This window comes from Solenopsis invicta, chromosome 6 (assembly GCF_016802725.1).
Source record: "Solenopsis invicta isolate M01_SB chromosome 6, UNIL_Sinv_3.0, whole genome shotgun sequence".
In the NCBI taxonomy this organism is placed as follows: domain Eukaryota; kingdom Metazoa; phylum Arthropoda; class Insecta; order Hymenoptera; family Formicidae; genus Solenopsis; species Solenopsis invicta.
Genome location: NC_052669.1, coordinates 21,133,856 through 21,278,034, shown reverse-complemented (window position 1 = coordinate 21,278,034; position 144,179 = coordinate 21,133,856). Strand labels below are relative to the sequence as shown.

Here is a 144,179-nt window from a genome sequence, read left to right as displayed (position 1 = left end):
TTTTATCAACTTTAGATTAATTTTGCTATTTCAGTCGTACTTTAACGTATCACCATTATATCTCATAAGTCCGCTTACAAAATCCGGTACAAATAATAAAAATTGTTTATTCTAATTTTAAAAGATTAAAATAAAAATATTTTTTAATAGAAAAGATTTATATTAAAATTGAATTACAACAACAATTAATGGTGAATCGAGCAATAACGTTGAAAATCGTTCACATTTTCAGATAAACATTATATCGTTTGATTACGATACGGTTAAAACCGAAAGAGATACACTTCCCACAGCAGTAAAAATATCTGATTGCACAATGACACCGCTATAAAGTTATAAACAAGTAAACAGCGAATCTGTCTTTATAAACTCTTATCAGCTACGCTAAGCAGAAAGAGCAAAACAATTAATCTTTCTAATTTTATGATTACAAATTGTATAAATAATATGCGTCTCAACACGTCTTAGAATAGCGCAAGATAATATACTCTACTTAAAAAAATTTATCACCTCTTATCGTGGGAATTTTATTGGAACATTGAAATCTTCGTAGATCTGATGTCGCACCGCGATGCGTTTTTCTAAGACAGTATTGCTGCAATAATAACACTAACGATGTAAGATCACCGCAAAAGATATACCGGCGTAATCGCGAAATTATTTAATTGGCGAACATCGTGTATCGCGCGCACGCGTACGAGATCGGCTTCACAAGGAGAATGCAGGAAGAACGGGAGACCGAGAAGCCCCAAGGCGGGAGGATTTAATCTTCAATTCCGAAAATCAACGTAATGTATTCCACCCCAAAGGAGGTGGTCCCTCTTGTCCGGCTTAGGAGTGGAGTAGGCAAGAGAATGAGGGGGTCAAGAGAAGGGAGGAGGTAGGGAGTCCGCAACCTGTAATTTCAACGCGAACGGACTAAGTCGTCGGTAATATGGGAGCCCGAAGCTGGAATAACGGCTCATTTCCATAATTCGTTCTTTAAGCATCATTTTTAATAGGCCCCTGGCGCCGAACGAGCGGGGCCTGCGCGGCGCGGGCGCTCCGCCGCCGCCGCCGCCGCCGACGCCGCCGACGGGCCCAGGGGGCTCCGTCAGACCCCCACAGTGTTTACACGACATCGGTCAGACTTCTGTTGTCCTTCGCCCCCTTCGTTTGTATCGCCATAATGTCTTCATATTCTCACATGAATATGAATCGCAATCTTTGAGAGATAAGCGAGATAATTGGAAATCTTATCGTTCTTTTTCCGTTCGATACGGCTGAAATGAATTACAGAGTTATGCTGAAAGAGAACGAGCGCGATTACACAATCGAGCAATTTTTTTTTACGAGACGAACCGATTGATGGCACGATTATAGCTCTCGAACAGACAAGTGCACTGAAAAAAAATTTGTCGGAAAACTAAAATGTTTTGTCCAATACGGTTAACAAAATATTGAGCTGGTTTGATTCCCTAACAGCACAAAATATCGTATGACTATACTATTAAAATATTCTAAATATTATACGAATATCTGTATAATATCATGATATCATACGAATATTCGTATAATATCATGATATCATACACATATTTGTACGATGTCACAATATTCGTTCAAGATCATGTGTAAGGATTAATTCTTGATTTAAAAATTTTAATACTTGTCACAAATAATCTTTTTTGTGCAACTAAATTGTTGACTCAACCTAATATTTAATTGAACGTATCGGATTAAATATTTTAGTTTTTCAAAACATTTTTTTCTGATTGTGAGTGTAATTTCTTTAAATCTCTCTCGCATAATTGCGTCCTTGTTTCGCTTTTTTTTATAATTTAAAATTACATTGACGAACATATAATGCCCCTTTGTCTCCATTTTTGTGGTCGCGTGACGAATACCGGTCGACATAATTATTACATCCTACAGCGGAGCGACCGTGTTACGCCCGCGTTGCACCAGTACCCCGAATTTCGGTTGGTTTGGGACCCGGCAAAAAAAGAAACGGAAGTACGGTGCAGCTCGCGAGCTGAGACGCGGCAAACAAGTGGCGCACCGTCTGCTGCTGCTGGCCTTATAAACCGGTCACGTGACTGAGCAGGATCGACGAATCAACGCGTGGTAGCGCCACGAAGATCGTCGGAAGGTTGCCGCCAGCGCGAAGGGGCAACCTCGCCGAGGAGGGAAGAAGAGGCCGCGCGATGAATGTATACTTATACGGAAAGAAAGAGAGAAAAACAAAGAGGGGCACATGAGACGGAGGAGGAGGAGGAGGAGGAGGTGGTGGAAGATGGTGCCGGAGCGAGATGAAAGTTCACTTCTTCCTCGGTAGCAAGGTTTCGAGTCGGCGCGGAGGTAGAGGACCCCCGCCGTGCTCTCCCGCTGCGACCGGTAGCCATCCTCCTGTCCCGTACGTAATACGCGTTACGTACGCGCGTGTGTGAGTACGTGCGCGACTCACGTCCGTGGGGTGCACACGCCGGAAGATCCCGGGTCCGGCGCACGCCATTGCGATATTAATATTCCGTCTTTAAGCGCGGTAAATCAACGGGGAATGCGTCGTTCATCCCCAACTACGCTCGCTGACCTCCGTCCGTGGTTTCGGGTTACTCCGTTCCGACGGGGATCGCCCGGAAGGAAACTCCCCGGAGGCCTTGCAGCTTCGTTTGCTCGTACACATCCCACGCCTTTTGCTTTCACACGTATCGAAGGACTCGAGCCGCGCAAAGATGACGGATGAAACCGTGCATTTTCGCACGGTGAAGAAATACGCGCAACGTGACGTAAAGCGAATAATACGCGCCCTATCATATCGCTCATTCTACGTAACCGGCAGGAAATCGCTTCGGAATTTTGAAGGAGTCTCCACAAAGGAAAACCCGAGGCTCTTACTCTCTTCCATATGCTTCTCCCACGGCACTCGAGAGAACCCGCGCGACTATCAGCCGCCGTTGGCTCCGCGCCGCCAGCGGGATTTCGAAAGAGTGGAAGATAAAAAAAGGCAAAGTCTAAAAGAGAAAGAGAGAGAGAGAGAGAGAGTGACCCCCTTTCCCTCCCCGACAGCGCGACTAAATAAAAAGTACGGCGAGAAGCACCGAGCTCGGCGGCCGGCGGCTGCTTCATATGGACCGCGGGAATTTCAGCCCCCGCTGCGCGGAGCCACGGGTAGTGCCGGCGGCTGTGTCACGGGGAGAGATCGCGCACCCCCTTCCTTCCTTGTCCCTTCGACGTATTTTTGTGACGCGAACCACACGCAAAGCGCCACGCGATCTATATACGCGAGCCCCTCGGTTTCCCACCTCGGCGCTCGGCTGAAAGTGGTCTCTCGTCGAGCATGGGGCGATCCAATTTTCTCCTCAAGGTTTCTCCCTCGACACGGGCTTCCCGTAGGGCTTTCTTCCCATCGAGATGGGAAGCTCTAAGGTTAATGAATGTGAATTCAACGGAAGGCTACACACTAGCTGGTGAGGTCGGTGGGCCGTCTCATCAATATTCGAAGTCAATAGAGAGAGAAAGAGAGAGAAACCCCGTTATAATTTTTACTGATAATATTAAACTGAAACGCGCCCGATAGCTTTTTGTGAGAAAAATAAATAATTAATTAATTAGTTGAGAAAATTCGACGCTAAATAACGATGCGCTTGTAGCTGCCAAATTTTACTACCGCGCGCCTGCGACGTAACTTTAATTAAGGAGGCATTCGGAATGTCGAAAACAAATTATTAGCTGCGGCGGCATTGAGGACGGAATCGCCGCCGCCGAGCGGAGGTCTGTATACTCACAGAGAGGCGGTTCAATTTTTCACAATCGTCGTAAACAGGCTCCAAAGGACGTAACAGCTACCGAAATGGTCGCCTCGCTGGTGAGCCGGGGGTCTCCGAGAGGAGATCTCGGGGCCCGATGGTATCCCCCGAGGGAAAGCACGAGAATTAAATCTAAATAAAAGATCTGCGGGGGAGGGGTGAGGAGAAATAAAATCTCTTTCGGCGTTCCCCGGGCGCATCATAAGTAGTGGAGGCGAAGATAGTGGGAGGCGGCGGAAGGGGAGCGGGGCGGGAGGAGTCAGGTTGTAGGGCTATCTCTCCCGGATCTCAATCTAAAGACTCCGAACATATTTTCTCGAGTTTAGAGTAAGGCCCGGCTTCTCCATTGGCCGCGTCGTGGAATCTACGTCCGTCGGCCGGCCCGGGATCCTTCCTTCTTTTCCCTTCCCTCTTCCGCCTCTCTTTCTCTCACTCCGTCGCTTCTACGCTCTCGCCATCCTCCTCTCGATTTCTTCTACCTGTTCGCCGCGTTCTCCCGGAGATCAAAGCACGCCGACGCCAGCAGCCCGATCCGTGGGGTGTCATCCGAGATGAAGGGTGGGAACCAGCGGTTGCTGGAAGGGTCAGAGGGGGAGAAGGGCCGGATAGGGCACGCAGGAAAAAGGTGGCCATACAATATTCATTAATGCGCCGAGGTAAGATCGCTGGGGGTATTTCTCGGAGGATGAATCGAGAATTGAGTGTATCGCCGGCGTGCCGGTATAAATCATAGCGCGCCTGTGAAATCGATCGGGAGGGCAGAGGGGAGGAGGAGAATCTCCGTTGCCTGACCCCATAACACGACATCACGTAAAAGAGCTAAAAGTCCCTCGGGAAACGAGGTCGATTCTCGAACGATGACTTATGCGCGAGAAAGCACAAGCGACGTATTATAAATGACTTGGCATAAAAAAATTATCTCCCGCGATACCATATTGTTCAAACGGATGTTTTCTCCGTAGCGTATGTATAACAACGGTCCTTGTCCGTCAACTCTCTTCGCTATCCCCGTGGCCCGGCCGAGAGATGACTAAGATTGTAAGCGACACGCCATAAAATTTATAAAACGCATCCGAGATGAATGATACGATACGATCGTTTAGGAACGAACACAAACCTCGCTCCGGCAAGAATCATTTTCGAAGTTAAGATCGCGGGACAATAGCGTTCGTGTTCCACGGTCAATCCCACATTTTTTTTCAACGGCTATCGACCGTCTGGCATCTGGCTTGTCGTCGAGAAAGATTATATGACTCCATCCTCATCTTTCGCCTTGTCAAACGGATCCAATTATTTCAATCGATTCAACGATTATTTCTTTCGAAAGTATAGTGCACGTCTTGTTAGACAATCTAATTAACTTGTAATTAATTATAATTGCTTTTTCATTTTTTTTTACATTATTCCTGAGCATCATCCATCTTTTAAGAGATATTAAGCTTCGATGAAAAATATTTCTGCAAGATACGACGAGACAGCGGTAACAAATAACGGTAAATACGCGATATTAAACCGTGATACCAAAGTAATGGATGGATGCCATTAATTTTGTGTTTATTCGGTTATCAGGAGCAGTTAATGCAAGAAGACCCCCTCAGTGGTGTTATCAGTCGAGTCAGCGCAGATAATGCGAGTGAGTGCGCGCTCTCACGTATCCTCGCGCCTTTGCGAACCCACACGTCTCTTCGTATTTCTTGGAAAAAGAAAATTACAGCGCGGGCACTGTAAAAGATTGCTCGCGTTACGGATAAATTTATAACGCGCAAGTTTGACGAAGAACGCGAGCGATCGAACGCCCATCGCATCTCTTTCTCAATACGCGTAACGCGATACGGTAAGACGCGGGCTGCTTTTCCGCGAAATTGAGAACCGCTCGCGCCGCGATAGCAACAGGTGGATTTTGATCCCGATAAGCCTGAACTTGTTTACTTCGAATTGCCAGACGCGCAAGTCGCGACGAGATTAGATTGCCGTACAATTAGCACCCCGGCGAAGAATAAGCGCCGCCAGACGGCATTTCGCTCTCGTAATGTCTAGACGGAACGCGAGAGAAAGAGGAAAAGCCGCCCTTTGTGAAAAAACTCTAAATATTACCAATTAAATGAAATGAAAGGGATAGATGGTAATGGAGAGAAAAAACACGATCGTTAATGACACCTCGTCGCGCAATGCGATCGCGCTATAAATCGGATGTTCGACGGCCGAACAAAGCCATGCTTGCGCAGCGCGATAAAAGGAGATTTCTCACGGATCATCGGGTCCATCTTCCCTTTGTGATCGAAGAAAGTCGACGGGTTTCCCGGGGTTTTGTTCGCGAAGCATCAGCCGGTCGTTGCGACGCGCCGCGCCGCGCCGCGCCGCGCCGATCGAACCACCGATCATCCTCCACGACGGGATGGAAAACGGAACGAGGCTTGTCTGACTTTTCATCCGTGGAGAATGGACCCATTATCTCACGCGCGCGTGGTGCCCGTTTACGACATCTGTTGTGTCTACGAGAAGCGTATTTTCCACTCTCGGGAACGAAGTGGCCTTTATAAATCGCTTTTGGCGTTACGATTTACAACCGGTGAGTTAAGCATCTCGATTAATGGCGCCGTTAATTATTTACAGCCCCCGCTGCGATACAGCGCGACAAATAGACGAAATGAAGTCAAAATTAAGCGTTCTTTATCTTCTAAGTATAGTAGAATGACATTGAACTTCATATCGCGCAAATATCCATTTCAAAATGTCTCCGAGAAGAGACGCGACACGTTTGAGAATACACGAGGAAAATTTTCTCTTAAAAATTATTCTTAAAATCTTGGTAGTCATGGGAGAATATGGACTTTGAAAAATTTTACTACAATTTTAATAAAATTTAGCATAATTAATAAAATTTATTATGTAGTGATTATCATTAGAATCAAAACTGTGATTTGCATGTAATACAATTAAAATCGGGAAAAACTATTACGGTCTTTTTATGGTGGTTATAGCAACATCTTAAATAATGATTCTTGTGTGATTTTATATGAAATTTTTAATTCTTTTCGAACTATGCGTCGTTACTTTCGGTTTCAAGCGCAGCTCTTAAGTTGAATTAGAAAAGCCCAGAATTAAATTGACAATCATTATAATATTACTGATGCTAACTAGCATCTCTAACAATGAGATTCCCTGGAAAAGGTAAAAAAATCTTTTGCGAAAAATATTAGCTCGGCCAAAGTTCATGTGATAATACTCTCAAGTTTAAACACCATAAAAATGTGTAATTAAAAGTTTCGAAATGTTGAAAAATAAAAATGCCTTATAATAATTGTCACCTATTGATATGTTAGTACCACTGTATAACGACGGACTACTAAACAAATGATTTTAAGTAATTACTAGTAATTCGTCATCTGACAATAGAGATGATTCAGATACTTATAATATTTATATGGCCCGTAATTCCACCTTTTCCTCTACAATTTTAATAAATTTTAACAAAATTATAATAAAATTCTTCAAAATCTATGTTCCATGATCAGTGATTCTAGGAGTAAATTCTAAGAAAAAATTCTCATTGAGTAAAGCAGAACATTTGAAAATAACGAATAACCTAGACTCGAGATCCAACTGTGAACTAGATAATGATTCTAACATTGTCACGGAGCATAAAAATAATATCACCTTGACCAGCTGTCCCCATGATTAATAGCGTTGCGAGAGATTATTTCGATCCCCCTTAATTAGCATGTTAATTCTGAGTATTTAGATAAGACCTGAAGTTGGACGATGTTTATACGAAAGTTTACCAAGAGCCACCAATCGCGTTGATTGTTCGGTGCAAATGTTGGCGCGACAAATGATTCGTGGCAAATCGCATTATGTAACGCGGAATTTTTCCTCTACTGTATAGATACTCTACGCCGTAGAACGGTAATAGCGGATGCGTCAATCCCCCTTTTTTTTCACATCACGAATTTACGTTGGACTCCGTTCCGTTGCGTCAAGAGTCCTGCATATAGACGTCGTAATTGAGGGTACCACGCGGACTGTGAGTCTAACTACTGAGCGTTAACGCGCGCGTTCGCCTAACGATCCTGCTGATTTCTCCGAGGTCACATTGCACTCGGACGAAGATCATCGCGATCATCATCGGCACGTGCTCGTCCAATTATGAAGGCTTACGCCTACGGTCAGATGTCGTTCAATTCTTTATCCACTTCAATATCTTTACCGATCGTCTCGCCGACACTTTAATCGTTTCTTTCCTTTTAAGTGCCGCGCGAAGACGCAAATCTCCTTTCCTGCCCGTTATCAATTGCGTCATCGAGCCAGAAACGTGTTTTGCGGCAAGTCCGCGGCGACCTTCACCGTCTTTCGAAACGACGACGACGATGAGTGGCCACTTCCTGATGACGAAGGCCCCCCCGGATCGAAGGTGCCCCCAGCGCGGTGGCCGTTGTCCAGGGTCGCTGTCGTCATTTTCGCGAAGCGCATGATTTCTCGCCGCCAAGCGGAGAAATTACCGGCGCGGCGCGGCGCGGCGGCGGCGACGACGACGACGACGACGACGACGACGACGACGACGACGACGACGACGACGACGACGACGACGACGACGACGACGTCGTGTTGACTCAGCTTGCGGCTCGCCCATTCACACGGACGCGTTAATACGGCAGATAATACATCGCCGCGCGCGTTGTGAAAGATTATACACGCGGACTTTGTTCCCACCCGCGACGGTAATCAGCAGCGAGTCGCATGAGGCGCGCAATCAACGATAGGGGGCCACACGTCAATTTTAGCGTGTCGTAGTCGCGACGCGGGGGGTAACCGGGAGCGGCCTTATCTCATTGTTCACGAGATAAATCCATCTATCCTTTTTTTTCGCGAGCCGATTTTCGTTTTATCAAACGAGATTTCTACAGGAGTTATCAACCGAATGTCTGCGAGGAATTTATGATTTTTACTCAAAATATTGATTTCATTTCAAAACAACTAATAACACAATTCGCTTGTTTGCGTTTCTTTCATTCTGACCTCATTTTTCTGGAATATTTGAAATATTTTCAACTACTAGACTGTGAGAGAGAATGACTATTAGATTTTATATTTTTGAGATAATTCTTAACATATGAATTCTCCGTAGCAGTGTAATATCTGCACTCTCGCGGCTCCACAATATATTTCATAACGAATCGCTGTTCAATTAATTCCATGTCGATTCGACTTGATACTGACGCGTCTGCTAAGACGACTGTTACGAAGCTGGGGAGTACGCGACAAACTGTTATCAGTCTTCTTCTCTGTGCTGGTGATACTCCGGGAGGGGCAGTGGAAGCGATAGCGCGACCATATATAAGCCTGTACGTTCGTCTCTGCCAGTTCAGTTTAATATTCCCTCACGTTTCGTTTTGCTGGAGTAGAGTTTGCACGACATTCTGGTCACGTCGCGCTCTGATCTCGAGCACTCGAGCAAAGATAATTCGATAAAGAAAAGAAGTACAGTAAATAAATAGCTATAGATCTTGCGGAGCGCAATAAAGGGGCCAACCAAGAAGACGCGCAACTAGCGCAACAGCTCAATCGGCGAAGATTCATCGCGCTTCTTCTTACGTCTTCTTCCTCTTCGACGCATCGTCGTTCTCAGTAAGCGCGGCAAGCAATACTCAACCTGGAAAGATGGGATTCTCTTAGCATCGACTAAACCGTTCTCCCGTTTGCTATCGATATTCAGTTGTTCGTTGATTCTCTGACTAGATCAAACTCATCGGACTTAATCTTCACTTTCAACCGCGTTGTTAAATAACCGGTGAAAATAACACGCTTGAAAATTGTTTCCAGTGCGACGGCAGTGTCTTACGATTCGTTCGCCGCGATTGTCCAGCCCAGTTATGTTCTCAATCAAGTACAGCAAGCAATTCCTGAGCTACCGTATACTCAAGTCCAACCGGTTCAAATATATCTGACGATACGGACTCGGACTACGTAGTAAAGTGTGTGCGCAAGGTGGTGTGTGTGTATTGTACTGCGGGCGACTTGTCGTACCTACGGTGCTCAGGAAGGCAGAGACGCGGGTGCCCCCGGCAAGACCTGGAAAGTCTTGTATCAGAATCCAATGGCTGAATCGATTTGCACGGCGACGCGAGCTTGAGAAAGTACGTTGACGGCGACGACGGGACGGAAGACCGGCGGCGTCATCGAAAGTCGCTAGTGAGGCGAATCTTTCGAGGGCAAGGGGCAGAGAGCTTGGGAGAAAAAAAGAAAGAGAGAAATCGTTGCAAAACAAACAGAGAATTGGTAATGAGGATTTAATGATTCCATCTTTGATGAGGTTTTTAACCGGAAGTAAAGTATTGAGCTTGTAAAGAAAGCGATATAGCGGCGAAAATTGACAACGACGAATTGTTTTATCGACAAAAAAAGATCTTGAGCAAGAAAATTCAGAGTGACAATCAAAACTAAAATTTTGTCAAGCTGTGAGAATTTTGTGGCAGTTAATGATTTTATTATTAGGAGGATTTTCAAGTAGGAAATTGAATATTAGTCATTAGACGGACGAAAAAGTTCTGAGGAGTAGATTTTCTTTGAGAGACAGATTTATCTAAAATAACGACATCGCTCGAAGATAATGCGCTTGTATGCCAGCTCGTGAGAGATCATAAGAGCGAAGATCGAGCGGCAGGATCCGAGTCGAGTGAGCGGAAAGCGAAATCACTCGGAAATTCCTTCGAGATCGACTTTTCACGGCAATCATACGTGTACATTTACGTATACATTTGTGCGTACGCACGTATGTGGTGCGCCCATAATCAGGCCTGCATAAAACGCGAATTAAACGGAGACACTAATTAAAGAAACGATCGAGTGGGATCTGCACGTCTTTGGCGAATCGGCGGAATCGGTTTGAAGTCGCGGAGGCAAAATTAATAAATAATAAAAAAAAAACAAAAATGATCGTTTATGTTCCGGGCAGAATGCCAACTCACGTTGGTCCTTACGGCGCCGCTCGTTACCCGGGCACCCTGCTAGGAGCCGTCCCGGGTTTTTACAGCCCGGTTTCCGGCTACTCCACCAGCCCGATCTCGAGCTACTACGGGAGCCTCCAGCAACCACCGCTGGACCTTCCGGTTTGGCCGCGGAGGATGCCGGCCGAGGAGGAACTAGGGGCCTCGCCGGCCGCCGGCCCCAGGCTGGGGATGTCTCCGGGCACCCTGGGCAATCCCCCGAGTCCGGCGCACAGCGACTCGGATGCGTCCAGCTCGAGCTTGGAACTAGGTACCATCAGAACCGGTGAAAACGCCCAATTAAAATGCAGGTAAGAAAAAAGGAAAATATTAAAATACTATTTTATGTTATTCGTACAGTACTTGCGCAATAAAACGTAATATAAAAATTACAATGTATAAATATTGAAGTATTATTTTTAAAAATAATACATAAATGAAAATTATAAATTATAATAATACAGAAATTAAAATTCAATAAAAATAAAAATTCATATAAAAAATATAATTAATATAATAATGATTATATTATTTTTTATTGTGTATATATATATATATAATTTTTTAAATTTAGTTATTAAAAAATTATTTATGTAATTAAACATTATATAGATTATATGTTCTTAAATATCTCTAAGAAGTCACAGATCGTTGAATTGACCGATTGACTCCGGGCATCGTTTCTCGACGAGTGCACTGCGCTCGTATTATTGTTATTAAAATACCAATTAAGATAGGAAATGAGAAAGATAAGGTCGTGGCATCGCGTCGCTTTAAAGAAATGCAGTATCTCCCTTATATCACCGGGAAAAGTCGATACTTCGGCTTTCGATCGAATTATTCAAATCGCAAATGAAACTTAGCGTTCAACACTTGTTTACGGCTTAGAACGTATGGTACAGATAGCTTTCCACTCCGGTTTCGCGAGATATACAAAATCGCGTTATCTAAAATGCAACACAGATTTCTTGTGTCGGTCGGTATACTTGAATTGACGTCGTCGTCTTGCCTTATCGCAAGGCAAGCAGTGTGTAATCCTACCGAGCTTTTCTATTTATCTCACTCCTTCTTTTCTTTCCGCTCGAATTTATCCGAATCAATTATTTTATCTTAATCCACATCATCCGTTCATACATTTTTTCCTCGCTTATTATCTTATCTTCTTCCCACCTCTATACCTTGACACTTTTCAGCGTAAACTTTTCCATTGATGCGTACAACTTTATCTGATAAATCTATTATAAAGTGGAAACGGCGAAGCAATGAGCTTTATGCATCTTGTCTCACGCGTCTCTATTTATCAAGGAATTGCCACGAATCATGCGATCAAACGTCGTCACTCGCGCTTCACTTTGCACTTTGTCGTAGACATTGTATTCATCTTAAATGGCGCTAATCTATCTCCCTCGATATAGATGTGCACATGTGTCTATTCGCGCTTACACGTGTCGGCTACATACCAGTTACAACCAGTTTATCGTATCTCAGCTGATATCGCGGAGGTCTTTACTGCTTCTCGGATATATTCTCGGAGGAAATTCTGTAATTCATCTCGACAAGTGTATCTCCACCGTTTCTCGGAGCGTTCGAGATTAAGAGCTCGACTCGCGGACTCGTTTTCTTCCTCGCGCGTTTTCGCGGAATTCAGATCTATCCGGTGCGCTCTCTCCGCGTGGACGGCTCACCCTCGCGAGAAGAGGATCGGTATCTCTAATGGTAAACAGGTTTGCGACCGGCTCGTGGTTTATATTCAAAGTCTACGCGCTCCCGATAAAATTTAGACTCAACACAGGTCATAACGATAGCGATTGCATTCGGATAACGAGCAAAAGAAAATCATTAATTTTGTAAATCGATGAATCATTGACTACTGTACGCTGCGTACTTAAAAAGATTCCATTGCGATTTATTTACGTGATATATTTTGAATTCTAGCATTATTGCTTCTATGATGTTACGATGCAAATAAAAAATAGTGAAGAGGACCTTTCTACTAGTGTGGTATTTCGAAGAACGCGAGATTATCACAAAGACATTTCTTTCACGCGACGAACACGTGAAAGCCATAGCCCTCGCTGTGATCACAGAGAACATCATTCTTTCCTATCAAATCGTTTGCTTATTGCAGCAATCATACATTTCTAAATATAACTTCTTTTACTAATGTACACTGTCTATTTTAACAAAAAATACCGTTGATCAGAGGCATCTGATATTCATAACATAACACAGTACTTTGAGGTCACGTTAGGTAACACGCGATTAATTTATAACATTACACAACCGCTCAAAGGTATTTCCTCGATCTTTGTATGTATCTGTTTTATATAAATTTTATTCTAATTCTACTGTTTTCCGTATATACGTATATAATGCAAAATTTTGAGTCATCAAGATTATTATTAAGCTCAACATTTAGAAAATCAACAACAAAGATTGAAATTCAATCTTCTTTAAAATTCTTTAAATTCTTCATTTGATTAAGAAAGACAAAATGGGCAAATGCCTTTAAGTAATGATATGTATATACATTGAGAGAAAAAATTAATAAATTTTAATAAATATTTGTTTAAATACTTACAATGGAATAATTTATTAAATATAAATAAATATTTGTTTAGTACAAAAATCACTAATGTAATGCAACTATCTTTTTTTTATTGAATAAATGTTTATGTACCGTAAGAAAATATTTTATTACAAGTATACAAATAAATTATTTTCTCAGTGTATCCTCTCAAAAAGGATTTCCAATAACAAGATTAAAAATATTTAATCTTATACAGTATAAAAATAAAGCAATAATAATTTTTATTCTCCTTCATCGTTAAATAAGATTGAGACAAGAGAGTAATACATATAAATTTATATATTCTCACATTTAAAATAAAAATTTACTCGATGTTATTGAATTGGGGTAAAAGTTAGTAGTATTTTTTCATTAGTTTCAACAAGTTCTGGCGGAATAAAATTATGAGGTTACTATAAAGAAAAATATTGTGAAAGATATTGAAATAAAGTGGCATATGTAATTGAACAAATCTATGTACAGATATTTAAACATTATCTTTGAATTTTATTTAAAAAACTCTACAAACTTTTGTTCCAACTATAATGTATGATGATTAACCGCCGCTGTGCACTTCAAGATACCATCAACATATTACAATTAATGCATCCACGGAAAACCCAGTAACCCACGAGTAAAACAAGTCTCACTGAGTCCTTACTCTACAGGACGAAGTATTTTTGATATCCATAAAACAAGCTCCCTTGTAAACCTTCGTGATATTTTATCAGAGTAAAAAAATGTCTCCAAATTTTTTTTCAGATCAATCCATTCTTAAATCAAGAATATTATGAGATTGACAATTTTCCATTATATGTAATCTAAAAATGTTTAAAAAAAAAATAATAGTACTAAGATTATTTTATTTTGAATTGAAGATTTTTTATATTAAAAAAGAATTTTATCTCTCTCAATAATTATGATCCATGTATCAATCCTATTTTATAATGCATAGAAGAATAAGAGCATTCGATTCAGAAACCTTTCTGTGGATGTACATTCCAAAGATACAATATAGCTTATATAATTCCCGCTATTTGTGAGTCAAATAATTGAAAGCAAAAGCCGTGCTGAGTGTTTGGCCAATCAAATCATTTAGGATTACCTTGATCCACGACCTCCCGTGGACATATCCGTGCCTCTTAATTGGAAGAATTCGTTGATTGGAAAAATAATACCCGCTCCCTCCCTTCCCCGAATTCCAGTTCTGTCTTGCAATAAACTGGTGTCAAATGACGACAATTGCAAAATGGACGCAATTGGTATCAATTGAACAAACCAGCAAATGCTCATGTGACGCAAATTATATTTCGATACTTCGAACAGCATCAGGCGGATATACATACCATTCTCAATTCGAGTCTCAATCCCAATTCACGATTTCGCAAAATAGTAGTTAATTAAAACAAATAGGACAAGTTTGTTACGTTTTTCTTCAAAATTATATAAAGAGAATAAATTGATTGATACAGCAAAACTATAGCTCGCTATGCAAGCTTAATATTTACAATTAAGCAGATTTGATAACAAAGAAATTATGTCTAAAAACAATTATTTAATTAATTAAATCTATATTATAAATATTATAAATGTTAAGCTTATATAGCAAATTATAGTTTCGTCGTTTTTTCTTCGTGATAACATTTTTTCTGCATTAAAAGAATTAAATTGCAATGTTTTTTTTTACAGATGGCAAGACTGTGGACGATGGTTCACGTCCCTGGAGCAACTAGCAGGACACGTTGGGAGATTGCACGCGGCACCTGGCCCGAGGGGTCTGTTTTACTGCGGATGGGAGGGATGTGCAAGAGGCGAGCGTGGGTTTAACGCGAGGTAAAATTCCTCTGGATGTAATATTATGCGCGCGTAACACAGAAATCGCCTTTGAATTCTTGACAAACACTCGTGTCTCTTTCGTGCAGGTACAAGATGCTGGTCCACGTACGGACACACACGAACGAGAAGCCGCACCATTGCTTCCAATGCGACAAGAGCTTCAGCAGAGCGGAGAACTTGAAGATCCACGCGCGTTCCCACACCGGCGAACGTCCTTACGTCTGTCCCGTCGAGGGCTGCAATAAGGCTTACTCGAACTCCTCGGACAGATTCAAGCATACCAGAACTCATGCCGTGGATAAGCCATATTACTGCAAAGTGCCCGGTTGTCCGAAGAGGTATACCGATCCATCATCCTTGAGAAAGCATGTCAAGACCTACCGCCACTACGTGAACAACAACGACAAAGTCCAAGAGAAGAGCTTCGACGATAACAACGTCCAGGAAAAAACGAGGTTCGATGCCAATTCGCCCGACAAACAGAGCAGCAGCGCGCACTCCGAGTCGGACAAGAAGGATTCGAGTATCGAGAGCAGCGTGTCGGGTTGCAGTCCAAAGGCCAGCAACAGCTTCGAGGAGCAGAGGAACTTCGTCGAGTGGAACAATATGTACAATCTCCAGGAACAGCGAAAAGAGCAAGAACAAGTCACACCGCCGAAGCCATACGAACAGGATGTAAAGATCTATCCGAGGATGTACGATGACAATTACATCATACCGGACAGGATTCAAATGAATCCCATGTACGCTTCCGGCAGCACCATCATTAAAGACTGCTCTGTCGCGTCGTCGCCTCATACGAGTCCGGGTCGAGTGTCCGATTCGATGCCGCGTATTGGGATGCAGTCGACGCCCATTAAGACAGAGGAGACCATGGAGTACAACGTTACCAAGACCGCCACGGTGGATTACAGGAACATCGAATCGATTGTCAACAGTACGCCTTGCAAGAAGGAGAACACGGTCAGTTGCGATCCAGTGAGGCATTCGGTGATCAAACGAGCAGAAGATCTGAAGATGGAGGTAGAGCAAACGCCGCTCAAGGAGGAATTGAAGGACACCAGCGGCGACTGCTGCTGCCGGCACAAGTGTTGCGTGCACAGCAATGACAGCATCCTGCAGAAGACGAAGATCCTCTCAGACCTCCTTCTTAAAACACAAAATCCGCTCTTCCGGCATCTATTGGGTTCGGTGGACTTACAATACGGATTAGAGAACATGTGGAGCAACATCGTGGATACTAATAACACATGCGGCCAAGACCTCAGAGTAAAGAACGAAAACGTCACCGAAATGGAGCAAGACCTGCCATTGGACTTGACGATCAACAAGTAACAAGCAATTGGCTGTCAACGTAAACCAAAAAACTCGTAGTCGTCAATACAAATTTTATTTTCATCACTTGCCAAAATACGAATTAAACGAAATGCCATAAATTTTAGACGCAGTCAATTAATGATAATTAACTGACCAACAAAGAATATTAATTTATCAATGAAATGAAAAGTTTTGATGACATTGAAAACCAAATATATTTTAATAAATTATAATATGAAAAAAAGTAATGAGATGAAAGCAATCCAAGATTAGACAAAAATTTGCTCAATCCATAACTAAAAATAGTTGCACTAATCGAATCGTTCAGGGATAATCAAATTCTAGCTTGCAAGTGCAACTCTACAACTTTAATCAATTACTTGGAGACGACGTTCCCGCTTTCGAATTGGCTACTAAAATTGGATAAGTGGCTAGATACAGTAATGAAAGTTAAACTGGGAACTTGTTATAAAGTTGTAAATATATCTGAAAAATATACACAAAGATGCAAAATATTTGACTCTTGACCAGTAATTTATCTATTAGAATTGAAATTTAAGAGTTGTAGGCTTTTTTTTAAATATAAGATGCTTAACAATTCAGTACTCTATGTAAACAAAACATATGTATCATATGTATATAGAAATTTATATGTATGTATATGTATGTGTGGCGAGTCAATAAATGAAGTAATATGGAGTAAAGTGCCCAGAGAACAATAAAAGACGTCTTACAAGCATCTAAAAGACATCTTAAAATTCTTGAAACATAAAATTGTCAAGAATATAACTTTATAACATCTTTAAAACATTTTATATCTCCGTGACAGTTTTCGGAATATTAGTTTAAGATGTCTTATTTTCACTTTTAGATATATCACGAAGTAAATATTACAGCAATGCGGAAATGCGTTAACAAAAAAATATGAAAGAAAAGTTAATATTACTTTATATGTATAATACAAATAATTTAATAGTTACATAATTTTGTTAACAATCTATCTTTTATTTTACATATGTATGTACATATCTCGATAGGTACATTGTGCGAATATTGTATAATAATAACATCACAAATTGACGAAAATTTTGAGTAATTGCACTAAGATGATACGTTATAACGCAGCAGTTTTGTTAAAATAAAGTCTCTAAATAATATTCGTTAAAAATCAGACAAATCTAAATTTGAGAAATAAATACTTTCCAATTATTTCAAAAACCGTTTGGTTCTTTATTTAAAATGTTACCATGCTGAAGGTGTAATATTTCGTACTGGCAATATTTCGACATTATAATTTAGTAATAATTGTTTATTTTTATAAGTATGTATTTGGATTAATTATGTTTCCAAATGTTTTACACATAACATAGCTACAAATGTTTTTCTTAATAAATTAAACAATTTTTTTCCAAATTTAATTTTGTAAATATATCACTAAAATGATTCACCACATTATCGTAGTTTTGCCGAAATATTATTTCAAAGTTAATTGAGCAAACGATTATCATTATTTTATAAAAAGTCAATATTTCTACATCTATTTTTGTAAATGTATTTACATAATTACTGATTATAATTTTTATGTCAGATTTCGTTATATAATTTAATAAATGTTCTATCGGGGTATGTATGTATATAATGTATGCATACATATATGTAATATATAAATTATAACTTTTGTATTTAGTATAATATACATGTCTAAAAATATATGTATATTATAATAACTACGACTATAATAGATATAATAGATACAGGCTAGTTTTTGTCGTTAGCAAAATTATGTAAATATTAAATCATTGATATGTTAATTTATCAATTATTTCAATTTTTTTATGTTTTTATAATACATTTCCAAACTTCGTTCTAATTGTATCGTTATAACCCCAAGTAATTCAAAATATTAAAATGCCAAATTTTAATTGAAAGTTAACATTTTTATAAGCTATATTATATTATTATATTCAGATTGGCCATGTCATAATTTTAATTAATAAACTTTACAATTGATAATGTAAATAGTTGTAAATGCTCCAAAAAGGTTCGTATAAAAAACATAATATTCAGACGTCTTCTCAGAAAGTCGTAAAGACATCTTTGAAACGTCTTTTAAACACATGTGTTGTCTGAGGTGCCTTTCTCTACTAGCATGTTTAAGAATGTGAATTAAATAAAAAGACATTATTTATGTGTTATTTATTTCTTTCCCTTCGCACTATATTGTGTATGTAATGGCAGATAATTGTAGCGTAATTATACAATGTATACGATATCATAAAAATATTTTATAAAGTTAAAAAATTCATATATTTAGAACGCATTTATAAAGATGTTAGAATGTTTGTTCGTCAGTCTATCTTTATCATTCATTAAACATAAAATAAACAGAATAATAATATAGAATGACAAAAGAGCACGCTACCGTTCAAAGCGCATTCGAAATACGAGCCAATAATTTCGTAATAATAAATGCTATCGCTAATATACCATATAATAAGTAACTACTACATTTTAATAACTAATAATTTGAGCTTTAACCGCAAGCAAATATTAGCCTTAATTATTTAAAAAAAATGCTAAACTAAAGCCGAACTTTCTCCGCGTTAATATTACAGACTGTATTATAAAAATCGCAAATATTTGAAATTGCGGAATGCGCAATTAGCTGATCAATCGCAAGAGCCCGTAGATCACTCATATGAGATCTGCCGGAATAGTGTTTGTCATTGGCTTGCATTGATTGCGCATTTACAAGTTTTGCTCCATGGGACATAGGAAACAAACTGATGATCGGAAATCAAACACATACCTTATAACACGATATTATTTAATATTAAATAATATTTCTGAAATATTAGATTTAATATTAAAAAATATATTCTCAGAATATTATTTTAATATTATTTTAATTTTTAATAATATTCGTATAATATTCTAAGGATATTGTAGCTCTTAGAGGGTACAGGGACGCCTGCATCCCGACTGTGTATGTGTACCAACTTTGATTTACATTTTCAGCTCTTGCTTCAAAAAGACAAACAGATACATATACAACATAACAACACGGTTATTTATCTGCCGTTGCAGCAATAAAATCTGATAAATTATTTATTGTTATTTGCGGGCTTTTAAAAAAATTAAAACAAAATCATAGTGCATTTGATCAACGAAGACTGCGTCGGAAGATTGCAAAATTGTATATTCTGTATACAATTACATAAACTGTATACAATTGCAACAAAAAAAAGAAAAAATCACAATTCTTCTGTAGAATAAAAGTACGCATAAAAAAAACTTGGATAGGATAAATTTTACGAGAAAATCGAAAGGAAGAAGAGAAGAAAAAGCCTGAGAATGACTATGTCCACGATTTAGATATGATTTTTCGAGACGCCATACGCCATCTCTACAACGTGACATACATTACGATGCCAATGTATATACATACAGTCGGTCAATATCTCGGAAAGCACATCAATCGCGTCTGTTGGCACACCTGGCGAAAGGATGAGTGCCGAGCGCGCGTACCCAAACTTAAAATTTTTTTCTAACCTGACGGCTTATGCGCGATTTATTGAGTCGCAATTTATGCGAGCGCAATCAGGACGAGACACAAATACTGAAATATGAGGGCGAATAAACAGTAGATACTCGTACAAATAAATTCACTCACCGTTCGCTGATCGCTCCGTCCAGCTCCGTCTCGTAGTCTCAGCCGCCGTTTTCCACTGAAGATCCAAGATCCTCCTCCTCTCGATTCATACTTGGCACAAACGCGCGACACTTGGTTCGTTTTCGGCATCCCCGGTACTCACGCCCGTCGAAAACTCATACGGGATATACGAGGCAACGGAGAAGACGCGATTGAACGAGCGACGCGACTTCGTGCCATCTCGACCGATCATTGTCGTCTGAGCGACACGCAGGATCCAAAATTCTTCTCACGACGATTTGTCTTAATTCATACTTGGCCACGAACGCGCGAGCGAAACTCGTTTTCGGAACTCTCGAAACCCTCCTGGTGCTCACGCGTGTCGGAAACTCGAAATAAGAGGCAACGGAGAAGCTGCGAAACACGACTGAACGCGACACGACTTCGCACGATGCACTCGACACGACGGATGTCGGCACGAAGGCCGACACTTCACTTTCGGCAGTCCGCGACACTCCGGAACACTCGCTCGCGTCAAACACTCGTACGGGATGACGAGGATACGAGTTGAAATGCGCTGCGACGCACCGCGACCTTCCGCCGTGCTCCCTAATCAACCGACTGCTGGCGTACTGCGTAGCGGCGTCACTGGCGCGCCGCTGCTACTACGCAATGCGAGCAGTCGGTCGGTTAGGAAACACGCTGAAAATCGCGGCGCGTCGTTCAATTCGCATCCACGTTCCGTACAAGTTTTTGACATGAGCGAGCGTTTCGAGAGTTTCGTGGAGTGTCGAAAGTAAATTGTCGGGCGTTCGTGCCAACATTCGTCGTCAGTCGGATGCGATGTATTGTGCGAAGTTGTGTCGCGTTTTGCTCAAGTTGGATGTTTATTTGAGTGTCATTTCGAACACTAGGGTGTATTTTTCATGAGGGCTGTATTATTCTTTCATCGAATTTACTTGTTTCATACGTATACAGTCTAAAATTTTATGTGCAGCACATCTTACGAGTCAACTGCAAAAGCAAATAATTAAACTATTATATAATTTTCCCAACTACTTTTGTTTTTTGTATTAAATTGTTAAGCTTCTGGGATATGTTTTTGTCACTTTAATTATGAAAAAGGATTTTAAAATCTATAAAGCCAATTAAAAAGATTAGTGTGTTCAAAAATAATTAACGTGTAGAGACCGGTCCAGCATCGCCTTAAAATAACTTTCTGTATTTAAAATAAAGAAAAGCAGAAATGTAGAAAATGAGATAACTACATAGCCGAGTATTGTTGAAGAAGAAAGTAATATCCCGCGTATGGAAAGCGCAGTGACGACTTGCCATATTCGTCACCAGATGGCAATTTATCTCAGAATCAAATAGTCTTTTCGTCTGCCAGTTTACGTGTCTTACGACGAAAATATAACCTAATAGTGATTCTCAGACTAGTTTATCATTAAGCTGTATATTAATCAACAGATATATTAAAGTGAGCATAATAGTTTTAATGCAATGGCAAACGACAGGGAGGTACTTCGGGAAATCTGGGATGGCAAGATCCCAGTCTGTTTTACTTTAAATTCTGAGGAAATTTGCGATTTGCAAGGACCAGATCCATTTTATCTGATGGTACCTAGATTAAGTTATTTTCCACTATGTACAGAAAAGGTAAGATCTTTCTTGCAACATGTTTTATTGTTCATATATATGAATAGCTCTACATGTACAAATGATTGACAAGTGTTCATATCTATCAACAGATTTTTTCTTTTTAGCTGGTCTTCTTGCATTATTCATCTTGTCTCTCTTTTTCTCTACCGAGAAAAGCAGAGGAGGAAAAATACAAAAAGTTCAGCTAAAAAGATACAACCAGAAAGAACAAGCCATATAATGAAAGTTTCTTAACTCATCAATTGATCATTTGCATCATGTACAAGTGTAACTCTGTAAAAGCTGCATTTACAGTTGAATAATGCAATTGATTAATCGATAAATTAAAAACTTGCTTGTAGATAAACTTCCATCTCAATTTAACTTATTTTCTATCTTTTTCTAGTTGTAACAATTAGAAAAAGACAGAAAGTAAATTTAACCAAGATTAAACATAAAAATTGACAAATAATTTTAACTATAATATTGTTTGAATATTATTCTAGGTCAGAAAACATTTTATACGGCATATACAAAGTGACAGTAAACAAGACCATGAGATGTGGCTGGAATTCAATGGAATGCCATTAAAGTGGCATTATCCAATTGGTGTTTTACTAGATATTTATTTTAATGACATTCAATTACCTTGGAATATTGTCGTCCACTTTGATAAGTTTCCAGAAAATGTTCTAATGCACTGTCAAAACAAGTATGTAACAAGTTTTGTACAATGTTAGTTTGATAGACACTACAAATTCAACTTTGTATAATTTTAGGGAAGTTGTAGAGGCACATTTTCTCTCCTGTATAAAAGAAGCTGATGTTTTGAAGCATAGAGGTCAAATTGTCTCCAGTATGCAGAAAAAAGACCACACCCAGCTATGGAATGGCATTATGAATGACAAATTTGATCAATTCTGGTCGGTGAACGGTAGGCTTATGGAAACCAGTACTGAAGAGGGATTTAAATATATACCTTTCCGTTGTTATACAAGTGAAGATAAATACGTACAACGACTCGTAAAACCAATGAATGAAGAGGGCCAAAGAAAGACTTTGAAGACTTTATTAAATGAAGTATTCCCAGATCAAGAAAATGGTAAATTATTACAAGTTTTTTTAATCACAGGCGTTACTATCCAAAAAACTGATTTGATTCTCTTAAAAGTTTATTATTAAATATAAAATTTCTAAGGACACTGAATTCATAGTCAATTCTTATTTCAAGATTATTTTAAGTATGTTAAGATGTTGATACAGATTTATAATTGGTTGATAACATCTTAAAACTACTTAAGACTGTCTTAAATATAAGAATTCACTATGAATATTGACCTAACTCGAAAGACCTCTCAAATGCTAATTGCTGATCCCGACAATTAATGTATCATTGGAAAGCACACACCGAGATGATTGCAGATATATAAGTCGTTGCCTCCAGAATGAACTTCGATACTAATATTTAGAGAGCAAAATTTAATTTGTTCATTTATACTTTGTTTTATATTTTGGAAAAAAACTAATGTCGTATTCTGTCAATACATGGCGTTACTGTGTTTTGTTAGAAAGAAACGTCAATTTAAATGGCTTAAATACATGTTAATATAATGAAACCTTTAAAGATTGTTTAATGTACAGAAATTGAAGAATTTGTGTTCACTTGAAATTGAGAAATGAAGCAAAACAAACTGTATTTTTGCTGTTTATGTTGGTTTACTTCCAAAAAGGAAAAAAAACGCAATACAAACGGAAAAAAATGTATGGAAACAATGTGATAACTGAACATATGTACCAGAGATGATTTGCGAATTTCGTGCTAATAATACGGCACTCGAAGATGAGAAGTTCACTGGTCGATCGATTACTGAATGAAATCAAAACTTTAATCGCAAATGATCCATGGTCCACGACGTGAGAGATTACAGAAATACTCCATTTATCACCGTCATCAAGTATTTGCATAAGCTGGAATACACGAATCGTCTTGATATCTGAGTGCCACATGATTTGTTTGATACAAATTTAATTAACCGCATTTCCATCGAATATGATTACTTAAACTCAACGAAGAATATTTTTTAAAAGAGTCGTGATGAGTGATGAAAAATGTGTGAGAACGTTGAGAAAATGATTCTGGGAACACCATTCAGAAATTGACCACCACAAAGCCTGGGCTTCAGCCGGAGGTCATGCTGTGTAGTTATGGAAAGATGCCGTATATTATAAGACCCTTCCTTTCCTTCATTAAGGAATGTACTTAAAAGTGCTGTGACCAATTGAACAAACAAGGAAGCTATTGCAAAAAAAAAACACCTAGAATTGATGAACAAAAAGAGTGTATTATTTCATCAATGCCTTCATATTTCTTTAATCAGTCCGGAAAAAAATATTTCAATTCAGCTCGAATATTTTATCACACCCAATATATTCACTAGATATTATTCTTTCGGATTATTACTTCCTTACAAAACTTCTTTAATAATAAGGCGTTTCCTTTTTCAGAAAACTGTAAAAATCATTAATTTTTTGCTGAGAAAATTAGTTCTACATGCGACGAATTATACAGCTGCCTAGAAGATAGCAAAAAATCATAAGAAACACCACTACATTAAAGTTTTTTAAATATGAAAAATTGCTCCGATTTTGATCTAGAAATACGACATTACTTTCCTTCCAACCCAGTATTGTGATGATAATTGCTTAGAATCAAATATAAGCTTTAATTTTGAGGGATTATTTCATCTCTTAAATATCAACATAAACATATATATGAAAAATACATGTCTATTGAACAATACTAATATTATAACAAATACTATAAGATTCATATTAAAACAAAAACAAATAATGTAAAGAGAATCAAATTGATTTATACAATTGTAACATGCCTCTTTTAATATTATAATATATATAGGCTTTTTTCATTTATTTAACAAAATTGATTAAGCGATTACTGATTGAACGATTTTACAGTTACAGTGCGCACTCATGGCATTATTCCACCATTAGAGACGCCGCTTCAATGGATGTCGGAACATTTAAGTTACCCAGATAACTTCCTACATTTAATTGTAGTCACATCGTAATATCTATTGAGGAACAGAAAATTCATTATAAGTGATAAAATAATTTTTCTGTGATTATTATGTACATTGTTTATGTTGTTTTATGGTGTATTTATTTTATAAAAATCTTCCCATGAAAATTGATAATTATAAAATCAATTGGCCTACCAAAAACTATGATGCAAAGAAAAAGAAAATATATTTACTCGTAATATTAATAGGAATAACTAAATTTATTTAATAAATAATTATAATATTTTTTTTAGTTATTAAGTTATCGCACATCTGTCATTTGGTTTGCGATATTCTAATGACATCTGTGAGGATAAATGAGCATTCCGTGTAATTACAGGATCTGTAGGTTTGCGTACGATAACGGGGTAATTTCCGTTGTTACTATATTCCATTGTCCTGCGACTGTTTCCAAAACTAAGGTAGCTGACGCTTTCCTTCTTTCTGTCTTGTTCCTCCTGCAATTAAAAAATTTCTTTACAATTAAAAATTGATTTATATTAAAAGTTTATTTTTTCTTGCCTTGAATATAATCATCGCGGAATCTTGGTATCTCTTACGAATCTCTTCCTTGCTTAAAACAATGGTCACCTCTGGAGATTTATAACATGCAGTCATTTATATATCTCGTATAATTTTGCTCGCACATTTAACTTGTACTTTCTCCACGATGTTTATATCACCTCCTTCATGTCTGTAATTATAAATCCGGTTAGCAACAGTTCTTCGAATCCGACATTTATTTACTAAGATATTTCTATATAAATACGGATAGTTTTATAATAAAAAAAAAAAATTATATATATATATAAAAGTCGGCAGAGATAAATTCAATGTTTAATATCATGGTACTATAAGAACGATAGAACAATGAAGACAAAACACGAGAAAGGAACTGAAGAGAAAAAGAAGATGAAGAGCTCTCGCCGAGATAAAAATATGCACGGGTTAGCCTTTCGCAAACAGTGATTTTCACATTATTGCGGGAATTGCGGGAGCGCAACAAACGACGCCACGAGACTTTCTTTCCTTTTTCTTCCGTGCCGCGCGACATCAAAAATACGTGTTCCATGGAGACGGGCTTTGAGAGTGCGAGTACAAGTGCGCTTTATAATTAGCCCTCATCGCGAAAATGAGCATCTCTCCCGCTCGAGCGTCTCATGCGCCTGAAGGTCTCTCAGACCGAATTAATACTATTCGGACGTGACACTCATTTTGATGTCACGTTGAAGATTATTCTTGTCTCTTCAGTACTCGATCTCGATTTGTATATCATCCATCTCTGCGTATCAACTTGCGATTACGCTATATACTTAACGTTTAAGCATCATAGTACAATCTGTCGTAATCGCAATGACGTCAATGTCGAGGTAAAAAATCGATCTATATCAGCATTGCAATGCAGTTGTCAGTTACTTTGATATACTTAATTTACTTTAATGAAAAATATCTCATCGTACAATGATGAATAATAATAGCACGCAAATCCAAAAATGTTGAAAATCTCTAATTTGCTAAAAATTTTAAAATTCATGTAATGTTTTAGGATTTCTATATAAAAAGTTTCAAAATTTTTTTAAATTTCTATATAATTTTACAACTTTTTAGAAAGTTTCTCAGACTTTTTTATACAAATTGGAACATTTTTCAGAAGTATTAAGAAAGTCTGTACATATATTTTTTAGAATTCTTTATATAACGTATCTGGAATGAATGAAGTCCACTTGATTTATTTCATTTTTTAAGATTTTTATTTAAAAGTTTTCAAAAACCTATTAAACAGAATTTTTGCTAAAAACTATTAAATTTTAAAAAAGTGAAAACTAAATTAAATGCACCTTATTCAATCCTGATATCTTATGTCACACTTGAAATATTTCAAAATTTTTAATACTGTATAAACGATTTAACAATTTTCTTCTGCGAATTTCTTTCCTTTAAAAAACTAAAAACATTGTAATTTACATATGTTGTAACATTTATATACATTTTTTTCAGTAAACCGTACAAATATTCTCTGAAGATATTAAAGTATACGTAAGATTTATTAAAGATTTTTTTCGTTACTTTTCTGTTTGTAAAAGTAATTTTCATTATTTACTTTTAGAAATGAAAATTCAAAAATGTTTCAACGTGTGTATTAGACTTCTTTTCACCAGACCTAGTTATGAATAAAATCAAGAATATATAATCGGTCCCACAAGAGCGTATACATCACACCCGCAAAAAAATTCATGAGAAATTTAAAAAGAGAATATAGATACCATTTTGAAGTACAATAGCCTACATTCAATTTCGTCATTGCTTATAATGCCATTCAAACCTCCATCGTTGTTCATTATATCCTAATAATCATTATAACTTGAATACACTTTTTTAGCTTTCGAACTTATCTGAAAAAAGCGATTTCCATATTTGTCGAATTTGAGCAGCGTAACCGTTTACAAAATTTTCATATCAAGGAACTGCCAGCCAGTTTTTGAAATTCCAGATCAAAAATTCAAACAATGTCAGGCTATAATAAGCAACAATGGAAACTAGGGATATATTAGCTAACGAAATAGGCCGTTGAATATACTTTAAAATAATATAGCCTCTGTACCTCAAAAAGTACCCAGAATTGGCTAAACGAAGCGGATGAACCGAAACCAAAATTTCTTTTCGCCGTTAAGTAAACAGTTATTAAGGAATACTACTTAAGCGTTATGAGGCATATGCGTGAGGCGATTCGCAAAAAACCGGACTTATAGAAAGACAATTCATGGATATTGCATGATAATGTATCATCGATATTGGTATGCAACTTTTTGGCCAAAAGCTCAACAAATATCATTCCTTAAGAATATTCGTAAGTTTTAGCTTTCTATGACTTGTATTTTATTCTCAAAACTCAAATTACCACTTCATGGAAAACATTTTCACTCGGAAAATGTAAAAGAAAATTCGCTGAAGGGCCTGAAGGCCATATTCTCATTGGCTTACGAAAAGTGTTTCGAAGAATGGATAAAACGTTAGCACATATGTTGCAAAAAATAAGAACAAAGTAAATTTATTCGATTAAATATTAATTTATGTCTTATTTAACAATTCTGACTACTCTTTGAGTAAATGATATATACTTCTTTACTTCACATAAAACTTGTAGATATGGTACGTTCTTGTAAGGCAAACTGTATCTATCGGAGCTAAAAAAAGCTCTAATACATCATTTAAATTATATGTTTAAAAGTGGGACATAGAAATTGTGACCGTATCACCGTGACAGATATCACGATTGCTAAAAGATTCACGAGTAATAATAGTATTTGACAAATCTTAGTACGTTGTTTTAGGGTCGCTGCACTAACTCAGCACTGCCGATTTCTCATTTTGTGACACTTATTGTGTTTCCTATTTCGGCGTCACAGCATGACGCCCAAAATCAAGGGCCTGTACGGAAGGTCTGGTGAAAGAATTACTAAAACTTTTGTCTGCCTACTTCACAAACAGAATTGAAGAGTCACGTGAGCAACGGACGACGTTGGGAATAACGCCAGAGTCTTTTCAGGGTGCTTTTGGGTATTTCCGGTTTTCGGAAAATGGAAAGGTATTCCGACTATATCTGCGCCGCACAACTCATTATTATATTCTTAACGCTTTTCAAAACAGGTATATAAACGGACCATCGAAAAAGGGAGTTGGACTTTAAACCGTTTAGATGTTGAGCAGCTTATAGATACGAAGGAACCGTTAAGTCGCGAGGGAAAGCCGGAGATCGGTATACTCGTCGCGATTTGATCTTCATAATATTACATGTTCGGAATGTTACATTCCAACGAAGTCTTTTTTATCGTGCCACTGCACCCTTCCTAATTGCGTTGCACCAACCGGTGACATTTATTGGCGTTGATTGGCACGTTGCAACAGTCATGCTACGATTCAAGGTCCGCTTGGCGCACACGCGGTGGCCGTAATAAAAACGGATAATGTCGTTATTACATATCGCGATTTAACCACGAGACTTTAGTCAGCAGATTCTTTCAAAAAAGTGTAACTGTTAATTATTTTTTTAATAGAATTTTATATCGCTAATTGATATACCTATATAACAATAATTCACATTTCTTCATATACAGAAAAAAAGAACATTCTAATTTTAAGAATATCTTTATTTGTGATATGTAAGTATTAAAATAAAATTATATAACGTTAAACAGACATAATTTTCTTATATAAAAGATTTGATATACTTTCAACAAAGAAAAATATATTATCATCATTCAATAATAATTTTCATGAATTGAGAGGAAAAAAGTACAGGAAACAATATCTTCAAACCAAGAATTTAAATTTCTTAGTATTATTATAATTATTATCATAACAATTATATTGTACTCTTTATACGACTATTATTATAATGAAATAAAAATATTAGGAAAAAGAATGCATGCTGTTGTCTCTTAAAACGTATCTATTTTATATTTCATTTTATATAAGCAACATTTAGTAACAAAAATAAAAAGTAAATGAGAAATAAGCAACATAGACAAAAGTTTAACAAGTTTTATTTTGTTTTGTGCATGCTAGCAGCATTTCAGAAAATTAGTACTTCTTATGTTAATTTTTCATTAACTTATATGGCTGATAATAACGTAATTATATAATTTTGAATTATTATATTTTCATTTTTTCAACAAATTAATTGTTGTTACTAAAAGGTTTAACATGTAACAAATAAATAACAAACATTAAGCTACAATTTCGGACTTTGATTTGCAAAAACAGCATCAAATGTGAAATATAATAAAAAATAGCTTAAGTGATACACATTTTGTACCCTTCCTCCCCCCATTATATTTTGCTTAAATTAATTTAAAATCATTAAATTCTTTAAGAACAGCGTATTTGATGTGTTAACTCGACTCGACTCCGAGTCTCGATGGTCTGTCCTTTTTAACAACAAGACACTTCTTTTACAAAAGAGGAAATAAATTGTGCAAAAGATGCAGCTAAAAAGAACAGACCATTAACTCGGAGTCGGAGTGGAGTCAGCAAATCGAACACGCTATAAATTATATATAAACAAGATTATCATTGTTTCATGATTGTCGCTTCTATATAAAAAAATTATTGTTAAACAGATTATACTAAATTTAACTTGATATTAATGTTTTTTTCGGTGTAGATTTAAATCGAAGAAAATGACTTAATTCTAGAATGACGATGATCTGAAAAATTTAATAAAAGATTGCGAGCTTTCCACTTTATTACATGATGAAAACTTCGAGATATAAGTAACTAAAAATTAATTATCCTACTGACGTTAAAGTAGCGATCTGTGAAATTGAATTCTAGCTCCCATTCTTTTCGTTACTGCATGCAGTAACGATTGCTCAACCCGCTCAGGTGCATTGGCACTAAGTCACTTACATTGCAACACAAAGCGCGCGGGAAATTGTTTATTATTATGTTTGCTAGCTCGTATAATATGTACATGTATATATTACTAATTATATTGTACGAAATATTGAGATATTTTTCATTAAATCAGTCATTAATTAATGCGCTTAAATTATCACATCTTTGTATAATAAACGATAAAAATTCCTTCAAATGCTATAGTAATTAGAAAACACATTCGTTAATGTTCTTCATTTACGTTCTTATATAATACATAATTAAGAAATAAATTCATTAACGTTTTATTACTTTTTTACTGGATAAATGACATTTGGTTAATCATCATTACCATTAGCTGCAGATAGTCGACGTGCGAGTATGGAAATGTGTGTGTCATTCAGTCTATATTTTCCTTTCCTTTTAATAGCGAACGTTTTATTCCCTGTTACCGGACTCGCAACGATAAACATCAATAATAAATCATGCATTTGCATAGCAGGAATTCACGGTGCGGTATGCATTCTACATACGTTGCCTACGAGAGATTTGAACTCCTGCGTGCGAGACAGCTGTAATACAAACTACATTACGCATATCATAAATTTCTAAAAAAAAAAAAAAAAACCAAGATTGAGATTGTGTTCGCGAGATCAAAAATCGCAGAAATCTACAGGCGGATCTGTACAATATGGCGTGAAGATCGAAAACTGCAAGAAACAAAGCAAACGTAAGCGTTCTCCGCAAAGGCTTCTTATATGCATGTGCGCGCGTGTGTCGCTGCATTGCGCGAATTCATGCGCGCCCGATGCGTGCCGGGAGAGGTTGACGCATCGTGAAGCCCGCGCTCGCAGTTGCGCGAGCTGCCAATCCAATCGGGCGCGATAACGGAAACAATGCAATCGGTGCATCGACGCGCGGGTATCGGTGCACGCGGACCAAAGTCGATGTGCGTGAGCCTCCATGACTTGGCTCACGCTTATCTCCATCGTGCCTCTAATCCGCGCGGCGGAACGAGAGCCGGGGCGAGATATCGAGGCAAACGAGCGCGTTCCTCCCCGGGAACCTCGTACAGCCTGCAGCTCGCAAGTGTTTGCTTCGCGCAGGTCGTGCGCGAAATTACGTAAATCGCTAATTGCGAGATGAGTGCGGCTCCAACTCGATGTCTCGTCTTACTTAAGAACTGATTTCCTCTTTATTGCGCATTCCTCCGCTGCAAAAAATAACTTTGAGCAGTCGTCGAAAACGCGGAATTCTCTGAAATGCACGATGCCGTTTTGTATTTAAAGAAAAAAGTAAAAATATAAAAATTATAAATTTTTCTTTATCGTACAATTAATCGCTCTTGAGCAGAAAGACATTTATATTATTTATGTGGAAACGCTTGTAAGAACAAACGTAATTTAAACATCAAATCAATTAATAATTAATAGCTCCAAGAATAAATCAATATTATTAATCGAACTGCCATTACAAGCTTAAAATCAATTCAAGTAAATAGATTCACAGATGACCTTGTGATAGAATGCAATAGAAATTGACCAAGTGTTTATCAATATTAAAATAAAAAAATAATTTCGAATGTGAAAGGTTAAAGATAATAGATAAAATTTAATTAACAATAATAAGTTGAATCCGGACTGACGAAAATGTCAAACATAAGATTAGCAGGCCTAAATGCCAGTCACAGCGATTCTTAAGCGCTAAGTAACAATTTTTAATTTTTACAGTCTCCAGCTTATTCAAATTGCGCGCTGCACATTCAGACTTGAGACACAGGATCATAAAATCGGAATACGTAATATCAATGCTTCAAAAGCAAGATCCCCTTCCCCCGGAAAAACTGTAGAGAATTGTAAAATCTAATTCGTAATATTACGAAATCTTTCGATTCGTCATTGCCCGTCATTGTTTCGCGATCCAAGCGGAAATACGGAATTGTGAATCGATGTAACGAGGGAATGGAACTTTTCTCTCCCACATGGTGTGTGCGTCACGCGTAACTACTACTGAAATGCTCGCGGTAGGAAAATAAATGCTTGTAAGGTTTGTAAAATCGCGTGAGAGAGAGACCTCGTGAATCATATCAATGGAAGAAAGAGCTATTGCGTCAAATGTGCTAATGCAATACGCTTTCTTTGAGCCGATCGATAAAATCACATCTTTCTAGATAAAAAAAAATACACACGGCTTCCCCGAGTCTTAGGAAAGATTGATAAACGTCGCATCAATAGATATGGTGATAATGTGCATTGCTGATAGCGTTCAACAATTTTGTACAAACTTGTACAATTTTTTCTATTGAAAACTTTTCAGAAGATTTAAAACTGACAACTTTCCACGAAATAATTGATCTTATATTACTCTGCTAATTAATATATCTACAAAATAATATATCAAAACAATCGATTTATTTCTTCAAGGAAAGTTTCAGAGGGTCAACAAGCAATATCTCTCTTATATTTTGATTATTTCAAATTAATGGCCGTATCGTTTAGATAAGAGTATTGCTTCAGTTCACATTTCTCTGCGATGGACAATATCCGGTAATAGCTTCGTCGAATACAAGACTGTGTGTGAGCGACCTTAAAAAATAAATTTGATGAGTAAAGCTAATAATAACAAGGCGAATTTTTTTTTAAAATAATCTCTTATATTTTCTCTCAAATTCGATAGATTCTATACCATATAAAGCGTGTCAAAACGTTCTGAGTGCCAAAACGGGCACTTTCGTGTTATTTGGCCCGCTTCATACGCATCAATCTATATAGGCATTGTGTGTATATGATACAATATTTAATACAATAATTTTTACGTTTCTCATCGTACAAAAAAGGATTCGTATCTCGACGCCTTTCTCTTGCACTCCTTGGACACTAAGATCATACATTTTCACTCTCGTTCTCGATACTTTACTGTAGATATTCACATACACACATGCGCGCTCTCTCTCTCTCTCTTTCTTCCATTTGTTTCCTCTCGATAAATCACAATGACGGAGATGTGGTCGTTTCAGACAAAACTCGATAATGATGATAATAATAATCATAATGATGAGAAAAAAAGGCATGTAATAAAATAGTTAATAACGCTATCGTAATCGTTTGCAACATGAAAATAAACCGATAAACTGTTCGATTCAACGACTGTCGCATTTTTGAGCTGCCACACGTCGAAGGAACCGCGCTTGTTTTCTGTGTTATCCTTTCTTTCTCAACGTTGACCACGTACGTGCCAAATATACGTAAGATAATACGTCGATAAGCAACGCAGCGCCGTATAATCGTGGAGTCTTCGGCCGTGCGAATTACATCGATTGCACGCAAGAGTGTGACAAGAGAAACTCGACATTTCTGCGAAGTAATGTGATCGGGAAGGCATAGAGATGACGGCGCACACAAAGTTACACCGAGGTCCACCGAAGTCCCGTTGCGGGATCGGTGAATCTTCATGTCATCGCGACACAATAGAACAATAAATAAGGAATAGTTGAAATACTGATATTGCGCGCGAGGAGGGCACTGGTACATAACTTACGCACAATTTCGTACAAATACAATACAATAAATATATATGTACGCTTATCGGCAAAGGATACTTGGCGGCGCTTTTGGTTCTTGCTTCCCCCTCGCGCGAGAAACCGTAAGGCACGAGCAATTCGAAGGCACCTGACGAATTTAGAGGCGCGTTTGTCGTTGTAAGTTGATCGTATCAAAATATAAATTTTCGATATGCATATGTATATATAAGTAGATAAATTTATCTTTTCTCTATCTGTATATATATGTATATATACGTGTATATGCCTCACTCTAAATTTATATATATACATATACATAAATATATAAACTTTCTTTGTACACGTACAATACGACCATTATGCATACAACATATTTACTTGTGTGTTGTACGGACTATAAAACGCGGGGGCTCGCCCACGAGACTCCCCCTTCTATGCACTTAAAAAATATTGCTTGTATACGCTTTATGCCTCTCGTTAACAGACTCTTGTGGGCTGCGTAACATACGTACTACAACACACAAATATAGACGTATACTCGAATGCACTCCGATGTACACATGCACACAAGAAGACACTCTTTGACGACTTATTTTTTCGCACGATCAAAAATCTTTTTTTCGTCATGCGGTCCCTTATTATGTAAAATGTATTATGGCATTATGTAATTTATTATGGCTTACGATTACGCTAAACTTTTTTATTGTACACTGCCTCCTTGACCACTATTAGCGATCGCGGGCAAGGCACGGAACCTATTTATTTTGTTCTAGCTTTCGATCCTCGGACTTGGCTGGCGAATTGTTCTATGAAATAGATTTGTTCCTTTAGGCATAATAATAATAATAATAAAGTAACAAGTTGAAAATTCTGTATTTTTTAAAGTACTTAAAAAAATAGCATTAAGTAAAATTTATATTTCTTCCTATCCAAAAAGAAATGTAAAAGAGAGAAATATTTTTGATCATATGTTAGGATATGTAACCCCAAGAGAGTAATTATTATAATTACGTCATAAATTTATTATTCGTGAGACAATAAATTAGAGCTCGGTACGAAGCGATCGCGCAGGCAATCGCGTTGGATAATGCCGTGCCATGAATGAGCTCGATTAAGCGTGAATATTGAAACATTAACGTAACTGCCCTGTCTGCAGCAGTGATTTACAAAATTGCCCTTCTTGCCTGTCGCCTGGCAACCGTTTGATTGTTTAGAAATTCGCTCAGTATCAATTTCCTCGAATCGATTATTAAAATATTAACAATCTCTATAAAGTCACACTCGTAACCACACAATTTCTTCTTTTGCTTTTAACATTTATTTTAAGTGCGATGTAATCGTTTCAGAATTTGATCGACTGATATAAGAAAATTGAGGAAAACCTACGTTATGAACTATGATCGATATCGCCATACTTCTTTCCGGTCTAAGGAAGATATCTCTTATAATCTAATACGGGTTTCTTTACGATCAACTAACGATGATTCACAAAAGTTTCCCCTCTGATAATTCGCCAGCAAAGTCAGACATAAAGAAATTACTTATCTATTCGAGGATCGTAATGCATCTCGATCTCAGTGCATTAGGAACGAGAGTTCATTCATACTAAGGCCCGATTTCACAAACGTTAGTATGGCTTTAAGCGGGATTTAAATGTGTCTGTTTTTATTTCTTTTTAAATAAATAAAGACAGACACATGTTTAAGTATTGCTTGAGGCCAAAATAACGCTGGAACTAATAAAGCCTGAAACATTTACCTAAAATTGTTACACCTGTCCTCCACGATGCAAGAATAAAAAAAATAATCAGTTTAAAATTATAAATCTTTCTAACTTTATGAACAAAAAATCTTGTGATAACCAGAGATAATTATACAAAGAATACAAATATTTTAAAAATTCGTTAGTAGAAATTTTGCAACGTACAAAAGAATAAAGAAAATCTGTTTTTAAATACGTTTTTTTCTCAAACAAAGAGTTTAGCGTTTAGAATAAAGAATTTAAAGTTTTTTAAAGAATTTTAATAAAGAAGTTCAAGAATTAAATAACATTAATAAAATTTAAAAGCTCGTAAACAGTTTCTCTGTCTCTGTGGAGAAATAATTGAATATTGATTGTCAAAATGTAAGCACTTAGATATTTTAAATGACTTGCTCGTTATTTATTGCTCATATGATATTTAGTGACAGAATTGACTCGATACCAAAATACACAGCTTTCTTTTCGTCTGAATTACTTGACGTCGATTAACGGCGTCGAATTCAAAGGAAACTTTTATAATTTAAATGATATAAGTAATATGACTAATCATCGTTAGAACAATCACCTTTCTAAGTTGTCTATTCTAGATACTAATTCTATTTCACATAATATTATTCTATATTTTTCAACATTATACAATTGATGTATATAACATTGTACAACTGATACGTGATTTGTCTTATTGCGCACACACACACACACACACACACACACACACACACACACACACACACACATATTCCTACGATGCCTCGCATGCGCAATTATACAATTAAAATATAAATATATTACATAAGGCACGTAATATTCTTTCAGAGCCGTTCTCGTGTATCTTTTTAATTCCCTTTGCTCACCTCGTCCGATTTTACCGTCAACTTAACAAATTAATCATCATCGTTTTACGTTCGGCAAATATGCAATGACTTCCCGTCGTTAATAACGTTTAATCACATAATATCTTCGTCATTATCCGGCAAATTAATTCACAGAGAACGAGATGCACAACGAGCGAATCTGTTCGCGCTTTCTAACGTGTCTATTATATTCTAAAAAATATTAATATATGCGTGACTACAAGCGCATAAATATGCGTCTTTATCAAGCATAAAAAATTATTCACATCTTGTCTCACATCTTGAGAAAAAGAAGGCACGAGAAATGGTCTCTGCGGAAGTGGTTCATTTTGTTTCGAATTCCCATCTTCTCTCATAGTCTTTTTTAACTTTTTTTTTCATTTTTTTAGATTCGGATTCATACAAAAATAGAATATTTTTCCCAAATGGAAAAATCGATTAAACTCTAAACTTTAAAATAACACTGTACATATAGCCACTGAATACATAGGAGTATACAGTGGAAATTTAATAATGTTTTTATTCCTTTCGATATTTACATATTTACATTTTTACATATTTACAGGCCATTTAAGAGACGGGCCACTTAAGAGAGAACAATGAAAACACGAAAGCAAGAAAGACTCAACAAGTTTCAAACACTGAGAAGGGAGATGACAAAGTTTTTTTTTTATAATACGATACGCGTGATATATGTGCGCATGGAAGAAATTGTTTGAGCAATTAAATGATTTTTGCAGATCGAATATTCACGACTGAGTAATGAATGCGATCGCGCGACCAGTTCGCGGAAAGCTATGGGTGGCGTGCTACTAAGAAATCATGCGATCAACGCCCGTGGATAGCTTTACGTAGAAAATAGACAAAATGGAAGGAACATGACCTGAAAATGTTGTTTTTGTCTGATGCAATGGCTCAGTACGAAACAATATGTAATATTGATATAAGATCAAACTGAAAATTTAGACAAGCACTAAGCTAAAAATATTCTTTGCATATAAGACTGTCTTTTTATACTTGTTACATAATGCTACAAGAACAGATTCATTGTATTTCATGATACTTCGGCTCAAACATTTCTTTCCGCGAACTTTCTTTTGATGCGACGCAATGGCTGCGCTCTCTGATATAATCTTATAATTATAGCAAACGAATTCGACCTCTAAACGGCCTAGCTGATAACCACCGGTCTCTAATCTCAACGATAAAGCGGTGAAAAAAAATCTGCTAGGATATCTACACAATTTTTTCAAGAGGAGCGAGCAGATGATGGAGGGGTAAAGAGTCGAGCAGGTCTGGTAAAGTTAGAAGACGCCAGTCGAGGACGCGACCATGTATAATCTCCTTCCACGCCTCGAGTCGTCCAATGGCCGATTAAGACTTTATCGCGATGTATACCACGGTACTGACGATCCGTGGAAACGATAAGTGCTTACGTGGTCTGCTACGTGTAGTAGATCACGCACCAATCGATCTTTCACTGGCACATTCTCACCCGAGAAACCTGCAAGTCTGACTTTACACCTCCAAGCTAATTGAATGTAATGCAATACGATCGTATAATGGTTTTTTTGTCTAAGTTTAAAGAAATGTGTCTATATAGAATGAAACAAAAGAAATGGACACAATGGTTATTCCATGAGTCTGCATTGTTTGCAGAGGGGGTTCAAAAAAGAAAGTTACATGTAGAGTGAGGCGCTAACAACAGGCGGAAATCCTGTATACAGATCAGGTCTCCAAGGCACTCGCAGATTAAGCTCAAAATCATAATTGTGATTTTGACTCTCGTTGAAATTACAAATTATCTGACAATTACTATTATTATTGTAATTGATATTATGACTGTTGATAGATAAATCGTGTTGAACGACACATTTCTTTATAGGTTTACTCACGGGATTATCTAGATAAGGCTTGAAAGTGATGGCATCATGATTAGTCGAAGTCAATTTCGGTTTTACAAGACAAAGAGGCTCATCTTGAGAAGGTACATCGCAAAAGTCGTCCATATCTGAAGATTTTTCGCAGAATCTTTTCGGCGACGGCATCGTATCGTAGCAGCAAGAAAGCATACAATGCTGTCTCTTCAGAGGTGAAAATCTTTGCTCGCATCCTTCAGAAAAGTTAGAAACCACGGAATTTGCTCTGGACGAATAAGAATATGTTTTAATCGAAGGCTCTGTGTAACAGGATTCTCTTAAGGACAGTTCTTGATAAGAAGACGTCGTCGACATTGTAGTATGACTGTCTGCAGAGCAAGATAGACTGCAAGGTGCAACGGATTCTATCTCAGAGGATGGTTCTATTACAATGCAGTGTTGAAAATTTGGGGGATGTTGAGAAGAGATGATACCAACATCGCAGCCAAAATGCGTTGACAATTGTTCATGTTCCGTCTCAAGTCGGTCACGCAACAATGAACTACAATTCGAAACTTGTCGTAACGAAGCGTAACTTGTCGTCAAATCCAACGGTGAGTCACCGGAAGCAACTTCCTGGACAGGGCTCAACTGCGAATTTTCTCGAAGGGCGATTTCTTTTCTAATCTCCGGCTCTTGTTCCAACCATTTCTGTACTTGACGACGATTTATGTTAAATTTTCTCGCGGTAGCTCGTTGATTTTCCTTTACGTCCTTGTCACAATAGAAAGCATTGATAACATTGAATTTAAAACGCAAGGGAAAAGATCGTCTGCGAGTGAAATTGCCTGCATTTGAATTGTTGGGAAGAAGGAGAGGATCCACCTCACTATCCGACCAGTTGTTTCTAGATCTTCCAGCAGAATCAGGAGGGCTTGAAGGTAAAGAGTAACCATTGCAGTCATACGGAGGGCTTACCGATCCTGAACTGGTCCTGAATTGATCTGGTGGCGACCCATCAACAGGTGGTCGTTGATAATCAATGCATGAAGATGCAATTGCTTCTTCCCTCTCGTCATACACTTCGTCATCTTCCAAATCCACTTCTTCTTTGATTATTGTCCTGCAGCATTCTATCTTCTCCTGTATTTCTTTCTCGCTCTTCTCTTCGGTATGCTGCGTTGTCTCTTCCGATTCTTTCTCCTGCTTGTGCAGAAGCGATGGGATCGACTTCTTGGAATCCAGCGGTGGGCACGTGTGTGCGTGCTCATGAGCGTGCACGTGCAAGTACGAGCTCGCAGGAGCTCGTGAAGAATCAACAAAGTGAACGGATGACGAGGAGCCACCGCTATCGGCACTTCGATGCGATACCGGCGAGAGTGGGGCTCGTGGGCCATCGGAAGAGCCCGTCGATTCGTACGCCCCTGACGTCGCCGCTGTGTCTGGACTCGCTGGCTCTGTCTTTATCATCGACGGCGCTAGCAGCAGGCAGTACGATCTCCCGTCGAATGAATCGACGTTCCCATAACTTTGTTCTCGTTGCTGTGAATGATGATTCGGTGAATGATTATGAGCGCTATTATTAATATCGTTCACGTTGTACCGATGCTCCTGATGTGGTAAATGGTAGTTCGTCAAAGTTTGATATACCTTTACCTCGTTCCTGGCACTGGACGTTGAATCTGCTTCTGCATCTCGCTGCCCATCTTTGTTCCATACGTAGTAATTACAGTCTTGATCCACTTGCGTATCCGAATATCCATGAACCTTTGGTATACGAGATCTGTCAAATTCTTCAACCAAACGAACTTGTTTGTTGAAACGTCGTTCTGATGAATATTCTTGATTCTGATGAATATAGCTCACAGATGTTAGGCATAGGGGCAAAACCGTTTCGGTGGTAGTAGTCTGAACGCTATATTGGGGCGAGGAGGGTGCACTGCCATGCGGAGGATGAGAAGGTGGGGGCCCTTGCTGTGTAGTCAGCTCGTCGCCGTGCTGTCTGGCGAGGTTGAGGTTCAAGGCCGGCGTTGCTGGAGTCACGGTAATCCCTGTGGCTTCCGTCACAGTACTATCCGATTTAGAAACACTCGCAGCGGAAATAGTTTCCGATGAGACGGTCCCAGTATTTCCATTTTCAACGCTGCTTCTGAGCTGCTCCTCACATTGCAACCATTTTTGTATTTGACGACGGTGAATACCGTATTTCCTTGCAGTGGCACGCTGATTCTGCCGACAATCCTTGTCGTGTCTGTAGGAATCTAAAACTTTGATTTTAAAAACCGTTGGAAAAATACGTCTAGTACCCATAACGCCCACAGATTTTCGCATATTCTGCTGCTGGTGTTGTTGTTGATGCACTGATTGTTGGTGCTTTGAATGAATCATTTTCACTGAGTTATCCTCACTGAGCATTTCACTCACGTTATAAAGTTTTCGTTTAAAATATTACACATGACTTTTTCACACCTGTGCAATGGCCGTCACGTTAATCACGAGTCCGGGTATAACGGCGATGCAGGTAACAGCTACTACGAATTTCGAAACCGGCACTGTCAACGACGCACGAGACTACCTTAACGCTTAACATTGCACGATGCGATCTGACCGTGCGGCGCTAGAGTTCCTTTTAGGTCTTGGATGCCGTAACTAATTTTCCCCACCGGCGAGTCTGCCGCTGCTTCTCACTGGTCTTTCCCCTCCGCTCTATCGCCATCTCTTACTCTCTCGTTCCCTCGAGCCTCTCTTCTCACATTCCCGGCCTCTCCTCTATATACCCCCACTCGCTCGTCAGTTCGTTTAGCGCTATCTTCGTTCAACGTATCACTTTCGTCGTTTTCCCTCTTTCTATCTAATGGTCGCCCCCTCGACCATCATTGCCCCATTCGTACAGCACGGCCAGCACGCTAGTCTACCGCCGAAGGCAGCTACCAGTCATTCTTCTTTCTCTATGCCACCGACCTAACCTTCTCTCTTTCTACGGAGCAGGATCTCTCGTCATTCTGCCTCGATCGCCTACCTAACTGCCCGCAGGCATAGACATCTTCCCCGTCCTCTCCTTTCTCTCTTCCCTTTCACACCTCAACGCCATAAACTCCGCCATTTTGGGCTCACTTCCGTTAATGACGCGCGGGAAACGTCACGCCGGCGTGACGACGACGCTCTCGGCGCCATGTTGTCTGCCTGAACGTCTGACTGCCTGCTTGCGTGCCGCTTAGCAGTTCGCCGTGGCAGCCAGCATGGAGCCCCGATTTTTGCTCGCCTTTCTCTTTAAGCTGATCCTGTCTCCGTTCGACTTCTCAAAGCACGAGGTCGAACACGCACGGAATGTAACATTCCGGATGTTTTTATAATTCATTACATGGCGTACATTTAAAAAACGGAAACAGTATCACCGTGTAAAATTTAAATGGATTGTAATAAATTTCAAAATCTATTCCTCGAAGAACTAGATATGTAATTTAGATTAGGTCACTAACGTATGTCGAGGTATGAACATTATGATGTATATATCGTATACGCATGTCCGAGTCGGCAGTAGTACAGGAACTTTTAGTCAGGTAAAGCGGCTAGTGGGTGAGGGAATTTTGCCTTCCAGGAAAAGCGCTTATGGCTTACAGCTAATGTTAGGCTTATTGAATTAGAAATCGCCAGTCTTACAACTCAACGATAAAGTTATAATTATTTTTTCTAGTTGAAACTATAGTGATCTTTTAGCTTACTATTAGATACCATTTATTATTAATATAATGTTCTTATTTATACGATTTTTTATGAAAGAAATTTCACTTTTATTTTTTTTCTTTTACTTTCTTTTTTTTATGTTATTAAAGTTGCTTTTGAATGAAATTTTGAGGTATACGATAGCCTCTTACATATGCGCCGTGGAATGAGATCATGTTGTTTTTGTGGCGTGAGCCGACAGTTAATATGTTTAGCTTCACGCGCCGTTGCCATGTCTCTTCTTAGCCACACGTAGGCCGCAACGCATACGAACGCGCAGAGACCCGCGAGGCAATGACGCAAGCCGTACGCTCGCATATACTTCGATGAACGAGCACGTGAGCAAGATAGACCGATAAAAAGAAGCGGACGAGAGGCCTCGTAAATTTCCACGATTCGCGCCACCGGCAGAAACCAAGGATGCCGACGAATCCTCTCGCAGTTCTCTGAAGAAGCACCCTACTCTATTTCCAAGAATCACGGCGGCTATTCTTGTGCCCGCATCACGATGAAGCCTGCTTTTGAACACGTCCGCCGTGCAGCAAGAAGGCACCTGCCTTCTCGCGCAGATCGGCCTTCGTATAGTTATATAGGCACAACTCATCGCTCAAGTATTTCACTACCTGCGTCCGTGAAACAGAGATCTTCCTGTTGATTTGCTACATGAGCAATTGATAATATTAATTGCATGTCGCAATAATATTAAGCATTCTATCGAACGATTTATAAAACTTTATTTAGTTTACTCTATGGTTAGTTTAGGCGATCATATGTCGCTTTCTTAGATATTTTTTTTACGTTTTTTTTATTCATCTGTTCCACAAATTCTATCTTTCGCCTTCTAACAAGCAAATGAAAGTATTTGGTGATAATAATATCGGCGACAAATATCATAAGGAAAACATCGAGGCAGCAGCAGACCAGCAGTCGCCTAGTGCGGCACGACGGCTGGCACGACTCGTCGGATTTGTCCTTGGGGCCGAAGGTAGGCGCAGCTCGAAGACAGAAATGTGGCAACATAGCAGGCGCCCCCTCTTTTGTCCGCCGGCCGGTCTTGCCAGACAGGGTGTCGCCAGCTCGGTCGGCCTGGTCGTCCGGGTTAGCACGAGGGACGAGGAAAGGGAGAGCATGACGGAGAAGGAAGAAGGGAGAGTTTACGTACATGTATATGCGTCTGTGTGCGATAGAGCAGCACTAAGAGGGAAGAGACGCGCCATGGGGGGAATCGTTCGAGCGGTGGACGTAGGAAAGATGAGAGGCGCGGGACGAATGTAACTCGCAGCTCGCAGCCCATATGAGATCGTTGTGTGTGCGTATTATAGGATCGGTCATGGACCTACATTCACGCAGGCCAGGCATGTTTGAAAACTCGCGTTCTTCTGGAATGTGGCCTGCGGAGCCCCCTTCGGCAACCTCCCTCTTTCCTCCTCATTCGCCGGCCCTGCAAGTCTCCTCAACGCAGTGGACGTTGCTCGGACGCCTACCTACGCCCTCTCCTCGCCCCACTGTTCTCCCATGATCCCCGCTTACCCGTCACATTGCCGCGACCACCAGCTTGGCGCCCCAAATAGTCGCGTAACCAAAGACGCGCCTCTGGCCTGGCTTGGTCGCGCCAGACTTCTCGGCGCCCAAATGATGTACGTCGACCATTTCTGTCTTTCTTCTTCCCTCGCACTTGCTCATACAGCTGTTATAGCCTTCGCTTTCCGCGCTCTCCCCCCCCCCTCTCTCTCTTTTCACGTACTTATGCACGAGCACGACGGGAAGGAGGTTTTATAGAAATGATAAAGAAGAACGAGAAGAAAAAGATAGATGGGCCAAGTTTCTATTTACCAGTATCTCGTACTATGCCTTCAATTCATTACTCGTGTGACCATTACTACACCAACAACGAGAATTGGTTGTATAATACAAAAATGGGCAAAAGAAAGAGTACAGATTTGTGATTCGCAGTGAAAATCGCATTAGAGATTGCTTTTCAACTTTCTCGTTTATCACATAGATAAAGGGATCAAGCTTGTGTTAGCAGAAACGAGACAGGCGGTCGCCTACAAATGCTCAACTTCGTGTGGGCGAATTAGATTAAATCTAATCTCGGAATCGTGTTAAGTTTTGGTGAAGTTGGCTATCGTTCAAAAATTTGCGTTATTCTACCCTGTATGTTTCGTGTTAGCAGCTCTTGCCAGAACTTGTTTCGCACATTTAGACTTTCATTATTTCCCACGTCAAATTTTACTTGTAATATATGTTGCTAATTCCTCTTAAATTTCATAATCTCAGCTATTATTTGTCGAAGTTATGTATAGCATAGGTCGCAAAAGTCTGCGTCTCTCTAATTTAATGATTGATATCTGGCACTTTGTCATGTGTTTTCGTCATACGCAAAGTTTCCGCATATTGCGCTTTGTATTTATAGTTTTGCGAATATTTGCATTTTGAATTGGCATCGTAATTCCAGAAGTAAAGTCGCTCGATAACAGCGGATTGGACGTGGAAAGAATTCGTGAACTATGACATGTTACGAATCCAAGTGCGATAAGCGATCATGGCCATTGGGGAACAACTGTATATGCGCACACTCATCTTTTATCCAGAATAAAGAGCGGCACTCGTTGAAATCGTACTCGTGCAGTTTATAACAGCTAAACTTATTTATGTGCATACTAACTGGGAGAGCGATACACATACGTCGTAACACACAGTTGCGTTAATGCATGCGTGCATACATGCAGCGTATATTACGTGTTGTGTATGCGTGCATAGCGTCGAATCTAATCATATAACAGGGACGGATCGACTCTAAATGTTTCTACATTTTTTAAGATTTTCCAACTTAAAAAAGTAGAGAAAAATCATGTGATTTTTCAGGCATACATATCTTTTAGCAAAAAACTTTTTAGCATTGTCACCTGTTAAATAATAAACAATAAACAAAATTAAAGTAAAAATGATAAACTTGTTATTTAAAAATACCTGCTTTATAATCTTAAATATTAATGCAAAAAAGTTAAAAAAAGTTCGCACTCGTAATCTTGTTAGATTCTAATAAATTAATTAAATTAATAACCGTCTTACTCGTTTATGGTCTTTAATTATTCTGATTTATAACACGAGCGCAAAACCATTGGTTAAAAAAAGTTATTCATAATTATTTAAACGTAATAATAAACGACACTGCCACATTTTCATTAGTATGACGTTGTATTTAAAGAAAATTATATAATTTATTTTACATTCTTACACAATAATGATATATTAATTTTTTTTTTAATTCTGAAATGTTTTCTTTAAACTCTATTCTTTCTTATAAATGTAATTGTTCAAAATGTTTATACTTTGTTTGCGATTAAATTACTTAAAATTCCTTTTCATAAGACTCAATGCTATTTTAATCAGTTGTTTAACGAAAACTATACAGCCAAAAATTTTGAAAAAATTTGAGAATATCTATGTATCAATCATAAACTTTTGAAAACTTCATCAAGTTCTTATATTAAGTAAAAAGACCCACAGAACCTATTAAAACTAAAGTAGATAATTAAATTTAAATCCTGATCTGAATAAAGAGTATTTTTTAGGATGTAAATGTTCTTAAAGTAGCAGGATGGTAATAATGATTACTTGCTTCTTTTGTTGTATTTGATCAATAAATAATGTCCATTTGCACCAAGATAAGTTAATAAACTTTTTAAATTAAAATTGAAGTTAATAACTTATAAAAATAATTTAATTGCATTATAAGCAAAAAACTAATTAGTTAAATTACATTAAAATGAAATTAATTAAAGTTAAACGTCATTTTTGAAAAGCATATTAAAATAGAAATTAATAAATTTTTAAGATTAAATTACTTAAAACAATTATAATATGAATCATAAAATAAATTTAATGTTTTATTTGTAAATTAAGTTTATAACGGAGAAATGTTTTTTATGTAGAGTATTTCTAATTTTTTTCTTTTACATAAAGTTTTACTTAGAAAAATAGTTAATAAATTAAAAATTATGTATTTCAAAAATAGCTAGTTAAAGTTAAAAATAAATATAAATCATTTAAAATTAGGTTAAATTAAAAGTTACTAACTTTTTAATTTTGTTATTTAACTTTTAATTGTTTAAGTAGTTACTATCCAACCTTGATTTTCACCAATGTAAATTAACTTTAATCTCGGTTTAATTTATCTTATTTTTTTCTTCAAGTTCTAAGAATTAGAAAAAGATAAAAAATAAATTAAAACTAAGATTAAAGTTAATTTACAATGATAAAAGTAGTAGGAATAAATATAAAACAATTAAAAATTCGCAAATTTTTTTATGATTTACACTTTTTTAATAATGTGCTCTGTAATCGAAAATAATCGTTTTTCGAGCTAAGAAACATGAATGTGTATCTACAATCAATAATAATAAATACAAAGTAAATTGATCTAATTTATAAAACTGTTGAACAAACGTCCCTGATTATGCAACGCGTATCGACTAAATGCTGCGCGTTCGTTCGGTCGGATTCGAGTCAGCCCGCGTTGTTGAATGTGCCAGCGTGTAGAAATACATCTCCTCCGTAGGCGGTCGTGCGATGGCGCCTACTCGCGCGCATACCTACCTACCTGTAGCCCCCGAATGGCTAACCTCACAACAGGCGGAGGCCGTTCTCCGTAACGGCTCACGAAACTCTCGTTTCACCGAGATTCCTCCGTCCGTGCGTCACGAGAGAGAAAGAGACGGAGATAGAGATATGCCCGCCCGTCTCTCTACGCGTACCCGTTCGTCGCGCGCGCAGCCGGTAGCCGTTGCCACCGCGAAAGCGGACATTCGAGAAGCGAACGAGCGAAACCAGCGAAAAAAACCCGTCGAGCGAACTGACGGACGCACGGACGGAAGGACGATCGGTCGATGCGACCGCGGAAGAAATTCTGCAAACGATGATAGGAAACGAACGTTATCACGCGAGTGTGGACACCGACGTGATACACAAACGCATTACATACGTGCATATGTGGGAGAGTCGTCGGTCGTCGCGATGCAACGTCGATGATCGGTTTTTAGCGACGAGCCTGACGCACACATGCAGTACGCACACGCACTAACCTTTATCTTATCATTGTCGAAGGCGGATCGAGGTTGACTGGTTGTTTGCTATAGTATCAAGACTCGACGTTTCAATGCGCATTGACCAACGCTCTCGCTCTCTCTCTCTCTCTCTCTTTTCTTATCCTTCTATTGAAAGAGAGAGAATTCCACGAGGGTAAAATATATCACCCTGCAATTTCGATCGCATACGATTCACGACGGCACGGCGCGAAGAGCGCCGCAAATCTCTCCGGACGGTGGCGATTCGCTTTATCGGCCGAGCAATAAAACAAAAAATTATACGCGCGGTAAAAAGATGCTGTTTTATCTGCGGAACTTATTATCGATATATCTTCGATGAATCGATCGACTGACACACTCTCGCACAAAGATAACTCAGCAAACGAATATAAATTGAAATGGATAGAAATGAATTCATTTCGGCATTTTTGAATTCACGCTTCAGAGTTTTCGAATTTATTTGAATCCAAAAATAATACGGATATGAATACATCTAAAATTAAAATAAACACATTTCATATTTCAATCCATTTGAGTCTATTTGGATTTAAAAATATTCCGGGACTCTAAAGCGCTTGTTCATTATGCGAAGCTTATGCAATAATATAGCTACATATATAATAATAGCTATATATATATATATATATATATTTTTTTTTTATATATTTAGATATATATGTATCTATGTATACAACTGTATAATAGATACAAATCCCTGTTTTTTAAATTTAAATGTAATAAATTTAACAATGAATACATATTAGATATACGTATATGTATGTATTCAGTCGACACAAAACATTATTATATTATATCTATATCATATCTATGTTAAAATTTTGCAGTCAACAACATAATATTATTATAGTACAAATTATATTTATATGTTGACATATAAATGTAATATAACTTATGTGTTACAGCACATTATATTGTTAACATAGATATATAATATAAATATAAAAAAATAAGAATATAAGATAAAGGGTTACTAGATATTTGGGAAAAGAAAATACAAGGATATTGAGGATATAAATAAATAAGGAAAATGAAGTAAGACATTGATTAATGTACAGAAATTTGGAGCAGGTTAAAACCTTGTGTACACGATACTAAAAATCGGTCCGAAAAAGGGAACTGATCAATCGTATTAATCAGTTAGCTGAATTGTTCAAATTGATCGATTCTCTCTGTCAGAGATCTCTAGCATCGTGGGCACAAGGCTTAATAATATTGGTTAGAGGACACTTAAAACTATTTTGTATAAAAATTTAATATTTTAAAAATATTCCTATGTCCGCTAAATCCCGTAAAAAAATATTTTCAAAAACATTTTGGATATCATTGACAGAAACCTTTACAAATTATTGTTAAAATCTTTTTAAAATGTTTCTCGTACCATTTTTTGGAATAATTAAAAAACATTTTTTGGAAATATGATTAACTATACTTCAATTGTGGAAAATAATTTATAATTCTGTGTAATCAATGAAAAGATTTTCTTATATAAAAATAATAGCGCTTAATCGGTAAAACAGATCATTGCTAACATTTCTTTAAATTAAAGAACATGAATATCCGTGCATATCCGTGTACTGTCCGTGTAAAAGGTAAAATTGTATCACTTTTTTTGCGTTTATATGTAAAATCTGTAATTATATTAAAAAATCCAGGGGGAGAACTAACAAATCGAGAAACAGACACGATGTTGATTCAATTTGATTGGAGACAAGCGTCATCGAGTTTTGAAAATGATTTATAGAGACTCGTGTTTATCGAAGCATCATTTAAACATGGTTGCTCTATCTTTAAATATGTTAAACGATATCAGTCTATTATTACTCATCACAATAATAAACTTATACACGTGCACCATCAATACATGTTTCTATATTCAGATCGATTAGTCACTAGTTTGACGTGATGGGTTGGCGTTCGGCCAAGTTGATGATTTATTTACATGGGGGAAGTCGTAAAATCAGTTACTTGATCGACTATTAGATTCACTTTTAACGCGTTACTTTCTGAAGCGATTTGAGCGATGTGTTTTTTGTAACTTCAAAGTTTTCGCAAATAAAATTTTACTTGCAAAAGACAATCCAATAAACACGTCTTATATTCTTAATTAATTTTATTTTTTACCCGTCATATAAGCTGGAAGTCGATTTTGATGATCTTACAGGCACCATTTCCTGCAAATAGCTGCAAATAAATGATGGCTAGAAAAGAAGAAAGAAAAATTCTGTCAAAACTGATTTGAGTTTAATTACTGAAACATTCGCGTATATAAATAGGGTACAAATATATGTGATTGATGCGTATTGATGCATATGTGTTCATTTCTGAATGTCTACTGCACAGTCCGACTTAATAATATATATATATAAATATATACATTTTATAAATTGTTTTGTATACCACAAGGAGTCACACTCATGAGCGTTTCTAAATAAATTTTATTGTTTTAATTCCACCAAGAATTTACTACAATTCTTTCTTTTGTCAACTCATTAAAATGTATTTTGTAAATTTAAGAAAGTTTTCATGAAATGTAATTATTAATCTTTTCCCGTCGTTTTGACTTAAAAATATTCAATTCTATTTGTGACCCCTTTAGAGCAAGCACCTCAACCGGAAGTTTTAATTTACTCCACCCAATTCGTGCTGTATATGATTTACGTTTCTAAGGTAGGAAAAATCCGCCCAGTAATACCAAATTGATATTGTTGCCACAAATCAAACAAATAGATATATATTTAACGTTTATAAATTACTTAATAATTAACTGTAAAGAAATAATTTGTAAAATTTACTCTTGTAAAAGAAGTGAACATTTACGAATTGAATTCTTTTACTCATGCTCGCACGTTAACTTTTCTCATCTCAACATTTATGCCATATATTAACAAAATACGATATATTGAAATATTTATTTACATATTTATTTTTTTAAACGGGAATAAAGATTTCTTTTCAAAATGAATACTTGCTCATTCATTATGGTAGTATTTGAAGAAAAAGAGTATTTAACAAGATATTTTGTACCGAGTTTACTAATTGAGTGGAGTTGATAAACTGGGAGAAAATATCATTGTCCTTATAGAATTATTCGGCTACTTATTCCGCCGACAGTACATTGTACCTCGAGTCTTGTTTTAACTCTGAACGCGCACGGCTAAAATTTTCAAAAGCCATCGGAGCTTCGGAAACACGCAGAAGACTATCTACACCTCAGTAACCGAATGCCCGAGTGCTTCTCTTGTCTCTCATCAGTTCCAGTACCGGTACGAGTTTCACGAGTAGAGGTACTCTTCCTTGTAAGTTTCAAGAGAGTTTTAGCGACTTCTAAGCAAAAAGTTCGTACCTGGAATTTTCCTTCAATTCGTCTATTAATATCGCCGTTATTCAGTTAGTTACATCAATTAATTGCTATAACATCAATAGTCTTCGTGCTCTTCTTGGAATGCGTTGGCGATTTTTTTCTTCATTCAATTTTTTCTTTCTTTCTTCATCTTTAAACAGTATGAACCATTCGAGAAGCCGCTAAATCCGAGAAAATTTCTCGATCATTCTCTTTTTTCCTTTCTTTCGTCTATGCTTACATGCTTAATCGCTATCTTAACGCTACTTGTATCATTAAAGACGTTAGTGAAGCGTGAACCTTTAAATACCGCTAGTCTTGATGCGGGTTACAAATCGATCTCCATTAACTAAAAACCAGGGCCATATCGATCGTCCAGACAGTATCGAAAAATTTCACTGCCGAGCGAGACGAAAAATAAATTCGCCGCTCGCTCCTGTTCTCTTTGCAACCCGATCAGAAGTAGCCACTAGAGGACACAGTTAGCTGTTTCTAAGAATATTCTTAAATAAAATCTACTCATTGCATTTTCAAGGTGGTCCTTAGTCGCGAGTGAGCTCCGCGAAATATGTCGTATGTGTACGTAATGCGTGTGTCTGTATGTATGTGTGCGGAAGAATCGGTCGCCAACTTTTCAACAAACACCTCCAGAGTCCGACATGCGCAAACCATCATTCAAATTTCAATCACAGTCGCTGATGTAGCATTGTATAGCTTCCTTCATACGTAAAGACAAATCGCGTCAGCAAAATTCAGTCGCGATTGTTATTTCAGTAGTATTTCGGCACATTTTCGTGGCCAGAGACAAATGGCTCACGTTAAGTACACGCGTCCACACACACGAAGTGACCGTGTATGTTTAAGCCTGACGGCCATCTAATATATTTAACGAAAATGTAATATTGCACTCTTACAATTTTTACGCGTTATATAATCTGTGACTGTCCTAAAATACGTCACCTTCATAAAAGTTACGATATTCATGAGTTGCTCGTTGCTAAATATTACCTCAGCCGAGAGAAGCCGAGTCATCCTCTCCGTTCCTCAAGTTCGTGTAGGTGTTTGCATTTCAATATATATTATAGTACAAGAGATCCGTGTGATCTTCATCATCGCGTCAGTCAAAGCAACTTTTAATGTTTGTGTAAGCTTATTTTCGCGCATTTCATTATTGACATCTTTTAAATAATCCCTTTGAAAATGTCGGTCTATACTAATGAGCATCAGTGCGTTACCGATAATATTATTCGCTCGGACATTATATAATCGGTTCTTACAATCGTCATCAATGATATGTTACGGAGAATACTAAATGCATTAAGGGCAGTCCAGATACGCGTTACGATAGTATGATTGCCTCTTTTGGATAACGATCTTTTATCTTCTATCTTCTTTCGCGTGAGCTTTATCCGTTGCAGATATAATGAAAATGAACGTACAATAGGAATGAGAGAGCGAAGTATGAATCTTTTGATAACTTACGACATGAGTATGCGTGTGTGTGCGTGTGAATGTATGTGTGAACCTCTCGCACTTCTCGTTATCGTTTCTCCTATTTACTTTTGCAAATGCGCGAACGATAATCCTTCTTGTTCTTTAAGGCATCATTTTGCGAGGTGTCAGCCATTTCTTCATGTAATAACAGAAGATCGTGGAGATATAGATGAGTACCAGAAGAGCGCACGTCACCCCAAGCGCCAGCACCGAGGTTTTCGTTGGACACGGCTCCACGATGGTCACTGTTTTATCTGGAAATAAAATATCACGTTTGATTAGACTAATTATACTAATATCAAACAAAAACTATCAATGTCAAATTATATATATTTTATTTAACAATCAACATGTTTTTCATACCTATGCAAAAAATTATATTCTTGTTTATGTATAAAACAACAATAATTTTGCTTGAGATATAATTTAATCTTCTTAAAAGAATTTGATGGCTTTAAATTTCAGCAAAATATTTTTAATTCAATATTATCATCGTCATTTGAAAAGCATAATGTTATTTTCTACCCAATATTTTTGTCTCTCAAGTTATGAAAATTATTATAAAATAATGAGAATATATTTTTCTTGATGAAACAAAATTTCTTCAAGTACGGAAGTTGTAAGTATATCTGTGTAATCTCATTTCAATATGTAACATTTTGAAAATAAAGATATTCTCCAAATAAGAATCTATTTAGAGGGCTTAAAGACGTTTCTCCATGATCTTACCTGCTTCGTTGAAGTCTATGCTGGCATCGTTCTTCAGGAATTCGGACTGCTTCTCATCACCAAAGTCGAGCACCAGGATCTCTTGAGATAGAGTCATATCTTCGCCTTTCTCCTCCGTCGAATTTGCGATACTTCTTCTGCGTCTCTTACCCCACGACTCCACGGATTCACGTCCCCATTCGCAAACGGCCTGAAATGAAAGAAATTGTTGGAGGCTTTCTTCTTCTACAATGAGAGAAATGAGAAAACTAATTAATTACCGCTTCGCAAGGTCCCAAACAGTACTTCACGTTACATTGGAAGATTACGCCGTAAGATTCGGTAAACCTAAAGGCCTCATATATAGATTGCAGAGCGTTACCGTCAGGGGTGAAGCTGGGGAAGATGGAAGGATCGACGGGACATCTGAAAATTTATATATTAAAAATTTAGTAAACTTTTTATCACTCATCGAACTAAACATTAAAGACGGTCAAAAACATCAGAAAACATTAAAAACGGAATAAATCTACCTACCCTTCGTCATCGATAATTTGAAACGTGCTTTTCGAGTCCTTTGCCATAGCTACGCAACTGCGAGCGAAAATGCCGTAAGGAGCTGCATATAAAATATTAATTATGAATCATTGTCTCAAATTAATCGTAATTAATGTTTTTTTTTCTTAAGAAATATAAATTTGCTGAAGGTAAACTTACTGTCTTCCGGGATTTCAATTCTAAATGTCAATTTGTCACCAATGCGTACAGTTTCAACCTCTCGCGATCGGCTGTCAAGGATGCGAATCCTGGGTGGAGGCGCTTCCGGTGCGCTAGTAATACTGATCATTTCCGGATCTCTGATTGGCATCATGCCGAATGTAATATTTTTCGAGGACATATCGTATGTACATTTAACTTTGTAGATTTTGTCGGCCTTCGTCATTACCACGGAATGATGTTGCAATACAACCGTGTTCGAATATATTCCAGTCTGAAAACCGTCACGCTGCCATGGTGAAAAGAAAGTACAAACAGAGATTATGTTCTCAAGGACAGAGGGATGTGCTGTTAATGTAAATTCTTTATCGACTTTATAGAAAATATGAGAAAAAAAATTTTTTTTAATTGCATATTACATAATACATGACTGTGCAATGTTAGTTAATGATGAAATAAATGTGACAGGTCAAGGTGTAAGAATATTGGACATGTGATAATGTGTATGTATAACTCAGTAGTGCAAAATACTTGATTCAATTATTTCTAAGCATGCACATTTCTTTAAGAAGTTAATAAAAAAATATAACTGCAAAGTTATTTTTGTCAAGTAGAAAAATATATAATAAAATACCGAGAAACAATTGTAATTGGAAAAAAACTCAAAAATGCAATTACGATATTTTTAAATATTATCGTCATGTTATATATCACTTACCACGCTTTGAGTATTGCAATCTTGTCCACTCATCGTGAGATCGAGCCTGAAGAGATCGCTATTAATAACATCAATATTGCATGTCTCAGATCGTCCGAGAGCGTAAATGCGCCCATTGAAAGGCTTATTTGTACGAACTTGAACGGCAATACGAGTGTCTTTGCAGTCAACCGATACTGTAATATTAATCATTAGCAATAAGATAATTTATACTTTCATATAATGAATTACGTTATTAGGATATTAATTCCATCGTACCATCGTAACAAGTTCCCGTCTTGTCGCAATTAATGTCGTTTCGAGTGAGATTATTTATCGAAGAATCTTCTGTGGTTTCAAACACGACCGGTAACGGATCCGATATTGGCCCGCTGCCTTCTAAAATAACAACGGATGATTAATATACCATACATATATATACCTTTGAACTCTTTTAACCGATATTCCTTACTTTCGCAGAAATTCTCGAAATAGGTGCCAACTCGTTCTCCGTTGTCGATCAAAGGCCTCTCCGCGTTTAGATACGTTGAAGGTCCATCCGGGAGAGTCCAGTGGTCCAAATGGAAGAGCTGACAGTTGTAAGCCGACCCTTGTGGCGCGCCTCGATAAAGGAAGGATCTACAAAGAAACTCGTTCTCGATTTCACAGGCTAATCTGCAGGCGGATTCGCTTTGGACCTGCAGCTCCTTATCGGTGTAATAGTGCAGACCCGCGTACTGTGCGACCTTATCGTCCGCCACGCCGATTCTGGGCATTTGGAAGATCCTTTGAGCCTTGCAGGCCTCTTTTCCTGTCAGTGCCCGATTAAACGCATAGTTTTTATTTTGTTTTCTTCGAGAATATTTAGAATAATTTTCCACGCATTCGTTTCAACACTATTTACCTTTCAAACATAAATTTTCGAAGTAATCCACTCCCTGCGCATCCACGAATTGAACGTACTGACCCGTCGTACGACGATCCGAATCGCTCAGATGACACTGGAGCGTCACGTAATTATACTCCACGGAACGACAGGTGAAACGATGCTCGTTTAAGCAGGCCGCGAGACAAGCTTCTTTCGTGGACGTGTAAATTAACGCGTTGTCCAAGCCGCGTATCATCTTGTTCGGGATGCGTTCGAAGGCCCACGGTCGCAAACAAACGTTCTCTAAATTCATATACAGAAATGATTTCACTTTTCTTTTGCATTATGTAAACATTTTCGTGACATTCTTACAATACGATTTGCGTTCTCTTCGATCGCAGATTTTACGAACGCCTGCACAGATTCGTAATTATATCAACATTCTAACTGGCACATTTTATTTTTTAAAAACTTCATTGTATAACAGAAATTTTAAAAAATAAAATAAACTCAGCTTTATTCAGCGCAGGTAGACCTTATATATTTTAATGATAGATAACGTTCAAGTTAGAGCCGCTTTTCTTCAATTTTCTTCACGAAACACGAAAACTGAAGAAAAAATTAAATCCGAAGTCTATAAAGGCTAGAAAAATCACGATCCTAATGTAAATAAAATACTTCATATTCGGAATTAATACTACATAAAAGCATCGGTTAAAAGATTAAACCATTAACTAACGTTGCTAACAATTTAGTCTTCAATCTATTGCTTTTTCTTTTGAAGCTATAAAACGCTTTATCAAGACTCGCAGAGTATGTCGTAATGAGAGATGAAAACTGTCAAGCCTACTGCTATAGATTCTACGCTGAAAAATCATAAGACACTGACATGTGACTTGGCATCGCCATATAATGTCGACGCGATCCGGTGACGCACGTAGCTATGCTTTTTGGCACACGAGACCTGGAATGTATTTCAGCCGAGCTCCGTTCGGCGTTCCAATTTCTTTTGTTCCGCCCGTAAACCGGCGCTAGAGTTGCTGCCGATGGCGGAAGCGGTGCCAACGACACACTCTGCGACTCTACGCGTGATTACTTCACAGATGAATCATCGCCGGCTATGCAAATTCCTGGCTACAGCTGCTGACAAATCGCTTGTACTAAACGGAGCTTCATCAGATTAATAGGACGATAACTGTTTTATTAATTAATCAAGTGAAATATTTATTGACGTTCTACATTTAATTTTAAAGAACACAGCACAATTCTTATGAAAAATGGCTTTTGGCGAAATTGATTATAACTTCGCTTTACAGCTTATATGATGCTGATCAAAAGTTTCAATATTGTCATAATCTATGCAAATAAGCCACTTGATTTGTACAAACAGTCAAAATTCACAAATCGTACGTGTTATTATTTCTTACGGGAAACGTCCCAGAAATGTGAATATGGAAAAAATAGTTGAATATGAGGTTAGAAGGCCTATATCAGTCACAGCGATTCTTAGTACTGAATAATAATTTTTACTCACACGTTCTGTTCAAAGAACATCCCAAGAACGTCCTTTGAACGTCCCATAAACATTCCTAGGTCTATGCCCTATGGCTAATTTTTTACAATCTCCAGCTTATTCAAACTGAGAGCCGTATATCTAGAGACTCGGTAGCGCCAAGTTTTTTTTTACCTTTTCTTGAAAAGATAATTTTGTTTCATCGGACTTGAAACACAGTCATGAAATCAGAATAACAATATTATTTATAAAATTTCTCCCTCCCCGGAAAAACTGTAAATAATTTGATTGCGAAAAATAACACCAAAGTCAGGATTCGGAACCGCCTACATCCTGTGCGGGCAAAATGCCTATCCATTCTACTATCGAGGCAAAAATAATGGTATTTCTTTTCAATAAAAGCACATTTTAAATTATTCAACAGTTCGATCCCATTCTTTCTTTTCACAAGAATTGAGCGAGATCCTTTGTCAATGTATTTTACGAACAAAGGACGAAGTTCAAAGAATAACTCACGCACGGAGCGGAGTAAAACTTTTTCTTTCTGCAGAGAAAACTGCGAAGAAAAGCAGCCTTGAAGATGAAAATAAAGATGCCTAATATGAGGCAGTCTCCTAATATGAGATAGTTATCCTGTTTAGCGAGAGAAAATTATCAGTCGTCCAACATATGGACTAGCAATGGGAAATCAAGTTTTATATAAAGAGAGAAACGACATTGAATTCTTACTATCATATCCAGCAGAGCCCCATAAAGACTTTGGATCCCCCATCACCTCCAGCATCGTCAAATTGTGATGATGGTGTAAGAAAGAAAATAGATTATGCCATCGGATGCGCAATGGATTAAAGGTAGTGAAAATCTTGTTAGTCAATCAAATTTTCAGCTTTTTTCCAAAAATTCAAAATTAGCTCAATTTCTGATTGATCTAGATTCACGGACCTCCACCATTATGCGCAATGGTTCACCTTTCTTCTTACACGATGAATATGACCGTTCTAATACCATCAAATTCAATTTAACATAAACATATTCAATCAGCGTAAAGGTTAAGATTTATACGGTTTAAAACACATTTTCATTTTCTTACATGTCAATTACACACACAAACATCAACGTAGTGGTTATAAATTTCTAGTCGTGTAGATAAAGTACCTAGCTATCTTGTATTAGGAGATCATCCAATATTAGGTACCTTTACCCTATTACAACTACTGATGATATATTATCTTAAAAAATTATTTTAAATTAAAACTTTGAGATTTACCTGGATTAGTAAAATTATGGATTTATGTTGTATATACTAAAAAATATTCAACGTTATAATTACTTTTCAACGTTTATAATTAATTTATGAAACTCACTATTGCGCTCAATTAGCTTATACAGCTGCTTATGCAAAATTCTGCACAGTTTGTAACAAGCTGATTTGTAACGATCAGTGAAACAAAGCCCATTCTTTCTCGAAATTTTCATTCGCTCTTTTCACGCAGATTGTAGCAGGTAGCAAGTGGTTTTATGACGAACAACTAAGTGCCTCACGATGCGGAACAACTCACCAAGAAAATCGCTCTACTCGTTAAATACACAACACGCAGTTTCTTGAAGAGCAAAAAATTTTCTTCCGGAAATTCCGGCTTCGGCTATACGGGGTGTTTCAAAATTCGCGAATTAATAAAATACTATAGCAAGGAAGTTCTTGAAAAATAAAGTAAAAAAAATAGTTTTTTTTGTATAATATGAAAAATTCTATTAAAGGCATAAGAGGTATTGTGGGACAATAGCGAATTGATTAAAAAAAAATCTTCTCATAATTTGAATAAATAAAAATACTAATAATGATCCATAATTTTCATGTCAAGAAGTAATTTTTTAAATATAAAGGTTTAAAGCTGGCCAATCGCAAACTACAGTTAGACAGTCACATAGTTATGAATCACTCATAGTACCGCACGAATGGTAGTTAGTGAACCATATGATAGGTAACCATCCAAATCTAATTGATCATTTTAAACCCTTATACCTCAAAAACTATTTTTTATAATAAAAATCTATAAATAATTATTTTACTTAACTTTTCGAGAATCTTCTTGCTATAGTATTTTGATTCGCGAATTTTAGAACGCCTTGTATATGTATACATATGCAAAAAATCTCCGTGTGTTATACATTAAAAAACTGAATTTACTGAATAAAATCTAATTGTTAAAATGTGAAACATGAAAAAATTTGATTTATGTTATTACATACATATATATAAGGTAAGTTTTAATTCCTGTGTTAACGTTTTAAACAAATAATTTACCGATTCTGCAATTCTAAGATTCACCCTGCATGTATGTATGTATGCATGTATGTATGTATGTATGTATGTATGTATGTATGTATGTATGTATGTATGTATGTATGTATGTATGTATGTATGTATGTATGTATGAATACATCTGCACATATACAAGGTGAATCTTGCAGTTGCAGTTGGGAAGTTATCTCTCATGATAAATCGTTAAGACAAGAACTAAAATTCTCCTTGTGTATGTACATATATACATGCAATTAGAAAAATTTATAAAAAATATTATAAAGAAATATAGATGGATAGATTAATTGAAAGAAATTAACTATTTTTCTACAAAAACATAAAAAATATTTATGTACGCACAATAAGACAGCTTATTTCAAAAGAAATGACTGAAAATCTATTACTTTTGGATGTATCATTAAATATTTAATGCGATTAAATTTTATAAAAATAACAAATTTCTTTAAAATCTTTTTGATAATCGCCCAGATAAAACGTTTCCGTAAATAACAAACTATCCATCTAAAATCAAAGTATACTTTAATGGCTTTAAAAAATCGATTTTTTAATGATTTTTTATATTTTCAATATTATGCAATATTAATCGAGATAAGAGTTCAAATATGAAACTTTTGTTATATGATAAAGTAAAGTTAAAATGCGTTTTCTTCGAAACCATGTTTTCCGACCATGCGGAAGTGATAACTGAAATACTAATTAAGATAACTTTTTTTCTCTTGATTCTGAGACTTTTGTGCATGACATAAGCTACCTTTCGTTTATAATAAAATTAAACTTTCTTTTAAAATACCGCCACTTTTATAAATTCCATGCATTTAACTTTGTTTTAGTTTCTGTCATAAATCTTCATATAATTAATAAAAATTAAAGAAATTTTGCTTTCAAATAATTTGCAGAAATTGAATCACTTCATTGGAGATGTTTTTCCAGTGATTCCTAATTCGATCGCCATTTTAAAGAATTATAATGCATCTTTTTATAAATAAAAAATAATTTTTGTTATTGTTTAAATGATAGATAATCTCATGTAAAAACTCGCATTTTTTTGTACATACTAGTTTTTCTATAAAAAAATTCATGAAAATAGGTTAATTTTACGGTCGGCAAAAGTCTCCATAAAGAGACTTAGCCTATTAGAATCTTTTCTTTGAAACTCAAAGAATGTTCAATAGTCCTGCAGAGAGGTGCCAAGTTAGGTTTATGACAGCCTTCCTGTTTAAATACGTTCGGCATAGTTCCAACGCATTACTTGTACAAGCGGTCGAGTTCAATGACCACATTTTCTCAGGAGATTTCTACTGAAACGTAAAATCTATTTTGCGAGAAACGGATTACAAGGGTCGAAAAATCCTCTACCTGATTCCTCATGTGAGACTGTCTTGTAGATTTTTCCTTGGAGAAAAAGTTCAAGGCCAACAATTTCAATTTAACCTAGTATTATGTTGCTACCATATATTATACTTATGTTTTAAAGTAAATTTAATTTTAAAATAAAATATTTTCCACAAAAGATATTCCTTGACTTGATTATACTTAAAAGTATATACTGACGACATATTATATTATTAATAATAAGATTAAGACCGATGAAACTAGCAAACACAAAATATCAAAGATGTTAACAAAAAGAGAGAGCTTATATTGGTCTATTGAGCACTAAAAATTGTTTTAACATTTTGTTGATCACTTCTTGATTTATATGTATTATATACTTCATGATTTTATAAGTATATTAAGAGATATTTTAAAATAATTGTTAATTATCGTAAGTAATAAGAATTTTTACAATTTAATTAATTCTTATTGTTTTAGGAATATGTGAATAATATAATAGTATTGTTTTCATTATAAGCGTCCGACTTAAAAATATTTTTATTTGTAAAGAAACTCATTGTACTTTCAAGAGCAAATCGAATCGTTTTTAAACGAATTCTTAAACCTCGCCACTAGCCGCACTTAACAGTTTGCATTGTTTGTCTGGACGATCCTCTTTTTTTCCTTTCAACGAAATCCCGCTAGTTAACGTTCCCCTTGTGAAAGCAGCTACGACCAACTTCGGTGAGCCCGCCCGTTTCGAGAGTTTAAAACTTGGATTATCGTATTACACGGTTCAGTCTAGGTACTATTTTGTCGCGCACATAAATAACGAAACAATCTATCCCATCATAAAAATTTTAGTCTTGCGTAAATTATTTTTTGCACATTTTGTCATTTTTCTTTCTCCGTTTACTACGCTTTCAACTGCCGCTTCCTAGGTAGTGGAGCACGTTAATGAAAGCATTAACAAAAGCTGAACGTTTCATACTCTAAAGGAACATTCAGCTGTTCGCGGACGCGAACATAGATGTCAAGTGTTTTTAGGTATGTGCCAGCTCCTCACCGGATCTTATCTGCAGCTTCGTCATGTAATACATATTGGCGGCTCTCTGGGGCTGCGCGGCCGGATTCGTGGCGGCCGTTTCGTTCTGCAGCTGGCAGAGGGTGTCCTGCATCGGCGCCAAGGGATTCACGACGAACGAGAACGCGGCGGCCTGACATTCCGCCTCCTCTCTGCACCATCCTTGGCACTCGTACAACGACAGATTCCTCACGCTGTAATAGGTAGTGCCGCGGTAATCGTAGTCGGTGAGCTTCTCGAACGCCGTCCTGGCTGAAACGTGAAGGCAATTTTATACTCTACCGACTGCATCGGTGGTACTCCCATTACAGGAGCAATTGGAAGGCTCTTATAGAAGTCTATTCAATGCGAATTCACTGTCTGAGCGTAATGACGAAAGTCTCTCGACTCTAATTTTAGAAAAAAACTTACCCAACGCAGCGTCGCCGCTCGCCAACAGCGCCGTGAATATCAGGCTCGCGGCCGTGGCTGCCACCGTTCCGATCGCAAACGAGCCCATCTACAATGAGAATGAGGAAACCTGGGTTACAGAAGCCGTAATTAGAACCAGCCTGGCCGGAGTCGTATTGTTCCTCGAGTCGGCGGGCGCGGGACTAACTCCTATGGCGTCGTTCCGCGAGGAATAATTATTGCGCTGCGCGTGTACAGCAAATAACAACTTAAACGATACGCACGAATGTATATGGGAATGAAGCGTATCGCGAAGGATACGCGTTAGCAATTGCTTCGCCAGTCAAGCAAATCGCGATATTCGAGTACTAATGCAAACGGTGTTGCGCGCACGGAAATTCCGCTTCCGAGCGATCGAAAATACACGCTAATCCGGCATAATTCTCAGAGATTCCCCGTGATAGAAGGGTAGAGTTAATAACTCTAGTTACACGCCTCATCAGCGCCAGGGGAGTCCGCCGAGCGACGTGATCGCCGCTCGCTGAACGAGAGTTTAGCATTCGTGAGAGGTTCGAGAAGACGATCGCGCCGAGGAAAACCGGGTATGCCATTCCCCGGAGTGTATTCTCGTAATCTGCTCGCGCTTCCCGCTTCCTAGCTTCCTCTCTGTCGCCGACGTGTTTTTCTTTTGCTCGGTCGTTCCTGTTCTGGTGGCATGTTTTACGCGGGAGACGCCCTCCTCATCATTCACGTCAATGTCGCGCATCTCGATCCTCGACGGGACAGGTTCCACCAACCACCCTCCCCCCCTCTGGCTCTCTCGCGAGATCGGCTTTTCACGCTCTCTCTGTAATATCTCGAATAATTTATCTCGCGGTAATGACAGCGCAGCGCAAGAAATAAATTCGAGCGTCATGCGTGAGCGTCGAAAATAGAACGCGCGCGCGTCTTTCCGTTATTTCACAATCAATCTTTCCTTCGCCCGTGGCGAGACGCGTCACGCTAATGCAGGTAATTTCTGAAACCCGGCCGTTTTCGTTATCGCCCTTAATTTCTTCGCGCGAGGAATGCGCGAAGATTAGTTCCGTCGGAGAAACGAGAGAGTCTAATGTCCGCAAAACTAAGCCGTGCTCTACATATCTTTATCTTACAACTACGTCTACTCGTCCAACATGCTTTTGCAGGTGACAGTCCAATGGATCTCTCTTCTTCTCCTCGATGCCCTCGATGTACACGTTCGCGGATTCTCCAAGAATTCGATCAATGCCATTATTACGTAAATCTATGCGCGCTTCAACTGCTTTTCAATTCACCCGATTTCACGACGAGCCAGCTTCGCTGACCAACTTTCTTCCCGCTCGGGCACGCCGGAGTTGCCAGCCTACATCACGGTAATGCGATAACAGGGATGCAGATATGATCATCGTACCCGAACAGCTCGAGATCAGCCACGTAGTTTCGTGGAGTTCGAGGTCACCGAGTATAATAGAGCTCCATTGGGAGATCGCCAGGGGGAAGGAGAGCTACGTCGTGGCCTGCACCGAGGCCAAAGGTTCATCCTCCCCTCTCCGTCCGCGGCCCCGTGGCCTCTCCTCGCGATCTCGCACCCACGAGATGCACGTCGTGGCAAAGTCGCGCGCGCGCTAACAATGAGGAATGCGCTTAGGCGCGCTCGGTAGGCAGGTTGATGCACTGTTACGAAGATTAATGCGACTACCAAGGTGAAAGAAATGCGTTCGCGCGCACGCGTGCGCGGAAGGAGCGCGGATTTCTTCTTCGCCTTGCGCGAGGTCACGAGCTACCTGGGAAACTCGGATTTCCGGGATTTGCGTCGGTGTCTTTATATCCGCGAATAAAACAAAGGGCGCGAAGCGGGCATTCCCAAACTTATGCAAACCGCGACGCATCTTTTCAAACGGTAAACTTCTGCGACCTATCTGGCTTTAATAAAATAGCACGAGATGGGGTGTTAAATTGATTATTTATATCTACTTTATACTACTTATTACTTACCACTCCTTCTTAATTTTTTAGTGAATATAATTTTCTAAATCTATTTCTCTGAGGTATAAAAGTGTGAAGAATGAGCTTATTTGCTATTTCTGTTGATGACAGCTTTAACATCGACATCGGTGCGAATTATTTTCATGCGCAAAGAAGTTTGGTATAATTGTAATTTATTTCAAAATTTATATTTTGTCTCTGAAAATTTTTCGCGCCACAATGGATCATTAACGATTAACATTTTGAGAAACCCTGGCGTGAAGATTTATTGAAATTATAACACTGATTTAGTTGCATATCTTATTAGATGGACTGTTTGGATGACGCAATGAAAGTTGAGAGTACGTAAATTTATTTTATAAAAAAACAGGTATAAATTTATGTGACACTAAACATGCGCGAAGACAGCGCTAGTCAAACCGAACGTTAGACGACTACATTTTATGAAATTATAAAGAAAGAAAAAAAACCATAATCATGACATTAAATAAGAAAATAATCTTTCAACATATCTCGTTGATACTCGCAAACTCCAAAACGAAACTCACGCTACGAAATCGAATAGCTTAGGCTAAAGGATAAACTGCCCGTTATCTCTATCTACGGCCGCGGCATATATTCTCGTGTTCCAATTCGCGTCGATTTATATCGAGCGGCGATCAAGATATGCAATATGGTAGCACGAACGACCTTAACGATCTCACGGTGTGCACGTCGTGTCTCCGGCCGTCTCGTGGGCGCGGGAAAAAATTTATTCCGCGTACGCCCGATGCCCCTGACCTTTACGTCACAACCGGTCCCGTCTCTCGCGCGAGACCTGGCCGACGGGTTCGCAGGCCGATGATGTTCCGCAGGCGCCCAAGGCAAGTTCGCCACGCGAGATCGACACTTCCGGTAATCGTCGATGCGCCCGTGCGAACCGCGCGCCTACCGCACTTGACGAGTCGTTTATTTTTTTTCCCCCCCTCTTCGAAAACGCATTCCCCCGATAGCCAGGGATTTGATTACTTCCCATTACTCGCGCCGCGCAGTACCACCGATGAAAGTCATATTATGACATGTGGATACATGATTAAGTACCAATTATAGGAGATTGTTAAGAGAGTTCAGCGATTAGCAGGAAGGGAAAATGGGGACTTTTATAGGCTTGACGATCGTGTATTGCAGTTACGCTCGCCTCCGATGTAAAACGGCACGCTTATAACGATTAAACGAGAGAGATCGAACGGAAGAAAAATATCATTGAAAATTTTTCAGCGTACATCATGTCCGAACGCTTGACAAAACAATTAAGTAATTTTATACTAACGATTATTATGGTTAAATGCACGTTCGCAGCGTTTATCAGAATTCAGAAATCCTCGTGGACGGTTAATTACCGAGTCACGATCACCGTCTTTGGATAATGCAGCGCCGTGGAGGTCTCGTACTACATAATTATGACAGGCTCTCGAGGAGACTCCATGAAGATTCAATTACGGCGTCACGAGTTAAGCTATCTTTTCGAGAACGAATCGGGCGTTTATGGGGTCGTTTATGATTCCTGCAAATTCGTGCCGTGTACATTAAAGAGATGCATTACCATGACGAATTGCAGGAAAATGCGCTAAACTACCTCACTATTTTATTTACTGCTTCTTTCAGAGGGATAATAAAATAATTTACGTTGTATATAGATCCGTTTTCTCACGAACGGGTCTTCTTGTGGGGAAACGTCGCGGTGGATTCGCAACGTAAGATAAATTGCCTAGGAATACGATCGTAATCGTTGCGTTATGCACCAGGAAGATGCGTCTCAACGCACCCTTCGGCTACTGAAGCATGCGGATTTATACCTCTCGCAACGTCAATGCCGTTCGAATTAATAGCTTCACCGGAAAATCTCCACGGAATACCAGAGACGCGGCGCGGCGGCTCGCGCTCTTCCTATTATTTCCTACATTTGTAGAGGATCGCAACGAAGGGGAAACTCGTCGGCCGGCAAATGTCCATGTTCCACTATTTCGCGGAATAGCTTCTCATACGTGCGTGTGTATTACGAAGCCTGGATAATAATTCCCGGTAGAAACATTGTGAATGGAGCAAACAATTATCTCGATTAAGGCATCAACCGAATGTTGAATCGACGTTCCGTCGACATTCGCCGGCTCCGACCTACGTGGTTACCTAGGTGGAACTGATTAGACGGTGGAGAAAATTGTTTACTCGCTGCCGCATCCCCGGCGCCGCCGCCGCGCTGCCACGGCGAAAGGGAAAGGGGAAAAGTTTTACAACGTGAAAAGGTAGGATTGTTATTTCTGCTAAGAGCACACGTACATCGCGCGCGATGCGCTCGCGTACACCGTACGTATACGATCGCGTCTTATACCTCGCTCTATCTCTCCTCGAATGATGCTGCGATAGGGCGAGAGCCAACGACGACGTTCCGAGGAGAGAAATCGCGGACCCTTCTTCGTCTAGGATCGCTTCACACCCTCTCTCGGCGCGCGCGAAGCGCTTCCCGTCACGATACTACATCCGCTTTCGTGATGAATCGGACTGGCTCACGACTGGAATTTACATGAAAGCGAAAAGCAGTGTGCGAGGAGCGCGTGATGTGGTACACGAGAAATGTGAAGCTCGCCTCAGTGAACAGCGATACAGCGAAGGCAACGAGGCAATATACGCCGTCTGTGGATAATTAGATGGCTCGTACGCAGGTACATAAATGTGTAAATATTATATATAAATAATATATATCTTGAAATTATCTCGCGCGAAGCATGCTATTCCATTTAAAAGTCGAGAAACACGGAAGAATTAGAATTGAAAATAAATCGACTAAAAGCTCGCTTGTTCTCTGGGAATTGCTATTCTGCCTTCGTCACATATGTATCCTCGCGACTCCCCGAGTCGTTGAATATTTTTGTGCAACACACACCGGGATACACCGCGATGAACTCGATGAACTACGTACTATCCCCACGGCGTAGCCACCAGTAGTAGCATCGGTGTGGATTCATAAATAATGAGTTCGCAGGAACGCGAGAATAGGAGGAAGGAAGCGAAAGAATGATAGAAAAGAAGAAGCGGGACGAAAACCGGCGTGGAAAGACGGATTCATAAACAATGAAGGTGCACGTAAATCGCGCTCAAGTTTCTCACTGGGAGCACCTGGGATCTCTACAGAAGGATTTTCGCGGAGCTGGCGCGAATGCCCGGTTTCTTTTTCGACGTTTCATCCGCTGTATGGACCGTGAAATTGACGTGGAATTCGCCTCCTTCTTCCGTGAGAAAGAGCCGGTGAATTCACACCTCGACATAATGGCGCGAGAAATTTCTCAAATTTTTTTATAATCAATCAACAATTACGTTGATTTTAGATATTATAAAAAAGTATGTCGTTATTACGTGTTGCTACGATTCCAGATAGCGTGGGACTGACTAGCCACGACGTTCCGTGAGAAGCGTGATGGGCGTAGAAATCCGAAGGATCCATTGCCTTTCAGCGATCAAGGCGAATGATAACTTGGGATCGGTCGATCGATCGATCGATCGATCTGACGGACCGTACATTGGAACGCACACCGAGCGATCTCGATAAATCCTCCAAGTAATTAGCAGCTAGATCGTCGTTGGTGTACCATGCAGAAGACGGGCGAAGACAGGCGAACCGAAGACGGAACGAGCGTAGTAAAAAAAAGTATGATTACGCTGCTACGCTCCCCCGTGGCGGAAGGCTTCGTCCTAGTGCAACGACCTGCGCGGCGTAGGAGCCCTTTCCCTCTTCGCGCTATCACAGCGCGGGAATAATAATCAAGCAGGCGAGGGAGAGAAAGAGAGAGAGAGAGAAGGCCAACCTTTCGCGTTCTCATCTCCATCCATCCGGGATTATTATCCAAGGTAGATGCCATAAATGTAGTATTCCGGCGCCGCGAGACTTGTCCCACAACGGCGAATATTAAAATGATGTATCGTCGTTGTAACGAGGTCTATAAATCAGTGGTCTGAAATAGTGCTTGCCGCGAGCACGTTTCTTCTTGTTCTTTAGCGAGTCGAGCGCGAAAAATTAAGAGACACGGCCGTGTCTCGCGTCAAGTTCACGCGCGGCAAGGCGCGCTAAGTAAGAGAAGTGAGAAATGTTATCTTGCGAAGGCGGTTGGCTCTCCGAGGTATGAAGAGATCACTCTGCTGATACTTAAGAAGATAGAGGCGAATTTTTATATAGGCGTGTATTCCGCTAGAAGTCACGTTATCATGGAAAACTCTGACATTTAACGATGGGAAGAAACGTTCGAGTGAAGACCGAAGATAGACGCGTACACAGAACTCTACGGCCGTGCTTTAAGGTTTCATATCAGGGAAGCGGTAATCATACGAAGCTCATAAACGGCCTTTCAACTTGCATCTTCATCTTCGTCTTCATTTTCCGCGGAGATTATTCGAGGTTTTATCGCGTATAAAGCGGACGATTGGCGAAGCTCGCAGGCATTGAAGAAACGTTAACGAGATAAATTGCCGTTTCAAAGAATCTCGTATATTCTTGTGCGCTAACAAGCGCGGTCCATCTCCGGGACAAGAGTTTTCGGGTTTCCTCCGCAACTAGTGTCCCGATGCAGACGCGATCGCGAAGCAATCGTGGCAGAAAACGAAGACTCGAACGTCGACTCCGCTTCAACACTTCCCATCGTTGACTTGAATGTTCTTCTCCATAGAGTGAGAAGGGGGGAAAGGCAATACGATGACCTTCGAGTCGCGCCACCCGTAGCCTTCGAATCGACACTTCTTGCTTCTCCACCGACATTTCACATTAGAGGGAATTCATGATTGACGATCTTGCACATTATTCAAACGAGATTGCTCCCTTCGTCCTTCGTGGCGGACAGACCGACGGCGGTGTCGTGACGCATCGACAATGGTAATGCCGCGTTTAAGCGGAAGACGAATTAATTATTGCAGAAGGCGCGGGAAAAGCGATGGTCAGAAAGGATGTCCACGTTTATCTCAAATTGAGGGTTTTGCGTAGCTGAAGAAGTTACCGAGCCGACAACTTCATCATCTTGCATCAGACACGGTTCTGGATTTCTTCGTCCTCGACGAAATTAACCTCATGGCGAATTACAGTCGAATGAAGAGAGAAAGAGAGAGAAAACATGGATATGTCCCGTGCGTTTCAAAGTGACGGTTTGCACGTAAACCGGAATAAGTAAACGTCGACTCGCGTGAGATAGCGATACGGGGATAACATCTGCGGCGAGGTAATATAGAGACACGAAAGAGAGGGATTACTTTTCTGCGGTCACACAAATCGGATCGCGCGTGTAAATCACTCCTGTCTCCAGAGTGGACAACGACTGCTAAGCGCACGCGAACTACCGAGGAAATGCCACGGTGCGCTTTACAAGGAAAAATTACGCAGACTCGTATCACGACTGCGAACATGTTGAACCACCAGCGACGAGATAAACTTAAGGACTTAAAAAGTAGAAATTGCAGATTAAGGAATAATTACACCTGGTATAATCAAGGTATAATATATTTTAAAGGCGATCAGAAATAAAGGTAATGCAAGATTATGAAACGCGATAACTGTAAATTAATAATAAAGTTATCTCTCTCTCATGATCGCCTAGGGTAGCAAAGGGAACATTCTGCACGAAGAATCGATAAACGCCCGACCCATTAGACATCTTGTCAAGAACATCGGGTCGGGATGAAATATTAAATCCACGGTGAGCTCCTCCGACTTTACTTGGAAATAAAATGCGGACGAATGGATTTCAGGAAGTACCTATCAATTTCATCAGTTTGATATTAGCTTGGCGGATATGCATGAATTATCGTGCGCTCGATAACAGTGTTTAGCTCGCGGAAAGAGGAAAACAAGGTAGAAAGGAGGAGAAGAGGCAGAAGAAAACTAGCGGGGATAGGAAAAAAGAGAACAAGGAATCCTTCCGCAATGAGGCCGTTCTTATCTTCCCCGTAAAACAAAGTGGCCCGCGGCTACTCCTCGCTCCATTTGCACGAGATAATCTTAATATCCGCAGAGCAAGGGAAGGAAGCAGATGCGCCACGATGATGGAACGATAACGCAGCCTGAATCCTTCAAAAACTAGATCTCGTGAAAAAAATTTTGTTCTCGCGAGCGTTTTTCGTGAGGGTCTTCGTCGTCAGTGCCTCCGCCGCCGAGACGCAAGGGAGCGGAGAAACGCCGAACGTTGTTAGAAAAACCTGTAACCACGTCGGACGAACATAATGAATCGTTCGGTTAATTAACCAGTCGCATTGCACGGAGGGAATGTTCCGTTACGTCGTTTCCCGGTTTACGAGGAAAGAATTTGTCAGGAACTTGTCTTACAAGCTACACGGAAGCGGCGACCTTGAAGATATCACCATGCTCTGACGAGAAAAGTAGAAGCCGATGAGGAAATTCTCACATCTGGGGACCGGACTGATAATTAAGCGGCGACCGTTACCTCTATCTCAATCCTACGAAGGATCGTGTAATAAGCTACTTTACAGGAGTTTCCAAGAAAAACGGCCTTGGGGCAACAAGCTTCCTGGGTGGAAAAGTCGACAGACTTTGCATCGACAACTTAACGATTCAGTTAATCTTAAGAGTTTAAGTGATAACGAACTGCACGGAGAGAAATTTCTCATGAAATTTACTCTAAAAATATATATCGTAATAGTGGTAGGACAACATTGTATTTCGAAGAAATCTTATGTAACTTTCTTTGATTTATCAATATCTATTACACATTTTATATTTTAACGCAGTAAAACATGTTTGATTTTTACTAAATTATATAATAAAATTTCAATAATGTTACAATCTATTTTAATATATTTTATTGCTCATAATTGCTTCAATTGCGCACAATTTTAAATATACATAAGAGAAAATACTATAACAGAATGTTGCATACTGAGAGAGTAATCCGATAACCAACCAGCTGCACCAGTTTTTTTTTTCACTCTGCACTTACATAAGACGCCGCCGACTCAATTGCCCAAGTCTGGATACGGAGAGAGCAGTGAATGTTTAAAGCAGGCGAACAAGTTTACACTTCTCGAAAACAGGACTGATAATTAACCGAGATGACGGTCACTGTGTGTGCCGTTACTCCGTATTATAATAAGGCAAAGTGCGAAACTTGAGAATGGCGCGGCGCTGAAGGATGCCAGGAACGGTGTGCGTCCTCGCGTTTACAGTTAAGTCGCTGTCGTAGCGGATCGTTTAATCCTATCACAGCGTTTCCCTGCGAATGTGCCTCGCCACGAAGAGTCGCAAGAAATTTATCCCGAAGAAGAAGGGACGGGAATAATGCGGAGATACAGAGTCCGAGGTGGCACAGCGCGCAGACCGTTACCGTTGTCGACGTACGCCAGCGATCTAACGTAACTTACGGACGTGAGTCGCATCTTAAAACCGTCACGCCGGATCACATTCGCTGATGAACGAGAGTGGATACAGTATCATGTGATACACAGCTTTCGAGAAAAGAATCTCGAAGAATACGATCGAGTGCAATATTTAAAAATAAATGTGTGCGGAAAGAGCAATTTATAAAAAGCAATATTTAAAAAATTAGCTAAATACAGACTAAAAAACAATGTTACGGTGAACCATTAAAATAATTATGTAAGTTCAAAGGGATAGGACAATATGATGCTGCAAAAAGTTTTGATATTTTAGCAATAACATTTTTTTCTAATCATTCAATATAATTGTTTTCAAATTTTGTGCTTCAACAAAATTGTTTTTTCTGTAGATAGAAAAAAAATTAGTATCAAATCAACAACTCAATGAGCAAGAATATAAAATCTGGAAAAAGTTTGATAACCTTAAACAGACATAAGTTGTTTACATAAAGAAACAAAGTTTCTTTGTGTTAGCAAATTATGTAGGTTTAAGATTATAAATTTTCTCAACAAAATTTGATATTCTTGTTTATATATAAAACAATGAATTGTTGATTCGATACTAATTTTTTTTTCATTTACTGTTATTAAATCTAAATTTTTTAAACAAAATACACGATTATTATTTCAGTTTACGAGAGCAAAATTGTCGTCCAAAAATTCAATTTTCGACAAAAAAAGAAAAGAAAGAGAATAAAGAGATCATTCAGCGATTTTAAATTCAATGAACTTCTAACCCACTTAGCGGATGACGACTCGGTACCGCGGTCTCGTGTCCCGGTGTCATATAAATTTAATTATGCTGGAAACACCGGTTTGCAAACTACCGACACGACGACAACTGCCGGCAAACGATACACGCTATCGAGAGAGCGCCGGTAGCCGATCCTGCCCATCGCCGAGGACATTACGTGGTCGTGCTCATGCAAAGTCTCGAGCGGCTGCTGCGGGGACATTTTGTCCCCTCGACGGGCGCCGTTGCAGCCGCGGCGTGTTCCGCGATTTTTGCGTCCAGCATCCTAAGCTAATCTCCCTCGCTCCATACTGTCTTGTCTCTCTCTTTCTCTCTCTATCTCCTCATCACGCTCATCCGGCTCCTCCGGTTGGCCGATGCAAATGGAATGACCGGGAATAGGAGCTCGGAGCAAAACCAGCGAGGCAAGACGGCGAGACAAAACGATCTCCAGGAGGGACCCGCTGTACCGCTCAAGGACACGATCCACCTCGAAAGCAGGCTCCGTGACAAGCGATAGAAGAAGCGATGGTAGGAAGAGGAGGAGGAAAAGAAGAAGAAAAAAAAAGTCTATGACTAGAAGAGGCCGAGAGAAGAAGAATATTCGCAGATCCTGGTGCGCGCGTGTCCACGGTTACACGAAACCGCTTGTTCGTACAATTTTTCTCGATTTAACTGCGGCGGTTGCTGCCACCGGAGAAGCTTCAGAGGTCTAACGATCCTAGAACAAAATGCGGCCCGGCGACGGCCGCGAACAAGCGACGGGAAGAGAACGAGGGAGAAGGCAGTTCTTCGTTTCTTTATCGTCTCTCGGGATCGCGGTGTAGATGCGATAAATTAATGCTCTCGGGGGCGGTTTCCGCCGACGGCAACACTTAGGATAATTTCCATCCCGTGTCCCTCTAGTCGAGCATCGGGCGGTCGGCTCGGAGTGCGCTCCCGGTGAAACGCGGTTTCGCGATTTCAAAACGCTCTTACGCTCGCGCGCTGCAGAAGGCTAAGCATAATGAAGGCTCTGCGCGAGCAGAGCCTTCTTCATACCGGAGAATCGGTAGTTCCACTTAATTCGCGTTAATCGTCTCGCAAAGAGACGACCCTTCTGGCCGCAGTTACTAATCTACGTTCCTACCCGCCGAGGTACTCTGTACCTTCCCTTTTTCGAAATTAATGCTCAACCGGACCTTTTTTTCTTCTTGTTCAACCAACGGCACGCTGGACCGCGGTAACGTCAGCCGGCAGCTCGTATCGAGCGCGACGGATGGAGAGCCCTGCTACTTCTGGACGCATCGCTTTCCTTGACAGCAAACGACCGGCGCTCTCGGCCCGGGGTTCAACGAACCGGTCGATAAATTGCGCGTCCACGATTCTCCGCACACTTGGCCAGGCGCTAGTCTCTCATACACGGTAATTACGGATTCGCCGGGCGACTAATGGCTATTTAGAACGGATCAGGCGTGATTTAGCGTCCCGCTCGAGTTCCTACCTTGCCCTACCTGCGGCGCACTTTTCGTGGCTCGCGTGGTATCGCGACTTGCATCGCGGGAAAAGGCGTAACAGGCTCTCTTCGAGCTAATAGACTCGTGCCTAGAGAGGGGAAAAACCCGATCGGGTTCAATCCGGTGCGATCCCCGTCTGGTTAGACACTTTTCTATCGCGTCGCGCGCCCGCTGGCGACCGCGCGCGCTAAGCAATAAATTATCCGAGGATTACGCGATGAATCTAATTATGAATGGTGCAATTGCGATTGCGATTTACGCTGGACGCTCAGGCCGGACGTTCGATCCGCGCGTACGTAATTTGCATGTTAATGGAACGAATAATAATCACGTGTGCTCTAGAAGCGAGCGCACCGATGCCGCGGTGTTTTGCTCGCGCACGAGAAACGCCTATGTAGCTCGTAATCACGGGCTTGATCCGAAAAAGCGACGACATAAAATCCATCGAATCGCGCATATTACTTTGTTTAATTTTCAACATGGAATATCCATGTAACAAAGCGTTTCGTGGTTCACGGTCATTTAAAATGCGGGTCAGTGTCACGGAGGAACTTTCACCATGCTTACTTAAGTTCGAGGTGATCTTGATTATCTCGCTTACGTAATGCAATAGACGCGGGAACAATGGCGCTCGTGTCTCGTGTCAGTATGCGAATCATCCGTCAGAGTTGCCACGTAAGAGCTCGGGGCGTTCCAAGTCCGGTGCGCACAGACGAGACCTCACGGACGAGACCTCGACCTTCGACGCCCGAGCATCGACGAGCAGGCTCGTCCCCGAGGAGGGAAACGACCCTAACAGCATACATCGTACCAATATACGCACGCTATCATGTTGTATGAATATTCGTATGATATCACGACTATATGTACGATATTACGATATTGTACGAATATTCGTATAACATTCTAAAATATTCGTAGAATATCTTGTGCTATTAGGAGAACTAGAAGAAATAGCGCGGCGGGTGTAATCGGGACGTGCGATTATGCGAGAGCCGCCCGCGGTGAGCGAAACGAACCGTCGGTCGTACGCCGCCGCTCGGCCGCGGCGCGTAATGAGAAATGATCCCGAGTTAATGAGTTACTCTCGGTTGACGAACGCGAGCGCGCGCGAGGCCAATTACCAGGTCGACGGCGTGACGCGCTGCACGTAACGAAATCAAGTGTTTGCCAGCCGTCGAGGCGCGAATGCAGATGCGACCGACGGCGAGTGTCGTTCCGGGGAGATGCGTAGCGTCTTCGTGCGGCACGAAGGATCTGCCGCGGTGGCACGCGTGTACGTACGCGCTCGAGACGAGCGATCGCGAACGACCTTGGCTGCTCACTCCGAGCTGCTGCTCACCTGTGACCGGTTTTGGCTGATTCGCCGCTACCGGTAGCGGCGAAAGTGACGGCCGCCGTTTTTACGGGCGTCCCCGTCCCCACGAAGTCGGGGGTCCCCGCGATTACTCGCGAGGATAATTGGACGTGCGATCCCCCTTTGCATGTCTACCCTACTTTAATCGCGAACGAGTTCGCGCGAGATAGTCAAGGATGAAGGCAGCATCGTGAAACGACCGTGTACACGTTCGCTTCGCACCGAACAGAAACGCGCAATAAAGCATACACAATGCGTGAGACGTGATGCGTTTTCTGAATAACATTCGGTTAAAACAAGATAAGTGCTTTTTTTTTACTTTTTCAACGGGACGATACGCGTTCTTTTGGCTTTAGAAAAAGAAATTGTCGTAATCGCGTGCCGCGTTTTCCTTCGCATTCTTCCGTCTATCGCTGATGTATCAAAACAACCGTGATATACAATCAGCAGACCCGTAATCAACGCAATTCAATTCGCGGTAAAAACGCACGGCGGGCGTCTTATACGGATGTAACGTAAAGATAATGATGTAAAATGAACCCAGGAGGGGTGTTGAGGATTACACGGTCGATCAACACATCGAGGAAACTCCGCGCGCGCGGAGTCAGTTATATCATTCAGCCAGAGGCGCTGAATAATGTATTGTAGCTTCGAATCAATTTGCCAACCTATGGGGGCCAGCGTTCATTTCTTATTTGATTGATTTCGATCTTGAGTTTTACGGCGTTACCATCTCACGAACGGAATTGAATTGAATCTAAGCGGGTATCCGCAATACCCAGTATCAGCGGCGGAATTACGGACGAGCCGCGCGAGAAATCGGCGTGGGCAGGGACGGAAAGTCCTTTTTTTAATAAGTTTTCCCGCTTAGACGCGGAAGAGAGAGAAAGAGAGAGGATATTGTGCCTTCCTGTGCGATTCGCCACCGCCGCCGCCGCCGCTGCCGCCGGCGGCACGACTGCTATTCTCCGGAATTGCATTCATTGCACCCGCCACGTCGTCATTGCGCCGGATGCACCGGCTTGCATCAACAAGAGCTGTACGCTGTGTAATCAGTCCGTAGGCGCGCTTCCCGATTCGCTGCAACTAATAGCCTCCGGCGCGACCGAAGTCAGAAGATAGAAATAGAGATAGATATAGAGAAATAGAAAGATGAAGAAAGAGAATAGTAAATTAATATTTAATTATATAAATAATCTTAAGATTAAATTTTGACTTGAATTAAATTTTCAAACTATGACGGAATTCTTATGTCTCAAAATAGTTTTAAGAATTTATCAATTTTATAAATTTTCTTTAAAAATTACGAAATGAGAAATCTTATTTTAAATCTTAAAAATTTTAGAATAATTCAGAATTCATATATCGTCATATATCAATTTGTCATATATTTATAAAAGAAGATTTTCTGAAGAAATATCTTAAATTTCTTCAGATTTTATAAATTCTCATTAAAAATTATAGAGTGAGAAATTTTATTTTAAATCTTAGAAGTCTTAGAATATAAATTCATATATTTCAGGTTTCAAAAAAGATGTAGATATTCTCAATATTTGTGAAAAGTGTTCAAATTCATAAATTTGAGAAATTTTCAAAAAATGCATTTCAAAAAATTTATAAAAAATTCTACGAAAAACTTTTACCAGAGAAAGCTTAATAAAATTTCTTCTTAAAACTTGTGTTCTCTCTTTTCTCCTTTTTTTTTTATTTTTATAGGTACAAATAAAAGTAAATCAGAAAAAAAAGAATAGAATATTTCGACTATAGCAAAAAAACTGTTAAGATCCGCAACTACAAATGAATTATTTCACCGCCAGTCTCGAGGCAGAAGGCTTATAGCTTTAGTTAATAAATGAAGAAGATAGTATATAGACGCAGATGTTCACTCTCGGTGTTCGTAACGATTACCTCAATGAATTCTTCATATCGTCTTCCTTTTCCTTCCACTAGTGATATATTAAAGTTTTTCGATTTCGAATTATATCATATTATTCCAATTATCTAATTACGTAATTATTGGAATGCTATTCTAATTATCTTAATAGGCAATTCCCTTGTCAGAGCTAATAACCGCCCGCGGTAGATTAAAGTAGGCGAGATCCCTGTACTTTCGTGAGAACGGCGCCTGCTACGTACGTACCTACCTCCTCTTGCCCATAGCAACCTATGCCGGATGCTCTTACGGTATGTATATCTCACACGCGGTGTATAAACGTTGCACACCGTCGGCAGGCAACGTATACCGCGAAAAAAGGCGGATTAAAAGCAATCTAGGGCCATATATTTCTCAAGACGGATGCGGCAGTGCGGTGTATGTACGCGCGGTGCAATAGCATGCAATCAATCCGCGGGATGACTGCGTGCTTCTTCTTGCCAGCCTCTCGCCGCGACTAACGACATACCTAAGTAGCGCTTTCTTAGGTAGCGGTTCACGGGCGTGAACCGCATTTCATCGAGAGCGATGCTCCGATTTTTCCGCCGTATCGCAACGCTCGATAATTGGCTTAACGCCACTTGCGTTCTCTATGAATAATTACTTATGAATAATCGCAAGTCATCGCGAATTGCCGTCGGACACATCTCGCGCGGAAGTGATCCGCCAACTGCCCTTTCTCAAGGGACTGAATAAAGACCGTACGGGTGATATAAATTACCGAGGCCCTTATTTACCGGGCCTCGAAACAAGAAGATCACGAGGGTCGTCCCATTGCGAGATATCGCAACGATGCGCGAAAAGGATACAGAAACGTTGTCGGCCGGCTTAAACGCTTCCTCCGTCTATGACCCCGGGGCTCTGGGTGTTTTAACAAACAATTAATCAACAACCTCCAAGTACGGCGGTGCGCGACTGTGCCATGTCGAGTTTTCGAACGTCAAGATTTCGCCTCGACTCACGAAGCGGAGGTACCGTTACGCAAGAGACGACCGCGAAAGGAGGAGGAAAAACGGTAGACCTGCGCGCGAGCACGCCTCTTTCTCCTTCGGATCGTTTTTTTCTTTATTTCACTCTTCTCCTTCTCTTCCTCCTTCTTCATCTTCTTCTTCTTCTTCTTTTCCCCTCCCATTTTCTTCCTCCTACGCTTTGTCCGCCCACTCGATGGTTACGGAGAGAACGGTTCATCGCAACGAGACTTCTCGCAGTCGCAACTTTCTGCGGCTTTTGACGTCGAAAAAATTCCGATTCCGGATACCGTCGCCCAGATACAGGTCTCGTGGCTGCGGCTCGCGGCGCGAAATGCTCTTTTTTTCATCCCGTGGCGAATCGTCAGATTATGGTGAATCGCATTCCGAGGCGGAACAACGCGTTGCGCCTGTCGCTAAATCAACTCGAGACGCTTGTTTTTTTTTTATGAGAATTAGCAATGACGTATGACGTGTCGACGGAGTATTTTCATCATGTAAAACACATAGCAGGTTGACCCAGAAAATGGCACTTACGTAGATGAAAAATCGTTTTCTCCGAAGTATTAACCTATTCCTTTATAGAACAGAATCTTTCTAATTTTTTTCTTTAATTTTTTTTTCTCTGTAAAGGAAAAACGACGGTCAGGGAATATATCTGATAGAATATCATAACATCTTGTATAATTTGCGTTGAATTCTAAAAGCAAGCGTTAAAATTACTTCGTTACAGTCTATTTAGACATTGTATGATAGTTACTGGCTATTGATGTTCGCTGTGTCTTTATAAAAGTTGAATTTCAGTTTTGCAGGTAACACAAATTTTTACAGGTGATATATTCTCCACGCAACTTTGAGAGGCATGTTACATATTAATTTTTTCACTTTAGTCTAGCTTGAATGTGAATTTCAAATAATATTATTTAATGTGTGTCGTAATGTGTCTATGAATTCTGCAAATAAAGTTACGTTATACGTGAGCTGTGATTGTAAGATATGATCACTCGCTGTATCTCTTTTGTTTAGAATTTCATTGCAGACGATGTATAATGTTTAGCAGAAGCAAAAAATTATTTTAAAGTTGTAAGTTTTGTTCAAAAAATTTAAGTTAAAAAAATTAAAAACAATTTATTCTAAAAAAATATATACTTTATGAAATATTCGTAAAACCTTGTTTTGTGATACTCACTTGTGTGTAAAATGTACGAAATATCCTTGATTTATTTCTTTTTTATGAATAAAAATGCCTTTCATGACATTAGTTGTTAGTATTCCATGACCCCCCTACAATTCCATAAACGCATCTTTTTTTTCCCCTCTTCAGCAAATTATAAATTACGTTCGTTCTATGTATCCGATGAACTTCTATCCATAGAACAATTGGTAGAATTCTATGACTAATAAACGCATTAATTAGAATTGTGTCGCGTTAATATTTACCAATTTAGTGTCAAAAAAAAGAAAAAAAATGATATTCCACAACCGACTCCTTTCCTCTTTCCATATTACATTCATATATTCATAATATCAACTACATTTAAAAGTATCCCCAAAAAGTCGGAAACTGATAAATTAATATTTATTACATCATTAATATTGATATTAAATTGAAATGCTTTGATTGAATAGCTCTTAAGAGGAATAAATAATCACTCCGTTTTCTCATCGGCAAACACCGTGAAATGTGTTGAACGGCTGAAAAAAGAAGTAGTCTCCACTCGTGCGTGTGCCAATCCGGGAAGCAATACGATGAAACCTGTCAAAAGCGTCGACGATCTCACGTCGATCCCGATGCATATCACCTGGATGCAAAATAACCCGGCAATTAATGAATCGTTCTGCGATGAGAATTCCGGTGCGAACTGACGTGCCGTCACGCGCAAGTATATCGTGACTCGCGAAGGTAGCTATTACGTCGCTATGCTTATTTAATCGCAGACGTGCTTGGTGGCTGGGAGCAGACGTTGATACGGGACGATCGGCTAGGTTCAGTCTGCTATTCCTCTCGATCAATTCTTGCCGAGAGAGGCTCGCGTGTACGTATGAGCCAATTGGATATTTTCTTTTTTTTTTACGGTATTTCAAATTGTTGACAGAAAAGGTACAATAACAAAAGCTGAATAGCAAAAAATAAAATGCAAAAGTAAACCCTTTGGTTTTCATACAAAAATGATTTCCGTGCACAATTTATGCTCACTTTATTAATAGAAAAAAAAATGAGAACGCGGAATCGAGAGTACATGCTCGGATTTAACGGGATTAGATAATTCTTTTTGTAGAACTGCCACACATGCGTACAGCATTTACGGTCGCTTCGTGCACCGCGCTATCGGCGCTTTTATGGTCAACGCTTGTTATGGAATTCATGCGTGAACTCGATAACATGCGATGGTAGAATGCAACGAATGTAACTATCGAGGAAATCCTCGTCGGTTTGAAATTATCATTATCTCGAGTGCAATTGAAGGGTCGAGCGTAACAGTCGAGACAACTTCGAGAAATTCAAGAGCTCTGTATTGAAGAAGTTGGAACATTTTATGCTTCCTATATTATTTCTGTACAGATCCTTGTAATTTTTATCTCTTTCGTGGAAAATATGAAACATTTTTTCTATTATTTTTCACTATTTCTAATTTTGTTAAACCTTCTCGATTAAAGTTTCCCTTGCACTGAAAAAATAAAGCTGTTAACTTAACTAAAATTTTCAACGTAATTTAATTTTTTTAAATACATTTATTTAATTCAAATACGTAAAATACTTGAACTTTAATTTAAGCATTCACATACTTAAATACATAAATACTTGAAAAAAAAATTTAATCAAGTTAACAACTTTTTTCTGAATGTAGAATTTTTTAAATCATAATCAACAACATAGATTTATAGGACAATACAAATTTCGAAAAATTTCATTAAAATTTGGTCACAAATTATAATTTCATCAAACTATTTTATAATTTTAAAATGTTTTCTTAGAATTTATCCTCCAAATCGTAGTAGTCGTAAGATAATTTAGTAAAATTTAATATAATTACAGTAAAATGTCAATCAAAACTAAAATTAAATTAAATTTTACTAAAATTATAGTAAAATACAAAGTCCCTACGTGTTATCTAACAATTACATGATGAGAAGATAAAGTCTAAAATAAGATTCTTACCATGTGTGTATTCATATTTAATTAAAAAAATTTGTAGACAATACTCAAATAAATAATTGTACGCTGCAATAAGTAGTTGTCGTGCATTTATAATTCGCAAGTTTTAATTGTGCAAAATTTGATAAAAAAAATTCGCACCATTAAAACACGTGTCTACAGGCGACAGGTAGAGATATAATTTACCGACAAAACGTACGAGAAAAATATTTTTGAAGCGCGCGGCACGCAACGGCCTATGTTCTACAAATTCAATCGTCCTTAAATTATACCCTTCGATGTCGGGGGTCCATCGTTCCTCGTAGCTAATGAAAATAAGAATTATAAGTAATAAGGGAGAGAGAAGATAAAGAGGCTGAAGCCGACGGACGGATGGACGGTACGAGCGTAGAGGCGAAGAAAAAGAAATTGAAAAATGCCTAAACCTTCGGGAGGCCCGCGGCGAAGAAGGAAGGGTTCTGAATGTACCTATAAGACAATAAATCACAGAAGAGAATCTTGCAAATTTTTTAAGATAAATTTTATAATGACCCACGTACGCGAGTGTAATCACGCGAAGGATTTTTGAGAGACTCGCGGACGAACAATTGAAAAATACGTGCTCATTGAATTCATTAAAGTGCCGATACGAAGTTACCAGAGAAAGAGCGAGAGAGAGAGAGAGAGAGACAATGGATCCTGGAGAACGCGGATTCTCAGGAAACCTCAACCGCCGGTTATTAACGCTGTCGGGGCGTCGACATCGTCGTTAAAGTCGCGTTAAACTTAGCACCGATTGTTCGCTTTCCGCAGTTACGACTTACAGTTACCTACATATATACATTGTGCGGAATCCAGATCGCCGATTCTCACCTGGCCCGCCTGCTGCGTTAAATCGCCGATCTCGGTGTAAAATTCATCGCGGAAATGACGGTAACGGTCTCGCACGTAAACGTAAATTGCGAACTGCTCTCAGCATTGACCGCTATATCAGCACTGAGCGATCTGCCCTATCTACATTGACAACGCGCTCATTAATGTTTATTTATGTAAACATCATTACAGGATACTTGAGCTAAATAAAACTCTATCAAATAAAGTTTCTAAAACTTGATTAAATAGATTTTTTATTTCTCAATCAAATTTTTTTTAAAATTCTATTCGAGTTTTTAAAAAATAAAATAAACTAACTAATAATTTAATTCAAGCTTCTTTGAAATATATTTCAAAATTAAAATATGATAAAATAACAATTTTTTCATCACATTTTAATTATGGGAAATAAATTAAGTACTCGAGTATCTTATTTTATACTTAAAAGGGTTACTTTTTAAGCGAATAATCGGTTCAATGAACTTTGAGAGAGTCTCGAGGAATTTCTTTTTCTCTAAACCAACGCGTAAAAACCAACGCGTTAAAACCAACGCGTTAATTTTCATGGAGAAGAAGGACTATTTTTCTTGCAAAGTAGAACGTAACGTAATTTGCAATTTGACATCTGTCAAATAAAACCAGAACCGTGCGCGCGCTTAAATCACAAACAAGCGATATACCGCGAATCAGTGCCGGTTAATTAATTTAATAGGAATAGGAATAGTTTGAACGTGGTTACTCAGCGCGCGCTCTCACTCGAGTGTGCTGCGATCTCGGTCGGCGCTCACGCGTAACGCAAGATCACGCATGTTTAGCTCTCGCATCCACCTCTCTCGCCGGCAATTTCGCGTTGGATTATCATGTATCAGCGAGGAAAAACTTAGAAGATGCCGCGCCCATATTATTTATATTTCCACGTTCCACCGCCCTGGAATCCAGACCAGGAAGCTTTCGCGAAACGTCCAGGAAGTCGAGGCAAACGCCTCGAGTGGATCGCCGTTAAAGCGGACTTGGCTAAACCCAGCCGTCCACTCGACGCCGCAAAACGACAGAGTGTTTTCCAACATCGTGATCGGCGAACGTCATCGACCGGTCGTCGTATCAGTAAATTCGAGCGTCACCGTTCGGCCGCCGATATCCCTTAATTTTCCCGTTCGCCGTTTGAATTAATTGCTTAACGATGCCGTTCGTGCACTATGTAAATAACTCTGATCTAGCTCGATCGCGTATACATGAATAAGTAGATTGACTCGCGTGTGTCGCAGACATCGTGCTTTTCAATCGTAAATCCTTCGTTATCGTAACTGGTCGCGATGATTGCGGGATTAGGAATGATCAGTCGAACCAGATTCCGCACTATCGACGAGAACGAGCTGCACAGTTTAGTTATTACTGATAACTGTTACGCTAACTATATATCGCGTGTCTCGGTTCGCTCATCAATACTAAATCAAGCGGTAATAATGTATTTCTTCGATTAAGAGCATTCTTTTGCATTCTCTCGTAGAGTTCCGTTTCACCGGGAAGTCTAATGCGATATGTAGCGGCGCATAACGATCCTTCTAAAGGGGCACGAAGAACAAGGTCGTTCGGATACCGAAGGCGGCCGCCATGTGAAGCAGGAAGCGCCAGTGGTCGTACAAAACGTATCCCACGAACGATAATCGCGAACGGCCGCCGAAACCGCGCGTTTCGAGGATTCACGATGGATCGCGGAAGCGATAAAAGCCCCATCGAATCATTCTCGTGCTCGTTACGATTCGTCATTAACCGGAAACCCTCGCTCGATTTAGAAGCGATAAAATCCATATGCGAATATCGCCAATTACGCAAATTATCCTACATCCTATTTGATTCGCAGATTATCTAGGTTTCCGAATCGTGAAGATTGCGTGCCATCTGGTTGTAGCGTCCCTCCTCTTCCCCCTTTCCTCTCCCTTTTTGTAATTTTATTTTCATTCTTATAAATCTACTTACTTTATATTTCTTTTATATTACTAATCTTATACGTCATATAATATCTTGTATCATATTTCATTTTTCTTTATCTTCCTTGTATTCTCTGTCATTTATTCCTTTTTCGTTGCTATTTCTTTTCATTTTGTATGAATGTTCTCAGGTTTGCTCTCTCTAAAATGGTAAAAAAAAAACATTCTATCTATATCAATATCTAAGTTTTCGAATCGCAAAGATTGCATATCATCCGGTTCTAGCGTCTCTCTTTCCCCCCGTTTCCTCTTCCTTTTTATAATTTTATTTATGTTTTTGTATTTCTACTTACTTTTTTTTATTTTTCGTTATATTTCTAATCTTACATCATATAATCTTGTATCACGTTTCATGTTTCTTTATATTTATCTTTCTTATATTTTCTGTCAATTATTTTCTTTTCATTACTATTTCTTTTCATTTTGTATGAATGTTCTTAGATGATTTGCTCTAGAACGGTAACATTTATATCTATCCCTCTATTTAAAGTTTCCGAATCGCAAAGATTAGGTGTCATCCAATTATAGCGTTCTTCTCTCCTTCCCTTTTCATTTTATCCTTTACCCTTTTTATTTTTCTGTTTATATTTCTACTTATTATTTATTTTTTCTTTATATCACTAATCTTACACGTCACATAATTATGTATCATTTTTCTTTATATCTTTCTTATATTCTCCATGTCATTTACTTGTTTCTTTTCATTTTGTATATTCTTAGAGGATTTGCTCTAGAATGATAACAAACGCTCTATATCTATTCGCTCTCCCCCACCTTCCTTCCTCTCTTTCTTTCTTTCTCTTGTTCGTCAGGGTTTCGACGTCTCGCAATCTCGCGCGTCGCGCTAAATTGGCGTCCAGCTGTGATGATATCATTCGGAATAAGGACTACCGACTCGCGTGCGCGGCACTAGGAGAGATGGCCCCTCGTCCTGTCCCTCCGACAGCTGGAATAACGAGACTCTCTCGCGGACGTTACCATTAAAATCGTGACTAGCGGTTTCTGCCTCCTCGACGAGAGACTAAAATGGGTGCCCGCTCGTCGTATCGATGATGATGCTAATTGGAGTGGATTGAAACGAGCGGTTTTTATCCTCCGGGCGATCCCCAGTCCAGGAAGCACTGTCCGCGCACATAAACGGACCGGCTTGAGGACAAAAAAAACCGTGTCAATTCGATTGAATTACTCGCGAGATGCTTTTTGCGCACCAACGCTCTCGATGTGTTCGCGCGCTCAGTCCCTGGGATTTTTCGCCGGCCATGAGACGAGCAATTTAACTGAGCATGATGGCTGTATAAAGCAAATGCTTTACCGTCGTAAAAAGCACGAATCTGCGGAAACTCATTCGTCCAGCTGTTCATTATTATAACGCGCCCGAACGGCGCGGAATTACAGTGACTCCCCAGTGGAAATGAGCCGGGGAGAGACTGTAACGGTGTACGCGTGAAGGCTCGATATCGCGGACTTTTAATTCGACTGATACGCATTAAGAGCGAACAGTTATCGTTTCGTAATGGACGTGTGTTTTAATCGGGGCTGAAACCTGTCCGGACGCTCATTAGACAAGCAAACGTCCCGTTAAGCACGGCGGTAATTGCTATTTGCAATATACTCATTATGCTGCTGCCTACATTTGACATCCATCTTAATCCGAGTAAAGCACAGTTTCCGGAGAGTGAGAGAGACCGAACGGAACGGAGTGTAGCGCCTCCGCGATTCGTCCGGAAAGTAAAGCACGGATCGACGAGCCACCGCCGCCGCCGCCACCGCCGCCGTGCCGTGGACCTCCAACGGTGACGACTGACTGGAGGAGTGTAACGGTCTTCGAATGCAACAGCGAGAATCGAAGACGAGCGGTTACCGTTGCGCGATCCACAAACTCGGGGGGCCCCGGTGCAGATATCTCCATGCACCACCGTCTCTCTCGCGCGGCAGAGTCGTGTGCCGCTGTGTTTGCTTTCCATCGCCCGTTCTCGTTCCTTTGTCTGTCCGCCTTCGTTACGCGCCGTCGTGACCGCACACGAATGCGCGCGGACTGATGATCTGAATACAGCTCGTACGACTGCTCATCACGAGAAGTACAGTAAAGCTCCATTCGTCGGGATAATAGAAGCACGCCGGGTCAAATAACAGAATTCCTATTATAAGAGACCGTGCGCGCAATTTGAGATGAATGCGCGTTATTAATTGGGTTAAATGCTTGCGCGACTACACGGTGGAAATAAGAACGTATTTTTCAACGGAAAGTTATAACACGTAATAAAAAGAATGCCTCGATAATCCATACGTATCGCCATATGGTTCGGTGTACCAAGATGCAGCGCGACCGGTCTCGCAAGCTACAATCTGCGAGATATTGCACATAAAACACACAACGTGACACGTTTGCATACGCTTGTGCTACTCGGCATTCTTCCTCATTTTCTTCTTCGAACATAGCTCTTTGATTATCCTAAACCGCGCGATGTCTGAATTCACCAGCACGAGCGGATACGTACGCGTACATGGCTCGCGAGAGAGTTACGAGATAGGAGCGTAAGAGTCATCGCCGCCCGCCCCCGAGTGGATTCGGGGATATTCTCTCGGTTCGTCGGCGGATACCGTTGGCCGTGCCACAAATTCCGGGAATGGGATATTTCTCACTCGGCGCCTCCGCGATGCGCAACGTGTTATCTCGCGTGGCATCTGTACGCGATAACGCCACTTAAAGCGAATCCTAAAGCCGTTAACTCGCACGACGCGTCGAAAATGAACGGTGGGAGGACGCGTCTCTTGACATTCCCCTTGGTTGCGCAAGCTCTCGGTCTCGAAACTCTCAGAGAGAAAGTCCGAATTACCGTTTGGTACGACTCGCGCCGCAATTTGACCGCGGATCAGCGTGAATCAAGCTGTTATCTAAGATCATTTCTCCCGTTATTCCGGGCTCTGTTATCTGGCTAAATGATCGTACGAATATCGAATTAACACCGCGTGCCGCGTCGCGATTATCAGCACGAATATCAAGTAGCGCGAGGCACTCATCCCGCGGCAAAGGTGCCTGACGCAAATCAACGATGTTTCAAATTAAACTACTCTTGCTGCGGTCGGATTTAGAAAATGAAACGACGATGAGTCATCGTTTTAATAAAATCATAGGTGCAAATGCTCGATGAATTTTTTTGGAATTCGCGAATACGTTAAGGGACTCATTATTCGTGCAGATATGTACATAAGAGATAGCAGATGCAAGGAATTTTCGTGTAAATTTTTACATAACGGTATCAAATTTCAAAAACGTAGACAGAAAGAATGATTTGGTTAAGTGTCTAAACATTTAGTTGGATACAGATCTAAAATTTTAATGCACTATTAAAATAATGACGACAGATGATTAAAGCATGATGAGCAATGCTGCAAAAAATTTTGACATTCTAGCAATCAGCCTGACAGTCCAACATAATCATTTTGATGACCTAACAAAATTATTTTCACATCTGTATTCTGCTAAATTTTTAGATACTTTAGCAAAACTATTCTTTCCGTGTAAAGTTTCATACAGCTGTTGAATCATAATTTACTATATTTGCAATGTCGATGTGTTTGCCGATGCTTCGTCGGGAATATCGTTGGTCTCATTTACATCTAACAATAAGCCAGGAAAATGGTAATAAAAGAAATAAATAGGAAATATGAATCAGAGATTCAGCTAGAAAAATGTAAATAAAATACTTATTAAATGTATCTCAAATATTCTAGCTATAAATTCAAGATAATTAAAATTTTTAATTAGCATAATCAGAATGTATTTTGTACAATAAGTATTTCTCGTTGGTATAACCCAAACATTTTTCTCAGTGAAGATACATTTTTTTCTTTCCAATTAAGGTTTATAAATAAAAAATGAGCTTCAACTTTCGCTATCTTACTGTATATTAAATATAAATGGATTTAATTATTATTCCTGATTCTTGTTTTTACTATCTTTAAAGTAAGTTGTATTCTCATTCAAAAACAAATCTGATTGCATAAATTGAAAGTCTCTGATAGTCTAGATTCTATCAGTATACCTGTTGAAAAATAAACACAAATCAAAATTCTCCTAAAAATTACCAGATGATTAATTCTTTTCTCTTAAATATATATAACAAAATTTTTGATAATAATAAATTTAATTAGATCAACATAAAAGAGAGCTCACTGACACAGTTTCCACAATTTTGGTATTTGCAATTTTAAATAATTAATTTTATTTTATTATAATTAATTTATACTAACGTGTACTTCAACACTTATTTTAAATTATGTTATTACAAATTGCTTATTATTGTTAAACAAAATAATACGTCGTATAGCAACAGAAATTTTTCTTTTAGTTAATATGTGATTTAGATTTATTCTCTCAAGCTAAAGAACATTAATACAAAAGTTTGAAACGTTCAGAAATTTACTTATCTCCTCTTAAATAAAATTTTTCTTTTCCTTTATTATGATAAAAGAAAAAAAATTATATTAATTAATTTTATGAAACATTTTATTTACACGTTCTTATGAAACATTCTATAAAATATCAAGTCCAATTACTCGTATGTTAATCAGAAATTTCATTGAATATCACTAAAATTGTAACGTATGTACGTTTTATTAGTATAATTAAAATATCTTTTTCAGTGCTACTTTCACTCTATCTTAAACATCTATTACAACATTATTCACAAAAATATAGATGTATATAAATATAGATGAATGAATATAGATGTATATGACATGTAAATGTGTCAACAAAGTTAGAGTCCATACACTGACCAAAATATTTCGATTATATCAGCGAAAACTACATGCAAAATGTATTCTGTATCCATAATCGGAATTTCTGGTTATCGCGAGAATTTGATTATCTCGATATTTTATAGTTAAAATGTTTTTTTATAGACTTAACTGTAAGACTACATCTGATTTTGTATCTGGTTGAATCTATCAGATTTCCAATTCACGCAACCAGATTTTTTCCCACGTAGGTTTGTTGAACTCAAATGACTACGGTCCCAATCATTCTTGCGGAAACATTTAAGATATGCGTATGCAAAATAAGCACTGCAGGCCCCTTGCAAATTCTTTTGAAACACCGGTTGCCTCGGGCAACCGCGCTTCCGCAAAGTTGCTCGAATATCGGCAATCGAGGTGGTAATCAAGAGGCCGGACCGATATTTGCGGTTGATCCGCGATTATCATTTCAACGTTGGAGCACGCACCGGTCTTTGTCACCGATCGTGTCCCGGCCATAATCTATTCACAACGCCCAGCTGTTCCCCATCTTCCGCGTTCATTATTCTCGCCAGAGGAAGAATGCCGCGCGCTCGGCATCTCTCGAGATATAATAATCAATAAGACGCAAAACGCAGCAGAATGCCTCTACCTGAGTCGCGGCGGATAAGCTGAAATCGTGACGACGGTGACGAGGGACGGCCAGTTCCGCTGAGAGAACGACTCGCGTGATTCGAGGTGGAAAAAAGATTCTGTGGTCTCGAGGACCGCTAAGCACAAGGCGGACGAGCGTGTGGGTAGTCATTCGGTTGAAACTTGACGAGAGATTGCCGTCTAACCAGGTCAAAGGCATGCAACATATATATATATATATATATATATATATATATATATATATATATAAAACACCGATCCTCGCACGGTGTGTAATATCACCAGCGAACAGATCATTCCATGCTTTTCCGGTGCCATCTAACCGATCTTGTATCGCGTTTCTTCAACGCACACCTCGGCCGCCGTAGGCAAGCTCACATAACGTGATTCGCGCCATGTCCACAGTTGCCGGAATCGATTATCCTCAACGAGTCGTAAATGCAGACTTATCGCAAATCATTTTAGATATCAGAATTCGCAACGAGCGAGACTCGCCGATAATTTATAGGCCCCTCTGTCGCGGCTGTCAGTGCGGATTAGTTTAACAACGTTCCCGGATATGCGTTATATGTCCCCCAGATGTTCACCGAGTAACATCTCTGTATAGTCTCAAGGAAACGCGAGTGTTGGAAAGACGAGCGTTAGGAGACATCCTTTTATTTGCAGCCCTGAAAAATCAGTCGACCCGAACAAACTATTTGGAACGAGAAAATACCTTTCGCGCTGTCGCACGGCCGTCCCCACGTTTCACGCGCATCCCGATAATGTATCTCTCCACCGCGGCGTCGATGACCCCCTTTCCCCCGTACCGTTAATCGATCAATTTGCAAAGCGCACGTTTCGATCGGCGCTTCTCTTTGCCTTGCGCCGTGTAGCCAGGCACGTTGCCTGGCTTTCCAGATTGCACGACCCGATCCGGCGCGCGCGAGCGCGCGGCGTACAGGGCCCGCTGATTATTACGTGTCCGCCTAATAGCCCCGAGCGAGCGAGGGTTCGATATTGATGACCCACTAGCACGGTTTATTATCCGCTACGAAGCACAGCGGCGATTAGTTCCTTTAGCGAGTCGACCAAATGACGTTTCCACCGGCTGCGCGGTGTGCCATATGCATCTTCGCGCGCGCACACGCATTGTATGTGTGATTTACGTTTACTTGTGTGTGGCAGGCATTTTACAGACTGGTGGAGCGATAGAGCACCGTAACACCGGAGATATGGACAATGGACACGGAGGAGTTTTAAGAGTTACGCGTAAAGTAATTCGTTTCAGGAATAATATGAATAGCGAAGAAATAGCCGGATGAATTAACCAGATATAAATTAGCATTCGCGTTCGGTTGGCAAGTTAGATTCTATAACGAATGGCCTGACGAGAGGACTCGCGCAAGAAGTCGACATCGGCCCGGGGTTCTCCGTGCGTATCCGTTTCCGTTTTCCAGTGCCAACGTCGAATCGCACTTTGCACGTGCTACGTGCGCGGAACAGTCGCGTGTGTTATTTTCAAACGTGCAAGAGCAATTAGTATTTAAGCGAAATGTGCATCGGCCAGAGAAAAAAAAACGCCAGAGATAAGACGAAATTATTACGGTCCGAGTTAATTCTAGGGGATGCACACACGTAAGCGTTGCATTGAGTTGCGTTGCGTTGCGTTGCGTTGCGTCGAGTATCTCGCCAGGAAGGAACTCTGAAACGTGCTAAGCGCTTTAATAACGAGCATCCAACTGTCGCCGTTCGTTCGCCCTTTACGCACCGTCTTACGCGGGAGCCTTGACCCGACGCCACCGACCGCTCGAATGGAGACGCTCACGATGTCGGTTCACGATCCGGGATTAAGTCGCGCGCCACCGCGTTTATTGTCAGCGAATGGGAATTCACTCGCAAATTCATTTGCAAACGCGCGCCGACCGTTATGCGTTATGCCATTCTTTAGAAAAAGCCTAGCGCGCTGGACCTCGCGCGATGCATCATCGCGGACAGGTGACACATTCGTCTCCGACGTCGACGGACGCGAACGACGTTTAAGCCGATTAAGATTAACGGTGTATAATAAGAGACCAGCGATTGTCTCGAATGTCAACGATTGTCTCCCGGGAGATTGGATTTTTACGTAAGTTAAAAGGGGGCGAAACAATTTACGGGATTACACAGTTACGTCCATTTTCAATATGTAGATCGCGGCGGAATTATAATCTGTGGAACTCCGACGATGATTGCTCTAGCGTCGCGCGGAAAATCGAGGCTTCCTGTACGTGTCGGTAAAAGTAACACATACACACGCCAAGATTATCGCAGCGAATTCAGTTATCGGTCTATATACTTTTGTAGGAATTACTCGTCCGAAACGTAATATGGCGATCATTCGCGATACTTTATTATTGCCAATACGTTTCGCGTGCCACTGCGGGGAGTTAATTTCAAGCTACGTTCGGTCTATGCGATACTTCCTGCAGAGCCAGATGGACGAGCACCTGCATAGAGACGGGTAGTCAACCGAGATACAACCTGTTCGAACACCCCGTGGTATGTTCTGGGCGCTTCTTTTTACGGTTATTGGTCCCATTCCTCTACTTGCTCGCAAGCAGGTAAGAGAGCGGCCGGCGTGAGGGCCGTGGAGAGAGCACGTGTGAAAAAAGCGATAATACCCTCGTCTTTGTCGAGCGAATCAAAAATACGAAACACGCCGCGGCGCCGCGCGCCTAAGAATCTCAAAATCCCTCGCCGCGAATAAAGAGGCACGGCGTACCTGTAATTTGCTTAATAAGGCAGGATATCTCTTCTTCGAGGTATAACAAGATGTAACAAGAAGTAAACGGCGTTTTCCTTCCGCCGATAACGCAAAGTCGTCTTTTTGAGCGAGAGAGTTTGGAATCGACGCGATCACGCTAACAGGTGGAGCACAGCCGGCTTTGACTCGTTTCCAGCTCGAAGGGGGAAGAAGATCATGCGAATTCACACACGGCGTACACTCCCAACATGTATCGGTCTGTTTGCACGAGAGTGGTGGATGGAGATGGGGAAGGAGCGTGTGCGAGAGCTAAACGGAGTCTTGGTCAGGGCCGTTGGCAGCTCGGGGTCAACGGCCAGGCGGCGCCTGCGAGATCCTCCGTCGAGCTCGAGCGCGAGAGATAGTGGGGCAGGTCGCGCTTGCAACGACGTCAGGGGAAAAAGGAAAACGAAGGTAGAGGAGAACGAAAAACACACTCGGATGCGCGCCGCGCGAGAAACCGTTCTTACGCGAACCTTGGATACCGCGACACGGACGTTTTCAGCAAAATCCTTCTTGACGAGGTAAACGATTTGCGAATAGACTTTAAACACGGCCGAGCAGAGCCTTCGAAATTAATCTTGCGCGACGCAGCTGCGAATGCCGTCCGTAATGACGTCCGAGTATTTGCATCCCGACGCACGAGATTATTATTGTCGCATTTGCGTACACAGTTCCGCGTACTTCATTTGCGAACGTTACGCCTGTTCTTTTCAGCTAAACTTTTTCACACCGAAGCGAAAAAGAGAAAATGATGAACTATGCGCGTAGTTCAGCTAAGTTGAACAAACCTACAATTTTTTCCCTACACGGAGAGAATCTTCACTTGGAATTTAAATCTCTCGTGATAGTCGTGGGGCAACGTAATGATTTTCGTTTTACACGATTCTCTGATTTATTATCTATTAGAGTAAAATGTAAAATACGTTTGGCTAAATTTTATCAAAATTATAATAAAATTTTTCGATCACACCACGTGATCCCACGATTACCATAATTTTGAGGCTAAATTCTAAGAAAAAATTCTCTGTGTATTATTATTTTATACTTGAAATAATAATTTGCAAATGAAATAGTAACGGATGTCTCGAAAAATTTACGACATCGCGCGTAACCCATTCCCTTTCATTTAATCCGTTTCATTGCCGGTAATTAATGACATCTTGCAGAACCTAATCGCAAGAATAATGTTTCCTCTTCCACGGTCAATACCACGCTATAAAGACGCGAGTTTGTTAGACGAACGATACGTCGACTCGTCATAAAATAAAAAAAAATAAAAATCTCTTTCGCAAACGTCATCAAAGAGAGCAGAAAAATGTTACGCTCACAGGGACTAAAGGTATCTCGTCTGTCTTACTTAGGTCGAACGTCATGAATCTCCGCGATAGGGCAAAAACCGATCGTGGTTGGCGCTCTGATCGGAGCGACGTCGAGCGACGACGACGATGATGATGACGAAGAGAAGCGAGCCGGTCACGCAGCGGTGATTTTGCACCTGGGGACGAGGTAGTTTGTTTGTCCGGATCCTCCCTTTCCTCGTTTAAATTGTCTATTGTCGCGATCTCGTATACGCTAATGGGATTTTGATATTGGGTGCCCCCATGTGGTAGGTAGAGCGATTCCGAGAAACCAAGACACCGTGCCAATGCATCGAGCAGCGCGCGCATCGCTCGAGCACACATTACGCGAAGGTCGCTCGGTGCAACATGACGGAATTGCAGGGAATTATTCGGGGCAGTCGGCCAATAAAACCGAGCGCTATACGGCAATCGCGCAAGTGGAGTTTTCTAAAGATGTTATACGACCGCGGAGCAAACGTAATAACCGGAGTAAATTGAGGTGTACTAATAAGCGTACAGTAGCGAAAAAAACACAGAGAAGAATGCAAAAGATAGGCGAGATGTAAGTATCAATAAGATGGCTGCGGAATAAGAGAGGGAGCAGTTATAGAGCACGAATTAGGATGCGCTAATAATTAAAGAGAACGAATTGAATCAGCTTATATAATATACAATAATAAAAGTATCGTTACACCTCGGAAGAGCCTGTAATGACAAAAATCTGGACACTGACGGGACATTGATACATGTATATTATAGACATTACTAAATTAGCGAAAACAATTTTAGATTTATCTTTTATCGTCGCCCATTTCTAATTTCGAGTGCTATTACGCGCTGAGTAGTTAAGCACCGCTGAATTTTATGGTTGAAATCACTAGAATCTAAATGATATAAGGAAAAATACTGCGTTGTAAGAAGATACTAATTAGTGGACCTAGTAATTATATGTAGCAGCTTAATAACAGTTTTTTAAATCAGTAACTTGCAAAGTATTTGACGATAACCCGGTAGCAAAATGTGAGAAGCGAATGTGGTACGAGATCAAACTTGCTACGCGTAACGAGACTCGTTGGAAAATGTGTCTAGCAATTTTCATCTTCCTCGAGAGATTTAATCAAGACCGTGTAAAGCAGCGATATACTACGCGTGGATAATTAAAACGCATCTCGTAAGTAATTAAAGCACATTTCATAAGTAGTTGCAGCTACATAAAACTATATAATGAGAGTAAATTTATAATTATATGTGGTCTAAGTTCACACGTGGTTCTATTGTACATATCTTTAATTTCAGATTGTTCTAATAAAAATGTTTCCTTTGATGAATACATCAGTCATTATATAAACTTATTGCTATATTACAAAGAAATAAAAATGTAGATAAAAATCTTATTAATTTTGCTACGTATACTTATGAGTTTCTATTATTAACTAAAACTTGCACAGAAAAAGAGAACATTCATGTTTTAAGAAGATCTTTATTTAAAAAATGTTAAATATCGAAATAAGATTTTACATAACGTTAAAAAGACATACTTGCTTACATGAAGAAATTTTGTTTTATCAAGAAAAGTGTATTATTTAATGCAATAATTTTCACGAATTGAGAGAAGGAAATATCAGATAAGAAATAACAATATCTTCAAAACAAGTATTAGAATTTTTTAATATCTATTAATGTCAAGTCAGTCATATTGTCATATTGTTCTTTCGATTATCATAATATTGATATAAATTTGCTGAAATTTAAAGATTATCACAAATTTTGCGAAGATTTAAATTGTTGCTTATATATTGTTACAAATGAGTGAAACAATATAATAATTGTTAAATAAAATATCTTAGTTTTAATTTGATACTATCTTTTTTCGCGATGCAAGCGACAGGAAGCCTCATAATTTCTTTCTTTGCATGGAACGCCTGAGTAGTGCAAAGCAGCAAAATTTCGACACTCTCGTCACGTCGCTCGCACACATGTAACATATAAACGTCTGCATAATTCATCAGATCCCATCCCACGTGTGTGATTCCTGGGCGAACATTACAACTACTTTGAAAGTAGTAAACGTTAAACCTGCGTAAGACAAATGTCTTTATCCTCGCGCATCTTTGGCAATATTAAATAGGACAAAAAATAAAAGTAATTGTATTTGGAATTGTAAAAAATGACTGCGCACATTTAAAAAATATTGTATAAATATATAGATGGCACTAAAAAGAGCGCTGTACTACTTCCAGAAAGCAATGATTCATAAATTTCATGGAAGAATCTCTCTGTAGCGCGGATAGTATCGGAAAACGTTACGCTTCCCTGGCGTTGAACTCTCTGGATCGAGAACTGCTCCGTCGCTGAAAGTACAGCTGGCAATGAAATTCTCGCGGCACAATTGCTCAGCAAATAAACAAGTGGGCTCCAAACAGATTTTAATTTACTAGCTTTCAATATCCAGTTACAACGTCTGAATAAGATTAATTTATTTATACATTTTACTTTCTCGTTCACAAGCCATAGAAATTTATTTTAAGCAATGTTTCGAGTTTTGGTGTACCTTTTAAATTTTATACTCCAAAAAAAAAATGTAACGTTATCGATTCTACAAACAAGTGACTGACTTCTGACTCACAAGTTGAGGGTCGATGGACTGGCGATACCCGAACGAGCAAGCAGAGGTACCAGCATGAATATTCGGGACACGTAGAACGAAATTGGACGCTTATCTCGAAAATACGGTCGTTTTTTTTTTAACGACGCTTATTTCGCAGAGCTGTGCGCACATTTTATGGACACACCGTACAGCTTCGTTAGATCGTCAAGTTCGAAAAAATCGTTGAAAAATATTGAATAAATTACAGATGAAGCTCGGCTCGTAGAAATGGTCATATTGCGGCATCAAAGTCTCTGTTATAGGCGTCCATTTTCTCTCGCGTTCAACTAAGAATAATCTCTTCGACCTTGAAGGGCTATTCCATTCGCGGCATCGAGCTCTCTCCCATTCGTTACGCGAGCGCGGGGTTAATCCATGAACGCGCGAAGCAAATCAACGCCGTGAACGAGACCGAGAATCGAGCGGCACGTACACGTCACACGCCGCTTAAGAGAAATGAGTTTCGTTTTCGCGCCCTCGGCTGCAGCCTCCGCACACCTCGTCTCGCATTTTAAAGAAACCGTACTGGCGCGTACGTAGTCGTTTGGTATGTAACAATAACCCTTTAAAGCGCTGTGGTCACATCTCGTGTAACCACATCTCGTAGACGCCTACAAGGGATAGCAATAAAAATTAAAACAGTATTTCTTTTCGCCAAGATAATAAAGTATGAAATCGAAGAGGACGCGGAGCGTTATCGAATATTAAAAGAGATTTCAACATTGCGTTATTATTAAGATATACGAGATGGAGGATGCGCATCTCGCGGAATACAAGAGGATTAATCACCTCATCCTTGAGAGACACGAGACCTTCTCTCGGGGCGTAACTTATGCGCTTTTGTAACGTCCGCATGCTATTACCGCGCGGTTGCTCAACAGCTACGGCCCTGACTTTGAACCGAGGCTCTCACCGTGGGAATGGCGGCCGAGAGAGAGAAGTGCCGGCGATCGACGAGGAACTTAATATTTTACACAGATGAGATTCTTATTCCCGTCAAAAATAAATTGACTATCGGGATATTTAGAAAGGGCATAATCCTACTCTCGCCGAGCGCAAATTGCAACGCGTCGTACTTCCACCTCCTTTCCTCTACGAAGCACTGTGAAAATAAAATCCTCACTACTATACGGGATATATCGGTACGCCGCATCGCGCAATTCGAGGTCGATCGACTCGACGAACGTTCACCTAAGGCACCGCCGAGGAGAGGACCTTCGCCGTGAACTTTTGCACGTTCTCCGCACGCACCTCTATATATCACCTCTCGCGATCTCGCGGGACCGAGATCCGCGGAATCGTTAAGCGATCCTCTCTGCACGTTCGCAGGCATCACGCATCGTGCCTGCGACGAACCCGTTTGGTCGTTGACACTTTTTATCACGTCGAGAGGTACCCCCGTCGGCCGTGCCTTCCGCGCGAGAACGAACGCGGCACTTTTCGCACCAGTGTTTAGCACCAGTGTTAACACCAAAATCCCACGTACCTTAGCCGGCTATCCACTGATCTCCTAGGCTCTCACCCCGGTCTCTAATCACTTGATAGTTCTAATCACTGGTTCCCAAAACTTTGCCCAGCCCGGAAAGTCTCTGTCTCTGTCTCTCGAGCGAGAGCGGCGGAGATACCGACGTAATCGATGATGATCTCTCCGCCAAGATTTTTCTACACCGGGCCGATCACACGCGACTTGAACACTCGACGTCCGATCGCTACCTCGACGTAAGAAAAAAAAGAGACGCTCCTGTTGGCTGGACTGTCGGCACGGCTCTGTCTTCGAAGCAGCGCATCCGCCTGACTTTATAAACCGAGTGGGTCGAGTGGTGGTCGCGGCTGCTTGCCGGCTATAACTGGAGAACGATTGGAGAACGCCGCTTAAAGGCGTCCGTGGATTGGCCGCGGATCTAGCGGTACCGAGGCTCCATCCTGGGGAATCACGATTGCCTCCGCGGAGCCGCGATGTTTCCATGCGTCTCTCTTCCTACGGCCCGGCTAGTTACCCAGTGTAATTAGGCAACAGTGACATTTTACCGTTTTCCCCCCTCTTTCTCTCTCTCTCTCTCTCTCTCTCTCTGTCTTGCTCCGTGTCTAAGGCCTCCTCGATCGTATTATCGGTCGGCCGATAAGCAAAGAAAGAAAAATCTCACCGCGTCGCTGAGCGTCGGGCATATGAATTAAGTATAATGACAGTGGAAGTGTCACACAAACAAGTTTTAAATTAATATAATTAAGTGTTCTAGAGATTTTTCAGGCTAATAAAGGGCGAATAAAATAAAATGAAATTTAATAAACTAAACCAGAGAATTATTATTCTTGTTCGTTGCTGTTTTGCATTTAATTCAAGCCCTCCCTTTAATTTCTTTTTTTCAAGGTAAATATTGCAGCAAAAACTTTTTTCGCATTGCAATGACTATGCATTATAAAGGAGAATTTTCAGAAAATTTGAATGACATACCGATTAGCCATACGACATTTACCGCGCATATTATAATCAAAAATTATCCATTATTAGCATAATTATGCTAATAATATTTTATTATTCATTAACGCGATGAATAGCTTATCCCGTGCATTACTTCCGATCGTGGCACGCGGTGTACAAGAAACGATTCGCATTAATGTAAACCCGACGCTAAATAAACGTAAACGTGCCCGGTAAGCCACTGTCGATGCCGCAAACGTATAATTTCAGGCTAAGAGTTAAAGAGCGACGTAGAGTTCACGACAGTACAGGGTACAAGCGATGATTTTTGCGTGGCGTCACGAGAGAAGAAATGCTAGATCGTAACTTCGGCATCTATGCGGCACCGTAAACGTAATGACGGTCGCCGCGGACCGTCAGACGTGAAACTGTTATTCACGAACTTGAGCGGTGCGAAGGCGGTCGATAGCGTCTGACGCGATGGAATGCCAAAGCATTCGACCGAAATAACAATCCTTTCTCTCAGAGTCTCGGGGTCGATGTAATTTTCGCTAACAAACTTTTCAAATTCTAGAGGCTATATTTTATCCCCCCGAGGAAATATGTATTATGCTCTTAAGAAATTGTCTTCAGATTTATTCTATTAAGATTGACGTAGAATTATAATCCTTTTTATAATCTAAACTAGCGTTTATAAAGTTTGTATCATTTCGAAATTTTCTTGCAGCTCGCGAAAAGTTAGGTGTAAAAAAAGAACTTTAATATATTTTTAAAATAATTATGGAGTCCAGCACTTAACATTTTTTTCTCTTTTTTCTCTCTCAAACTCATTTAATTGAAATGAAACTCTTTAGTTTCAAAATTAAAAAAAACATTTTAAAAGAAATGAGTTACACAAAAAGTTTGATATTGTGAAGAATTATTAAGTAAAAAAAAAAAATTTTTTTTTTAATTTAGGAAACCTAAATTAAATTAATTTTATCCGATATTTTATCAAGCTACAGCGTTTCAAAGCACAACAAGTATCAATCTTCAATTTTATGTAATTTAGGAACAAAATATCGCAGAACCAAAACTAAAAGACATATTTAAAGCTTTACATTTCCTCTTCAAAATTTTTTTAAATTTCTCCATAATTTTTCTTTCACAAAAATATTTAACTTTTCATCAGATACGAAAGAATCGCAAACGCTTTCAACTTGTAAGCGGTACGTAATCTACTTTATATATCACAAATATGTATTTATAAAACATATTATTCATGTTTAAGAATATATAGCTTTAAATGCCGATTATTCATGAGAGATGCCCTAATGTATTTCTACAGAAAAAGAGCAACAACTGCTATATATTTATAAGTAGATCTCGTCTTTCCAGATTAACAAATTACGTCGCTTGTGCCATTGATCTAATTAATAGCAGGTCGATCTAAATTTACGAGCCGTCGTTCAACGTCGCATCTGGTTCACCAGAGCGTACACCATTTCGATCGTTGGGAATAAATGCGAACCAATCATTAACCGGAAATTTATATCGCTGCAAGAGTTGCGAACATTTTGAGCAATATCAGTAATAACGCGAGAGGTCGATTTTTACTAATAAAAAGGAAGCATCGCATAGGTTCGCCGCGCCTCATGATCATTCGAACGGACTCGCTGTTAAAAGCGGTCGATTTCATGCTCGAAATAACTGTGAAGACAGGTACCAATCGAGAAAGCGCTCGTCGCTACTACAGTTGTGAAATTATGCTACATGTTGTTGCTCAATGTTGCGATTAAGTTAAGATTAAACTCGGAAAAATTTAATTGAAACTCAAGCCTCGTTAGCTTCCACAACCATGCAATCATCGGATCCTGGAGTGCACGTAAAAGATTCAAGCTTAGGTCTCTGCAATGATATTCAAAGAAATAGCCTTCGTTACGTTTCAACGAAAATAACGCTCATGTATGTACAATACATACTCACATGTATATGTTGAATAATTTTCACTTACAGTATGTTAACGATTAATTCGGCAAATAAAATTATGACGCGTTTGAAGTTAAATATAGTCTCGTGGCTACATTGCGGGGCGGTGCGCTTTGAGGATGTTGTTACGAGTCGCAAAGAGCAAAAAAATTCTGTGAACAATATTGCAGACTCGTTACCCTGTTGCCCACAGAAATCCTTTTTTTCTTAGAAAAACTCGAGGAGCAAATTGAAGATTCTCGCTTTAATGCCAGTCGTTATACACACGCAAGCATCGTTACCGGCGTTCGCGCGGGAATTGTCAAAGGAAAATCTCCGAGGGAAACACGAGTTCATCTACGTTTCCACGGGAGGTCGGCCGCATTCACCGAGACACCATTCTAATTGCCTAAACAGGACAGAAAGTTAATAACGCGGATTTAAGGAAAGGATCCCACGAAACACAGATGAATATCAATTCACTTTTATTTCTCGCGAAAAAGTATCACGAAGACGGAATGGATCTACAAAGCAAGAGCAACATGATGAAGCCTCCGCTATAATAGATCTACATGAAGCTGATCATTCATAAAAAGGTAAATGCGCCACTCCCATGAAAAGAAGTGAATGGCACTTTTGTCGGGAACAAATCGGGTTACGACAATGACGAAGAGCACGTAGCCAAGATTCAACTGAGAGTTACCGCTAACCTTGGATAGCTACCATCGTTGATTATTCAACGGGTCTCTGGTCCTGCGCATCGTCACTGGGCTCTTCGTTTTGTCCCCCCGCCTCCAACCCTTCTTCTAACTTAGAAGGTCCCTGTTTGTCTCTTCTTTCTTTTGTTTCTATCTCGACTCTTTTCTCTTAGGCCTAGGTATATAATAGTAGACGCTGTGCTGACTGTGTAACCATTAGAGGCAGGATCCCTTTACGGCTGATCCCTTCCTAGTAGTGATTTTCGTATTATTCCCTTTCTCTTCTTCTCGGGTATTCGTACTCGGCTCTCTTCGCTAACGAGTCTTCGCGGTGATTCTCAACGAAGATCATCCCGGAGATGTACTTAAATGGCAAAGAGCACTGCCAAAAGTAATTTGTACAAATGATAAAATCAAAACGTTATGTTCACAATCTGAAAAGTTGGCTTTAAAATGTACTCTGGATTAGAAAATCAATTGGAAAATTTACTTTAACAGAGAAATAATAAATTTGATAAAGTTTAGCAAAGTTCTTTCGGTAAACTTGAATCGTCGCTTCGATGGTGCAACTGGACAATCGCGCGACCTAGGACGAGTTACACGGTCGCCAACGTGGGCACCGACCATGAAGAGAACTGTATAGCGCAAGGAACAACCAAAATCAGCGAGGTTGGTCAGCCTAAGTGCCTAACTGTAGAATTTTCTGCTCAGTGATCTAATGCGCGCATTAACGGCGGTGTCCATGTGGTACTATACAAATGGGCGTTCCTATAAATCAAGTTAGGTGTCTAACTGTAGAGTTTTATGGTTTGCTAGTCCCGCTCGAAAATTCGTTTCCGCGTTCAGACTTGACGACGGACGCGGCGACGTCGCGGATTCGCTTTTTTATTTTTTAACAATTAAAATGACGCGAATGCCCGATGTGGGTCATCTCGCACGAGAGTCAGCTCGTCCGAGTCTTTTGATTGCGATAATAATCGTATAAGCGGCTTATAACTGTCCTAGCGCGTTTCGGCGACGCAACGGCAGGCAACGCCCGTCTCTTCTACTACAATTTTCGCGAACCGCGATCGTAAAACTTTCTGGCGCGCGGTTTTAGTCCCCACGTACGGTCGGACAATGCCGAAGAAGAGCGCGGAATCACGACGGAACTGCGGGATGCAATAAACTACGACTACCGTTTTCGCGAGCTTACGCCATAAATATTGCAACGGTACAGAGAAGATGTATAACACTGTTGTTAACGATATAATGAATGCGTGGTTTGTCGTAGGGGCGTTTGACTCGAACGGGCAAGAAACTACGACCGCTAGAGCGTAGCTGAAATTACCCTTTTACACAAAATCTGCGAGAGCACTCGCAGTTCCTGAATTTCCTATATAATATTTTACAACCGCGTAAGATCCGCGTAACATCCGTGTCGGAGGTGTATAGGACGAGGGTTCTGTGGGTCAGGCGTTACTCCAAGAGAAACACTTAAAGAAAATCTTCTTGGAGATTATCGTAGCTCTCTCTCTCTCTCTCTCTCTCTCTCTCTCTCTCTCTCTTTCTGTCTCGTGTAAACACTTGAAATAATTTTATTCCTTGATACTCACGCGGTGGCGTGCAAGATTCTTCGACCGGAGCGATAAACTATATTAATAGCTCATTGTATAAATGCATCCTAAAGGTAGTCGTATACGGATACGTAGCCGTGTTTACCTGCACGCGACCATTATATCCGCGCGAAAGTGTTACGCGCATTTACTTCGGCGAAAGGGATCAGGCGGCCGTGTTACGTCTTTCTCAGCATCGTTCCCTCGCGAGGAGGTGTCGATCGTGCGAAGTTATTCCGCACGACGATCGGCAAACCGTGGCGTTCTAACTGTGGCGTTCAAATACTTTACGAGCCTGCCGCGCACGCGGCTCCGTGTGCGTGGGCGTGGAAAATGCGGCTGATCAGGCCGTGCGGGGGTCACGAAAGGAGCGTGTGTGAGGCAACGCGGGGGTTATTACGGGGTCAACTGCCTAACTGTGGTGCCTCTTTGAGATTTTACGATCGTTTGTCTGCCGCGTCGCGTTGCGCTGCGTTGCGTGGCGTGGCGTGGCGTGGCGTGGCGGCTAAGCGACCGCACTTCACGCGGAACGAGGCGACCTTCCCTCTTAAAAATTCTTCCCGATTCGAGGATTATTATGTTACTGCGTAATTACAAGAGTAACGAAACCACCATCTAAATCTAAATCACTTAAATCTGGCTGATTTACAGCGCTATACTTATAACCGTGATCATCAGTGATTATTCAGTGTCTTTCAGTGATTCCGAGTGGAATGATTACAGTTGAAGAAGGGGATATTCTTACCGATCGGAATCAGTGTATTATCATTGAAAGGCAGTGCACATATCACTAATTGATACAGTCATAAGTATACTACTGAAATTAGGCTGTTTACTGTCTTTCAGTGAATAACACACAGATTTAAAGAGTAGGCCGAACGTTGCCATTCGTATCTTTCTTGCGCATGTATCCGCTTTAAAAACGAAGAAACTTTCTTTCATTGTTAGCGTTAAAAGAGATTAAAGATGCGCTGCTCTTCTCGTCACGGCGCACTGAGTCGTTAGACGTGTTACGGCAAAAACAGTAATATTCCCGAAGCGTCACCTTGAGCGGGTGCAGCGTAGCGCGAGTGCAACAGCCGATCCCGCCACGCTCGTTAAGATCAGACGTTACACCATTGTTGTAGAACTCCGGGTACACATTTGATTCGCTCGATCGTTCGTTACGCGGCCGACGTACAGCGTCGAGGAAGCGAGCGTCAAGAAGAAACGGCAAGACCCTTCAGTCACGGTTCTGCGATCCGCGAGACGCTTTAATCCTCAAATACTCACGCACCGACGCGCGAGATTCACTCGTAACGTCTCAGCCAGTTACACGAATGTGATCTCGAGTTATTACATTCATAGCGTCTACTTATCCGCTTCTTATTGCCATCCTTTCAATTTATGTTCTCACCGGGAAAACCGGTGCAGGTTAAGCGATATCGGAAGTGATATAACTCGAATTCAAGCTAGATACGTTATCAGGAGTTTGAATTAGATAAGAGTTCAGTAGCGAGTCAAAAATTCGAACCAAGTGACATAGATTTATTTGATAAACTGCATAGTAATCCGTGCTGTAATCTAACACGTTTGATTTGTTTGTAGCTATAATTGCAGCAAAACTTGGAAGGAGCTCCTTGATGGAGAGAATGTTTTTTTGAAACTTACTCTCAAAATCATGGAACATTTTGATAAAGTTTAGTAAAATTCTGCAAAATCCACGATTTACCATGATTTTAAAAAGTTAAATCCTAAGAGAAAATTCTCTTTGTGTTGATGTTCATTGTCTACAGGCAATAAGAAGAGAGCGTTCAAACTAAATTTATCGTAGAAAAGAGAACAATCCGATCTAATGAGACGTCTCTAGCTTGATGAGGTGCCAGTCGAATGCCTTCATTCGAGTACCTTCTACCATCTTCCTATCTTGACGTCTATAACAGAATAGATGAGCACATGGTCTGATGATCGGGAGTTACGACTGATTAACTAGAGTGCCTGGCGATGCAGTAAGGTCGCCCGGCCTTGGAATGGGCCTAACTAATACGATTTATTGCACGCCGAGTTCACGTTTAAAATTATTGCAGGGCACCTTTAGATCATATATTGTCGTCAACGACGCTGTTGTTGTTGTTGCCGGCAGCCTGCGGAAACGGAGATGTGGGAACGCGATGGTAATTGAATTTACAACGCCTATCCGCGTTTTGACTGCTTGCATCCGCGCCGGGAAGATCTCTTAATTTGCAAACTGGTTTCGCGAAGCATTCACGATTAACGCGTCACATTCGCAATCTTTATTTCCACATAACGCAAAATTCGCGAGCCACACCAAGTTACAACGCCAATTGTGGAACAGGACGAAAAGAAATGTCGCTGTAAAAAGTTCCCGGAAGTGTCGCGACAACCAGATGGTTTGGGCGCGTAATCGAACACACCATCGCGGTCCGACGACAATCGATCACCGTTAAACCATATACCCACCTGCCGAGCCTGAATTCTCACGCTCGCGCGCACTTAGTACATAGACGAGAAGGACGTTGGAACGATAGAACGTCCTTTTGCGTTCTTTCACGAATGAGGGGAGCCGCGAATAATCGAAAGGAGCGACGACGGTGATGCTTCCTATCGCGGCGTGGATACTTTTTGTCGTCCAGTCAAGACGATTCGTTCCGCGCCGCGAATCGCGCTCCATGCCTGTCATTCCAGAGCGTCCGAAAAAAGAATGCTGTCTCTCTGTACGAACGGCACGAGCGATCGGTCCGCAAGGTGAGCTGACGACGATTCGCTCGATCGAGCCTCTTTGTGGCTATGGAATTGGGATGGGATTGTTGACGGGCGAGCGCAACGTTTTCGGAACAGATCGCGCCGTATCGGTTTTTCATGATTGGATTCGCTCGATGTGTTCCGATACCGTTAGAAAACAGAGGCACCTCACGAAATCGTAGACACGAAAGGTTTTCGCAACGGGAATCTCCCGGTGACGAGTGTGGGATCTCGAAAAGGAAGTAGCTATAAAAAGAATTCGCTGCTGCTTTTATATATATGGTATAATTCGCCTTATATATATAATTCACGCACATTACGCAGATAGTTGTTCTGCAACTTTATTCCGCGTTTATTGTCACACGCCGTCCGCTAGAAGGCACGAAGCTACCGCGTGGAGGTTCTAAAACCAATAACCACGTACTGTTACTGCCGATAAAGATTAGAAGATATTGTAGATATAAAATGGGAATCATTGCTATTTCACTGGCTCAAAATATCCGAGATAGGAATATACATCGATCGAGCATTGATAATTTAACGTCAGAGATGCGACCTGAGTGACTAGACAGGTTTTACGATCGCAAGATGAGCGTTATATCGTTATCGAAAATCATTTGCTGATACATAGATAGATATCTTGAGAAAGTAAAATATATAAGTTACAAGATCATCATCAGTTAAGAATCAGTCTTTTTTTCAATATACTTCAGTAAATTAAAATCAGTCCAATAAAAGTATTTCAGTGAATTGAATGTAATATATTGAAAGACCGATTCAAAATAAAATGAAATTAAAATAAAATGAAGTTAAAAATTAATAAAAATAAAAAAATTTTTTAATAGTTCATCATTTACTCATTATTGAAAGATTCAACCTTCTCACTGTTTGTTCTTTATAAATAATTATTAATACTAGAACTTATTTGGATTATTACAGTTTCAAAATGCTGTCATCATGAGAATGAAAGATAAAATATTTATATTAAAATTGAAAAGCAATATTCTGAAATATAATTATATATTGTCCAAATTGTACGAGAAATATAATTGCATTAAATAATTCAATTGCATTTTATTCACTAGACTAGATTAAAGATTATTACCTAAAAAAAAATGTCAACTTTCGTGTGCTACATTTCACATGTAAATTATATTATGCAATGTCGTAATGCTGCCTTCACGGTTAGGGGGTTAAATTATGCAACGAGAGAGTTTGAGGAAAAATTGTGAAAGTAACAAATTGTTTTCTCGAGTATCGGATGATATCATCGTTCCCGCATACTCCCGCGACTGATCATCAATTCTCTTCGTCATGACGGAAATGCGGCTTGAGCCGGGAGGGACCGCCGGCGAAAGGAACAACCCATTTAGATATTCCCCGCCGATTCTCCTTCAGCTAGTCGTTCCTCACGATTTCTTAGTTCCTTCGCATAAGTTTCCTCCTCCGCCTCATCCTCCCACACCCGCCCCCGCTCGCAATCACTATATTTTAGTTCGCGTCCGTTCGAGAGGCATTGACTCTTCCCGTGCGGCAGCCAATGGAGTACCAGGCGGCTTTCCACTCTTCTGGGTTCAGGGCCGGTCAAGGACTCGCGCACAATGTTGGCACAACGTTGGCGCGGGTTACAAGGCGCGAACAGAAGAATTCAGAAGGGGGAGTTTGCGCGACCATCCCCCGCGAGATCGCCCTGTCATTTCGCTAACCGACGAGCTTGACGCTCGATATTTCGCGAAGGTCGTCACCGCGGCGATCGTTACTGTCATTACTCATTATTGCTCATTAGACCGCGAATTACCGAGCAATAAGCAACTTTACTGGCACTTGCCAACTTATGGGCAACTCGCCCGCGCGTTCGCCAGAGCAAAAATACCGTCGATATCACCGCGGATCCTGGAAGGATCCGATTCTGCGGGCGGATTACTCCGGTTACGGTGGACGCGGACAGCGCTCAGTTATTAAGCCCGTTCGTTATAGGTTCGAATGAAGGTTTCCGTTTTTGCCCGGGGCCGGAGGCGATGATCAAGCGGTGACCGCGAAGGACACGGAAGATGTCTCCTCCCCCTCCTTATTATTTTCCCTTGGATCGTAGTACTCTCCTTCAGGATTTCAACGAACGGCAACGAAGGGCAAACCTTTCTTTCTTTCTTTCTTTCGTCCCATCATTTTTCTCCTGTTCGAGCTGCGCGCGATTCTTACCGGCGCTCATTTTCCGCCGCCTGCGCGATAAAGACTTTAAAGCGTCGCTCTCTTATCTACTTTCATTACAATTATCTCCCGCGCTAATCTTCGCAATGACTTCCGCTCTGTCCTCTTCGTTCTCACATTCTGACGTTAGAATCGCCTCGTACCGCCTCGCTGCACGCAATAAACACCGAAGATCGATTCATCGAACACGCGGGGCGACGACCGTTCAACAAGTTTCCCCTCCTCCCCGCCGCCACCGCCGCCGCGTGGCTTCGGCGCATTCTCGCGTTTAGCATATCCGTTCTTATCTCATCGCATCTGTGAGGTAATGTAGCCGCGTATCATATATCGGTGTAATTATTGTTCACCGGGAGAGAAAATACGCGTCCTATGTACTTAGCGCCTCCTTCGCTTCATCCGACGAGTCGAAAATAACTGTGCGCCGTACGACGGGGGGATAAAGCCACGGCATCCGTGTTGGTTCCGTGTGATTACTGTGTCCTTTCTTCATTCACTAATCTCGCGCGAGACAAAAAGATTGATTTTACACAATGGCACACACTCATAAGACGGGCGATACGTCCGTACTTGAAATTGTTTGCAACACTCGCGGCGGGAGTGGAAATAATTGATTATTTTCCGGCTGTCTCTCGGTAAACGCCTAAGAGCTATGTATCCAATCGAAGCGCTCTTCAAAGCTCGATAAACCCGCCTTCATGGCAATTTCATCGCGCCATCGACGGTTCATTATTATCCTCTCGGCGCGGCGTACTGCCCACGTTTTTCCGCATGCTGCGTTTCCGAGCCGTGCGTTACCCCATGAATAAAGATTCCACCCTCCCCCCCACCCCCCATCATAAGGTCACCACGTCAAACTAGACGATAATTGCTCCGCATTCCGCATGATTCGTTGGCACCTGTGCGCGCGTCCATCCAACGCTGCATGCGCCGCTCGCGAAGCGTGTGACATGCACCGAACGTCTCATATGAGCACGTAATAACAGGCTCGCAAGAACGTGGCGGTCGTTCAGGTCTTCCTCCCTTTTCATCGAACTGCCTTCATTTTCACGCACGTACCTACTCCAACCGTCCCGCTGCCGCGCCGCTCGCTTTTCTATGGTAGGTCCAAAGGTGATTTCTCGTCAAGGTCACGCAGTCTACCGCCGCGGAACGAGTCTATTTATAGGACGCGGCTGCAGCATCGCGGCCTGCAGCTTCTATCGCTGCTCCGAGAGGGTCGTTCCGCCATACGCAGCGCGCCGCGCCGTGCCGCGGCGTTTCAGACGATACGGGCGATCGAGCGCTCCCGTTGTTACGCATAGGTAGCATAAACCGTGCATGAAAATGACCCGGAAGAGGGTCCGTCTTAAAAAAACCGACGATCGCCGCCGTCGCTCGTCGCGGCGGCTAGCAAAAGCCTAGGACGGGCTGGATGCCGAGGGTGATGCCGCGGTGCGCACATCTGCACGAATACATTCCGGACGAGCGCGGAAATCAGTTATGCACTCGCCAAAGCTACAAAACCGCTTCTGCGTGCATCAGTCCGTTCCGCGAAGGGAGACGCTCCCTTCGATTCAAAGGAGGATACACGATAAACCTGTCCACCGTCGAGTTGCCAACGCGAGTAATGAATGCCAAGTTTTAGCGAGAGAGAGAAAGAGAGCGTCCTACCTCGACTGTGCGCAGCCTGCGCCAATCACGCTTGGCTCTTGTCAGATTGTATTCCTCTGTATGGAGAGCAGCGGTGGCATTTTTCGCTTCTTCGCGAGAAGCGTTCAATAGAGTTATTGTCAGTAGCCGCGGAGGACGGCGGAGAAGGATTTCCGTTTTAGATGTTTGATAGCGCGCCTCGAAGCTTACGCAGCTTGCCTGGATACAATGGCTCGGTGGGATTTATATGATGCGCCGTTGATACGTCGTGATCCACTTTGTGGCAAATTGCACTAGATTATTGCGAAACGGGAGTGTATAAGGAAGAGACGCGGAGGCAGTCAGTCTCGCGATTAAGTACGACCGCGCCAGCCATTACTCAAAATTATCGATGCTTAAAGGGCCGTGTGTTGCATCGGCTCGTCTACGACTCGCGCGAGAAATGGTGTTTACATAGCGCCAAACGTAAAAACTTGAAAGCAAACTTGTCCAAGACCGTCCATCCTCCTCCTCCTTCTCCTCCTCCTCCCATAATCCACCTGTGCTTACGCTTCTGTACGTATACGTGTACCTCGGCGACTTCTGACATTACGTAACGTGACGCAAAGCAAACTCTCTCGGGGCTGCCACTCAGGCGCGCGCTTTGTTATTCAGCGATTCTGTACGCTTTGCAACGCGTGCAGCGCGTACACACACGCAGCTGGTAGCAGCGGCAAATATACTCCGGTAAAACGTCGCGCGGCATCGTAAGAGCGCTCTTCTGGGTAATGCGCGCAATAACTTTGTTGCGCTCTATCACGGCCCGGAAGCACCGCGGCTGGTATGCACTCTCCACTTCATCGAGTTCGCTTACGCGCCTCTCCGCTCGCTCCGCGAAAGGAAACGCTCGTTTGTAATGCCCGATTCCGAGAGGAGGAGCGCGATATACATCCCGTCGGGCTGGTTGCCACCGGCTAACAAATGCGAAAAGTTCAGCTATCCGTTTCAGCCCTCCCTCTCCTCGCTCGCTCGCTCGCTCGCTCTCTCTCTCTCTCTCTCTCTCTCTTTCTCGCGGAAATTACGGGGTTTTGCAAATTACGCGTTTTGATTAATGAAAATGCACGACTCGCACGCCGCGCCGCCTCCTCGCGCGAAAAACTCACGCGGCGCACACTCTTCTCCGCTCCGCTCCGCGCCGTATATATATGCTAATATTACACGAGTTAACGTCCGCGATATTTACGTCGTCGTGATTATTGCGCGTAACGCGGACGCTATCAGTGCAATCGCAAGGCGTCGTTACCTTCCGTGATTGGTTTATTTCTAATGACGCGCCTTCCGCTCGCACGGATTAACTCGCGCGCGGGATACATGTCCACCGAGGGAATTGTTCGCAACAGTTAATTAATCGTTCGGTAATAGCTACATTCCAGTCTTTAATACGCGATAGCGACGCTAATTGAATTAAGTGAGAAGTGAGCCTCTCCTCCCTTGATTTATCAGTGATTTCTGTCCAACAAATTATCTGAAAATTGAAGAGCACGATGCATCACCACGATGTTCGAACATGTGCAAACTTTTTATATACGTATATGAGACGATGGTGCGTGCGTACCTGTGTGCGTGCGCGCGTTCGCATCGCACAAATCGATCCGTGCGTACGTGCGTATTGGCCGCGATATCTCAGATGTATCATTTCGAATCGCGCTCGCTGTCGTTTGCAATTTCATGGTCGCCGTCGGTTTCCACCCGCTAAAACTATCCTCCCATTCTCGATCCATCCGTCCGAAGATCAAGATCGAGATTCATCGATTTGCTCGAGCCTTTAACAACGAGTCGCAGCCGTCCCTCATTGAATTCCGGCACGTCTGACGCAGCTGGTCGCAACTCTCTTGTCACGGTAGAGACCGCAGAGATCATCGTTTTCCCCTCTCCGCGCAAAATCCGCCCAATCGATTCGCCCGAGCAATGACACGCGTCAACGATGGACGCGGGAATACATTGTTTTGCAAAGGCACAAAACACTTTTGTAACGAAGCACCGCAGGAAGCGGCGAGTAAATAAGTGCACTTCTTTTCCTTCTCGATTCGCGCTATCGAGGCGCGTCATTGAACATCTCGACACTTTTCCATCGATCACAAACACCTGTCTTTGTAAAATGTTTAAAAAAAAAAGTTTAAAGAAGTCCAAAGCTTCTTGTCACCACTATAGCTTGATAGTGATTAACAAAAGGATTTGTTAATTCTAATTGCAACAATTGAGATCCAGAGACCGAAATCTAAAAATCAAAATGGTCTCATTGAAGAGCCGATGGGATTATTGCCGCACGACTCATTTGCACGAGATCATAAAATAGAGAAATTAAAATGATTCATGGTCGCGGTTGAGAATAAAATCCTGCGGAGATTGGAAAAGTGATATATCGTGTGAGAAGTAAATCCTTAGTAAATTATTGCCACAGAGAATCACAGTGCGACATTCGGAGGACGGTTCCGCTTAAGAAAGGAAAAAAGAAAAATTGAGTTCCCTAAAATTTGTTCAGTCCAATAAGTTTGATGTCAAAACTTTTTTTAATCGAGAATTAACTGACCAAACTCAATATTTTAGTTTTTCGACAAATGTTCTTTCAGGTGTATTGCACATCTCGGTTTTGATAATTATAATTATTGGATTTAATATTCTGAGTTGATGGATTCCTAATCTAGTTCGAGTGTTCGCACAACGAGAGGGGAAACTCGTTTGTACAACTCGCTGTTTGATAGGTAGCATGAACTCGTCTAAATATCCTGCACGCGGAACGATCCGGCGACTGGTTGCTTTTATCTTTCCTTCCTTCTCCATGTCGGAAGCTCCTTCTTCTCCGATAACGCATATCGAAAAAAGCTGTTGCACGGTAGCTTCTTCAGTAGTCGCCTGGCAATTAGCAGGCATGAGACGCGAGTATCAAGTTTATCAAATCGGCCTTACGCGATTATCGAAGTCGCTCGTTTTCAACGTTTCACGATAGCGGTACATCATGTTTTCGTTCCCGAGAGTCTTTCTTGGCCCGCCTAGAAGAAGATTGCTTCTCAACCGCATTCTCCCTTCATTAGCCTCGGCGTAACGAAGAGAAAAGTACAGAGGGGCGTAAGCAGTCGTGGCTATCTTCATAAATCTTTCTAGACGCACGACGATATCAGCTGTGTAATTGTTTCTTGCGAAGAAAGTTATAGCAACCATTTCTAATGATGACTGATGAGGCTTAATTCACTAACTATCTTCGTGACGCAAACAGAACACCCCATAAATAAGCTACGCGTAATTATTTACTGAAAAATATGGCTTACTTAATTTAACAGAAGTTACTTCATTCTATTTAACTTGTCTTAATCTACAAGGAAAGAAACATTTTGCTGAAACATCTCAAAATTTAGCTACGTATACGGATCTGAAAATAATTGGACCATCAAAGTCATTATGCAACCCGCTCATAGTGCTTAAACGTAAGTCTCACATAATTATTTTAATGGTCCAATGAAATTTTCAGATCTGCACTTATAATTAGCTAAATTTTGAGATATCTCCGAAAAACCATTATTTTCGTGTATTGCAATTTTCGACTAAATTATAGACGTTAAAAACAAAATTATTATTAAAAAAATTAAAATATTTAATCCGTTCAACTAAATATTGAAATGGTTCAGTTGATTCTTGATTGAAAAGTTTTAATGATTAACATGAATAAACTATACTTCTTTGTGCAACTAAATTGAATCAATGTTCGGTTAAACGTATCGGATTAAATATTTTAGCTTTGTAACAAATTTTTTTTTTCTGATTAACATCTTTCTTGGTTAGGTTAGGTTAACTCTCAGCTTAAAAAATTCTTGGATTTTACAGATTCCTTGGTCTATTAATTGACTCTATCGCCGTAATTGGCGGAATTCTATCGTAATAAAAAGTTTCATTCAATTATCGCAACTAGCGCATTGTCGCCTCCTCGTTAATTCCTGTTGCTTCTTTTCCGTTCGCTGCACATGTTTACCTTCAAACCGAAGCGACTTTGAGGGAACGGTCTATACACACAGATACAGAAAAAAGTCGAACTAACGAAGACACTTGCCTGACTATCCTATCAATTCTGTGCCGCGTTCGTTTCAAGCTGCTAACTTATCTCGTTTCACTTTTCCAATTGACAACCGCCATCAATTTTAACGAGAAGCGAATTCAACAAAAAAATTTTTGTCGCAAACCAAGAAAACCAGAATATAAATTGATATCATGGAAATAAATAATAACTAATTCTCATCGTCGATACAAAGTATCAATGCCCATAACTGGATCGGGACTGAAGAGGAAGCAAAAACACTGTGTACGTACAAATTTACCAAGAGAAATGCGCGACAGCCTGCCGTAAATTTCGCCCAATATCATTGCCGAGGATAGTCTCGGAGAGAAGATGGGGAAAAATACAGAAAAATGCGATCGCTCGCGGGACTACTAATTTCGCTCGTCCGGCCTTTCAGTCGCTAATTTCTGCGTTCTCGCTGCGCCTCTATTCTTCTCCCAATGAAGAAGAGCGGTGGAGAAGCGGAGGAGACCGTGCTCGCTGATTCGCGTCCCTACGGCGATCGATCTTCTCTTCTGTACCTACAACTTTCCTTGTCTTTAAATTGGAACGACGACGTGCTCTCCTCGGTACGCCTCGCGTCGACGAGACACACGCGTGACGAGAATTGCCAATAACGGTGCTCGCAACATTATTCTCGCGAAATCCCTGGAAATAATTGGCTCGTTCTGGATTCATAGTCGCGGCACGAGGGAGAGACAACGAGCGGCGCGGCCGCTCTCCTTCGATTAAGCGAAAACGTTATTTTTCGCGTCGCACGTCGCTGACAGTCCGCGGTTAGCCGCGCGGAAGAAATATTTATGCACCCTGATCGAGTGAAGCACGTGATCTCGTAACAAGATTGAAAAACTTTTGTGATAAAATATGGCGAATCTCTCGGTTTTCTTTCATAAATAATTTTGTTTTTTTAATTTTGACACGTTTGACAAAAAACTTTCACTCATTTACGATATCGCACCTTTTCTTCACGAGTAACTAAATGTTTGTTCGCGTCGCATACTCCAAGAACACTTTGATCACTTAGATCACTTTCATCACCAATCGCAATATTAGTTCGAACGTATTGGAGCGCACTGGAGTGAATAAGAATGCATTGGAGCATCCGACGCAAACAAATCTTAAAAAATCGTGATTTTTGTATTTATTATTATGAATACGGGATTAGATAAACATCATTCTGTAAGTCATTATCTTCTAGTTGATAATTTTCTGTCAAGTTGAAAAATAGTTTTACCTCCCCCGCCCCCTCCCCCTCTTAGAAACCTTAAGAGTTATATCACTCACGAAGAGACGATGCGATATTATGTCGCATGCACAAAGTAAATAGCTATCGATCACTGGTACCGCAATACTCGACGCATAAAATTACGTTCTGAGAATCTTAATTTTAATTACGCAAACTGTACCCTCCGCAGGCTACGCAGCTGTCTTATTATTAATCGGCTCGATTGTTACGTTCGATAAACTGCTAAACGCGACACGCGATAGAAGTGATTGAGCACGACGGTATGTATTCTTAGTTAATACAGCATCACAACAATTTACGGCTGTCGAATGATTTCCACTGACAGCGGACTATTAATATCGAAGACAGATTGCGTACTCGTAACATCACCCATGTACTTCGAGGTGGATCTTTTTCCAAAGTTCCCGACCACCGATGCAGCCAGCGGTGGATGGTAGTAACTTGCTGGGTGGTCAATGCCCGGGCGCCCACGCTACTAGTCGAAGCGGAATCGAGTTAAAGACAATGCGTGGAAAAAAACAGGAGCATCGAGAGAAAAACGCACGCAGACTTGCGCGTCAGCCGTACGGTATCTTAATGAGCACGCGGTGAATATTATGACAGAGGACACACGCGGGAGACGCAGAGATTTTACGGTATACGCAACGCGTATGAAGGTCGCTGATCACACTCGCGAGGAATCCGGAAGAAGGTGGTTTACGCGAGATAAAATCGAAACCGAAATAACCGACGTCGATAATGGCACAACGTGCGCGCGAATGTCTATGTTATCGTCAGAAAACAGTCGATTATTTCCAGATCGTTGAAGAAGAGTAACTAACGGGTTTGAAAAGAAAATGGGAAAAAAGGGAGGAAAAAGAAAGAGAGAGAAAGAGATGCAGAAGAAATAGAAGCGCGCTCGTAACAGCGGAGGGAGAACAGGAATTCTTCTTCGCGAATGGAATGAGGAAATTACGAGGAGGAGGAAGCGACAGCAAGCCTCGGATGTCACCGGCGGCTGGTCCACGTCAGGCGTATCGCGAACGGGACGACACGCTTCGCGGATGTTGCACGGTCGGGGTTAGACCTGACAGAACATTCGCCGCGAACCAACGCAGAGGCACTGCACTCGCGCCAGGTGCATTCGCGCATTTGCGCGCGTGTATTTAGATTAAGACCTACGCGCTTGAATCCGGGGGGGTCGCCGACCTCTGCGATGTGCCGCGGGAGAAGAAGAAACGTAAATCCCATACGCAGAAAAAGAAGTAGTAGGAAAGGTTGAATCGTGCCGAGGCAATTAAATCGTTGACGATATGCAATTATTTTTCCTCTCGAGATTCGATGGCGAGATGCGGACGTGGGAAGAAACGAAATCGATTCAGCTACGTGAAAATTGCGCTGATGCACGCGTTCGTCTGATTCTCAATCGATTAGAGAAATTCACATAATTGAAGAAAGAATTGTGTGGAATTTAATTATATTTTTCATGCAACGTCATAGGACGCAGATATGAAATATATGATTATCACGATGTCCCGTTACGCATTTCTCGTCATAGCTTTGAATTCTAATTTGTATGGGGCGCACTTAAAAGATCATTTCCTATCAATTATGATGGGATTATCATAACCCGGTAATTAGTGCGGATCTGCCATTAGCAGGCCGGAGCTCATTAGTTTGTTAATGTTGCCCAGGACATTACCAATCGTCCTTTAATGCGCCGCGCCGCATCATCCTTCGATTTTTTTTCCCTCGGGATTAGCAGGAACTACCGGGAAGTTAGAAGCTTCCGCGAAGTAAAGAGCTTTTGCACGCACGGTGGAAGATTTTTCTCAAATACCAAAGTAGCTGCTCGAAGTTTCCTATCCTCTTTCGTGAGATGCGAATTTTATACGCGGAAGAAGTGTATAAAGATGCGTGAGATCTTGAGATCGCGAAAGGCGTGTCTGCGGAATAAAAAGAGTACTCTGCGACTAGAGTCGCGCGGAGATGCTTAGCTTCATTGCGGACGTACTCGCGCGAGTGAACGTTAATACTTGTAAATATGACTGTGCAAACTGCAAAAATCGCCGATGCTTGACTGAATATAGCGAGAGGTTGGCCGGACCCTGGACTCGGGCATATCTACTACCTCGCAGCGCGCCGGTTCGAGAGAGGTCGAGGCTCGTTAAGTCGGCAATGTAATCTACGACATTACGACGTCTAATCGTCTCTAATGCGCTGCGTCGTCCTCAAATCCCCGGTCCGCGGCTGGAACACGGAAGGCGACGAATACGCCCGTAGGGACTTTGCAGAACCCAAAGATTGAAAACCTGGTCGAGGGGGACGGGCTTTCGCGACGCTGCGCCGCAGCTGGTTCACGGAATTCTGCGTGCGACGCAGCGCAGCGGTGACTGTGGGAAACGGGAAATTTACCCGGAGGGACTCTCGCCTAGGTTGGGTTAATACGTGCAGGTTACTGTCATTATACGCCGTCATGTTCGACCTACGTACGACAGACGTTAATGGATGAACTATGTCGATCGACCACAGAAAATTGGAATGAAATGAAGGCGAAATCCCGTTCGCAACCGTAACTCACAAATGATGAATCCCCTCAATTGCATGTTTCGTGGCTTGATCGAGTTACAGAATTATTTACAAAAAATTTAATAAAATCTTAAACTTGAAAAAGTATATAAAATAATTACCAATAAATATTAAACAAACATTAAGATCCTATTTTGGCCCTTCCTTGGACCTTTTTTTCATTTAAATCATAAAATTTGTTAAAGTAAAAAAAATAAAAAAATAAAAATTTGATCAATTTTTTTGAATCATTGAGACAGTAGATGAAACAATAAAAAATTAAATTATTGCGCGTTTGTAGCACAAGTTAAAACAGTTTTTCAGATTAAAAAAGGAAATTAAGTCACGTGATTTTTCATTCATATATCTTTCAACTCGAGAACTTTTGGTATAACTATCTTAAATAATAAATAATGAACAAAATTGAAGCAACAAAAACAATAATCTATTATTTAAAAATATTTTCCTTGTAATATTGATAAATATTAATAACGAAAAAAGAATTGTTTATAATAATAATTTAAATATGAAAACAATATTAACACATATTTTAAAAGCCAGACTTTTTTCTACTCTTACGATTAATAATCTGAGACTCCATCAAATATTTCAATGTACAATAATTCATTCGTAAACAGTTATTTTCTATGACAATTTCGAATAGTATAGAATAGAAATGTGCCACCAAAAGTTGAATTTTATTAATTACATTGTATAAGATAATTGTTTTTTGAAAAAGTGATCTTATAATTTAGTGAAACATACACAATTTATAAAAGTATCTATATCTTTCGTTCTAATATATCTCATTTTTTGTTCTAATATATCTCATGTCTTTTTATTTTCTTTTTTATTTCTACATTTATTTTTTATTTCTTTTTAAAGCTTTAATAATAACGTTGCATAGAGGAACTAATTGTATACTAATAACTTTAACAAAACTGCAAGGGATCGACATAACCAACTCAAAGTTATCACTTGTATGATTCTGATTTCTGAAATAATTAAAAAAATAATTATACTTTATTTGCTTATAGGTTTATAATAAAATATATAGAAACTAAAGACCATTTTTAATAAAAATGTTTTTAAAAAAATTGACACATGGTTTTAAAGTACAAATTTAATGAAAAAAATTAAAAATCTATTCACATCGATTTCAAACCGCGGATGCTAGTTAGGATCTAAGAAACCCTCTACAATTTTTCATTATCATATCACACACACTTAAAAAAATCTACAAATATCAGTACTGCACGCACGTGTTCTCGAAAGCTGAGATTTTTTTTTACGGTACTGCCAACCTTGAAAATTAAAATTATCTCACATTGTTTTTGAGAGTCTTACAACAGATCCTTGTCTTGCATGCTGGGATAGATAAAAAGAAATTGAATCATTAATGAGAGAACATTTTATATTTTTACAAGACATATGATAAAAATTTATTTTTTTAATTCTAAAAAGTTTTTTTATATTTAAAATTCTACTATTTTTTCTTATAAAGTTTTTCAATATTCTTATTTCCTATAATTAAATTATTTAAAACTCTCGTAAAACTCAATGCTATTTTAAAAAGAATTATTTAAAGAACGACTATATATTTTAATCATAAACTTATTCTCAAAACTTGATCAAATCCTTATATTACGTGAAAAGACTGGAGAGCCTTGTTAAGAGATTCGAACGTGGTTCACACATATATACATACACGTACACATATTCTCGTAAGAGAATGAATCCAACTGACCTACACGAATCATTAGTGGTCTCGTTTAATGATTTACTTGATGTTTTAGTAGTATCGCGGTAACTCGACGAACGAGAAAAGGAATTTCTTGTTAAAGAAGTCCCCGCAAACAAGGACAAGTACCCACATCCGACCTACAATCTCTCAAAACATCGGCTCCGAACACTGACTTATTGCCATATACGTTAAAGACTCGTTGTCAAGACCGTAAGCACTTTGATGCAGTACAGTTATGTGATACCAGCCCAGTATATATCATAACTGTACACCTAATGGAGATACACGATTGTGGAGATTGGACACGGTTTTGCCAGACCCGGGCGAGTTACCGACCTCGTGCGATCATCTCACGCTATACGAGAGAAACGAGGAACGCTTTCCCGCATTCGACGCAATCCATTTAACAACGAAACAAGTCGGACGAAGCTCGGCGCCCAGAAGTTCCGTTTAATATTGAAGTACAATCCCCGATCTTCGCGGACGCGGTACATAAAGCAAATTCTTGCATTCAATAGACCGAGAACGCGGAATCCACGTCCCCCTTTCCTCCCCCCTTGCAGATCCCGGGAATCGGACTTCGAAAAGGAAACTCCGTGCTGCATTCGAAGGCATTCAAATATGTTTCTAACGTGTTTCTCGAGAAACGAGAATCCAATAATGGGACAATTACGTTTGTACATACGCAGCCCCACTGAAAGCGAGAAAGAGATACCAGCTTTAAAGTGCTGCACCATTAACATTTACAAATATTGCACGATAAAGTGGAGGGTTGGTTACGCACAGGTCTGAAATGTCTGGCACGTCTTTCTTTTCTGCGAGAGATAAAGGATAATTTATAGTTTCTCCTTCGCGCGCGTAAAAGAAGCTACTATCTAGCGTACGAGGAATCGTTACGGAAAGCGCCGCGTTTCTCGGAATAAACGATAGGATGGCGAAGCGGGAATGAGGGCGTCCTGAAAGCGCGAGAAGTCACACGGTGCTACTGCCACTCTCGGTGCGTCGTTCAAGGTCGTCCAAGGTCGTTCCCGGGGTCCTTGGACTCGAGAAACGCTCGTAACAAACTGGTCCCCCCGACCTTCGGCGCGGCGCGGCGCGGCGCGATGGCCGTTGAAAAGAAGGAGCGAGAGCCGTGTGGAGCGGATGTGTTGCGAGAAAACGCAAGGCCTGCATTATTACTTTCCTTTATCTCTCTCTTCCTCCCCGGGCCGCAGTTGCACTGTACGTGGTGCACCTCTACCTCCCGGGCACATCCCGCCTAGCCGTTCCCTTTTTATTCCGCCGACAAATACGAGCGAGCGCGGTGTAATAACGATAAAGTCGAAGGACTGCTCTCAATTTGCTTCTTTGTCGCTCCGCCCCGCCGTTTATTTTTCATCGGCTCCTCCGGGGCCGTTCTTCTTTACGCGCCCCGGTTTCCGGTCATGTCCTGCCGTTACACGGCTCGCCCGCGATATACCCTCTTCTTCCGGGCTTCTTCTCACCTGTTGTCCTAAGGGTCGTGCGAATCAGCTGGGGCCCAATATTTTATAATTGCGGCTCTTCTTACGTCGTCCAATATCGCGCAAATTATACGCTTAATAGCGCTTACAAGTTTTCATCAATTTGCTCGGCCTTTCCTTTTCAAGATTAACACTTGTCACGCAGCCGCCCGTGGTCCCAGCGATGATGACTCGCATGTATCGCGCAATCTGCGTTATAATTGTGTACGCGGCAATTTCGCGTGCTAATTATAACCGCACGAGTGCACGGAAATTTCTTCCCTTTTTTTCCCCCCGGTCTCCTCCCTCTCGATCCTTGTCATCCCTTTCTTGCGCCGCGCCCCGGCTTTTTCCCGTCGCCCCGGTTCTTCTCCCCCCGCGGCTTCGCAACCAAGATATCCCCGCGGTCTGCTGACTAATAATATAAAACGGCCGATCTTCTCCGATGTATTATGCCGAGGTACGATTCACGCACGAGCGGGCACCGTAAGGGGGCCCTCCAGAGGAGGCTCGGCGGGATGGAATCTGGTCGAGCGTGTGTCACGGCCGACACGGCGCGGCGTGGCGCGGCGCGGCACGGCACGGCGCGGCGCGACGCATCGATGCGAGAGGAGGCGTCGTCGCGAGAAAATCATTTCGAATTACGTAGCGGCGAGGCGATTCCATCTCCGACAGCGTATGGCAGGGTAGAGGATCGTTCGCCGTTGTGCAATGTCGTCTCGCGTATTACACGGAGGCCTCCCGGCGTAGATTGACCGCGATCGCGCGGCAAGATTGGGATAATGAAGTTGCGCTTACTTCAAAACTGCCGGAGTAGAACCGCGCGAGTATATAAATGCGCGTACTGTTCGAGTTACATCGCTGTTACGCTTTACACCGTCGTTTCGCTTCTCGACACGCACCGTGCCGGCTGCGACCGTGCGCTAACAGAAAAGTACGTGTGATTATGATTTATAATCATTTTCGTTGACAACTACGTTTAACACTTGACATATCTGCAGGAAAGATTTCTGGATCCAGTGCCTATTATTTTTCCGTGTATCGGAAAGTAAAGTTAATGTAAGATAAATTGTATAATTATTTTTAGAAGAATATTTTGTCCTTAAATGGAAAAATTATTAGATATAGAATAAAATAATTTTGGTGTACTGTCGCGCATCAATTTTTCTCAAACAAATTTAAATTATAAATAATCAAAATTTTATCTCATAATATTCTCGATGTAACAATAGACTGATTTGAAGAAAATTTGAACAAGTACTTTTTCCATAAAACATTACGAATGTCCGCAAGTGAGCTCGCTTCATGGATATCAAAAATACCTCAACCTGCAGCGTAGAAGCCCATAAGGATTCGCTTTACACGGTAGAGGCTTCTGCGCTTTCCCAGAATGCGTCACTATTAGAATGCATTGCATGGAATCTATCTTATGGGAAAACGCTTATCCACGTAGTTCCCTATCGGCGGTGTCCTCAATTGCATAGCAGTTTTGATCAGCATGCGTTATAACATCGAGTAAACTTTTATTCTAAATGTAAGAATATATAAGTTGAAATTTTTATTCGTTACTCTTGTCTCAAAACAATAAGTCAATTTTATTTAACTCGACAAGGAAGAATTATTCATCTTATCTTTATGCTGCTTTGTTTTTATACTGCATAAGATTCAATGACATTAAGTTGAAAATATTCTTAATTTTGTTATTATGGTAAAAAACCTTTCTAAGAGGTATACATCTTTTTTTTCGACTCCTTATTAGTTTGTCGTTAATTTTGATCACTTTTACAAGTGTAATAGATTATTGATTATTAAGATAAAGATCGCTGTTTATCCTGGATTTCTTCAATATTTCAAAGAAAAGAAATATGCAGAACACCAATGTCCCAAGATATGTAAAATGTTAAGTTATGATAATTGCTACCGCTTCTTTGTCGGTGTAATGTATCGTACGTTACTATTACCATTAGTAGTAATAACGATCCAAATGGAGCTCTAACCACAATTATTTTAACATTTAATTATAGTTACAAATACCAAACACAGTTTTCTCACAGTGTGTTCGAGAGCGGGGCGCGAATGACACTTATCGCGACGGTTTATCGTCGCACTTTATCGCGCGAAATTGCCGTGGAGATGCGCTTCAAAGTCTCGCGGGTGTTCTGAGAAAGGGTAATGAGCGCATCGTAAATCCATATACCTTCGCGCGATGCCTTCAATCAGAAACGTAGATTCCAGGGAGATTCTAGGTGGTCTTACGACAGCGAGAAATCACACGGCGTCCCGCTTCTCGCACGTTACTTCTTAACGATTCTGTTTGACCAATCTGTATACGTTCTCGCGATGAATGTGACGCCTTATCACGCGAACAAGATACACCACGCCAAGAAAAACTATAAATTGATTGGAGAGGCGGTTAGAAAGAGGTGCGCGATCAAAAGAGATAACTGCGAATAGGCGATAGAAATACGTAATGGGTCTTGCGGTGTGTTCGATCGACGGGCCTAACTTCCCCTCGTTATAAAGCACCGCCACGAAAACGACACTTCTCGCGTAATCGTCCGCGACGTTGCTACGCAGCTTCCTGCGAGCAACATAAATCTCCTCGCTTCCTCGTATAAATTACACCGAGAGGGGGACGTCGAAGCGGCCCCGGCGCAGGGCATCCCAGATGCAGTAATATCACGACACTTTGCGATAATCTTCCATGGTTCACTAAGCCCGTTCCGTAATGTCATCAATTTACATCGACTCCGGAAACGGTTGCCGCTGCGATGCTAATTGCGTTCGGCGCTCAAAGGGATTGAGACTATATGATATTTCATTGACACTGCCACGCTGATAAATTAACCCGTTAGAAGCTCGGTGTTTTTTGTTTCTTAGGCGTTAACTGCGAAACATTCCATGCCATGCATTCCACGTAGTATATCACGGCCGAAAAAAATGTGCATAAAATAAATATTCTGAATATTAAATGCATTAAGATGCAAATTAATCCGATCTGATTATCTCGCGCATCTTAATGCGCCTATATAACTTTCATTTACGACTTTTTTTCTCGTTTCTTACACCCGACGTGTTCCCAAGTCCCTTTTTTCTTCACGTTAAAAGAAATGTACACTGTCGCCCGGGAAAATAATCATCGTGTCAATTAATGGCGAGCCTGCACCGCCGCGTCATGCAATCTCTCATCTGACGTGCGCAAAGATAAATCTTATTTAAATGAGTAGCACGCAGGAGGCGAGGAAAAAAACGGTACCGTTTTGTGCCCGAGTGTCATGTGTGACTGTGTTTACTCGCTCAAAAAGTCGTTTCGCCATCCGGTTTACTCTCGCACGCTCGTCGCTCGTTACTTTTCCGTATACCTTCCGCTCCTCTTCCTGTTTGTTTCCAACTTTCCGTGTCATTCCTCCATCGCCGATTTGCACTTGTCGCTTCCGTGTGTGCATCCCCCACCCACCCCCTTCCGTTAGAATAACGTTGATATACAGTATACGGTATGTTTACCGTTTATAAAATAGTATAACTGTTCAGATGGAAATTGGATCTCTGTCTAAATTCAGTTCAAATTAAATTCTCTATCGTCTACACTCTGCGCGCCTACACCGAGAGAACTATTACGTAAGGTAGACCAAACGTTTAGTTGAAGTGATGAAATAAATTTTATAGTTATAATTACTAAATATGTAGTTGTTTTGGCCAAATAATCTGTAGCCTTAACCAAACAATTGTTTTTACACAACTTATAACCAAATGGTTCGTTAAATGTAACCAAGTTTTTAATACCTACAGTAACTACAAAATTCATTTGATCACTGATTTAACTGAACGTTTGATTAATATTTCTCGTAGTGTACGCGGAGAAATATTCAAGGGTTTGAATTTACCTTCAATTATAAATATAGTAGTCGTGGGAATATGGGTGTCGACAAATTTTACTATGAGTGCAGTAAAATTTAAAATTTACATATTGTAAAATTTTATTAAATTTCACTAAAAGTTAAACAAATTTGACTAAAAGTATAGTAAAATTGTTCAAAATTGTTGTTCTACGATTATCGTGAGAAGGTATAAATTCTGAGAGAAAATTCCCTTCGTGTATACAATTCTCCTGCAATTTCCTACAATCGCGCGAGCAATCTTCCAGAAACCTTGCCCCTTTATGGCTTCGAGTGGATGCGGGCCAATAAATTATAATCGATCGATAATGGAAACATCGCCGTGAGAGGTGTTAAAGCGACGTGAGTAAGAGTTACGTCACCGCGAGAGTTCATAAATCGTCATTCGCGACGCGCGACCATTTCTCTCCATTCTCTTACACTTCTTTCCCTTTCCTTTTTTTTCCTCTCTTCTCTTCATTCTCGTTCCCGTCGTCGTCGTGCATCCAAGTTGAGTTAAATTGGCATGAAGCGTGACCGGTGTCCACTCTTCTCTTCCTCTTCTCTTCCCTCTTTGTTCATCCTTTATTCCCACTCTTTCCGTCTTTTTATTCGGAATATCTCTCTCTCTTTCTTTCTCTCTCTCGCCGCGATTCACCTCTCGCGTTCTCCTCGGCCCCTTGCCGCTCTGCGCCGCGCCGCAGCGGCTCGGCGGAGCAGTAGCTTCCGTATCGCGCTTTAATTACAATCGCGATCCCGTTTTTTACAGTACTTTTATTAATTGAGGAGCTCCATGCGTGTGCGTACCGCTCTGAGCGCGCGCACACGCTCGCGGACAATGTAACGTGTATACTTATCGAAGCCACGCGTCCCACCGTAACAAAAGACGATTACGGTACCCGATTCGTCGTGGTCACACGCGTCGCGGGTCCTCGCGCACCGGCGACAATCAAACATTCAGCGTAAAACCCGCAATTATTTTCCGGGCGACACGTCGTGTCGCCCGCTCGCGATCAAGATGAACTCGTGATCGCAGCTTGCTCCTAATTGCCCTCGCGAAGTGGTGAACGGTGGCATTCAACTCCACAATTGGAACAAAAGTCTAAATATCCTACGTTCTGTGTAATATATTTAATTCCTCTTTTCAAATTGTATGAAATAACAATAACAAAAAATGATCAATCAGTCGGGAATTTTCTCAATAAGAAAAAGTGGAAAAAACCGCGATAGAATAAATTGAGATTTTTACGATAACTGATTTTAATAGAATGATGCATCTAATAATTAGCATTGTGAAGGGAAAATTAACTCATCGCCTTTAACAGCCAATTCTAGTTCAAAGTTCAATTTGCAAGCCAACGATTATAAGGAACAAAAGAATCACCCTGCGATAAAATGCATTAAGACGTCTCATTCTTCTGGCAGCGCGTTTTTCCTGCCTTCCTGTTTTTTATACGAGTATAATCGCACAGTTTGATAATTAATCGCATTAATAAAGTATCTGATTATCTCTTAAAACAATATTTTTAATCCGGAAAGGTGACACAATTTTAGTTCGTACAAAATGCTGTACAAAAATTTCGAAGTAGCACGAGTCCTCTTTTTTTCTTTAATTGTATTTTCAGAAACTCAGCTGTTCCCATTGCAAAGTCTTCTGAATTTGATTAAACGAGAATTTGAGAGCGTTCGTGTTTAATGAGAGCTGTAACAATACATTTATTTCATAACATCCGACAGCACGGAACGGATTTATTGTCGGAAAGATGAAAAGAAATTTGCAACTTTCGCACGGAAGGCTTCCGCGCGAGCAGCAGCACATCCTCATTTTTTTTTTACAAGCAAATTATTCGATTGTTTCGCAATCTTAACGATGTAAATAATTGCTTTCTGGTCGCACGCCCCCCGTTCATGTTTTAGATTGCGAGATGTCAGTTAACGAACTGCGATACAAACAGGGTGCCATGCAAATGATCTTTGCCGTTCTACGTGGATTACGGCGGATAAATGCCAGAATCAGAAACTTCCTTCCTCATTTATGTAACCCCATTAACATAAGGTAATGAAGAAAATGGATGTAAATAGAAAAAAAAGAACGTATGATGCTAAATTAGCGCATGATACCCTGTACACGATGTTTCACTAATGATAGAATCTATTATCTAAAACTGAGCAGCGATTATGAAATTTTATGTCGTGTTAACTTGATCATCTCACGAGTACACTCGTAGATTCTCAGAAATTTATAACATTCGCTGTTCTTCACGTTAGAATCGGAAACGGAAGTTTTAGCGGAACAAATGTAGAAATTCAGGAAACTAATGTATACATGTATTAACACATGCTGTAACAAAATACTGTTAAACGGAAAAGAGCCCGAAAAGAATCAGCCTAAAAGTATTTCAAGACACCTAAGTGTACCGCTAGAACGCCGAGCCATAAAATATTTGAGGAACGGAACTTTGTGCTCAGCGAGCTCGACGAAAATCCCTTTGCAGGATGTGGCAATAATTACGCCTAAATACCGTGCTACGTATTAATGAATAAAAACTGCATTACACATTGCTACTTAGTCTAGAGAAACAATAAAACAAACAATAATCATTACGAGCTTAATGATAGATATAAAAATTAAAAAGAAATATGTTTCTTTGTTATAAGTTCCGTAATTTAAAATATCAAATATAAAGATAAACACCGAGGCTCAAATAATTAAAATCAAATTAAGATAATGTGCTTACGCAAGCACTACAATCTCACATCAGACATCCGATTTTTTGTTTTATGTTGACATTGACGCCCGATAACAATCGTTCGTTTTTTTGTTTATTATTTTGAATAATTGTTCAATTTTAAAATCTAGCTTGACTCAAAAGCCCGTTATTGTCTCTATTTGATTCCGCACTTCTCTATTACTTTTGGAATTATAATAAAATTATAATTTAGTATTACAATTTCAAATAAATCTCAATTTATTTAACACTTTACTGTATAAGTTTCTTCGGTATCTACCCAGAATATATATTTTTCCTATTTTAAAATATTCAAAAAAATCTCGAAAAAATTAATGAAATATCTGTCAATCTTCAATAATTAAAGATTTCAGAGTTACTTTTGATAAACGTTTATTAAATATTTTATTTTTTTTATGAATTTTACAACGAGCAACAAGCTTCATCCATCATCGGTAATTAAATAAAATGTGACGATTTATCAAATTATTTTAAAGAAACAATTCCTTTAAAGCGATGCTAAGTCAAGATACCTCAATGATCTTTGACAAGCCACGTAAATTAGATGAACAAAATTATAGTAATCGTGCCTTGTTGCGGTAAAAGGTTTTAAATCATCCTTCATGTAAATAAATATAAGGTTTATTCTAAACCCTCCGACTGTATACATGGATGCATCTGACGCAAAGTAACCTCTGGCCATAATTGTAAAATTGGCAAATGTGCCTATGGTTATCCTTCTTTAAAAAAACAATTGATAAAAGTGGCTCTAATTTCACTAATTATTATTTTGCCAAAAACATTTTTCACAAATAATTAATAAAATTGTTATCTACTTATAAAAAAAAAAGTTACAAGTAGATTCAACATTACGTGCAGGGCATTAAACGCTACCTTGGTCTTCGCAAAATGGCTTTGAGCCTCGAGTAGCTTCTACCATCTACTTTTTTTTTTTTAGGATAGCCAGACAAGCAGATTTGCCGATTTTGCAATTACGAGCAGATGTTACTTTACGTTGGACGCCATATACAAGAAAGTTTCAGAATACACTGCATATTTATTTATGCGAAGGATGATTTAAAATTAATCATCTTTCATCGCGACAAGGTAGGATTACTATAATTTCGTTCATCTAATTTACTCTGGCTCGTCAAAGATCGTCGAGGTACCTTCACGCTAGGGTCTCAATTAGCGATCGGACCGTAATTATCCCCTTATCGTTTGAGGCCCGTGCGACGGCGACGCGCCACGCGTCCGTCTGTCCGTTCGTCCGGTAAATCAAAAATTCCGGGGGGCAGAGGTCAATCGTTCCTAAGAGGCGGCCGCGCTTTCAGAAGTTTCTTCGCGACTGACGTTTCCGCCGGATCGATAATTGCTGTCACCTCGCGTTTGTGCACTCGCGAACGGAACGTTGGACGTTTCTAAGCACGAACGTAGGAAGATGCTACGGCACGTGACGGGTCGCATCGAAGCATCTTCCCTTGATACATAAAGACCGACCGGCATGGAAAATTCAACGAACCTCTTCAACGACCTGTCTTCCTAGAGTAAAACGAATATATTCAGCGATTCGATAACGGTAACGCGAATAAAAGAATATTTCTTCAATCAAATTTCTCTACGCGCGAGACTATACAGATTGTGAGACGCATACCATGTTTTAGGGACGTGCCACAAACCGTGCCCTCGTTCCCCGTAGCATATCGCAGCCTCGGATAATTGCTTTCGCGAGGATGATAATTATTATCCAAGGAATTTTTCAGCGCTGATGTAGACTAGCTATTTAGATGGGAATTTCCACGGGACTCTTCACAGTTAGAATCTCCTTATCGAATCATTCAAGCACCATCGCTCGGGAAAACTGCCGGAGCTCTCGTTAGACTTGAGTGGATCCTCCCGTTAATAAAGAAAAAAAAAAAAGCGGCGAGCACGAAAGCGTCGCTGTCAATCCGCGGTAATTGTCGGGCCGATACATAGCTCGACGCGCGTAGTACACATTTTTATTCGCTTAATGGTCGTGGCTACGCATTTCTAAATAGTTAAACAAAGTACAGTTACGTGGAAAGAAAATGAAATCGCCGTAAAATGGAGTCACGTTGTATGCACGATTCAAATGAGACTTTATTATAGTTCACCGCGATGAATACGGATAAAATTGCCTTTTGCATACTACACCGGGTCCCTGATGTCAAATCAAATGGTATTCGCGCAGAAACGAGTCGTATACCGTTATAACCTAGCGTCGGCCAGCACAATTTTCTGTGCCTGCGCCTCGTGGCGCGGCGCGCAGAAAAATCTTTTGAAGACCCGCAGGAATGCCTCTCCCAAATTGTCAAAGGTCTATGAAACAATGTAAAGACATAGTCTCTCTCTCTCCTTCTTTCTCCTTCTCTTTACAACTTCATCGTGGACCGTTACACAATTCAACTACCGCAGTTCTTCATGTCTATTGGACAGGCGAGGATCGATCTAATAGCAATTTTCGAATTTAATCCTCCCCGCGTCCGCTCGTGTTCGTTATCCTCGTTGTTTTACTCGCTCTCTCCGTGTCAAAGCGAGATCTTCCGGCATTTCTGCGGAGAGAGCGCCCGAGGAATTTCTGAGACATTGAACGTCCTGCGATCATTGCCGCACTCACGATCGAATTATCTCCGGATCATCCGGAAAGAGGGAGCCGTGGTACTTACACCGCACCTGGCACTTGGTCCTGGGAGCTTAAATCGACGCGGACGCCGGACGAGAGGGCAGCCGTAAAGTCGGATTAATCTCCGGCAATTTATGGAGCATTATCCGCCGACCTTCCGGTACGCGAACGGCTATTAAGGTAGATGAATGCACACCGCCGAGAGGGGGCGAAGAAGCGGGAAGAGGACGAGCGAGACGCTCCTCGCAGGATGAGCACAAGAGGACGCCCGTGTGCGTGCACTGCGCGCTTCTGTGCGCGTGTATGTACATTCACGCACATTGCAGTTGCGTGTCGCTCATACCTCATTCAATCGTGGCTAGCGTTACGACGGGACGGGATGCGACGCGCGGCTCGTACGCACCTGAAGGAAAAAAAATACGCGCCGGTTACGCGTATTAACTCTGAATACGTGTGCGCGACCGCGAGCGTTTCGGAAGCGATTGGCGGAACGTGACGGAGCAAGAAGTAAAATCTCTGTAAGGAAGTGAAGGAGGAGACGAAATTTAATATAAACGGGGGACACTACGTCAGCGAGGGGGAAAAAGGAGGACGGTTGTGGCTTTCGCGAAGCCGTTTCGCTATATTTCGCCATTAAAGCGCCATTAGGCCGGCTACGCGTGGACCAAATTGGCAGAAAGTCGGCGGAGCCGTTTGTAAAACTCGGCCGAAACAATGCGATAATAAAACAATCCTCCCGGGAGGGAAAGGAATCCGGGAGACGTTTTGCTCGTGCAATCCTTTACCGTTGCGCGATTAAATTTGCACACACACGATACGCGGTATTGTCTCGTTACGGTTTTGCCGGAACCCCGTGTGTGTCGTTCGTTTTATTGTCCCGTGCGCTCGAATTAATTCTCGAGGCGTGTAAACCAGCAACGTAATGCGCGTGTAAGTCGTATTATCATCTCGCGCCATTAAATGAATGCGACGCCGTCATTGTTCTCGAAATCGCGATATGTCGTTTTACACGGCGATGTGTCGCATCTACGGACAATTAATTGTAATTTTTAACCTTAATGAAAATATACGACCGCACTTGCATATTTAATGCTAAAAATCATCGACTCAAATTCACATGATATGGATAATAATAATAATTGCCTTTCGCAATTAGTTGGACGATGTATTAAATTGCTAAGGAACCTTATTAACGATCGCAATAATGAGAAAGGCGGGATGAGATACTTGATAATCGGAAGACATCGTTATCGCAGGTTTCGTACATAATTGAAAAATTTATATTAAATTATGACGTATATCACATGTCCTTACTCTAAACGTCCATTCAAATTTTTGTGTTAATTTAACACAAGATAAATATATTAACAAGTAACATAAATATTGTGTAAAAAAATTAACACAAAGAAATATAACGCCTCGACACAGTTTGGAAACAAAATATGGAAACATATTTCTCCAGTAAAATTAACATTTATAGTATGATGACGCGTTATGTCGGACTTGATGTTTTAATAAAACTATAATACATTATTTTTGTATTATTTGTTTATTCGCTTACAAATCGTGTCATTTTAACACTGAGAAATATCAATTTAACACAAACTGTTCAAATAACACGATCGCATTATGTTAAATTAACATTTGGATATGTTAATTACAAATTTAACACCAAAGTTTTAACAAAGATCAGTTTTAACATAAATATAAAATGTTTTCTACACTGTAAAAAAATTTTCTCAAAATCACCCACCATAATAAATATAAAATTACTAAATACTTGTAAATTTGCAATATACATAATTAATTATGTAACTTGTAATTAAGCAGATTGCAGGAGTAAATTTACGCTATGTATGAAAAATTATGGAAATGATAATGTAACAATATGCCTTACAATTTTATTATTATATATTTAAATATTGTCTCTTTATCACACATGTTTAAACAATAGAATGACTACTGTACTCGCACACAGTTGAGCGAGGCAGAGTTTTTCACGCATCAGTGAACGCTGGCTGCATTAAATTTCACAGCGATAAATGAGATATTGTTGTATTACATAATGTTACAAAAATTTAAATAATTACATGTAATGTTTAAATTATCCAGTCACGTAGGTAGTTTTCCGTATAAAATAAAATATACATTTACTGAACAAAAGCAAATCTACATACTTTTTGTGGGATTATATAATTTCTATAAAATTAGATAATTTTTTAATATTTACGAGACTAATTTTCACATCTACTATATGTAAATTTACTGAATCTTTTTTTTACGATGTGTAAAAGATCGCGAAAAATATCGCGGGCGAATTTTAACGTGCGAACGGCACGAAGAGCCGAGGAGTCCGAATGATTTATTCGCGACACGGTATTCGGCCGCGGGAAAGGAGAGTGGCATTCGCGGATTATGAATATCTTTCCTTACGTAGCGCGCGGGCTATTGTGCCCGCGCTCCGCTATTGCTGTACAGTTACGTGGGCGCCGCGTATTGTGTAACCGCGCGCCGCGGCGTTTATTGTCAATAGAGAATTCGCGATAACACGCGAGAGACAGGCCGCCGCCCTGAAATGCACCGTTCAAGGCTTCGAGAGGCGGATACGTGACATTGTAAACTCGAATTGTTTACATGCTCGCGTTGCATACCGCCGCGAGATCCGCGCCGCCATCTGCTACCGCGCGCACGTTGCAGAAATAGCGGTGCCGCGCGCCGCGCTCGGCATTCGCTGCGATACGAATAAAAAACGCGCGCGCGTATTCCTGGGATTTTGCAGTGCCCGTCGGCAGCGCTCTGCAATAAAATAAGATCTGTAGCGGGACGCGGGAAAAAGCGTGTTTGCGTAACATCCGTAAATTATGCAACCGACCCGAGTGAAAAAGCGGGCATAATCGCTCCTTTAATGAACCAACTTCCCTATATCTTGCTATACATATTACAGCGTATATTACTGTACGCCGCGTATGTACCGTCAATCGACGTTTTCCGGCGAGCTCATCTCTCGCGTCCCTCTAAGAACAACCCGAAGAAAGTGAAAAAAAATTGTAGGAAAGCACGCGAGGGATGGACGGCCCCGGCAGGGGCGCGCAATTAAATCGTAATCCTTATATCCTTCGAGATTCCGCTGGACTGAAATCAGCAATGCTTCGACAAGTCGGGCGCCCTTCGAGCGGCGCGGCTCATTTGCAGACGGATCGCATATTTCCCCTGATGCGGTGCAAAAAGCTACCGCGGCGAAATCGATATTAGCCGATAGAGCAATCAACGGCGCCGGCCGGCCGGCCGGCCGGCGGCGGCAGCGCAAGAAGGCGCGAGTGGCACGCGAGAGGAATAAGCCGTGGATCGTGTGTATGCGCTATTAAATGGTACATTGCCTTCGCGTGTTATAGAGTCATCTGGTACACGCCACGGCGGGGATAGGTGTACCGGTCCATCGCCGCTCTCTCGCGTGCCCCTCGAGCGCAGCATCCGCGGACTTCGGTAGGCTCTGGCGCGCGTGTCTTCGGCGCGGCCTCTCGAAAGAATTCATTTCTAAGGGATCGACTTTCCGAGACGCCGGTCGTCGCATCAAAAGCCGCGATAAAATAACTAAAATAATTTGTCTATACGCTTCTTGCTATTAAAAATAATTAGGAAAATGGAATTACGATCCCAAATGTCTTAATAAACATTGTTGAAAGAGAAAAAATAGTTTAAGATAACTTCATTAAAACTTTTTAAAATAAAATATATGAAAAAGTATTTTATCTTCCAAAAAAAACTCTATATATTATTTGAGTTATCTATAAATATTTGAGTTTTTTTGGAGCATGTGCTGAACGGTGAACAATTAGCAGGTATATTTATTTACAGAACAATCGTTGCGTGAGCGATTCAATACACTTAGAAATAAGATCAACGTACTATAAGCGAGTTAAGTTGAAAAAAGCAAATAAAACACTCATTACGTTTTATAACATCTATCTATTATATGTGATTTTTCTTAAAAGACAGAAAAGAGAATAATCTTTTATTAAATAAATTTTTATTTTTATATCAAAATTTCAAAATATTACATCTGATCCAGCGATTAAAAATGTATATCATTTTTTTGTGTATATTCGGCCTTCTATTTTTTTTTTTCATTCATTTGTCATTTTAAACTCTTTCTTTACTTTGTATTTCCTTCTTTTAAAATGTTTTTTTTATAACCATTTTTTATATAAATAAATTTTTAACTTTAGTAAAAAGTTAATAAATTAAAGTTCATGTGTATTAAAAGTAACTAGTTAAAGTTAACAATTAAATCATTTAAAATTAACTAAGTTAAATTAAAAGTTATTAACTTTATTATTTAACTTTTAATTTTTTAATTACCTAATCCTGCAAATGAGTTAGGAGAGTTCGTAACGCAGTGCAATGCAAGAAGATCTCCCTAAAAGTCGTTGCGGTAGTCTCGCGCAGCGAGAGAAACTCCGCTTGCCCAAGACGCGCGAGCACGCTGCCTCTGTTAAAGCCCCACTCGGGTCGTTGACCGCACGCGGTCTCGTCAGCAAACGCACGTGTGCGCCGTCTAGACCGCCACCCCACTCTTCTCGGCTGACGAAGAGTGGGGAGGCGGCTCAGGCAGCGCGCACGTGCTTTCGTCTAACAGGACGGCGTGCGGTCAACGACCCGAGTAGGGAGACATTAACTGGCGTGCACGCGCGCTTTGGATAATACGGAGTCTCTCTCGTTGCGCGAAACTATTGCAATGACTTTTTGAGAGATCTTGCATTGCACAGCGTTTAACAACATGAGTAAAATGTGCAATGAATCCGCCGCAGCAGACCCGCCCGCATTGAAGAAAAAATAATCCTAATACAAGCATATTTAATGTTAAACGGACGCAATTCTATTCTTTAAATTGAGTAGAATTTGTTTTTAATTAAGAATATTTTTTCGCTTTGTTTTAAAAATAATTTATTTTTAATCGAAGATTATTTATACTTGGCGCTAAGCATAAAATATTCTTAGATTAAAGCATTTATGCATTTCTTTAAGAATTCATCTTTTTGTGTAGATTGCTGCCGAGTAAGGTGTTCAATGAGCGAAACGAGAAGGGTTCATTTTGGTATGTTACACAAGAATAATCTATTGCAAGATCTCCTATTAAATTGATCGATAAATAATAACAAAACAGATTCTAATTGGATGTTCAGTTGCAATTGGATGTTCAGTTGCAATTGGATGTTTAGAAAAAAAACATGTCAGTAAAATTTCAACAATATTCTTGGACAAGTCTAATTGCAAAAATGACGAGAATTTTAAATCGATGTGCTCAACATTGTAAGATAAACGTTGAATGCTATTGAGAATCATAGAAAAATGAAAACTATATGTATGCAACTGCGAATTATGCAAAATGAACAAAGTGACACTTTGACTTTATAAATTTGTCCACGAATCTCAGAAACTATTTTCCCAGACAGAAAATCAAAGGCGGACCAAGACTGGATGAATAGATTCAAAATTAGGCATTCCCGATATATTTTTGCATGTAATTTTGCATCAGAATGCAAGGCAAACGTTGGTTTTGCCGCCGACGAACGAATCTTCTGTATCAATTACATCAATGTCTGTTACAGTTTTTGCACATCAGGAAGAAAAATAGTTGCTGACAGAGGTAGGAAGTATAATTAGAAATAAAGCATGCAAGTGCCCAAGGTGTGTAAACTTAGAATTGTCAGATCTAGCAATGTGCTAATTGTATGTTGTGATAATGCATTTAAGAGAGAACACCTACAATCATAAAGAAACAGAGAGGCAAATAGTGAGTGGCTGGATAATTTCAAAAAAGGCATGAAGACGAAATATCAACATTGTTTACTGATTCCCCTAATTATAAAGGAGCAAGATTATTAAGATTAGTACAACACGCGCAAGGTTGGATCACGAAAGATTAAAGAAATAAAAATCCATCGTTTATACACTCATAGCGTTTTTCTATATGAAATCTACTAAAAACAATTTATTAAAAACGAGAATAAAATTTATACGACATTCTTTTGCAAATTGCATAGTTTAAACAATAGTAAAAGTAGATTATTGGCAATATTAGATGATTTTACATATTCTTACAATGTAGCTTCCTAAAATTGTTTTGTTCATATTCCTCTCTTTCATATTTTCCTCACAGTGCACAGTAGTTTGAAACATAAAGTTATCGTGCAGCGTAAAACAGTGCACCTCTCTGCTAGTAAGAACAGACCATAGATCTAGTAACCTTAGCATTTATTGCCGTGCTATTATTTGCATCCGCTACATTTGCAGAGGAGACTGAAAACGTATGCTCCCAAAATCAGCAACAAAAAAAAAAACATCATTTTGTTATTTGCATTCTGCAGAACAATAAAGTATGTATATAAAAAAATAACATTAACGCTTTGACTGTGGATCTGATAAAGCCGCACAATGTAGATAACATCTGCTTGTAATTGTAATATGCCTTTATTTTGTAATTAACTGTTCTCTAAAAAGTCACATCTGAGTTCTGCCATTATTGCCTATTATGTTGGGTTAGGGTCTAATTTCTCAGACGCCCATTTTAGTTACGTTACAACAACATTAATTATTACAAAATACAAAAAAAATATTAGTAAAAACTATCATACCATCTGATAGAAGACACTTTCTAATTTGTAATTACGTTTCCAAAGTTTTACCGTTTGCTTTTGTTTAAGAAATATAATCTAAGATCAAAGTGGTACATTTAGTATTGATGACTTTCCTCTATCCTACATCAGACATCCTATTTTCAAATACGAGGTCTTAAAGAGTTCTCTTGAACATAACGCTCATTTGGAATGTTTCTCATACGCATTTATTTTAAAGTTTACGCAAGAGCACGCGAATATATCGCCCGATAATTACATAAATCCCAAGTGTTACAAATTACGCATAATGGTTTACGGATAGGTGCACACACACACACACACGCTTGGCCGACTGGTTCACCAGCTGCATACGATCGAATAAATTCGCATCGTGTGACCTTGTAATGTACCGTTGAGGATGGTCAAGGACCCGAGGAAGTTCAAACGCGATTAAGCACGGCTCGATCGCGAGGAATTAACGTTAGATTTCCTCGCCTCGGCTAAGTACTCATTGCTTTCGGATACGAACGATCATCACGATGGCGAATTTTTTACCTGGCCGTTACCGTTGTAACGATTTGTAGGATTTATCGCGGCGTGCCGTCGAATTAACCATCGCGGTAAGACGAACGCACGTGATCGTGGTTCTAACGATTTCAATCATTACGATGTGCGATCTTAGGAGCTGTACTGTAATCTTTTCAATTGGAAGGCGTGAATGTGTGCAGTATACGCGCAGGGCGCAAATAATAGCTGCGAATATCATGATTAACAACCCATTAATTAACACGTCTAAGCTTTCTATTGTACGAGCGCGAGGATGAGAAAATTATAGCGACAAGAAGAGAACGACGTAGCCGCGTTTCTCGAAAATTATGTCGTAAATTTTGCGCGGAACGCGCGAGCTTGGCAATGCAGGCGTACGAATTTATGTGGTACGAAACTGTGGCGCGCCGAGCACCTTCGCTCGTTCTTATTTCGACGTCGTCGCGCAACGATGGATGGAATTCACTCGGGTTTGAAACTTACTCGCGTCGAAAATCGTAGTATCCGGCGTAGTAATGCGGCGGCGCACCGACGACGGTGAATTTATTTTATTCATATACACACACCCGCGATATAAATCACCCGCCCACGATTGCGCACTCCCCAGCTCCCTAAGCAACTTGCTGAAAGGTAATCCCGCTGCTTGGAAACGTGTTGGAATCTTGATAAACCGTATGTGGTACTAGAAATAGGAATCTCACCCGTGGCGTATAGTCGCTCTCGCGGATGATTTGTCTTACCTTTTTTTCAAGCTCGCAGCGTTTCCAAGTTAATAAAGTTTCTTAATAAACATACGTCTAGGCTCCGATTTATCTTTGTCCCTTTTCTTATTACTGTTGGTTATTTAAATAATCTTTTGCCCCTGCTTTTCCTTAACTATTCACTGCATTTTTATTCGCAAAAGCGCGTGTACAGTCACTGCATCAGTCGATTGAATAAACAAATAAAAACTCGTTATAATTACATTTATAATATACGTAAGAAAATGATATTTTAAATAAATCTATATGAAAATTAGATCTAAAAAGTATTAAGTAATTTGGAATTTATTATTTTGAAGTATTTATTGTTTTAATATTTTTCTTAAACGGTCATTTACTGGTGAATGTTCAGCGACTAGTACAGTGACCCTACATAGTTTCGTATGATGTGTAAATGTATGTGAAAATGTCTATGATACAATGAGCTCAGATCCGCTAAGTTCAAGTGACTGTATGGATCGGTCTTTCCTGTGGGACGAATGATTGTTAGGATTCTTTTCAAAGTTACAATAATAGTACAATGGTCTTTTGCAAAAAAATGAAATAGATTTGTCACTGACATCGCGCGCAAATCCGACCGAATGCCCGTTGCTACATTTCATTAGCATTAACCTTTTCGGCACACTTCACACAAGCGAAATAAAGAACGGCATTGGCGTCTTTTTCTATTTTGACCGACCTTTGAATTTCGTGACTTTATTCAACGAAGTAAAGAGGTTCTGTAGCTTCAATTGCTTCATAAAACGATACATACATAAAGGATGTAACGTGTGGCTGAATTTCATAGAGGAAGAAATTTAATACAATGAATTGATATAAGACAAGGTCAGGTGCGCCACAATATCGTACGCGAATATCGCTTTTAATCCTTCCGCTACAAAAGGCGGTGATAGTCAACCGTAAAATTACATACATCCTTCGTGTGGTGAAAAATCGCGTTACAGGCTACGCTACATTACATACATAATGCATTGCGCGTTTGTAAGAAGTGAGCTGGGATATCGCTTTTAATTCTTCCGCTATTAAAGTCAACGCGACGGTGTTCATAATATCACTAACAAAATTTCTGTGGCCTGGAATCTTTTTCAGTATTATTGAAGCGAACGTTAGCCGCACAATATACATTTCAACTTTTATTCGCAATAATTAAATCCTGATTGAATAGAAGAGATTTTTGTGCTTCAACGCGTTTTATCGGTTAAACTAAGGTTCTATTAAATAAACAAAACTGTTTATTTTTTTACAAAGATAATTAGATTATAATTAATTTTATTTCATTAATCAATTTATTTATTTTATCTCATATACGTTCTCATTTACTTTCTGTAAAGAAAACTCTATTTTATTTATTTTAAACAATTATTATAATTTAATTAATTTTATTTAATTTGTATTATTATATAGAATAGATTTAAAAAATATTAATGTATTTTAAAGACTATATTTTATTCAAGGTAAGACCATCACGTGTTCGGAAAGCTTGTCAATTGATTTGCGAAAATAGGATGAAGACAAATATAAAGACGAATTTATCGAATATCATATTCCGGAAAACAATCATCGAGTTACTCGCGGGCCGATTTGCCTCTTAACAAATACGCGCGTAAGCGAAAATCACCAAGTTCCCAGGAAGAAGCGACGACGTTAAAGTGTAGCTTTAGCTATACGGCTTATATTTACGAGATGCCCATAGCCTATAATTCCTTCCTTCTTCCAGTTATCGTACCGGCAAGCCCTGTCATTATCAAGCGTGCACCTCAAACACCATGGTTAGCTAGGACGTTGCACTAGCGAACGGCCACATCGTCTTTTCTCTCGATACCTCGAAACCGATAGTGCGCGACTTTTTGTTTCGCGTCCCTGGCTACCATCCTTCGCGCAAACGGGAAAGGAAATGGGGAAATATTCCCCAGGCCTTTGTGATTTACTTAGATTATCGTATCACGGAATAGCCGATAATCGGACAACGTTATCGGTACATTTAGATAGAAGATTTTCAACCGAAAATTGCCGCCGGTGTTTGTGTGCAGTTTTTCCAGTGACGAATACGTTGCATGCAAAAATCGTTCTCATTTTAATCCTTGCACATTCCCAAATTATTTAACAATTACAAAAAAATATTGGCATTTTTGTGCATATTACATAATAAATAAATGACTTACAAAAACTTTTTAATTTAACATTTTTAAAACGTACATGAAGACGTTTTAGGCTAAAAATGTTATTTTCATTGCAACCGTGTATAGTAACTTGCATCGCGAAATTATTACACATAATGAAATGATTCTTTTACTTCTAATACCTCTGGTATCCACTTAAAATCAGGAAAATTATAATTCTGGAAGCTCTAATTGCATTTATGATAACTTTTATTGCCGAATAACGGCACTAAATGAAAGACGATAATGTTCTACGTTACCGAGAGATTTTTAAACACACGTCCAAATACAATCTACATCTGTGAAAGCTGTTCATACAAGCATAAAATCTTTCCAACCATCTGTATAAGGAATTAATACGTAACCAACAGTTATGAAAATATAGACCGCAGTAATATTTTATCAAGAAAATCTCCGCCATCTTTTTAATACATCTGGAAAAAGACCATCTTTACGCGATCCTATCCATTTTATTGCGTGCGATGCATTCCGGAAATGAAAGGCCAGCGTTTTTTAAATTTCACGGAAGCATTAAGCCTGTCGAAAATGTCATTGAACAGTTAGCGCCTTACTTAGAATGTGGGTAGCCTGAATATCTGAATATTTTATCGTGACAAAGCGTGTATGTAAGAGTGCACGCATGATTCACACTACATACATAACAGTGTTTAGTGACACTCACAGCGTTGACTGCTACTCGACTCGCATACAAATACGCTTATGTCACCATTGCAAAACGCGCAAGTTTCCCGCTCGGTCGTTGATCCCTGGAAAATCGCAAGCGCACACAGTTTACTTTGACATTAAATACTCACGCAAGCAATTTAATATGTGTAGAACACATTATTTTATATGTTTATAATATTATAATTAATTTTAGGTTTAAATCCTACTATAAGGTCACATGTCCTAACATCGACAATTTCTTTGGAGAAAGTTTACAAATTTGACGAATGGGATTCATGATGCGCGAATCAATTTTTCAGGTCCCAAAATAATCGCGGGATTAATAATAATAACGATAAAATTAAATAATTAAACGAAAATATTGATCTTTGAGATACTCGCAATTGCGTATAACGTGTGAAAAGCTCGGAATTTTTCTTTGATAATTAAGGGCTCGATATTGAAGACGTTAAAAGATGACGCTGTTAATTTCGTACGACTTCGAGCTGAACGTTATATAAATAGCACGTCGTTTCGGCACTGGCCGGTTTATTTTGGTCATTCTGCCCACGCTCAAGAGACCCGTGACCATCAACTTCCCGTTCGCTCGCGAGCGAAACCTTGGGATCTTGAACTTGACTTGGAGCCCATGGTCGTCGTTGCAACCTTCCAGATTATTACCGTTAGCCATTGCCGCGTTGACGTAATATACGCAGGCACGTTTCTTCCCTGTCGTACCTGCCTACTTGAAACTAATTATGACATTTAACGTACGCGAGCATCGTATAGTCGTTCACTTAGACATTTCGCCGCGCTTCATAAGGCGCCACAAAACATATGGAGTCTTGGGTCATCTATGCACATACCTTATTAACACCGACGGCGTTTTGCAACGTGACTCTATGCGCGAGCGATCGTAAAAACGATCAGTTATACGAAAATAACAGTGATCTTTTACCCTTTCAACATCGCGCCTCTATTTATCAAAGGAAAGCTCTTTGAATCTTTCGTACGTTGTACGCATTTGTCAGCGTTTCGAAGACATTTAATTAAATTAATATAGCATTACAATAAACCTTAAGTATATAATATTATAATTAATTAATAATTTAATGTTTACCATTTCATTATTTAATTTACTTTAGTTTTATTAAACAATAATCCGTTATATCGGACTGACGAAATTAAAACACGAGACTAGAAGGCATGTGTCAGTCACAGCGGTTCTTGGTGCCGAATAATAAATAATGCTTTTGCTGAAGTATTTAAAAATTTAATTGAATCTGAAAATAATTTGTCGGACCATCAAAATAATTATGAAGAACGTTCGAGCCCGATGAGCAATGCTGCAAAAAGGGGATTGGCCATTCTACCAATCAGTTTGACTATCCTACTTAATTATTTAGATAGTCTAACAAAATTACTTTCAAATCTATATCCAATTTTTTAGATGGTTTAGCAAAACTGTTCTTTCCGTAAAACTTCTAATTTATCACTCAATACTTTAACGGATTTTCAAAGACCCTAATATAAAATCTGTCATCTAAATTGTAAGCGGAATGTGTCTTGGCGCGGGCAATAAAATTACATGAGATTTATATTCACGTAAGTAATTGTCGTTTTGACGATCCCCGATGGTATTTTATTCGCGTCGAAGAACGCAGACGCGACGAAAAATGTCGCGATTCCGAAATAATTGCACATCATCGAATTGCGACACCTTAGCCCGAAGATTGCGCCCCGTTAAAGTGCTGCGCATCGTAAAGCCGCGGCAACTCACAGTTTTATTTTACGAGACACTCCGGCGAGCACTGAAAATGCCGTAATGTTTGCGGACCGGCTCGGATTATGGCGATGATTACTCCCCGCCGTGCGCACGTTAGCGTGGCGACGATCTTTAGCAGCACGCGGCGTCCGTCCACCTCACGTTTATCTCATAACGTTAATTACGAGTCGCTTTGATGCAAATGGCAGTTTCATCGAGAACAAGCCGTATAATCGCGATATCTTTAGGGAATTAGCTTCCATAATGTGAAATTTAGCAGATCTTGCATTAATAATCGTTCTGAGATAGCAGTAAACACGATATAAAATTGTGTTGTACAAACAATTGAGCGAATACTTACCATTCGTAAAATCTTCCTCCTCATTCATACAAGTACAATAACAGATGCTATAAAGTATTAACGTGAGCGATAAGAAACTGCGAAATTAAAATGCAAATTATGCAATCTCAATTTGAAAGCATTAGCTGAATTGAAACATTAGTGTAGCACTCCAACTTTATTAATGGAGGCAAACAAGATCTACATCTATTTATCTATCTATTTATCTATTCATATATAAAATGCAAATTTTGTAATTATAGAATTTTATAAATCTATAAAATTTATGAAATTTAATGACTTATAAAATTTTTTAAATTACAAATCTTTTATATATATATATATATATATATATATATATATATGCATGCGAAAGACGGTTTTGTTAACGCACCTAAACATTTAGTTAAAAATAATTTTATTAGATCATAAATATAATTATGAAGAACATTCAAGCATGATGAGTAATACTGCAAAAAAAGTTTAACGTTCTAGTAACCATCTTGAACGTTTTACATAACTATTTTGATGGTCTAATAAACTTTTATATACATATAATATATTAAAAGTGTGTGAAAAAAAAATATATTCATATAATACATATACAGAGAACGGTTTTGCTATATTATTTAAAATATTAACTAAATATGGATTTGAAAAATAGACGTACATATAAAATATATTTAAATATGTGTCTCAAATGATTCGTGGAATTTTATTATAGTGGCAATCTTAATACATGCGCACATAAATCATGGTGCATGACGTATAAATTATTTTATAGATAGTCGATTTTAAACGAGATTTTTAAGGAATGAGACCTTCAACGGAGCAAAAAAATATCGATCAATCAAGTGCTTATTTTATGATGTATCATTATGGGTGGCATAAAATTGTACGACGAGATCGACGTTGAAGAATCCGATAATCAACCCGCTCTTGCTAGCTCAATAACTCGATGACGTTGTTGCGGTTGACGTGAGTTAAGAACGCGCAATAAGCCGATTAATCATCGATCGATTTAATGAAGTTAGCACACTGACAGTAAACACAATTATAAAGCTGCGTATATTGCGTATGCCGCAAAAACAAGCACTGCAGCTGCCCTGATTTATTGTAAATTCATGCAAAATTCTTTATGTTTTAAATTAATCTCGATAAATGAGCTATTATATTAGCTAGTATATTAAATCTGAAATTTATTTAAGGTGTAATATCTAAGTTAATTAATTATTAAATTCGTAATAAATCAGGAATATTAAATTTAAGCAAAACGAAAACTCTGATGATATAATGTATACTTCGTGTCTTGGTTTATTAAAATCACGTAATTCTAAAATTAGAATTTAAATCATGACATTTAAAAAGCAAATTGAGATGAGGCTAAAACCGAAACCGAATATTCGGTTGGACTACAGAAAAAACAATATTTTTTCACTCACCAACCGATGCGCAACAGCGGAGTTATTTACCACGTCGATTACGTTGATACTGTAACGTATAAATATAAAATTTTATTAATCACAGCTAATTAAACAGGGCATAAAAAATAAATAAATATTTAAAAAAATAAGTAGTGAATGCAATTCTACATTCATTCTTCAAATAGATAATAAAGTAATCGTCAAGAAGTCTATTTATTAAAACAAAAGAAGAGAAGAGTTTATTTATTAAATGTTCTACAAATCAAAATCTTTTTTTTGATTCTTATATTCTGAATAAACGATTCAAATAAAAAACAATAGTATTCTTCCGCAAAAATAATATATGTAAATTAACTCACCCCAAGGTTGCTCCGCCGGCGTCCGATGCCTATCCTAGACCTTCGTCTCCTCTCAGACTGTCTAAGTTGTCAGCTTTGCAGAACTCTCGACACGACACTCTCTGAGTTGCTATTTTCTGAAACACATAAATAAATTATTCGATTAAAGGGGAATAGACGATACTTTCGTCCACACATGATATAAAAAATATATAAAGAAGAACAGCAGAAATACTTAAATTACATATAAATTATTTTTTTATTTCTAATTTGGTATTGATTTGTAAAATTGTAGCTTGATCTTTCAAATATTGCGATGTTTATTGCGATCTCTCATCAATAACAAATCAATTTATTATAAACTTTTTTGCAACATGCTGCAAAAGATACGATCGAGATAATCAGTCTCCTAAA

At 39.9% G+C, this 144,179-nt stretch overlaps 5 protein-coding genes across 11 annotated transcripts in view; 2 read left to right on the top strand and 3 right to left on the bottom strand.

The window, feature by feature from the left end:
- The window catches only part of LOC105203796 (sal-like protein 3), a 27,837-nt gene extending 9,156 nt beyond the window's left edge, over positions 1 to 18,681 (top strand). Inside the window, exons 2-4 of one of the 2 annotated variants that reach the window (XM_011172701.3) lie at positions 10,741 to 11,082; positions 15,030 to 15,173; positions 15,263 to 18,681. In XM_011172701.3, coding sequence (XP_011171003.1) covers positions 10,742 to 11,082; positions 15,030 to 15,173; positions 15,263 to 16,511 — 1,734 coding nt within the window. In that variant the 5' untranslated portion in view covers position 10,741 and the 3' untranslated portion in view covers positions 16,512 to 18,681. Of the gene's footprint in view, positions 1 to 9,135; positions 11,083 to 15,029; positions 15,174 to 15,262 lie in introns of those variants that run through there. The other variant, XM_011172700.3, reaches the window with a different exon arrangement.
- A 2,828-nt stretch (positions 18,682 to 21,509) lies between these two features.
- LOC105203792 (autophagy protein 5) lies at positions 21,510 to 25,036 on the top strand. The gene is made up of 4 exons (XM_011172693.3): positions 21,510 to 21,804; positions 22,293 to 22,498; positions 22,566 to 22,888; positions 24,763 to 25,036. Exons 1-4 carry the CDS (start codon positions 21,649 to 21,651, stop codon positions 24,873 to 24,875), a joined length of 798 nt encoding a protein of 265 aa, XP_011170995.1. The 5' UTR covers positions 21,510 to 21,648; the 3' UTR covers positions 24,876 to 25,036.
- A 32-nt stretch (positions 25,037 to 25,068) lies between these two features.
- LOC105203793 lies at positions 25,069 to 47,447 on the bottom strand. Of its 3 annotated transcripts, none has more exons than XM_011172695.3 (3): positions 47,047 to 47,447; positions 25,389 to 25,560; positions 25,069 to 25,324 (listed from the first exon to the last, which is right to left on the bottom strand). In XM_011172695.3, exons 2-3 carry the CDS (start codon positions 25,482 to 25,484, stop codon positions 25,124 to 25,126), a joined length of 297 nt encoding a protein of 98 aa, XP_011170997.1. In that variant the 5' UTR covers positions 25,485 to 25,560; positions 47,047 to 47,447; the 3' UTR covers positions 25,069 to 25,123. The 3 variants fall into 3 exon arrangements, with proteins under 3 accessions (XP_011170997.1, XP_011170996.1, XP_039306226.1); XM_011172694.3 differs by having other exon boundaries at positions 46,947 to 47,446; XM_039450292.1 differs by lacking the exon at positions 47,047 to 47,447 and having other exon boundaries at positions 25,389 to 26,412.
- Positions 32,874 to 42,786, bottom strand: LOC105203794. The gene has a single exon (XM_011172698.3). It carries the CDS (start codon positions 40,649 to 40,651, stop codon positions 38,057 to 38,059), a length of 2,595 nt encoding a protein of 864 aa, XP_011171000.1. The 5' UTR covers positions 40,652 to 42,786; the 3' UTR covers positions 32,874 to 38,056.
- Positions 47,448 to 49,289: 1,842 nt separating the features above from the next.
- On the bottom strand, positions 49,290 to 143,902 carry LOC105203790. 4 transcript variants are annotated; one of them, XM_026135264.2, is made up of 13 exons: positions 143,787 to 143,902; positions 143,446 to 143,494; positions 61,540 to 61,627; positions 61,111 to 61,380; positions 54,931 to 55,197; positions 54,499 to 54,837; positions 54,306 to 54,425; positions 54,048 to 54,223; positions 53,330 to 53,621; positions 53,150 to 53,231; positions 52,894 to 53,038; positions 52,634 to 52,823; positions 49,290 to 52,158 (listed from the first exon to the last, which is right to left on the bottom strand). In XM_026135264.2, the coding sequence occupies exons 3-13, from the start codon at positions 61,625 to 61,627 to the stop codon at positions 52,007 to 52,009; spliced, it is 2,121 nt and encodes a 706-aa protein (XP_025991049.1). In that variant the 5' UTR covers positions 143,446 to 143,494; positions 143,787 to 143,902; the 3' UTR covers positions 49,290 to 52,006. The 4 variants fall into 4 exon arrangements, with proteins under 4 accessions (XP_025991049.1, XP_025991050.1, XP_039306224.1 ...); XM_026135265.2 differs by lacking the exons at positions 143,446 to 143,494; positions 143,787 to 143,902 and adding an exon at positions 97,045 to 97,318; XM_039450290.1 differs by lacking the exons at positions 143,446 to 143,494; positions 143,787 to 143,902 and adding an exon at positions 97,045 to 97,318 and having other exon boundaries at positions 53,330 to 53,618.
- Between the last annotated feature and the right edge of the window lie 277 nt (positions 143,903 to 144,179).

Excerpts from the sequence above, each read along its gene's own strand:
- LOC105203792 (XM_011172693.3), top strand. The coding sequence starts at position 21,649 with ATGGCAAACGACAGGGAGGTACTTCGGGAAATCTGGGATGGCAAGATC. Across the intron at positions 21,805-22,292 it reads TTCCACTATGTACAGAAAAG|GTCAGAAAACATTTTATACG; the intron begins GTAAGATCTTTC and ends ATATTATTCTAG. Across the intron at positions 22,499-22,565 it reads CTAATGCACTGTCAAAACAA|GGAAGTTGTAGAGGCACATT; the intron begins GTATGTAACAAG and ends GTATAATTTTAG.
- LOC105203793 (XM_011172695.3), bottom strand. The coding sequence starts at position 25,484 with ATGACTGCATGTTATAAATCTCCAGAGGTGACCATTGTTTTAAGCAAG. Across the intron at positions 25,325-25,388 it reads CCGCGATGATTATATTCAAG|GAGGAACAAGACAGAAAGAA; the intron begins GCAAGAAAAAAT and ends TTTTAATTGCAG.
- LOC105203794 (XM_011172698.3), bottom strand. The coding sequence starts at position 40,651 with ATGCTCAGTGAGGATAACTCAGTGAAAATGATTCATTCAAAGCACCAA.
- LOC105203790 (XM_026135264.2), bottom strand. The coding sequence starts at position 61,627 with ATGGGCTCGTTTGCGATCGGAACGGTGGCAGCCACGGCCGCGAGCCTG. Across the intron at positions 61,381-61,539 it reads GAGCGGCGACGCTGCGTTGG|CCAGGACGGCGTTCGAGAAG; the intron begins GTAAGTTTTTTT and ends TTCACGTTTCAG. Across the intron at positions 54,838-54,930 it reads CGAAAATTTATGTTTGAAAG|GAAAAGAGGCCTGCAAGGCT; the intron begins GTAAATAGTGTT and ends GGGCACTGACAG.